Source organism: Hyalella azteca, unplaced genomic scaffold (assembly GCF_000764305.2).
Source record: "Hyalella azteca isolate HAZT.00-mixed unplaced genomic scaffold, Hazt_2.0.2 contig6871, whole genome shotgun sequence".
Taxonomy (NCBI): Eukaryota; Metazoa; Arthropoda; class Malacostraca; order Amphipoda; family Hyalellidae; genus Hyalella; species Hyalella azteca.
In genome coordinates this window covers 80,329-224,507 of record NW_025937012.1, presented here as the reverse complement: position 1 = coordinate 224,507, position 144,179 = coordinate 80,329, and the positions used below count along the sequence as shown (strand labels likewise).

The 144,179-nt window shown below is 39.7% G+C and overlaps 4 protein-coding genes and 1 long non-coding RNA gene across 6 annotated transcripts in view; 2 read left to right on the top strand and 3 right to left on the bottom strand.

The window, feature by feature from the left end:
* The window catches only part of LOC108671458 (probable 28S rRNA (cytosine-C(5))-methyltransferase), a 14,886-nt gene extending 4,686 nt beyond the window's left edge, over positions 1 to 10,200 (top strand). The window contains 10 exon segments of the mRNA XM_047881023.1: positions 2,215 to 2,596; positions 2,917 to 3,111; positions 3,554 to 3,746; positions 6,625 to 6,780; positions 7,283 to 7,382; positions 7,915 to 8,054; positions 8,369 to 8,531; positions 8,563 to 8,603; positions 9,414 to 9,529; positions 10,064 to 10,200. Coding sequence (XP_047736979.1) covers positions 2,215 to 2,596; positions 2,917 to 3,111; positions 3,554 to 3,746; positions 6,625 to 6,780; positions 7,283 to 7,382; positions 7,915 to 8,054; positions 8,369 to 8,531; positions 8,563 to 8,603; positions 9,414 to 9,529; positions 10,064 to 10,187 — 1,610 coding nt within the window. The 3' untranslated portion in view covers positions 10,188 to 10,200.
* Positions 10,201 to 14,278: 4,078 nt separating this feature from the next.
* Positions 14,279 to 33,479, top strand: LOC108671457 (serine/threonine-protein phosphatase 2A 65 kDa regulatory subunit A alpha isoform). 2 transcript variants are annotated; one of them, XR_001930811.2, is made up of 14 exons: positions 14,279 to 14,457; positions 24,001 to 24,192; positions 24,739 to 24,958; positions 25,368 to 25,528; positions 25,823 to 25,917; positions 26,130 to 26,274; positions 26,632 to 26,733; positions 26,981 to 27,184; positions 27,938 to 28,103; positions 28,253 to 28,407; positions 28,765 to 28,907; positions 29,244 to 29,335; positions 31,431 to 31,509; positions 32,328 to 33,479. XR_001930811.2 is itself a non-coding variant. In XM_018159007.2 (13 exons), exons 1-13 carry the CDS (start codon positions 14,362 to 14,364, stop codon positions 32,348 to 32,350), a joined length of 1,794 nt encoding a protein of 597 aa, XP_018014496.1. In that variant the 5' UTR covers positions 14,279 to 14,361; the 3' UTR covers positions 32,351 to 33,479. The 2 variants fall into 2 exon arrangements, 1 of the variants encoding a protein (XP_018014496.1); XM_018159007.2 differs by lacking the exon at positions 31,431 to 31,509.
* A 2,013-nt stretch (positions 33,480 to 35,492) lies between these two features.
* Positions 35,493 to 50,096, bottom strand: LOC108671455 (TBC1 domain family member 23). Its single transcript, XM_018159006.2, has 15 exons — positions 49,752 to 50,096; positions 47,475 to 47,574; positions 46,530 to 46,644; positions 45,682 to 45,886; positions 44,876 to 44,999; positions 41,680 to 41,804; positions 41,045 to 41,189; positions 40,394 to 40,564; positions 39,879 to 39,965; positions 39,210 to 39,423; positions 38,772 to 38,980; positions 38,327 to 38,489; positions 37,215 to 37,326; positions 36,575 to 36,772; positions 35,493 to 36,080 (listed from the first exon to the last, which is right to left on the bottom strand). The coding sequence occupies exons 1-15, from the start codon at positions 49,778 to 49,780 to the stop codon at positions 35,984 to 35,986; spliced, it is 2,094 nt and encodes a 697-aa protein (XP_018014495.1). The 5' UTR covers positions 49,781 to 50,096; the 3' UTR covers positions 35,493 to 35,983.
* Positions 50,097 to 50,489: 393 nt separating this feature from the next.
* LOC108671451 lies at positions 50,490 to 110,260 on the bottom strand. The gene is made up of 23 exons (XM_047881020.1): positions 109,029 to 110,260; positions 90,689 to 93,058; positions 70,944 to 71,331; positions 68,257 to 68,274; positions 65,885 to 66,031; positions 65,722 to 65,757; positions 65,199 to 65,291; positions 64,532 to 64,780; positions 63,443 to 63,529; positions 63,045 to 63,125; positions 62,265 to 62,394; positions 61,799 to 61,849; positions 60,315 to 60,407; positions 59,477 to 59,879; positions 58,935 to 59,125; positions 58,126 to 58,330; positions 57,704 to 57,783; positions 55,460 to 57,471; positions 53,833 to 54,051; positions 53,517 to 53,639; positions 53,090 to 53,314; positions 52,566 to 52,672; positions 50,490 to 52,200 (listed from the first exon to the last, which is right to left on the bottom strand). The coding sequence occupies exons 1-23, from the start codon at positions 110,258 to 110,260 to the stop codon at positions 52,083 to 52,085; spliced, it is 8,658 nt and encodes a 2,885-aa protein (XP_047736976.1). The 3' UTR covers positions 50,490 to 52,082.
* LOC108671462 lies at positions 78,803 to 80,963 on the bottom strand. The gene is made up of 3 exons (XR_001930812.2): positions 80,806 to 80,963; positions 80,167 to 80,358; positions 78,803 to 79,674 (listed from the first exon to the last, which is right to left on the bottom strand). It is a non-coding gene; the product is annotated as an uncharacterized LOC108671462 (long non-coding RNA).
* Positions 110,261 to 144,179: the final 33,919 nt, after the last annotated feature.

Here is a 144,179-nt window from a genome sequence, read left to right as displayed (position 1 = left end):
AAAAATAATTGGGGTCCATTGAGACTAGACTACTGCCTTTTTTGCATTTTTATATTTGAGATTATGCACTTTTTTTTAAATATTGGGTGTAAACTTTAATGACTGAGAGGTCCAATAAGCAAGTTCAGAAAGCAAAATGTTGTATGTTTTACCCTTGCTGGGGACCAATTACTCTCATCTGCAGTAGGCTACAGATGGTAATGGCACAGTGGACTTTCTTCAATGCTTTGCTAGGGTGTAAACATGGGTTAGCTGACATCAAGACATACAACGTTTTTGTCTGTTATTCACATCTGAGGATAGACTTCTCAAATTCAATGAAGTATGATCTTCATTGCATATGTGCTCCAGTTCAATATTGTAGAGGAAAAACAAGAAAGCAGTCAAACAGAATGGGCTAAAAGGCAACTTTTTGTTATGAAATGAGTCTTTCATAATCATTCATTAGGCCATGAACTTTGGCACTCTGGATGTCAATCAAAAGGCATACCAGGTCCTTACTTATGGTTTTAACACGTTGGCCGCGATGTGCGATGTACACGCTGTACTTCTCAGAATCGCGATGTGTACACATGTGGTACATTCATATGAAAAATACATATTTTTCTAAAATCTTATTACTCTTTCAAATTTAAAATTTCAATGATGCAATTAAATAGGCATGTTAGGGAATGCTTTGAAGTCAACTACTGCTCAGAGAAATAGTTTTATTTTCAAATGCAAGTAATACAAAAATTACGAGATTTGTGTCCATTGATGAAAGCAATATATGTATCTATCTTTGTATGAAAAATAAAATAAAATATTTTCTTAGTGATCTGAAACTACAAAATTGGGTGTTGCCAACATCATTATATTTCATACCTGATTGAAAAACAATTATCGCACATGTATGACTTTCCTTCACAGTCACCAATGTATTTTTTTATCCTTCAAGTTTCACCTTTGCTACGGCACTTGCCTCATTTGCTGAGAGTATGTTGTAGCATTCATGGCAGTGCATATTGGTTTTAGTTCTAGTTGGTTCAATGGAAGTGGGCTGTCCTCTGTCCCACTCGATAATTTGAGATATACATCCTGATTTTACTCTTTCTCTGAGATGCTGCTTGTAACAGAAGCTCAAGACAATATATACGATGAATGATCTCTATAAGGTAAATATAACTGAACTAACAATGTAAATACCCTCAATTTTATTCAAGATTATGAAAACCTGGACATCAATCTCTTTCCATAGTAATTTCCATGCGTAATATAAATCGTTCACAAAAAGCTAAGAGATACCGGTAGTCATAATGTGTGCATTTATGACTCAAAACTAATGTAGATTTCTTGCGCGCATCACTCACAGTGATAAAAGTGATAACTTTAGGCGTTTTTCCGCAATATGAGCCATAGATGCATGTCTTTGCTTGGTACACATCCTCCACAGCATTAGAAGTGATTACGATAGGCGGAGTGAGCCAATATGAGGCGTGGGCGTGTGTACCAACAGGCGTGGCTTCATTTGGTACACATCGCCAGGAATAATGACAAATTTCAACCCTGAGCGATGTGCACCAAATGCGGCCACGAATTTTACGTGACACAATGACAGAACATACCCCTGCAGAGCTGCACACAACTTTTCTCCTTGCTATCTGCCGGGTAACTGAAGATATACAAGTTTGAACCTATTGCCTGTACGGCATTCGGGCCAAATCAGCAATCGCGGCCAACGTGTTAAATGATACAAAACCACCATTGGCACTCGTGCTGTTTGTAGCTAATTCTTTAAAAAAGCATTACAAGTCCAATTTTTTGGGGGATTAAAATGTAATTTTTATTAAAAACTACAAAAATAACATCTAGGCATTGTACAGACATTTTTTTTAGTAAAAAAGCTTAGCCACATATTGTTCTATTAGATACTACTAAAAATGTAGGTGTCCCCCAAGAATTTTTTTTAATTTGGAAACCTGAGCAATCATCCTAATTCAAATAGCATCTAATCCCTTGGAATCCGCCCCCTTTCTGGGAATGGTCAAAATTAGTACATATTCAAGGCCATTTCCTCAGCCTTGACAAAAGCTCTAAGTCCCAAACTGCCCACATGTCAAGCATAACCATATGCCTTCTTTTAAACTCCTGAGGCCCAATTTCTACTGCATTATATTCATTAATGTTCTATTCCTAATTTCTACTGCACAATATCCATTAATGTTCTATTCCTAGTTCCTACTGCACAAGTAAATGGCAAGCTCAGTAAGCAGAAGGTGCCCGTCAGCTCTGAAGACGAGGAAGAGGAAGAAGATGAAGAACAATCTGACACTGGCAGCTTTGTGGACCCGGAGGCTGAAAGCGAGCAGGAGGAGGCTAGTGATGCTGCGGAAGAGGAAGAGAGCAATGAGGATAGTGATGATGATGCCGCCCAGAATGGTATGGAAAGCTATGATGAGGCAGAAGATGCTGAAGATGGCATTGAGAGTTATGATGAGGTGGAAGATGATGATGTGCCACAGAAGGAAAATGTCTTATTCGACTCAGATGATGATGACGATGATGATCAGGGCATTCCTGCAAGTGACAGTGATTCCTCTGATGGAGAAGAAGGCTGGTGAGTCAGAGTCAACTACACAAAATTTTTATGCCAGTGCTAGTAAATTTTATCCCAAATTGTATTTAAAATATTGAATCTAGTTCTGAGATATGCTCATTCATATTTTGCTATATGAGGAAAATCATTATGAAGGGACATTTTATTGAGTGCCTGTAGTTGTACTAATTTTAAAGTATAAATTTCTAAGATTGCGGCTAAAGATATGATTTATTGATTACATTCCTACAATATTGACATTACTGCTATCTAATGGGTCAGAAGAGTGATTGCTGATTATAAGAAAGTTAGTCAAAGCTGACTCGATAATTACACTTCAGGGCTGCAGCTGAAAAGGAAGCTGATGAGCTGGAGAAGCAAGTGGTGAAGATGCCTGGTGCTGCTGGAGATTCAGATGACAATGAAGACAAAATTCCTTCCTTGACAGCTGTGCAGGCTGAAATTCTCAACACTCCTAATGTTCAAAAATCCGCAGCTCGTGCTAAAGCCGTCATTGCAATACTTGAAGACTTCAGGTTTGTTATTGTTCGATGACATCATCAATAAAGAGAACTTCTGGTGGTCCTGGCCTGTAAACTAATTGTCTGTTGCTTTAATTCTGCTTACAAAATATCACTTACATTCTTCCAAATGAATTTCATTGTGAAATGTTCTGATCATTGGATCATTAGGTAGGTAGTTAATTAATCATTAATTGGTGATTTCTCATAAATTGATTGATGCTTTCTTGTCTTAACAACAATTTTTATATATTTTATGCTTGAAATTTCAAAGATTTTCAGTGGAATTTATTATATGCAGTTTTAAAAATACTTTTGATGTGTTGACTGTTCATTGCCTTTATTTTTTATTCATCCATTTCTTCAGAGTACGGTATGTATCAAATTTGAGTCACAGTGTCAGTGTCTTGAAATATGATCATCAATTACAATTTTAATAATTTATTTCTCTTGTCAGGAACCGCTGTCCAGATGATCGACCCCGCAAAGAATATGTGGAGATTCTGAAGGCTGATCTCTGTTTTTATTATGCATACAACAAATTCCTCCTTGAGAAGTTAATGGAATTATTTTCTCTGTCGGATTTAATGGATTTCTTGGAGGCCAATCAATCAGATCGTCCAGTCACCATCAGAGCAAATACCATTAAGGTAAGTTATAGTCTTCCTGTTTTTTTTCCCCCTATGCCATCTCGGCCTTGTCATTTGGGGGGGGGGTGGAGGAGGGGCTTGCGTGTCTTGATGAAACCCGAGGCTGTGCGGTCTCAGATGCAATTATGGCCGAGTGGCTCCGGTGGAGAGTCCAGACTAACAGAGATGGCAGAACGCTCTTCTAGTAACGGCCTGGCTCTCTCATGGACACACAATGACTCTTTCTGGATTAAGAAACCCTGGCGGAGCCTAGACCCAAATCATTTACGGGCCCTGTCTTGCAATGCCCGTCTATAATATAGTTCCTCTTCTATAAGATAGAGCAGGAAAGATGAACGCTGGATGTGCCTCTCGTACTCGATAACCCTGTAATCTCTAAAGTGGCAACCACTCGGATCCTCACTACAGAGCCAACCAGAAATGGATCGTTTCTGGTGGAGGTTGCAAACGCTAAACAAAGCAAAGCCATCGCAACAATAAAATCCCTGGCATCCATACCAGTGACTGTCGCCACACACGACAGGCTGTTTAGAGCCGATGCACCATTTGGTACCCCAACCGGCCAAACTAGGTACTCGGACAAAGACTTACTGGCTGAACTATCCCAATATACAGAAGTAGAGTGAAGGTCTTTTACCTGTACCGCACAAAAAGGAAGGAGCGAGGAGTGCTAGTGCCGAGCCCAGTGTGTGTCCTCCCGGCACACGTCGCAATCGGTTGGACGCATTTCCAGGTACCACACTACATTCCTAAGCCACACAGGGGCTGTGAGGGCAACCCACCAGCAGTTGCTTCCCGGCGCTGTCACGTCTCACGGGTGCTCCTCTCTGCTCAGTGGCTCATCGAATGGATCTTGAATTAACTATTCGAGTAGGTTAACTGCTTCAAGTGCCAAGATTTCGGACATGGCACTTCGTCCTGTTGCCAGTCCACCAGCACGTGCGTCAACTGTGTACAGAAGCAACATGACATCCCATGCACGCATTCTGTCAAATGCTTCTACTGCTAAATGCCACATCCAGATAGCTCCAACACATGCCACTATTACAAAATGGAAGAGCAGTTATTGGCAACACAGACAAAACAACGAATGTTAAATAGAGGTCTAGCGAAGTGTTGTGAGCTGGTAGGTCATACCCCGGATCTCATTCGCAGAAGCAACTTGATTTCCACCAAACCATAGCTCAGAACCAGGAATAACAACCCAAAGTCATACGGTACGCACCTACGATCAGCCAGTGTGACGGATCAACTCATACTGTTGCAGAAGAAGCCAGAAAACGCGCTCAGCAGTCAGCGGAAACTGCAGCAGTGAGACAAGACCCACACCCGGATCCGAACTTTGTCTTAGTCAGACGCGACACAGCGTACTTCAAACTCGCAATCACCTCCCAACTGCAAGCAATGACCGTCCAAACAAGCATAAATAATAGAACATGCACAATCTGCAAAATCTACATCCCACCAGGACACCAGCTGACTTCAGGGGATATGCAGAATTTGCATGATTAGCTGCCGCAACCACTCCTTATTCTCGGGGGACCTCAATGGCAAGCATTAGCAATTGACCAATACAATAATAATGATGATAATGAGACGCCAGATTGACGCCGGACATCAACGGGACATCCACATGGCGAATCCCCATAAAATTTTTCTGTCCTAACCAAAACTATCCACAAAAAACCACGATACATTCGACAGCTCTGAAATACCTTTTCCTAAAACGAATATCTATGAAACGTGCAAGATCGACGTGCATGCCTGGATTGTGCTGTGACCGGAAACGCAATAATTTCAAGAAAACTCAATCATAATTCGTCAATCATCACGCTGAGCTCATGAGAGTACTAGCTCCCTGACCCTCATAGACGACTGACCAGAGGATACTTCACCCTATTCACCGACTCTTAAGAGCGCAGTACAAACACTGAGAATGTACTATTGCAAGCACCCCTTTATCATGGAGATCCTGGCGAGGTTGTTGTTGTTGTGGTTCCCCGGTCTTATTTTTACAAGAGACCTGGCGAGGTTGACAGATATGGCGGCAGCGGGCATTTCGGTGCACGTCTGCTGGGTGCCAAGCCACGTGGGGGTACGCGGAAACGAGAGGACGGACGAGACGGCGGTCAGCGCTGCAACGTCCAATCTTAATGAAGACGTCTCAAGCTGCGACCACTACCCCCATAATCACAGCAGGCATTCGAAGGGTATGGCCAGATCAATGGCAAAATGTTGAAAGAAACAAGCTGAGAGCCTGTGTGTATTGTCATTGCCAACGCAAAGACGAAACACACTAACCTCAAGACGTCAAACCGAGCTGTAACCCTCGAGACAGCTTGTCCTGACCGCTGAGCGGACACCAGCACTTGGTGCAGAAAACTGCTAGCGACCGCCACCACCACCACCGTCCATGTGGACTACAATTAATTAATTCAGACCATGTGGTCTGAATTCTTAAGAACGACGGCGCTGCGTAAATAAGAATTGAAATTTCGGCGCCAGATGGATCAAGATTTTCTTCTGAATAAGTGATAGAATTTTGACTTTAATCGAAGTTGCGCTTTTTAAAAATACAAACAATTGAATCAGCCTAAACTGTACTTTGGCCACGTTTAGTAGATTTTTACAACTTTTGTTTTGATTATCTTTCACCATCATTTTTTAGTCAACAATTGGAAAGTATTCTGTTTGGCTTTCTTGAGAAGACTGATAACAGTAAAGGCTAGAGATATTTGCGCTAGATCCTCTTATAATTTCTGCTGTTTTTACTTGGTAGGAAAAGAATTTATTGTGTTGTCTGAGCCACAGAAATTCTCACTAACTCCTAATATTATCTCTATTTATTATGGGACAATAATTTAGTTGTTGTCATCAGTGCTACAGGAAAGACGTTCGTGAGGCTCTGAACAACCGAGGCGTGAACTGCGAGCCCATCCCATGGAGCAAAGTTGGGCTTGTGGTGTACGGCGTACCTTCTAATGTCCCCCTGGGAGCCACCCCTGAGTACCTCGCCGGCCATTATATCCTTCAGGTACTGAGCATTAATTCTCAATACTTCTGTAATTTTATTTCATTTCTCTGCGGTTTTATCAAATTTTATGTGTATGAATTCGTTAAATTTTTTATATAGGTTTTAAATTGTAAGTTTATAGGACTTGAAATGCACTAAAAAAATGCAAATTTTCTCTTCATTCTAAATTAAATCAATACTTCATACTTTTCAACTCATACTATTCAACTACAACATACTGCTATTCAAAAATCTTTTCTAACGTTTGCTTGCAATATTTTTATGCAGAGATTTTCTTACGGAAATGTTATAATGTTTGCAGTTTTGACAATGTTTAACACTCTTTCATATTCTACTTCAATTAGGTGTCATGACACATCAGGTGTCATGACACATCAGATGTCATGACACATCAGGTGTCATGACACATCAGGTGACATGACACATCACATATCATGACACATCACATATAATGACACATCACATGTCACGTCATCACCTCACTGTCTCCCTTGTATCACAGGGCGCCTCGAGTCTGCTGCCGGTGATGTCGCTGGCGCCCAGGGAGCACGAGCACGTCCTGGACATGTGTGCTGCGCCGGGGGGCAAGGCCACGCACATCGGTCAGTCAGGGAACATAGCGTGTCTTATATTTATTTACTGCTATTCATTTACTCGTACATTATATATGTATATATATAAAATAAATGAGGATTCTCTACTATGCATTTTATATTCATTTACTGCTATTCATTTACTCGTACAATATATTTAGTCATTTAGTTATATAGGAGAAAATCCTCATTTAAGTACCGTATATATAACTTGAATGGGGATGTTCTCCCATATTACTAAATGTCTTTATTTTTACTGATTTCAAACATAATGATCATTTTACTTCGGCAAATTTTCGCGAGTAAAAATCACACGCCAATGGTCTTCGGTACTGTAGCATGAATTTGCTTTATGCCAGCTATGCCTATAGGGCCGGGCCTCTGCTAATTTTAATTTTTTAATCAAACATAACTTTTCCCTGTGGCTGCCTTTCTGCTTGTAATCTTCCGTGTTATGGCGAGCATGTTGCTGTAAAGCTTTGCGTGTTAATGCATGAATATCTAAACTCGTAACTAATGCATTGTTTGTTTGCTTGAGCAGCCAGCATGATGAAGAACACAGGCGTTCTCTACTGCAACGACTTTAACCCCAAGCGCGTGAAGGCTCTCACTGCCAACATCCACAGGATGGGCGTCACTAACACCATAGTCACGGCGATGGACGGCCGCGCTATTGGCAAGGTAAGGACTTGGTGTTGCTTGGAAGGAATTTGCTTGGTGTTTTCTTTGCTTTTAAATTCCTTGTGAACTTGCGATATAAGCAGACTGACAATATAAATTCAAATTTTAACTGCTACTTCAAACATCGTTTTTAGAATTTTGTTTGTAAATCTGAATTACTTTGTTTACTTTATCAATGGAAAGGATTTCATTGATTAGATTAAGTTTTTGAATTGTTTGGTCATTGTGAGTTGTATTATTTTCAATGCGAGCAATAATATAATAAAAACTAAAAATTTCGTATTGTGAATAATTTTTTGGATTTGATGTGGCAGAAACTATACCAGAGCCTGGACAGAGTGCTACTGGACGCCCCCTGCACCGGCACTGGCATCATCAGCAAGGACGCGCGAGTGAAGCACACCAAAGAAGAGCTCGACGTGAAGCGCTGCTCGCACCTGCAGGCCGAACTCCTCATAGCTGCCATCGATGCTGTCTGTAAGTGTTGAGAGAACTAGTAAGTGTTGAGAGAACGGCATCTTCATCGTGTACTGCAACTGCTCTGTACTGGTGAGTGATCAGAGAACGGTGGATTAAATTGAACTCAAGATACATTATTTCAAGAAGGTGAATTCACAAACTTTATACCTGTTTGTTATTAAGCGTTGTCTGATCATCCACTTTACTCGGACGGTAATGTGAGTGTGTCACCACTTGTGTCACCAGTCGTGAGCGAGGGTCACGTGAAGTGGAGGGAAGAACCCTGGGGGGAGTCCGTTGCTGTGCGGTTGCTGGTCTATCTGTCAAAGAATTATTATTATTTGTACTCTTAATTCATTGTGAAAGGCTGTGGAAAAGTAATTTTCTAACTAGGATATTTTTGTTTAGTCATTTCGAATAGGTATTGATAGTAAGGGTCTATAAATTCTAATTAGAAGCTATCGAAAATAAACGCTTGCTTCGCTCATGAAATTAGTGAACATGTTTTTCTCTCAGTCGCTCATTCATTTCTTTAATTTCGAATAATATAGCTGCTTTTTGGTTGTTTGGTTGTTTCAGTTCGAATTGAGCATATGAATGTTTCCTTGAAGGAGTCAAGAGATGAATTCGTTTAGGCTCCGAAGTAAATATTAATTTTCGCTGTCTCCAGTGCCTGTATTGAGCTCATTAAAATTTGTGCTATTTATTTGTCCTTTAATTGTTGTGCAGTTGCTAGGATTTGGTGCTATCGCCGTGATGCCGATCTCCATAAAATATTGATCCTTCTTATTTGTTTCCCTAATCATATAAATGTTTAGTTCTGAGACGCGGTTGCCGTCTTCCTGCACCTTTATTTGATATCACACAAACATCGCCTGTGAATTTGTCGCGTTCCCGCAGGTCGAGGAGAACGAGCAGGTCATCAACAGCGTGCTGAAGAAGCGGGCTGTAAAGCTCGTGCCCACTGGGCTTCTCAACATCGGAGCTAAAGGATTCACTAAATTCAAACAACACAGGTGAAACATAAAAAATAGCAAGTCTTATTAAAATGATTTTGAAGAATGACTTTTGGTAGGATTTTCAGACTTACATTAAAAGATCGTTATGGATTAATTCAGTGCGAGGTGTAAATTGTAATTATCATGGATGTCTCGAAATCTGCTTGAGATTTTGTCGAATATAATTTGACTGAAGCGTTGTTCAATTCACAGTTATTAATAAAGAGTTGTCCTTCGTAAATATCTAGCTAAGGAAGATTTCATGACGGTCCATCAAGTTATTTTAGTGAATCTTCATAAAAGCTTTATTTATTTTTATTCACTCACTTATAGCTTTCAGCCCTAAGACGCTTACCAAATTAAACGCTAGCTTATTTCTCCATTCACTTCAAGTATTTTGAACTTTACTGTTAAGGCCCTGCATTATTGAAAATTTATTCTCCTTCAGGTACAAGAAAATGTTCTGTTATGCGATCATGATTGTGTTGTTACCAATTAATATGGCAATTTCTTTGAATTTTGCGATTCTTATGATTTATTCTTTGGTTACAGGTTCCATCCTAGCCTGGAACTGATGCAGCGCATTTATCCACACAAGAATAATATGGATGGCTTCTGTGTGGCCAAACTGAAGAAGTTATCTAATCAGCCTCCAAAGAGCAACGTCAAAACATAAAGTCTCTTGATTACCTCCGCGTTTCATTCTCTTTAGTGTTTTTCAGTCGTGCTACTACTATAGTTAGTAGCACGTTTCTCTATAGTAGCACGTTTTTAGTAGAAAGGATGATTTTTATTGTTAGTAGCACGTTTTTCTATAATTAGTAGCACGTTATAGTCAGTAGTAGTTTCTGACTGTATTTGTGTTCTAGATTTATCGAACTGACGATGGAGCTGGTCTCCAAAACGTTTTCAATAGAGAAATGCTTAATTTTTGTGGAGTTTTCTTCGCTTTTAAATTTCTATAGTTATCTTATTGAGGGTTTCAGTGAGAGGATAATATCATTCGTTTATTATGTTTTATAAAACCAGTTATAAATTACGCGTCAAATGCATTGTTTCTCAGGATCGATTCAAGTATTGACTCGTTTTTAGCAAGTGGCCTCCACTGTCTGGTAGTAAGTAGTAGTGCGACTTGCTACGGTCAAAGCGATGTGACAGAGCTGCGGAATTGCTTGATTGCTAGTCCGTGTATCCCATTTCCAGTTCTTCCGTTCTCTAAACGTTTTTGTTGCTGCTGCTGCTGGTGAATTGTATCAAGTTGAATCGCGCAATGCTAAACTATGTTGAATATTTTATGGTAAGGTTAAAGAATAGCATGGTTTGATGTTTGAAAAGTTTAACAGGTCGTAGGGGGAACTTTCCGCGTTCTGAACTCGAGATTTTTGCTTGCACAGCTCGATTTTTGAATGGCATTTAACACTTTGAAGGTGAGCACTCTTCAGTTTCTAAATAAGAAAACCTCGAAGAATTAATCATTTCAATGTCACAAGCTGATTAGTTTCTTTGACAGCAGGGGAATCGTCTTTGAAATTCGTTCCTCGAACACAGATGTGACCTAAATTTTTCATGAAGATTACCGAAAGACTGAAGAAGCTCACTTGAGTTTTACTTGATGCTGCTGACAATAACTCACTGAGACATGTTGATGCTCGAACGTCGCATGTCACATTGTCTTCATAATTTATGAGGCCTCAACGCTAATGCTTACATTACTTCATCTCTTGTGATTTTTTTGCACTGTTAAATCTTAAGAGACGTCTTCTGGACTTGGAAAACGATACTAAATATTATGACGAACCTGCTGATCACCAGCACCGATAGAAGACTTGCAACGACGCTTCCAGTCAACGATGAAAAACGTCTCCACCCAATGGTCTCCACCAGCATGCGCCTGCCCAAATACGTGTGGGCGGCAAGAGGATAAAAAGGTTTCGGTATGCTGCTGGTATTGTGATTATGAGTGAAAAATGAGAAGAATAATAGAGTATTCTAGATTGTCCCGCCGAGTATGGTAGGGATTTCTCAATGCGGTTAACTGGCGAGAAGAGCTAAGTACTTGTGAATGGATCAGCTGTGGACATTGAGTGTGGGAAAGAGAGAGAGAGATTTCGATGACAAGTAAGGGCAGGTACTCACTCAGTGAAGTGTGTTGGCAAGTAGTGTGAGAGAACAAGGGCCGTGAATTTTAGTAGGCAAATCAATGGTTGGGTGTATTTGACCCCCTGATCCATCTGCGCCCCATCCCGCAGCTCATACACTCTTCTCCATACACTTGAATAAAGTTTTTCGTGAATTTCCTTGGCCGATTTCTTCTTAGCGGCCAGGAAATTAATAACAGACCGCAACTGGCTGGAGACGCAAGAGGAAGCTCCATCGCTGACGCCTGCTGGGGCAGGACCAAACGGCGCACGGACTCTGGCTTGGTAAGGGATTGGAGTTGGGAAATCAAACAACCTGCCTGTGTTGCCGAGCCGCGCATAGAAATTACCCTAGCGCCAGCGGCAGCCCGTGGAACTTATTTTACGCACAAGCCTCATAGCATATATTATAGTGGCGAGATTGGCACTAGAAGCCACTAAGTGGACTGCTGTGAAGCCATTGTGAATGGTGATTCTGCGGTAGCGTCAGTAGCTGTTATTGTAGGTGTAAAGGGATATTGGGAGAGCATGTGGAGGCTGAGAGAGCGGAGAAGCATGCCGCGCGTGAAGCCCTGAAGAGTGAAGGGGGAAAAAATTATTACTATGCACAGTTTCTGTACTTTATTTCCTGATTTTTCAGGATATGTTTCGTTTAGGATGATATTTAAATGTATCTATTTTATTCTCTTATGATAACTTAGTGACTACGTTTTTCCCTATCAAAATTTTGCATCTCACAAAGGAGGCACACATTTTCAGGGTTTTTCAATAGATGAATATGTGCCGCGGGGCTGACGGCTTTAAAAGGTCAATTAGTACCTCAATTCTAACTATTTTAAATTTATGATATTGAACTTTGAGAGAATGGAAACCTACGTCTTCATTAACGCAGCCACCTGTATAGGTTACTCTCGTTGCTGTATGATCTTCGTAACACTTCCTCCTGAGGTTTCGAGTTTAACTCAAGGCTCCTCAAGTAATAAATGGGTAATAACAACCCCGCAAATTCCATTAGAAATATTTAAGTAAAGTCTGCAGTTGAGCGCAGGTTTTGCAAGATAAAATATCAACTTGTAACGACACGAAATGCCGTGCCGGCATGGCTGTTGATGCAGACCGTTCTAGCTCGACTTCCTATGTATGAGCCTAGCACGCTTTACCCTAGTTGCCCTCGTGCAGTGTCGCACGCACGATATTGATTATGTAGTATTTTCCATTTAATGCAATCCTCTCGCGTCTAGAGGACATTGCGTGGTTATTTAATCCTTGATGTAAATCATCTAATTCGACAATGAAGAATATACAGAGACCTCGGAAGCATACGTCGCGCACGATCAAACAGTAATTTTGTGCAAGGATCGTTTCCATATCAGGCAGCTTCTCAAGGATATTCCTACTGCATTATAAATCTGTACTATAAATGTCTCTGAATTTATAATATAACATTTACTGTTGAGAAATAATTCACTAAAGGTTAAAATCTCAGTCCTTATATAGCAATAAGCTCAGTTCTCTGAATCCGCGATTGGTTACCATTCTATTAATTTGGTTCATTGGTACATGAGAAATTTTTCAAGTGAGAATTGGAAAATCATCCTGTCAAGATAGTGTATTGAGTTCGTTCTGTCCGATGAATGGTTTTTGGAAATCTACTTAGAAACGTTCTGTAACCAAGTTGTTTGTTTTAGGGATTAAATTACGCACCATGAGAAAACCAGCCAAGATGATTGCTCTCGGTGCGACGTATCTGTGAGTGGCGCATCTGTATGATTTGCAACTGTGCTTGGGCCAAACTTTCATTAATTTTAACGAAAAATCCCAACTTTTCACCTGTCTAATGAAGGGTTGAGCTGTTTAGATAATTAGAGCCCAGAGCTGTGTATTCGAGACCCGCAGCTAGCTGTGAAAGTTCTGTGATTTCAATTATCGGTCAGGTCTGATGCCTAATCCTCAACTCTAATACCGCTTTATATTATTAATTATACTTAGGCGGTCGAGTATATCGACCGCAAGACACCTATTGGAGTTGGACCTTTTCTCGACTGGTCTTGCGGTCGGTTTCGTTTACTAAGAAAAAACAACGGAGATAATTCAAGTTATAATTCGTACATGAACAATCGTGTTCAAGAGATAAAAAATTTCCCGATGTCATCTTCACTTTAGACATGTACATTGTAGAGAAATACGGGCTACTGCGACTAACTTGAGCAGATATTGAAACAAGACCATATTAAAGGATTATTCTAAAGTTAGGAAAGGCTGGCCAAATCCATCATTACTGGTCATCGTTGACATTTCGCACTAATAGTATTCATTTTCAAAGGAAGGGGCGCTTACAATACACTTGGTTTATACTAATATAATTTAATTCAATGTCTGTGTCTCTAGTTTCTTTCTAATATAAATATTATAAAGAAAATCCCACAGCAGCATTGTTATGATGGTAAGTTTGTAAAATTGAACAGCGTAGGGACATTGGACGAATAAAATTAAATTAAATGTGATCCACAATTCCTTCCTCCAACGAGGCATATATTTTATAATCAATTATGTTGCTTCAATTTTTTGTTATATCATTTATTTTTTCATGTAGTGAAAACGCAACTGATCATTCATTTGTTCTTGCGCGCTACGTCTGCGCACCGCCTATCGTAGTGTTGTGAGAGTTGTGTCAGAAAGTGTGTCTCGTAAGTCTACCTATTTATTTACAAAATGGCCACAAGTGGTGCAACTACAGAAACTTCAAGTGATGAATCACTTTATCCTATTGCTGTTTTAATAGATGAATTAAGAAATGAGGATGTTCAGGTAAGAAAATTCTTTACTTCAAACTAGCAAGCAGATGCTTATGGCTTCTTGTTCTTGATCCCAAATCTTTCCGTTCTAGTATTACGGTAGATAGCTAGTTTAATTTAGTTATACTTTCCAGAACGAATTTCATTAATGCATAGGTTGACAGAGTGCAGTTATTTTCGTAACCCTGATAATTCAGCTATTTTATAATAATCCATTGATTAATATTTGATAAAAACCACATTATATTAGCCTATTAGTATTATAGACGAAAAGGTGAATCATCATCAACTGAAGTGAAGGTGCATCTAAAAGACTGGAAACAAAATCTACAATGTGTAAATTTATTTTAAATTTCAATGCAGAGCAATTCAGGAGCTGTTTATGTAGATTTTGATTATCTAAGCATTTTCACAATATGAGAAGGAGAGAAGCTCCCAAGTTCCAACTCTATGAAATTATGAATCACATGTTCAGACTTTCAGATTCAGTGATGGGCTGATGGCCAATGGTGAAGGCATAGTGATAGTGGCAAAGCACAGAATTTTTTAGACTCTCCCTCAAGTTCATTTTTGAGTCCTAGTAGGCTTAGCTATAAGTAGACCAGTAAACTCACCGTGAGTTTACTCAGTGAGTAAACTCAGTAAAGTATCCTGGCTACCTACCAGCATTATCATGCATAAGAAATTGGTTTAAATCTTCAGAAAATTAGGAAATTAAAAATGAACCAATTCTAAAAAAATCTGGTTTGTCACTATGAGTGAAGGGGACAGTACTAGTGGCAAACCAGTGATTTTTTAGGATCAGGTAATTTTTAATTTCCTCATTTAGGGTAAACGTGGTACCTATATTCTGACATCATGGGTAATTCTGACACTTCTTGACTTTTTTCCTTTATATATTAGGCTTTTTATTAGTTCCAGGCATTAGTTGATGGTTGAAATAGTGATGTCATACTTTGCGCGCCATACTATTGCCCAGTATCTAGTCTGGATAAGTCCTATTTTTGTCTGAAATATCGCGGCTCTAATATAATATAATTTCAGTAGGTATGAAATCTCGCGGCTTGAATGTCATAAATTTTTGTTTGATTAAAAAATCGCGGTTTGCACTTTGCAAACATGTCATTTCATAAAATTTTCAACTTCCGCAATCCGCATTGCTTTACCGTTTCTGCCAAAAATATCTTGCAGAAAAAACATAAACATCGTAATGTAAACAAATAAACAAAACGTTTGTTGAAGATCTCGCATAGTTGCGGTCATGTCAAAGCGGTCAGACTGTATATTAACACGTGCTGAACTTACAGTAGAGACAAATTTTATTGTTGCCGTTTGACTGTTTAAGGGTAAAATTAGAGATTTGGGGTAACACGTGCATAAACTTTGTAAATAAATTCGCATTTGCACCTCGTAAATGGCTTTTCATGGCCGAGATATGGAATTCACGGCTCGGTTAAATAGAATCACGGCTCGTAGAAATGGAATCACGGCTGGCAAATCCATAAAACCACGGCTCGAAAAATTCAGTCGCGGCTCGCCAAGTAGATATATTCCATACTAGCCCAGTATGGAATTCTGTATAGGTAATATATTACCATGTTAACAGAAGAAAATGTATCGAAAAATTAACCACCTTACGCCATAGTCACAAACCACTGAAACCAGAGATTTTTTAGAATCAGCTCATTTTTAATTTCCTCATTTACTCAAGATTTAAACCAATTTTTTATGTATGATAATGCTGGTACCTATCCATGATACTTTACTTGTCTACTTATAGGACTCAGAAATGAACTTGAGGGAGAGTCTAAAAAAACTCTGCTTTGCCACAATGCCTTACACCTTCCACCAAAGTGACAATTGATACTCTTACACTGAGCTTGTCAGAAACTGCGGACACCCGGACAGCTGCACTTCCTTTAACTCGCTTGCGTGTGGTTTGAAAACCGATAAAAAGTCGGCGACTTTTCCCTCCAATACATACATTAGTCGTGTATCTGTATCGACAAATTTTGTAATGAATATGTTCCAAAATAAAAATTGCATAAACTTTTGCAGAAAATTCTCACAATTTCACCAATACCAACAAAGTTCTCGAATCCACACGGAATGATGGAATAAATTGCTAATCTTTCACGGCGTATGGCAACATTGTGTTGAATTTTGACATTAGACAAGACGGTGTCAGACACCTTGTTTTGGTCTTGTAAAGTTCAATTTCATAATAAATAGATTTGATCCACATTTCACAGTGACATTTAAATGATGGAAAATTGTTTCAAAATTTAAACACCAAATTGATACGCTTCTAAGTACGAATTTATTAATGTTTTCGCCCTATAATGTCGAATTTGTCTTGATAACTTCACTTCAAATCCTGAATGATTTTGTTTCCCATAGCGAGTTTTTGAACGTCTTGTGTCTTTTAGAAAACGTTGGTTGTTTATAAGCAGTAATTATTTTATTTTAATGAACCAAAGAAAGTTTAGTCATCGAAATGACAATATCATTAAAGTCCATAAAGCCAGTTTGAAAAAATATTAGTCATTCCTAAAACCCTTCAGTCAGTGTGTGAAATGAGGGGAGCCAAGCCAAGTCCATGGCTTTTGGCTTTTTTATCCTGTAACTAATTGATATTTTAGTTCATTCAATAGACTCAAATCTTGACATACTTGACAAAAGAAGGCTGTTCATGAAGAAAGAAGGTCAAACTTTCAAGGCATAAACTATTTTGAACTACAGAATGTTATCAGAAAATTTTTTTTTATTAGTGGGGATTTTATAAGACATGGATTTTTATGCATGTGTAGGTTTTTTCATTTTTGAATAATTTAGCTTTCTAACTAAAAACTACTAGCATTACCAGCCTGGGAATTTTTGTGCATATACACTAATAGTAGCTGCCTTGGGGTTCTGTATAAACTTTACAGTGCTTAGTGCAATTTTACCCCTCAGGGGGGACTTCTGACGGGTGTCTGTGCTCGTCAGAAGTCCTATGGGATTTCGCGCTCCTAGGGGGATTGTTCCTTAGCGCCCCACCGCTGAGCTCGCGGTGTCTGACTGTAGGTCTCAGTTGTGGGGTTAAGTTATTATGTAGGCAGGATTCCTTACATTTCCCTTCTCTGTCTCTCTCGTGCGGGCGGCCGACGTCCCGTGTAAGCGACCTCTTGTTCGAGTGTCTTCGTTTCTGTTGCTTTTCACCTGTCCCTCCTTGTCACTTCGTCTCTTTTGAGATGCTAACGCTGCTTCCTTCGAGCCAGCTTCAGCGGGCTGGACATCTGAGACCTTCCGCCCCTTGTGGGTGATGAATAATTGAGACCTTCCACCTTTATGGTGATGTTCATCTTGACTTTCGGTGCGAGATAGCTTAATAGCTGAAGCGCTAGTAAACATTTGGACACTAAACTAAACTAAACTTAGTGCAATTTTTTATAAGATATGAGAAAAAAACTTGAATTTTTCTGTTTGGAGTCAAACACTAGAAATGTGAAATGAAAAGTCTTGCTACAAACACCCAAGTTAATGCATTATTCAATTTTATAATCATTGAAAAACCGTCAACCGGGGCTACTCGGGACGATTTTGAACATTTTTCATTCATAACTTCTTACCATGAAACATTTTGGAGACAAGTTTAGGCTCATTTCAAAGCTCTTTGCAAGGGCTATCACATGGCTTCTCCAAAAAATTCCATATGCTATTCGTAAGGTGCCAGAAGCAAAAAAAGTCTCGAGTAGCCCCGTTGAACGGGGCTACTAGTGACACTTGGAATAAAACTTCATTTTAAAACATTTGAAGCATGCAGAGTGTACTCATCCATTACTAACAGTACTCTGAAGTCCTCCTCTTTCATTGTAGATGATGTAGAGTGTGATTTTTACTTGTTTTTCCTTTATTGATATATTACCATATACATTAATTACTATATTATTGATGCGATATTACCATATTATTGATGCAATATTACCGTATCCATGAACATGCCATTGAGCATTTACAACAACCTTGTCCACTGCAAGCTTCATATCAGCAGCCCTATAGCATTTTTTCTGTATCTGTAAGCTTATAGGACGGCTTGTAATTTCACGCCATTTTAATTGGGTTAAGTGAATTTACTATAAAAAATAGATCATTAAAAACATACCTGAAATAGAAAGAAATGTTTTAGTGACAACCATCATATGTTTTGGAGAAATGAATTATAGTTTAGGTCAATTACTTTTCATTCTATGATGCCTGGTGCACAATTCTATAGATGACATTCTATGCACAATTTTGTGATGACCGGTGATACACTAATTTTTCGATAAGTGAAATTTTTTCACTGAGCGAGGAGGTAAATGTAATCAATATTCTTTGTTTTTAAACAATTTTTTTCTTAACTGGAGCCTTTGCAAACTGAGGTTCTACTGTAAATGCGTTTTTGGGGGGTGTCCCAAATAGCCCCGGGAAATTTTTTTCACTGAGCGAGGTAGATGTAATCAATATTCTTTGTTTGTAATCAATTTTTTTTGTAACTGGAGCCTTTGCTAACTGAGGTTCTACTGTAAATGTGTTTTTGGGGGTGTCCCTAATAGCCTCGGGGGGGGGGGGGTGTATAAAATATATCCCTTTATTACATTTTCAGGTCATCTCATGGTATGGTACGTCAAAATCCATCTACACAATTTTTCGAAGGCAAGAACTAGCTGAGTACAGGATTTTCAAAACCATACAAGTCACCTTGTTTTATTGTAGCTTGTTAAGATTTTTTAGGACGAACAATCTTTCAGCAAAATTTACTATTATTAGAACAACTAGGTTTTAGTAAGGTTAAGCCTCTTGAGAAGTTGAATTATCAGGGAATTAGAGCAAAAACATTATCATTTTTATTGCAATGTCCTTCAATATTCAAAATTTTTAAGCTGTATACAGCTGTTAATAAATCTTAAGTAATTAACTTGCATGCTTGCACTCTGCTTAGAAATTTGAATTTCTGCATATTTATATTTATTGTTTAAACAAGAGTGGTTGATGGCCAGAGAATTTATTCAATAAGACTCAAAATACAAGTGTAAGAAAGTAATTTTAATTTATCAATGATGTTTTAAATGTAACACCATCAATTTTTACTGCGTTTTTCTTAGCTTCGTTTCATGTCTGTCTGCCTGTCTGTCACCAAAAATTCAGACCTTAATTTAGAGCTCTTCTAAACATCCTAGTAAGTTGAAATTTGGCATACATGCTTATGCTGTCTAACAATTCAAGATTTGATCATCAGAAGTAATAATTTAAAAAAATTGTTAGAAAAAAAAATTAAGAACAAAATAAATAAAAAAACTAAAAATTCATGTTTGGGAATCAATTTTTTTTTGTCAAATGTACAGACTTGATTACATTGGAAAATGATTTAGGAGCGTTAAATGATTTAGAAACGCGGTAAAATACGCTCTAGAGTGGTCATTGGAACCGGGTTCTTGATACATGATTTTCCATTAGATTCGGTGGATTTACCAGACTTTTTTCGATCGATTAGCTTATGTCAAGTATCTAAGACGAAAATTTAGAACAAGTATCTAGGACGCTACAAGTATCTAGAGTTTTGAATTACAGTAAGGCTTCATTAACTAAGGGGACAAAAACTCCTTGGCATCATTTAGGGTAAAGTTTGAAAAACATCACGCAATAATATTGAGCCGGAATAATGGATGAACCACAGCATTGAACAGGTGGTAACGCTTCTCAATTTCTAAGGCGGGAGGACTATAGACTAAATAGTTCTAGGTGGGATGGATGGTGGGCTATGTCTGCAAAACTTTCTTTATATCTTCTTTTTGTTGGTGTTCATTTATATGTTTCTGTTTGTCTGTGTTGTGTCTAGTTTGCCTCACCTCCACGCATTTAGACCTAGCATCCAAAATATTTTTTGGAAACTAATAAGGGAAAATATTTATGTCTATAGCGCTTAGTCTATTTTTCAATAAAACTGAATCTATGGAGAATAACTTCAGATGAATTTGTTTCAACCCATTAATGACGAGAATTATTTACTGATTTTTTTGGGGGTTCCTTGTGAGAATATTATCATTTGTGATGGTAATAAACAAAGAATATGCTCATATATTTATTTTTCGTTGTATGTGAAAAAATATAGCTTGGTTCCATATGGAACCGCTCAGCATTATCATAACGTTTCTTCAAACAACACTTTTTCCGATAGTAAATCAAGCAAGGTTGTTCATAATGGATAATACGTAATATACGTATTCATAATGGACAATACTGATGATGAACCAATCATGGCAGAATACAATTTAATTTTTAGCATAGAATGCTTCCATTCATCAAAATGAACAGGAAGGTTGACCATTTTACGAATGTTTGTGGGTGCGTTGTCAACATTGTTTACGAAGCACTGCATTTGCAGTGCTTCTGAAGTCTCTTTGTTAGCCGATGTTGTCGATTGTTGTATTGCACTTCATCAAGGATTGAAGTAGAAGGGTGCACTATAGATACTGATTGTTTTATTTAGGGTCTCCTGCATTATTGCATTTCCTAACCAATCTTTTTGAAAATTTATTGCAATAGCCATTCTTTTTTCAAGAGTTTTTTGAGAAGCCAAATGAAACCAGAATAGATATCACATATAATATGTTGGCTTGGGACCAATAGTATCATGTTTATGGGACCAATCCATGTTCCAGCCCATGAACAAGTTTCTTTTTCTATTAGATTCGCCGATTAGCTTCAATTGCAGAAAAATATCATCTGATTTATCTGCTGCCCAAAGTTTATAACTAAATCTCACGGGCTAGCCACTTATATGTCGTAGTATAATGTGGCCATATCGACCACAGTTGACTTTCTTCTCTGTCGATAGTCATTGTTATCACATTCGGTGATTACTGTTGCTACAATGACTATTCTCGATAGGCAAGCAGAATTGCTAGTGGCTGCGTCATCTGAGTTATCTGAATCTCAGTATGTTTTGTTTGTTGCTGCTTCTGTGAAAGGTTCAGTAGCAAATATTTGATCATCGTGTTATTCTTCTCTCGAAATCTCAATTATTTCATGTTATGATCTGCCAAAAAAACAATTAGAAAAAAAGTGACTCGGGATGAACAATCGTATAGTGCTCAACGTACCTACTTCCAAATATTTCAACTTTCGGGATATATATTCCTAACAGCTCTAAAGATAATGGTTCACTAATAAATAACAGAAAAACTTAGATCTAAGATCTAAATAAATAATTTCAAGGTACAAACAAGTTTTTGAAATACAATGCGTAACTATATCACATAGTAATCTACTAGGAAAATGAGATGACCGGAATGCTTACACTACTGCCGAGCGGTTCCATTTGGAACCAGACAAAATATTTCATGATCTAAAAGACTTTAGAAACATTATATCACGTAATACCATATACAGGATTAAAAGTACTCTCTTTATCGATAAAATTCTGCATCTAACTTATAAATAATATATTCTTAGAACAAACTACTTACCTTTCTCTGCAATGATGTCAAGCCCTTCTGTCTGACACCCGGTACTTACAATCTTTTAATGTTAACTGAGCAGAGAGTAGTTGGCGCAGCAGAACCAAACGTTGCCAGAACATGGACAAGATGTGTATCAAACCTATGCATCCACTAGTATATTGATTTGACCATACAATTTTATTATGAATCCATTTTTTTCTGCTGGTTCCAAATGGAACTGCTCGGCATTAATGGGTTAATTACTAAAACTATCAAACTGAAAAGTAGAAAATAAATAAATATAAAACCATTTTTAAAAACCACATTTTTCTGGTTTTTACAAAACTAAAAATGATGAAAAAAAAACAAAAAATAAAAAAACATGTTTTTAATGGACAAAAAAGAAAAACATTAACTCTTGCATAACATTACATAACTTTAATGTTATGTAAGAGTAAATTTTTTCTTTTTTGTCCGTTGAAAAAAAACGCGGTTCTTGAAAATTTTTTTATTTGTTTTATGAAGTTATAGGAAGCATTGACTACTGAAATCTTGGTGGAAGTAAGTAGTACATGATGCACTTAAATGATTCGACAAGAAAATTTGGAACCATAAAAATAACTCAAAAACAATCTCAAAGATCATAAAATCCGATAGTTATGAGATGGATAGCTGGAGTCCAATCCATAGAGATGAAGGTTTTAGCTAATGTTGGTTAGATGATTTTAGGTCACTGCAAGATGACAATGTGGTGGGTTCCTCCAGCACAGTGCAAGGGACAGTCTTGTTAAGTTTGACATTGTCAAGAGTGTCATGGAGCCTTGAATTCGTTAAATTCATTGCTGATTTTGAGACGGAAGTTGCTCAATTTAAATGCTTTGAGACTGGGTCTGGCTGTGAGCTTGCCTCAGGTGGTAAGAGGAATGGCTGTTCAATGTTGTAGTTGTTACTGCAATTATTGGAATGTAATCAAATGCATGAAGAAGTCTACAATCTTCTTTGAAGCATAATTTACAGATCACAGTGGCCTTTTGAAGAACTCCAAATTTTTATTTGCATTGGCCATTGCTCCATATAGTCCAGGGTGTGACATTGTTGTCAAGGGGGTCATGGAGCCAGCTTACTTCATCAATGATCTTGAGATGAAGCTGCTCACTTATTATTCTTTGACTCTGTTTAAGATACCTTTCTGAGTCTCCCGATTTCATATTTTTGACTTCACTTTTGATTTTTCTCATGATTTCTTCAGTTCTGCTTTCATCATCATTTTATCTCTTGCTGCCAGGCCTTGAGTGCAGAAATCGGCATTAGATGGCTGAATTTACTTGTTTATTCACATGCAATTAATGACCAGAGAATTGGTTGATTTAAATTATCATAGAGTTGAACAATTCTTCAGATGACATTGGTAGATCAAAAGGCATGTTTCAGGAAGAAGTTTTATTCTTTTAACCTTTCAAATGCAACAAACATTCCTTTTCATGTTACAAAAAGCATTGATATATAAAGAAGCAAATTCTCTTGTATAATACTAATTTCAATGTATTATATTAACCTATAGGTTAATTGCAGGATAATGATTTGACACAATAGTCTGAAGTTTTGATTACCATTGAATTGGTAGTTCAACTAGAATTTTTACCAAATTTTTATTTTGAAAACCAAACATATTAGAAGTTTCCTGCCTTTTAGCAAATTATGTTATCAATGAATTTTTCTAAAAATAAATGTATAGGTACATATTATTGCAGTCAATATATACCTACCTTTGGGTCATGACCTTTCATTGTGAATTTTGAATTTGCTTTGGATGTAAGGCATTTAGATTTGATGTAAAAATCATTTAGATTTTTTGCACATCATCTTTAAGCAGTTTTCTGGATCAACATTAGCTTAAAGTTGCATGAGGAGTTCCTGATCTGATCTTTGAAACAGCCACTGTGCACTGTAGCCCACCTTATTTTCTTTGCAAGAGAAAGGCTCTTTGAAAACCCCACTAAACATTTTGTATGAAGGGTTAATTGAATTCCAATTTAATTGAAGTTTGTTTTAGATCAGTAATGCATTTAAACAATTGGATTTCTTTTTTACAGTTGCGGTTAAATTCTATCAAGAAATTGTCAACCATTGCCTTGGCATTGGGAGTGGAGAGGACGCGTACAGAGCTCATTCCATTCTTGACTGACACAATCTATGATGAAGATGAAGTGCTGCTTGCTCTGGCTGAACAGCTCGGCACATTCACAACTCTTGTTGGTGGACCAGAACATGTCTATGTTCTTCTGGTATGTATTATTGAACTCTGATTTTGTTTCAGTTTAAGTATCTAATCATTTCTTGTATGTTCTCAGTAGATATTTGTTACTATATTAATTTATTATCTGCAAGTCCATAGGACACAACAATGTGTATAAATCCCTCTGCTAATTAAGGTTTACTTAGTATTTTTATTATTATATGGTGTAACAAGTGGGGATTCTTCTGAAAATCATCCTGATATATTAAAATAACCTGACATGACATAGGGATCTAAAGTTTTGCATTTGGGTTTCTCACAATGCATATATAATTTTTATGTTTAATTTCTGATTTTTTGAGGTACTTAAAAATAGATTTTAAATTTATTAAACTTGGTAATGATTGACTAGAATGATATGAGATTAATTGGAATGTCATGTGAATGATGTTATCTATTGTAACTTGAAAATTGAGTTTTACAAACTTCAATTTGAATTCATACATTCTGATAGTTCATGCATGTTTTTAGTCCAGATCATGAAATACAAATTCCTCATATCATATAAGAAATGACATGCTGTGTCTCCAAACAGCGGCCCCTAGAGTCGCTGGCCACAGTTGAGGAGACCGTAGTGCGGGACAAGGCTGTGGACAGCCTGCGTCACATATGCCAGGAGCACAGCGTCGAGCACCTCGAACAGCAGTTTGTTCCTTTGGTTAAAAGGCTTGCTGTGGGTGACTGGTTCACTGCCAGGACTTCTGCATGTGGTCTTTTTGCCAATTGTTACCCAAGGCTCTCAGTTGCAACAAAATGTTAGTATCCTAGCACATCAAGCTCAAGTGTTCTTTGAGTAATTGACTTTTTTTTAAGGATTTATGCTTTTAATTCAAGCCCGGAAATTGACATTAGTGATGTTGATTACTATCAAGGTGGCACATAATGCTTGCAAAAATAATTTTGTGCAAAATAGGTGTATGAATTATATTGATAAAAAAAATTTAAAAATTTTAAAGTGCCTTATCACAAGTTCAAATCATTATAATGCATATTGATCATCTTTGATATTACACTTTGCTCCTGCGTTTGCATCTATGATTCAAAAACGTTTATTTTAAAGCTATTGATGGTTGATATTGCATTTAATGACATAGTATAGTAAAATTCAGTCATTTTCAAAGGAATTTTGCACTAATTTTCTACCAATTGGTCCTCATTTGACAGCGGAATTGCGGGCATACTTCCGCTCCCTGTGTCAGGACGACACGCCAATGGTGCGCCGTGCGGCCGCCTCGAAGCTGGGCGAGTTTGCCAAGGTGGTGGAGCCTGAGTATCTCAAGAGTGACATGATCCCTATGTTCGTGGCTCTTGCTACAGATGAGCAGGTCAGTCTCTACTTCATCAATTCTAAAGTGCAGTTTGAAATGAAAACCATACACCAAATCATTACTGTCTTTCTTCTGAAGATTGTTGAAAAATTTACATATTGTATTGTGCACTAGTTACATTTCAATGACGCTCGAAATATTTTGTATGTATATTTTTCCTGGTGAAATATCATTCATCACAAAAAACGTAATAGGTGATTAGATTTTTGGCGTTTTATCTGTTGTTAATTTGTTCATTGAATGTGAAGGATTTATTTTGTGGCAGGATATTAATGTTACGTTTCCCTACAGGATTCAGTTCGTCTGCTGGCGGTAAAGGCGTGCGTGAGCATGGCAGGACTTCTCCCTCAAGAGGACACAGAAGCTCTCGTTATGCCCACACTTAGGTGAATACAAGCTTTATTTTATTCCGGTTTCCTTTCAACATTGTGAAAATTGTTATTAACTGAATTACACTTTTGCTATATGAATAATTGAATTATTTTGACATTTTGCGACGTCAGTGAAATTTGATGCATTATTTTAGCTCTCTTGAGATTTTCTCTGAGCAAAATTGTAAGGTGTGTAGATAAATAAATGAAATATTTTATTTGAACAGAGCCTCTGCAGAGGACAAGTCGTGGCGCGTCCGCTACATGGTGGCCGACAGCTTCATTGAGCTGCAGAACGCAGTAGGGCCAGAAATAACGCGCAACGACCTCGTGCAGGCCTATCAGCTCCTTCTCAAGGATGTTGAGGCTGAGGTAATAAATTGCTTATATTGACGTGTCTGCTATGCTCATAAACCATATAAAGCGTTCTTTTTGAGTAGCCATTTCTTTCAGAAGCAGCAGTTCATGATGTCACTGATGGGTAGACACGAGCCTGTTTGTGATTTTTCAGTGGCAGCAAGAGAGGTTTTGGTGTTGTCATTTGGATGGTCAAGTATCTAAATCAAAGACTTGGTTACCAAGAGTTTTTTTTATAACATACTAATCTTAATTTTTAAGCTATACTAATATATTTGTAAGTTTTATGATCATATTTATTATTACTATCAAACATAAGTAGTAAATTTCTCAAGAACTGACTATCATACTCAAGGTTCATTATGTTTGCAGGTGCGGGCAGCTTCGGCTGGTAAACTGAAAGACTTCTGTCAGAATCTTGATCCGAGTGCCCAGGAAACGGTGATCATGAACAACATCCTTCCCTGCGTCAAGGTTAGTACGGTATTGTTTACTCCACCGTTGTTACTTTGCAGTCCGTAGATGTGGGGTGTTATAGTCAGCTTCCTTGTTAACTTTTGAACTTCACTGATTACAGAATTTTAATTTTCACTAGAGGAGTTTCATTGCTGCTAGCTTGCCATGGTTGAGTTCTCATGCTTATTCCTTCCAAAATCTTAGTCATGCTTTGTTAGCAACCATTTTAGAAATTATTGTCATCAATTCGTTTTTTTTACACCAGGAGCTTGTGTCGGACAGCAATCAACATGTGAAGTCAGCTCTGGCGGGAGTCATTATGGGCCTGTCACCTATCCTGGGTAAAGATAACACCGTCTCTCACTTGCTGCCGCTCTTCCTCAGTCAACTCAAAGACGAATGCCCAGAAGTTCGCCTCAATATTATTTCCAATCTGGATTGCGTCAATGAAGTCATTGGTATTCAACAGGTAAATTTTGTTGCTTGTCTGTACGTTGACTCTTGTTCATCATTTACTTAGTATGGTTTGGTGGCAATAAGAAGGTTCTATGGAGTTCTCAACTTGCATATTCTACCTGAGCAGTACTACCTATACAATGTTGGCGGCCGCCAAGGTCACTTACTAATCAGAAATTGACCAATTGTTAGTATCTCCAATTGCTTTTGAATTCTCAGGGGGTCTCGATACTAGCCGTGCCTCTTAAAACAAACTTGTGGTGCACATTCCTATGTGCAATCTTACTGCGTATGCCTGCTCCAAATTTAAGTTCAGAGCTTGTTTACTTCCTTATATTTCACTATTTTGTTTGAATATAAGGTAAGCAAACTCTTACGAGATTTTCTCCTCGTCAGAATTAATTTGTAGTTTATCCTTTATCCATGTAATTATTTTCTTTCAAATTTTACTTTTTTTTTGTTTACTCATGTGCTGCCGACTCAATTGATGATCTGTATTTTTTGGCTATCTAAAAGCAATTTTTCTTGATGACCTCTGACCTAAGCAAATTTAATTTGCTATATTTGTTCAAGTTTATCACAACTGCGCCCTACGGAACAAATGTTCTTCTCATTGACCATATTCTACATTTAACTTCATGAATCGACCGAATATATGATAATCTGCTCATGTGAATTCCTTTTCAGTCAGTAAGTAGCGGAACTTTTAGCTAACAGAGTTGCCTTCTTACACGACGTTTCAGTATCTTAATCTGGATTTGTGCAGTTATCGCAGTCGCTGTTGCCGGCAATTGTAGAGCTGGCAGAGGACAGCAAGTGGCGAGTAAGGCTGGCCATCATCGAGTATATGCCTCTGTTGGCTGGTCAACTTGGCGTCGAGTTCTTCAATCAAAGCTTGTCAAAACTCTGCATGACCTGGCTTGTTGATCATGGTAAAAATTATTGTTGTAGAGTGATATTTTGTTTGGATTTTTTGTTCTGGCAAATAAAATTAATTATTCTCTTTTCGACCTCAAAATCAATTTTAAATTGAAATCTTAAAGTCAAATCTTGATCGTTGTGTGTGCTGCTTTGCTTTCAGTTTTTGCCATACGAGAAGCTGCGACAAATAACCTGCGGAAACTAGTGGAGAAATTCGGACACGACTGGGCCGATACGCACGTGCTGCCCAAGATCACAGCCATGAGCAGGGACGGCAACTACTTGCATAGAATGACCTGCCTCGCCTGCATCAATGTCAGTCTATGAGGCCTCGCTTTAATTGCATATAACCATTTTTTCCTACCGTAAACTTTTGTGAAAATTTGGAATGGAACTGGAAAATCTGTTTATCGTCATTAGTTTGTCGAAGGCTTGGCGATAGTATCATCAGTATTGATCATCGTAATAGTTGAACATTAAAGTACTTAGAAGAATTGCATGCCCTGATGTCTCATTGAAACCTTACTGCCTTTGTTAAATTTGCGTTGATGATCACTTCGGAGCTTACTTCTTATTTTCATAATAATCTATGCTTGCGTCAAACAACTCATTAAGATTTCTCTTGGTGTTTCGCTGGTAATCTTGACTCTAAGATCTGCATGTCTGTGGCAGGTGGTGGGGGAAGTGTGTGGCAAGGAACTGACTACTAAGACCCTCCTGCCCACCGTGCTGGCTCTGGCTCAGGACAACGTGCCCAACGTGCGCTTCAATGTTGCCAAAACTTTGCACATCATCGGACCTCACATCGAAAAAGAGTTAGTGGATTTAGTCAACTCATTACCTTCAAAACTAAACAATAATCATTTCTTCAGCATCAGGCAAAAAATGTTTCTTCATGATGTGCTATATGCAGGCAACCTCAATGGTGGCATAGAACTAGCACATTATTACAAGTAGAACTGGGAATCATCTAGCTTTATCCCTCTTAGAAATATTAACCTTAGCAACAGATTATTATTTTTTTTATCAGTAGCAGCACTTGCGAGGAAAAGCAAGACATATAATATTATTTTTTTAATTTGTCTCTTTAATTGATCTGGGTCGAAGGATCGCGCTAGGTGCGAGTGTATTAATTAGTTTAATTTTGTTAGGAGCCTGATGTCGCAAGTGAAACCTGTCCTGGATCGACTGAACGAGGACCTTGACACCGACGTCCGCTACTTCGCGTCCGTCGCATCTTTAGGTAAGTCATTCACAAGATTCACAGGCTGCTATTTTTCCGCCTGAACTGGTGAAAGGATTACAATATCCGTTTTTTTTTTTGCTCTCATTCAGGCTTTTTTCTATACTAAGGGTTTTCTGGTATTTCTAATGTGGGTTCTTTCCTTGGTATTATTTTTATCATTATCTTAATAACGAGAGTGTGTTGCTTGTTAATGTCATACATGTTCACCGCTTCAAATAGACTTAGTAAAATTTAAATTATGGTTTGTGAAGTGTCTGTGTGGTTCCAAGTTTATATCTCGTACGCTCATTGATTTTGTTGAAGTAGATCTTCTATTTGCCATTTTGATTAAAATCACCTCCTGTTTGTTTTTAGGTGGAAAAATTATTTTTTATTTAGCATTTTTTTTTTCGCGTGAAATCTCCTCACACATTAGAGTGCAACGTTTCCGTCATTTTCTCCAGCTCAGCATTTGGAAAAAGTTTAATTATGTGTCGAGCTCTTCAATGTATTGAGCAGTAGACTTTATCTGCCTTGTAGCCTAGAAACGTGTATTTACACGCGTACGAGGTTAATATCGTCTGTCTTTTACGTCCTTATTTGGATTTAATGGCACAATTCAAACCCGGGCAATGTTGATGGCATATTCTACCTTAATTTGATAAATAGAACTGTCGAACTTTCTTGCATGTATCCTAACATTTGACAAGCTTCACCGTCTAACAGTCGATGTGATTATTGCCTCAAACAAAGTCGGAATATTCAGGAGCATTGAATGAAATTTCTGTGATTTTAAATGTCCCTTCAGATTATTTATTTTTAAAAACTTGGTTCTGGCACTGCAATTTTTTCTGCATCGAAATTAGATGTGTATAGATACTTAACTAACAATTGGTGGCCTTTTAAAGATTATGGTAACCATCTATATTAACTAACAGTGTACGAATGCTCATACGTTTTTGGTACCTTTGGCAGGCTGGTTTTGTGTTAACTCTCTTGCTGTTCCACAGTGTTGTTGTTGTGCTATTTTAAATGTCAATTATATCGTCAATGTTTAAATTATTCTAATTAATTGATACAATTTTTTATTATGCTATGGGTTCCTGCGTATTCTGTTGATTTTTCTTATGAATTGACCGGAGCAGCACATGCAGTTAGGCTCCTTATTTTGCTCCTGTACTGTTTGCCTTTGTCAGGCTTTTTCCCCGTTAAGGCCAGGTTCAAACTATTCTGCTGGATACATGTCAGGCATATGTTTGTCACGGTCCAGTTCAATATTCTTCAATGCATTTCTATAGAAGCATTCCCACCATGGACTTCAAAGGTTCCTTGCACCGGCTGGTGTGAATGCTTTCATGGAAATGCATTAAAGAATACTGGGCTGAACCGTGATTGGTATATGCCTGGCACGTGCTCGTCAGTATGGTGTGTACTCGGTCTAAATCACCATCACACGCTGTATGTTTTCGAATCATTTTCTAATGAAAAATCTCATCTCACGGTTAGTTGCCTCGACTTCCACAGTCACGTCTCGCAACTTCATTATCCTGCTTAAATTTCGAGTTGACTTTCATTCTCGCGTGTTCGAGCAATCGCTTGACTACTTTCGCGTCTGTTGCTTATGCGACATCTAACGCGCTAAACTGATTAAATTCAGTCAAGGGCTAGTTAGATACCCTTATGTCACGGTCGAAACGGTACAGTGGTACGTCGCTTGCCAAGCTTTCTCACTGGTAACCGCTAAGTACTTCTCTGAGCACCAGATTGACATTCGTCTCAATTTCCATTAAATCTTGGAGCTCATCATTAAGCTCTTCAAAGTACTCTCGGTGATAAAAAGTATTTAGTATCCAGCGATGACATTTCTCTTGTAGCCATTTGTTATCTGAGTATCAAATTTGCTTAGTTTTAATTCAAATCACACACGTTGTCTAGCATAAATTAAACTGCTGCCTCAATGTAGTTTTTTTCCACTCCCCTTGATAGGCATGTAATTATACCAAAGCTGGCATAGTATTGACGTCGTCACTGTACCATGTCCCCCAATTGGCAATTAACATATAAGTTCATTACAAAAATTTTGTGCTGAAAGCTATCCCTCTTGCTGTTTCAGAGAATGGTCTATGCTAATTGACCTTAAATATTTTAGCCCTTGGCTAAATAAAGAGCGGGAACCCTGCTATCCCTTTACGGTGAGTGCGAGATCTGACTTCCTAGTTCCCTCTACTCCCATTTCCTTCTGGCGCTTCTCGGCAGGGTTACCTTTCATCCAGTGAACGCGCTTTGAGGCTCTACACACTGCATACCAATGTACCGAATGTGTTCACAAATATTATGCCTCATGACACTTATTAAGAATAATTAATTTTATGTCGGGCATTGTAATTACCGACAATTTACTTTACAACAAAATTGTTTCTCAGGCGGATTACGTTCGTCATTATTCAATTTACCCAGTTTGCAAATTTTTTGTAATTAATTTCACTATAATCTGTGGAATCAATCATATTGTATTTGCTGCGAAGAGCTGGTAAGGTCAACACGTTTTGTCACTTATGATTTGTTTTGTGGGGGCTTTTTGGTGTGCTGTTCTAACTGGCTAGTTTGTAGCCCGTTTAGTGCTGTGCTTCACGCTAAGAAGGAACACAACAAAGTATTTAATGAGGGAATTTTTTCCTTCATGGTTCGTCGAAGGTAACGTCCGAGTGTACTCAGAAAGTGTATGAATAATTTTCGTCTTGTGGACTCAACTTTTCCTATGTGGGTTTAGATATAAACTTCGTGTGGTGTTGAGTAAATGTTACAATGAGTATAAATGCACCTTAATTAATGTTATTTATTGAATTTTTTGAACTTGTGAATGTGAACTTAGATTATTCTGGATACTGCATCTAAAGTGACTCGGCTGCTGTAACAATTCAAATTGTGTGCACTAACCTCTGTTTGAATTTTTTTTCTCATGTAAACTTTTGTTAGATTTTGTCCACTTTACCTTCTCGTCTTTTCCCAGAAATGGCTCCTCTTTTCGCATGAGTACTGAAGTGATGTACAGGCGAATGCAACTCGTCTGCTGGACTGCCTCCTTGGTAACGATCGTTGCCTCATCTTCTGGCTTAAATGTTCCATCGCCACATTATGTCAGAGACTTGTTTTTAATTTCTGTTCAGGCCTATATTGATTGATTTTTTATTACTACTGCATCAATGGGAATCCACTTTCGTGTTCTAATGAATATACTTCAGTGGAAGATCGTCGTTTGCCGTAGTATTGTAGGCATAAAATGCAATGTTTACGACAGTGCTTATTGTTGCGAGAGAAAAATTCAACTTATTTTAGCAGTGAGCTAATGGTCAAATATTATTAATCAATAATTATAATTTCTTCTGTTCACTCCTGTTTCATTAAAGGAAGAGTTTTAAGTAAGTGTATGATCCCGACAACATACCAATAAGTTTAATATTACTTACCAACTTCTTGGTCGGTGTCAACTATTCACGTCGATCAATTAATTGCATACAAGTGTAAAATAGATAGTGTCCCGCGATGTTTTCTACTACTATTCACCCAGCTCTGCTGTATTTACGCCGCAGGTCCCCTTGTAGCAATTTATGTTACTCAAACCTATAGCTATTTTTGTGCTAAATAAACGTTAGTTTGCTTGACATCTGATATCATGAGTGATCAGCTGTGCTGTTGGAGTTTTTTTTTTATTGCTGGTAGGTAATTTTGAATTTTTGTATGGTGCTTTGAGTGGCTGAAATGTCAGTTGAGTAACGAAAAGCGTTCATAAGAAGCGTCCCGTGAAATATTGCCTTTTGTGCTCAATGTCATTGAAAGTTATCCCACTCCAATATATTCGTATTGTAACATACTATTGTTTTGAATGTCGCTTATGGTTTTCATAAAGAAAGTTCTTATAATCTGCCTAACAGTGAAGCCTCACGCAGCAGGTAGGTTTCGGTAATACGATTATGAAAGTTTCTCTTCTCTCTCTTGCATTTTAGGATAAGTTACACTACTCCAACTCTACATCCTTATCTATGTCACTATTAAGGCCGATAATCTTTTTGTACATAGAAATATTACTCATTGACGTTAGGTAAGAATCAGTATTGACACACCCTCGCCGGTCACTGTGAAATGAATAAAAGAACTAATCCTGTCGGTGTACTTGATTTCAGTACGTTATTATGAACCGGAAAGATAAAATTTATCTTACGAATACTGCTTGAGCAAAAGTTTTTCATTCTAGCATTAATAATTGAGAAAATTCTGAACGAAATTAAAGACCAGGCTGATAGAGACTACGATATTATTGATAGTTTGGAAATGTAACGGTAGTACCACAGCGAATTGGATAAATGCAAAAGCCGAATTCGGACTTAACCAATTCTAATTCGATTGAAAATGTATTGGAGCTGGTGTAGGCCAAGATGGTACCACGGGCATGTACCATGCTGTTCAAATTTTTGTGCCCTTTCGTTTACCTCACGTCATGTTCTAACAACTGCCAACGCACAGTACCCCCGCTTGGTTAGGGTTATTTCTTCATGTGGACTACATAATTTTTAGAAATCTGTTCTTGTAGCATTTCCGGCTATAAAAGTAATTAATATTAGGCTGCATCTGTGCTGCCTAAGCATAGTACGCACAAGACGGAATTGGTAGCGTCATACACGTTACTTAATGCGTCATACACGTTACTTCATTAACTACAGAGAACGGAACTACGCGGAAACTTCCTGTTTTGTATTTCGCACCAAGCAGCCAGATGGACGAAAAAGGCGGAGAGCATTCCGTATGAAACACAAGGGCATGAAATTTTATGTCACGACTAGTCAGTTGCCACTATGCATTGGACAAGTGAGTAGCGTGCGTTTGCTGTTGATGCGTACTTTTCTGAAGGCCATCCATTATTGCTACTCAACGAGCATTCCGTGTTCGGTTCCGCATTCTTCCTTCAAGTTGGGTTCCTGATCGAAAGTAGATTGTTCGTGAGTGAACACATTTCGGGCAAGCGTATGTGTGAATACAAAAGGGTCTGGAGGTCAGTGGACTGCCATAACACCCGAAAACGTAGAGTTAGAGAGGCGTATCTACGTTCCACACACCTGAGACGATATTTTGCAGAGCGCCTTCTTTGGCCAGCCCGATCCCCCGACTTGGCTCTGTTCTATTGTATGGGATTATTTTAAATAAATTGATTAAATGACTGTCCGAGGCCAGGCCATCGCCAACATACCCGTGAATATGCTTCATTGAGTTGAACGGAACTTCAAAAATCGACTAACTGAATGCATTCATGGTACCTTCATTGTCCGATGCATCTTTAAGACTAAGGATACAAAATTCAGAAGTTTTCTTTTCAATGAAATTTATATTGTAATAACTTTACTAGTTCTTTTTATTGAGCTTTCAACTCAGGAAGTTTCCGTGAATCATCCTGTACACAGATGATATAAAATTTGCGTCGGTTTGGCCATTCTGCAGAGGTGGATGAGAAATTATATGCATTAAGAAGGCTGTAAACGAGGCAAAATCGTCTGGATTATTCGTATGAGCTCATCGATTATCTTGCTATTGGATTATATTCACTTTAAAAAAATGGAACCGTTTACAATAGCAAGTTGATATACTTTCACAAAATATTCAAACGTTAACCATGACGTTCGCTAGTATTTGCACGATTCTTATCTTCGAGAGAATCCTGAAATGTTATAAATGGAATGGTAGTATCTACGTTAGGAAACGTGTATAAGACACGTGCATCATTACCTTCATAAATTTGATGCTTGTTCCCTTGTTCCAGCGCAATATATTAAATTTCATTCGTGACCTTTTCGCTCGAGATTAAATTGTATTCCAAGTTGTGATTTACTTTTGGATTCGAAGAACGAATGGCATTTCCCCACAAACAATTACGACCGCCCTGGCACTGCTGTATTAGCAATAAATTAAAGAATCTTTGATGTGAATTGTTTGTGTATCAAAATATAACCAGAAACCACGAATTGACTAATGAACCTGATTGAAAGTTCGAAATTCACAACTCAGGAACGTGGTGTGAAAAAGGCGCTGATGCACATTCACTTCGGCATTATGGAAGGTGAGGAGAACATCTCATGTTATTACACAATGGAATTGACAATGGGGCTCAACCAGTTGAACACCAGACTAGAGTAATAAATCACTGTATTATTTTAGTAGTAAATTAAAACGTGTAATAAATTATAGAATCAACATTTATATGCAAGGCTATGACTGACATAGGAGCACATTCCTAAATTAGACCTGCAACAAGTATTACAACAGCCCTACCATATTTATAATCTTCAAAATTCCTAAATCTACTCTAATCATTACAGCCAGTCCTCGAATAGTTCTGTTAGTGATGTACGGTATAGTACACCGATAGATAATTTTGAGCACTTCATAATTGTAGTGCTGAAGCGAGGCTAAAACGCGCATTTCCCTCCAATTCACTTTAATCTTCCCTTATTATTACGATCATGAATGAAAATTTGCACGCTTTAGTGGCTTAGGATTCACAAGTAAATTATCTAGGTAATGCAATATTTAAATTATGCTAAAAATTAAATTGACTATAGCACAACCTGACCTCGCTTATTAACTTGGCTGTACGAGTTTGGAACGTTTAAGCCGCATTTATTTATTCGCTTCTGAAGCAGCGGCGTCGTCACTCTGCTGCAGGATGAGCTCCTTCACGGCATGTGTGGCTCGACTGGCGTTCGGAATAAGAAACCTGGTGGTAACATTTTTGGGAATAAGCCAAGGGGAAATTCCGGAGAATCTAACTAAATTAGTACAATTTAATATCCAGATATAACGAACCTCATGATATTTAGTTATTAGAAATATTTACATATTTGTAGTTATGAAAACTTCCCCAAAAAATTTGGGCTTCAACACGAGAGAAACGCAACCAAACTACGCAAATTTACAACAGGTAGAGAACATGAGATGCGCTGAGTAGATTTTCGGTTGGCATTTCAAAGTATAAAGTGAACCAAGAAGAATGATTGGCGTTCCAAGAATACGTACAAAAATGATAATTAAGAAGCGTAAGCCTTGCAAAATTGCTTCTACTTTTCGTCGCATACTTTGGGATAGCTTCCGAAAAACTGATTAAACACTACCGAATTTACTGCAGCGAGTTACCTACTATACTAGACTCTGTGACTCAGTTTAGTGATTGGTAATGAGTTTTTAAACACAAGCGCCATTGACGAAGCTTACCGGTCCATGTCTGTAATGACAGCTTCTCCATCGGCTCTGGTGGTGCCGTACTTGAAGGTGATGAGGTCGGGATGCTTCTTCTTCGATGTGATCTTCATGATCGACGAGAGACTGCGCGATGCAACGATATCACCGTACTTACTTTTGCCCTCTATGCAGCGCACCAGTAGAACTCCGTGCTGTGTCAACACCAAATGACTGCCCAAGCATCATAAAATTATGATATGCACATCGAAAGGTGAAAAGCAAGGCTTAAAAGTATTAACATCGTAACAGGTCAATGCAAATTTGGACGTACACCAAGGAATATTCGTATATTCATTCGAGTATATTCCAACCATATGGATATACAAGGAAAAATTTCTACAATTATGAAAAATCTTCTTTAGAATACATTTTTCTGCGCCCATGATAACTAATTATCGGGGATAAAATCGAGGATTTAAATAATTTATGAGGTCTCTAGGGTTTTGGCGTGCATCATCACCCTGGAATTTCTCGCTTATCGACAAATTCATAGAAGTATTTGTAAAGCTTTTATTTAAAGCTGTCTGATCATCAAGTGGCTGTACTGATCGTATGATCAAGGAACTACATCTTGAATGCAAATTAATCGGTAAATACAGGGAACATTTTTTACCTGGGAATCATGTAGCCGTTCTCGCGCACTTGGTGACAGGCAAAAGAAGTGATAGTCGAGGGCTTCTTCAACAAATCAGACAGCAAAACACGCTCCACTGTGCCCCGGGTTTCTGCACAGTTGAAATATGTCAAATTTCGATTAAAAATATATCTACAATTGATAGGTAGTAGAATGTTTTTAGCGCTTCACAAGAACGTGATATGTCTTGCGCTGAAGGCAGCGGATTACATAGGCTGTCCTCCAGCGTGCCCTAGGACTGCTATGTCGAAAAATGATACTAAGGATAATGATTGATGGTCAACCTTCAGTTACGCCAAATCAACATGAAGCTTCATCGGTGGTCTCAGGTTTTTAGCCTGGCTATTCAGGCACAGTGGTTTGGAGACAGTTCGTCCCTTTCAAAGGTAGGATACCTTCAGGTTTCCGTGCCTCAGTTATTGGCACAGCTCGTTGACATGGAAGTGACCTCTTGTTTGCGTCAAGAGTTTAGAATGTAAGTTTATATGACATCAGGTGACGGTAACGTCTAGATACTATGTTTTAGTGACGCTCGATTTGAGGTATCGATCAAAATTTTCTATTGGCTTTCAATACGTCTATGCTGGAAAGGTGGCAGCCGCAGTTAGCAGACATCGCAAAAGTTGTATTTTTTTTTTCAGAGAATTGGTCCGGTAGATTCAGGTTAATCTTTGTTTTTGTCCAAGTAGTTGGTCTTGTCGCCTGTCTCGGGTTTTGGCTGTATTTTCGACATTTTCCAGAACCAGAACAGTCAGCCTGTTCACTTCCAAGAGCGACAGGAGAGCCAAGCCGTCACCACCGGAAGAGCATTTCTGCTCTCCCGTCTAGACTCTCTACTCGGTTTAGACTCAAGAGGTCACTTCTGTGTCCTTGGGGTCTCCCGCAAAAGGTAGACCGAGGAACCCCAACAACAACTCGGTCATGACTGAATCAGAGACGGTCTCGGGTATCATTGAAAGAAACAAGTATAACGGGCACGTAGCAGCTCTTTACATTCCATCCCTCCATGACGAGGACTGATCAATACCAATAGCCTGGCCAGAAAGTAGAAGGATGTTACAGGCACTCGAGTATAGCACACTAGCACGCACTGGCAGCAGCATCGTCTTCTCCGATGGTAAAAATGTCGCCAGCCCCGCGGTAGAGATCCCCCGTGTCATCAGGTGACGCGTGGCGTGCTACCACGGGGCGGCCACTGTCGTCGCCCGCGGGATTGGTTATGTAGTCCACCAACTTGTCTTTCAGGTCTGCTGACTGGAAACCATCATACAATTTACTATCAAAATATATAGCTACACGGATTCAAACTCTAATACTAATGGGTATTCACGAGCGGAGAATTTCAATTGATATAAATTATTTTCTCGTATCATTCATCATTATAATAATCGTTACGGATAATGATAATCTAGGACAACATGAAAAGACCTATAACTATTTTCAATAGAAAAGACAATGGCGATCATTCAATGCAGCAGCAAGCAACAGTAAAGAGAAAATACAAGACGTACGGTAAGTTTCAACATTATCACTGACCTTGATTTTAAATACAGAGGAGAAGGAAGAAAACTTATTGAAGAGTGTGCTATCTGCTTGAGAAGCGTCAGGCTTGTCAGCGCAGCTGGACGATTGTGAGGGAGCTGGTGAGGGAGGTCGTTTGGCAGCGCCTACGCACACGTGGCAATTGTTTCTATTGTGTTCGGCCAACTCTGTCTCGACATCAGGCTCCAGTGCTCGGTGAATGCCTGCAGAAATAACGGAATACATTGCATTGCCACATTGCCTTCTTACGCGGGACATAAAATGAACAACATCACACAACGAGTGAACAACCATCACACCATTTCTATAGTGGAGCAGAATGGACTAAAATTTATCACGAATCAGTAAGCAACAATCGGGCAAACACAGCGAGTGCTGACGTGGGCTGCGAGTGCAGGCACAAGGCGAGTGACCAAACTTAAGCCACGTCACCTCTATAGCCGCCTTTGGCGAGGCTGACGAAGGCTGTATGCTGCTGTAACATCGCCGCAGCGACCATATGAAGCAGCGGGTCTTCCTCTTCAGTGCCGCCCCCCACCAGGCAGAGGTGAGCTCCTGTGCCAGGTGTGTCGGCTTCTACCGCTTGTCGGTGGGCAATAAATAAGCCTTGAAGAGCTGTGTTAAATGATGACACTGCCTCCAGCATCTGGAATAGATTCATTATTACATCTATGATCAAGTTTATCATATTCAAGATGGTTATAAATAAAAATCCATATGATACTGATTTATTTAGTTCACAATTTATTGAATCTCACTTGAAGTGTAGATAAATATTTTATAATCAATAGGTCTACAAGCGATAGTACCTAATTCTTCAAGCTCAAGAAGCTTATAAGAAGTATTTAGAGAGACTCGGGTCATTTCATGCGATAAAAACTTGCATCATTTATTCAAATCACCGCTATGCTAAAATCAACCAAAATACCGCCATCGCGAAATTTAATATAAAGCAACAATTCACTTCAGTGAAGACTCATAATAATTTTTTTTAATCCAGGTCAATAGTTTCTTAAAATGAAAATGTGAAATAAGAAGCAATACCTTTCGCATTATAACACGAGACTTAATTAACCACAGAAATAACATATAAATGCTCACCAAGGATGAGTCCAGGTGGAAAGCGTTGGGAAGATGGCCGTTGCTGAACTGATCAGCGGGCCTGCAGTCAATGACGAAAAATCCCACCTGTTAGAAATAAAAAACTTAAGCTAATGCCAGTAAGCGAATGGCGCACAGTTCGGAAATCCTTCAACAAGCTGATTGGATATCATCAACAGTTTCAGGTATAATTTTCATAATTTCAGAATGATAGACAAAAAATAATACTTGATAAATATTATTCGAGTTCTATTAAGCAAGCGAATTTGCTATTACAAGAATATTTCAGTCGAGTTCAAGATACAAGTCTAAAAATATGATTATACAGTCGAAAGGAAACATCTGCTGAAATTTCAATATCCCAAAAATCTCGAATTGAAATCAAACGGACTTCGTACCAATAACTTAAACTAATGGAATAGCTCGATTGAATAATATCACAAAATTCAAACTATATCACAAGAGCATTTATTGTATTTCAAAGCGATCAAAAATCAGAATTTTCTGTGACGTACCTGCGAACTTTCAGGAGGGTACATCGCAGAAGAGGTAGAGGCGAGAAGCTCCTCAGGGGCAACAGGCAGACAGAGGGCTTGTGCCAGCGGCAGGGCGCCTGTCACGTGACCTCCGTCACCACCGTCACCCCCACTGAGGTACACGCTGCCGAAGATGCTGTTCTGATACTCCTGCACAGCAAGGGCAACGAGCTGCAGTACGAGCAGACACAACGAGCTTATGACCAGCAGACACAACGAGCTCATGACCAGCAGACACAACGAGTTCATGACAAGCAGAAACAGCGAGCTCATGACAAGCAGACACAACGAGCTCATGACAAGCAGAAACAGCGAGCTCATGACAAGCAGACACAACGAGCTCATGACAAGCAGACACAACGAGCTCATGTCAAGCAGACACAACGAGCTCATGACAAGCAGACACAGCGAGCTCATGACAAGCAGACACAACATCCTCCAGCATATGCGTATAGTAAATACTCACAGCGAAGAGAGACAATACAATTTTTTTAGCTACAGGCAAGAATACAGCGAGCTCTGTGAGTTTGTGGCAAATAGAGCATATTTTTGAAAGAACTAAGTAAATTCTTATTTATTTCACGTTAAATAAGGGGTAACTTTCAATATAATGTTGGAATGTTGAAGTACTTTTCTGAATGTATTTGGGGTTCGCATAGCGTAGTATCGGGCGAGCGTGCAGAAGTCTGGCGCGTCAGCAGCGGAGAGAGGGGCTGGCAGGGCTATGATGGTCTCAATGACAGCCGCGCTGCTTCGTTCGCTTAGCACTCGGTCTCTGTGGAAGCATTTAAGAATATTTAGCAAGATCAGGGCTTCATATCTTAGCACGCTGTGATACACAGATCCATATGAACAACTCGCTAGTAAATTTTTTGCTCGAACTGAAGTTCTACTTTCACTTATAGGTACTATTGACGAACAGTACCTGAAAGAGAATGATTTAGTAAATCTTAGAATGATTTACCAACATGATCGTTATCCAGTAAAGTTATCAATTAACAGATATTTTCGTTAATTGCAGTAATGTACCTCATCATGGCCATTCGGTCAATATTATAATCTTATTTGATCATAAATTAGTTGATAGTGAAAATAAGAGTTCACCGAGATGAAAACATGTGGTTTTAGTAGAGAAAATAACATATTAGAATATAAATGTTATAAAATCAACGAGCTGACGTCTGAAAAATGGAATGATTCCATTATTGAGTGCTGTATAAACTGTCAATTTAGATACAAATATAGGTACTGATGAATTCAATAACCTGGCGTTGACGAGGATGACAAGAGAAAGGAAAGCCACAAAGAAAGGATCCCGTTCCTGGAAGTAGGCGTCCCACAGAGACATGACCGTGTCCAGGGAACACACGCTCCCAAACAGCGACCTCACCTGCATCATAGAAACCTTTATACAACTTACAGAAACGCGTTTAAAACAGGATGATTGATACCATATTCAGGTACGAATCATCTCGAAGATACACGACATCAGGACTAATTATCATCGTTGAGTTTCCTTTGTTTCGAAATTTACTCTCTGCCACACATGACTTGATCCATTGACTTCAAGTCTCAGACACACAAGCACTTATTTAGTTGCTAAAACTATGACAATGGGAAATTCAGGGGTTAGACAAAACACCGGGGAAATCCAAAAAATATATATTTTACTATGGTGTAGGTCCACCTTTTGCGGCAATTACAGCCTCAATTCTCCATGGTATTGATTCATTCAAATTGTGAATGGCTTTCATTGTAATTTTAACCCATTCTTCAGATAAAACTCTTTATAAATACGATGGCTGTGGGAATCGACTTCTGACTTGCATCTCTAAAATCGACCATTAATGCTCGATAATATTCAGGTCTGGTGATAATGGTGGCCAAATGAGATGCGAAACTTCATTAGAATGTTCCTCGTGCCATTCTTAACAATTACAGCACGATGGATCGAAGCATTATCATCTTGGATGATGGCGTTCCTCTCCAGAACTGTGCTTGATCCATTGGATGAACTTGGTCCTCCAAAATTCTTAAATAGTCACGGCTGTTTATTCTTTCATGAAGAGAAATCATTGGTCCGCACTCCGCCGCATTTCCAAGAAATATCAAATATCAACACCCCAGATCATCACAGATCCCCCGCTATGTTTTACGATTGGGAGTAGGCAGTTGGGAATAAACGACTCTTGGCTGTCTTCCAACGTAAACTCGGCCAGAGGTAGGAAATAAGGCAAACGATGATTCGTCGGAGAAAATCACATTTTTCCACTGCTCGAGGGACCAATAATGGAGGTTTTTACACCACTCTAAACCAGTGTGGAATTCTAGAGGGATAATAAATTAACTAGTACCGGTACACATAGCATATTGGAAAGCAGGACCTGAAAGCTTGGAAAGGCCAGGAACTTTACACTTTCAGTCCATTATTTACATATCCATATCCTATCCCTTTCCAGAATTCCAGCTGTGATTGGTTGATAGGATTGTGATTTTAGCCCCTTTCAGCTTTCCAGCTGTAGTTGGATAATGGAATTGTAATGTTATCTGCTTTCTAGCTGTGATTGGTTGATAGGGAGGCCTTCCAGCAGTGATTGGTTAATGGAATTGTAATGTTATCTGCTTTCTAGCTGTGATTGGTTGCTGGGGATGCTTTCAAGCTGTGATTGGTTGCTGGGGATGCTTTCAAGCTGTGATTGGTTGATTGGGATGCTTTCAAGCTGTGATTGGTTGTGCCCATAAGCCCCGCCCCCAAGTATGGTATATGTACTACACTAACTACAGTACAAGTTAACTAAATACTTGACTGAAACTTGATCATTACAAACAAAAGGCCTGGAAAATGTAAAAAATCCATCAAATATAAGACAAATAAAAAATATCTATCAAACAAGTGACATCTAAATAATTCTTTTACAAATTTAATGTACTAGTATAAAATCAAAACATTTTGTCCACAGTCCACTTTTGATTCACCTTTTCATTTATAGTCACTTTAGTCATTCACCTGGAAGAGCACTGTGGGAATGGGAAAGCTTTTCAGCTTGGGTAGAAAGCTTTTTAATAAGTGAACTTCCATTCTTAGAATTCCAGCCTCCTCTAAACGCTTAGAAGCATTGGTATTTGAAACTTGAGGTTTTCTAATTGCAGCTCTTTCATAGAATCCAGATCTGTACAGCTCTCGGCGGACAGTCTTTATGGAAACTGGGTTCTGTATGTTTCCGTTGAGATCTGCAGCAATTTTAACAGCCGTCCCTCACAATTTTCGATTGTCCCTCACAATTTCCGATTGTCCCTCACAATTTGATTTAGGTACTGATGATCTCTCTCAGGGAACTTAGAGTTTCGGCCAGGCCTGTGCTTAGCTGAGGACATTTTTCGTTCTCTTTTAGAAGCAGTCGTTACTTCTGAGACAGTACTTCTAGAAACGTCAAGAATTTGGGAAGGTTCTGTCACACTAGCATCTGCCATATGGACACCAACAATTTGGCCTCTTCGAAAGTCAGAGAGTTTTGCCATTTATAGGTTATAGGTTAGATTATGGACACAAAAATATCTGTGCGAGGATAGAATATCAATTAGCATTTAGCAGCAACAATAAACATAAAAATATGTCACGTTTTCATTGTTAATAACATGTAAAAAAAAGTATGCATCAAAATGTTTCCCTTACGTATTTTGTCCAACCCCTGCATTTTGAGTCAACATTTATTAGACTAAACTTTTAATATTTTTTACAACACTTCTCTTTAACTTCACTTCTTGTCTGTCTGTCTGCTACAAATCTTATAATCTAAATTTAACACACTTCTACTTATCACATCGATCTTGAATTTTGCACACTTGCGTAAAGTTGGAGACAAAATAAATGATTTTAAAAATTAATTTTTTGATATTAAAAAAATTAAAAAAATAATTTTGTCAGCTACGAATCTTATAACTGATATTTGACACACTTTTACCTGTCCAATTGATCTGAAATTTTGCACACTAGTTTGAAGTCAGAGGCAATGCATGAATCAATTGACAGAAAAAATAATTAACAAAAATTTATGTACTAAAAATTTTTGAAAAATTAATTTTTCCAATATTCGAAAATAAAATGAGAAATTCATTGAACATCTTTAACGTTGGAGACACTGGATTCTTTAGACGTGTTGTCTTTAAAAAGTCATTTTTAAACGTATATTATTTCTACTCAAATCTTTATAGTTTTTTCGATGTTTGTACCTTGTTTCTGTAAGTTAAGTGTAAAGTGTTCAAGTGGAACCTAAGAATTTCGAGTATCAGAGCATTCATTGCAGCAATTTAGCTTTGTCGCGTCAATGGAGAGATGCTACAAGATCTAGAAGAAACTTAGTCATGTTACCTCTTAGACTTAATATCAATAGCTTAAAAAACTGATGATTACTCGATTCTAATCAGCAAACTGAGTGTGGTTGAGACGATAGAGCTACTTACCCATGGCGCAGCATACTGGTCAGGAGTGATCTTCAAGGAGTCTAAGTGATTGGAGAGCTGCGGGTCGTGGTAAAGCAGCAGCAATCGCAGGAAGTGGTAAATGGGGGACCCAGGGCTGCTCTCTCTATAGGATACAGATTCTTAATGATATTTTCTAAGATGACAAAGCATTAAACAAAATGAAATAAATGTAAATAAATTTCACATTATTTGTGAAGAACTTAACACAAAATTACTTGATCAAAATTTAGGGAATTTTACAGAAGGGGATAAGAAGTAGTAGATTTTAATATACTTGAATAAAATCGCAAAAAGACTGACTAACTTAAGAATTGATATTACTTTTCATCATACCGGACACTATTTACTTGTACCAGCTACCACTGGCTCTCAGGATTTACAAACAATATGGATTTTTTTCAAAATACTTTAACAGCTTGACAAATAAAATGTTTCTAAAGCAATACCAAAGATTATAGACTTCAATCGTTTCTCGAGCCAAACCAAAGATTATAGACTTCAATCGTTTCTCAAGCCATACCAAAGATTATAGACTTCAATCGTTTCTTGAGCCAAACCAAAGATTATAGACTTCAATCGTTTCTCAAGCCAAACCAAAGATTATAGACTTCAATCGTTTCTCAGGCCAAACCAAAGATTATAGACTTCAATCGTTTCTCGAGCCAAACCAAAGATTACAGACTTCAATCGTTTCTCAGGCCAAACCAAAGATTATAGACTTCAATCGTTTCTCGAGCCAAACCAAAGATTATAGACTTCAATCCAACACAATAGTTTTATCTTACCTTGGAATGTATTTCTCAAGAATTTCTTCAAAACAAACATAGAGTCTGTCAGGGCTGAGCTTGGCAGCTAAGAGAGGCGTTAGAAGGTCTGCCCACTGGCGCTGGGAGGCATACTGAAGGTGACGACTCTTGCAGTAGTGGCTCACCACGCTCTCCACGTCACAAACTATGGACACTTTATCTTCTTCAGCATTGCCTAGATTAGCTGAAATTTAGAAGCAAAATTAATTTTTTTAGCTAAATCTTATTGTATGAAATTCCATGTTACAAACTTGGGTGATGATCACCTTTTGCAGGGATAGAAACAAAATATTTTAGTTTTCCAAGCAAATTCATTTTCCATATCAAAATAATTATCATTAAATATTACAACTACACTACTTCACAAATGCCAAAGAATGAAGCAAATCACAAATTTACATCCATTTCAGAAAAATAACAAACTTCTTGACAAAACTATCTATGATAGTGAAATGATTATTTGATTGTTTCTTAAATAAATATACCGGTATATGCATACATACATATTCAAATAGGCTGGCAAAATTAGTTCCTTTAAGAATTTCAGCAGGTTTCATTGAAGACCATGGGGCCATACTTTCAAAATTCGCTAAGTGAACGTAAGTACTTACGCTCTATTTTCTTCTCAATGATTGGTGGATTTTGCTTGAAAGGCTGTCAATGATTGGCTGATGAACTTACGATCTCTTAACTTTTTTTGAAAGTATGGGCCCAGAGAACTTGTTTTATTGACATTTTTCTTTTTGGATTTTTCACTACGGTATATCAAATAAGATGTTTCATACATATAATCCAGATATATCACATACATATTCCAGCAGACTCACCAACAATTGCTTGGCAGTCTGCTCTGATGACACTTTGCTCGGGCAAGTCAAACACCTCATCAAACTCGGAGAAGTTACTGATTTTGGAACCCCCGCCCAAACACTGGTACCACACCTGTACACGAACAAGAAGTTATTAGGATGAAATTATGTATGTATGCTAAGGATAGATTAACTCAGAGAGTTAATCTTTACCTCATTATCTCACTTACTACAAAAGTATGGAGCATAAATATTTATTAAACAAGGGATATCACCCTGCATTTGAAATAAGAACAATATATTCAATAAAGTTCAATTTTGATTAGAAGGAGTTCAGTTGGGAGGAATTTCTTATATGAATTTTATTTTTATTGATCAATAATCCAATTACAGAATATGAAATTTCAGATGCATTAAATGATGAATTAAACTATGGTACTTATTAAAAATGCATGGCTTCAACCAAACTAATACAAACTGAAACAAAATAATGAATGTCTATGTAAAAATATATATATATATTTGATGGGAAACTAAACTGTCAATTTTTCATTCACTTGATAGAACATAAAAAATTGATATAATTAGAAATGAAGTTTGATTTCATACGATATGATCCTATAGCTGAACTTAGTTGAAATATTCACTGCTTCAATCTAGGTGAGCAGCAGCCAAGTATTTTAAGGTTTTATTATCACATACAGTACCATATCCAACATTAGATATTCGGAAGACCTAAATAATATGTTTCTAAGTAGATATAGACTGTTACTATGAGGCTTGGGTGGTTATGTTATTGCTACAGGTAGCTGGTAGGTTCAACTAACTTGGAAACTTTCCTAAATAATGTTGGAAACAGGACAAAATTTGCCAATATTTATGCAAACTAATCAGTGTTTTTATGGTGGAAGTTTGTCATAAAAATAATAATTGTATCAGATCATGAAGTGGTAAGCACCAAACCTGCTGTCTGCATTCCTCTGGCAAGGTTCTGCCTCGTGTGATGTTCAGAAGGGAGTCCACATCACAACCATCATGAAGGGCAGCCTCCAATGCCAGCAGCCTGGTCATGTATAAGAATTACAAAATATAACTCAGTACTCCCTGCAGTAAGTGACAGAGAGCGCATTTTCTCATCAACAAAAACATGAAGTCACGGATGGACAGACAGACGGATGGACGGACGGACAGACAGACATGACAAGCACAATAGTGCATTTTTTTCATAAGTGAGAAAATGTGCTAATAATGCTTACAAATTTATTGTGTTTACAGCCAATTCATGAATTTTATCATTAGAAGTTTTATAGAAATAAAATAAAATTCTGATTGCCAATTCCAAATTTCTTGGTGTACTTGGTAGAAACTATAAAAACCAATACTCTTTACATAATAAAACTTGATAGATCCATCCTTATGATAATAAGGATGGTGATGATAAGAAGTCCTCGTACACAAATGTTGAATTTTCTAAATGGTGAACACCAATTAAAACCCAAAAATAAAATTTAGAAATCGATGATGGCTTTAAAAGAAATTTCCTCAGTTTAATGACAGTGAAGATTAGAAATTTTTGGTTCAGATACTGATTTTGTCTTCTTTGCCTTGAGCTTGAATAGGGTAAACGCGGTATATTCCGTCATCGTGGGTAATTCTGTCACCTCTCTAGTTTTTCCTTTATATTAAGCTTTGTTTCAGTTCCATGTGTTCGTTGATGGTTGAAATGGTGACGTCATACATTTGCGCTTTGAACTAATGCCAAAACACTAGGTCTTGGCCATCTAGCGGGAAAATGTTGAGATCCAAAGAGAGACAATGCACGCTACCCAGTGAGATCATCGAAAAATGTGTCAAATTTGACAGTTGACCTTGCTCTACCAAATACTAATAGTGAATAACTGTTTGTATAGGAAGAAAATTATGGTTTGAGACTTATAAATAATAAATACGTCTGTGAATATATTAGGAATCCTTTAAGTATACTTGTATTCGCTGATTTCAAGTGGTAAATAAATAAATAGATGATTAAGTTGAGAAATGGATTTAGACACATGAAAACTAATTCTGTCACAACTTGAATTGGACACACACAGATTGTTCCAAGCTATGTACAAAAATTAAAATTTGCCTAATTAAAAGCTTAATAGTTGTTAATTAAAAGCGTAATTAAGTAGTGTTCAATATTCGTTAGTGTTCTAACTTCTAATTCAAAGCCGTGTTGTCCTATTCCAATACAGCTCACACAGCAAACGGAATTCAAACACATGGATGACGGCATTGCGTATCAGTAGAATTTGAAGCGCGGACGGAATACGCCTCACCACGTGCCGAATATTGCCACACACAGTGATGGAATATAGGGATTTGGTACTTGGTAGGTTTGCATTCTAAAGGCTTTTACATAAATATGGCAACATTTTGTGACGTTTCATTGTTGCCGACGCGTACTACAGTGTTTTGAGAGTCACCTAAAGCAAACAGAACTTGAGTAACGCATACGGTTATTTTTTTATAGTTTTTCATTTCTCGATGCATCCTTAATGTGACGGAATATACCGCGTTTACCCTAACATAATATTTTATTTACTAAAATAGTCCTTCAATATTTTGCAAAAACAATTACCTTCTGAAGAGTAGCCACACTCACAGATTATTATTATTTTTTTTTGCAAAAGATAGATAAGATGCAGATCCTGAGTTATTAAAAATATCAACCAATAAATTGTTCTAGAAATGACACAAAGTCCTACTTTCTTTCTGAAATATTGTGACTCTGATATAATAAAATTTCTATAAGTATGAAATCTCATGGCTCTAATGTCATGAATTTTTGTTTGATTGAAAAAATTGCGGTTTGCACTTCAAAAACATGTTGTTTCATAGAATTTTTAACTTCTGTAATCCGCTGTACTGCCAATGCTCCCACCAAAATATCCTGCAGAATGTAATGATAACGAGTCAATCCAAAACATTTTGGTGAAGATGGCATAGGAAAATTCTGCCTGATATTCTGTCCCAGAATCAATATTGGTTCATTTGGTTCTAGAATGGCTAGTTTTCTTTATAAATGGTTGCAAAGTTGCAACAGGCCATGGGCCTTTTCCTTCAGTCGTTCAGTGCTGATACTTCTATTCTATTCTATCTCAACTTCAAGTCCAACTGTGAGTCTGTGACTGTCCAATCCAACTAATGTCCATGGCCAGGCAATTTATAGACAAAATGGAAGTAGACATTACTTACCATGTATTTTCTTCATCTTCTAATGTCATGGCCCAGCTTTTTTTAGCTTCTTTAATTCTTCATACACTGGATTAGGTAGGTACTCAAGTTGCTTTGAAAGCCTTTGATCAGTTTCAACAGTTTGATACCTGTGCGTTTCCTTTGTAGTATTAGAGGTTCATATTCTAACTAATTTCCTAGTATTTTTGTAAACCATGTTAGAAAAATTCGATTATGTGCTCATATGCTAAATTCGTATTAATTAATAGGTAGGTAGTTTCTTTACTTTCTTAGTTGCTAGTTGGCAACTTTGTCTTGACAAAGTGCCACAAAGCGACTTCCAGCGAGGCAACTGGAGAATTTTCGTCCCTTCAATCCGCACCCACGAAATGAAAATTTTTTGTTCTTGCATCACGCAACGGTTGGTCTGCAAAAAAAAAATCCTTTTCGACATAGGGTAATGACTCACAATTTACTGTTTGTATTTATCGCAACTAGCGTGTGCCATGAGGGTTTAGTGGAATAAATTAATTAAGGCTGAAATAGCTACTTCTGTCGAGTTAACTTATGAAAAGCAAAACTTGATAATATACCAGTAAGTTTCGATCTAGCTAATAAACTAAATGATACAATGGGAATCCAACTTGGCCGCCACTAAAATATTTGTTCGTTGGCTGTTCACGTGTTAGTAAGTCACGTCTAAATCACTCTTTCGGTCGGCAATTTATTTGACAAGGAACACACAAGTAAATAAACGAGTTCAAAGAGGAAAGATATATTTAGGTGGAAGCAATAGACGTTCAGATGATGCTAGGCTTTAGGCAGAATTAGGAAAAATTGTACGTGAACGGTTGATGCAGATTTTAGCGTGGTGTAATAAGTCAAGTATAAAACACGCAAGTGAGAGCAAGTCTAGCCTCACCCAAGGAAACAGTGGAATTTGGAGTTAATTAATTCAATCAAGTGGTACATTCTCTCTACTTAAGAATTCCAGATCTTCTCGGAATAATTTCACATTGGGAATTTCTGATAAAAATCACTAATCAAATAATTCAACGCTGAAAATCTGTTTCTATACGAAACTCCTTACGATTTATGAACCAAAGATTGGTAGGGGCAAAAAGTTGACATAATGACAAAGTCCAGGCTTTCTTGAGGCACACAAATAATTGAAATCAAAGAGCGCTCATGAAACAGCAGACTTCAGTCACGGCGGACGCAGTATTTCCGATAGGCAGGAACGCTTGGTGCGAAATTAGGTAAAAATTTAGTCAGACTGCACCAAAACAATCTAAATCACCATATGCAAAATATTACAGGCTTTAACATAGACTATATCTACAAAATTATTTAATCAAACTATACACGAAGACGCCAAAATACGTACAATTAGGCTTTAAGTTCACGAGTCGCTATTTCAAATAATTGTGTAACTTTTTAGGTGTGGCTTAGCGTTTCTGTAAAATGCCTCGAGTCACACCTAATGATGCGCACCTAACGCTGCAGTATATCTGAAAGCATAGCATCGAAGACTACAATCTTCTTAGATTTAACGCGCGACGAACCCGTTCTAGGTACAGTATATATATATCCTTACATTCATTTTCATATTTACGCTTCATACCTCATAGCACTGAAGAAAAATATTATACAATAGACAGCGGTGACAAGACAACACGTATACCAATACTTTCGAGATTTGCATCACAGCGTTCATAAATATTTAGGAGAATGAGGCGAAATGGAGAACCACTTGCTTTGCACGCTTCGGTACGAGAATAATTCTGTCGCAACGTTACGTTGATGACAAACTTATTCGTTTCATAAGCTACTAACTTCTTTCATTTGAACCTACTACTGAAGTCCTCGAACACAAAAAGCTGGCGTGCTTAACACGAAACGGACATACACTTGGCACTGTGGAGCACTTCATGAAGTGTGAGATCGCAGGACTTGACTGCAAGCATCGAGACCAAGAAAGTTGAGATGTACAAAATAAATGAGTAATTTTCAGGTGCTTCCATAACTCGGCACGGCGTTACATTCAGCACTGAACGTTTGGAGTTTAGCATTAAAAAATGTACAAAGACGGAATACTAAAGAATCCGTGAATCCTGTTCGATATCACAAAGAAAAGTGTGGCGATTTCTGCTGAAACTCAAGTAAACAGAGTGGCTTAGTGGTGTACGTGTTCGGATGAACGCAATAAAATGAGAGCGCATAAAATCACTAAAGTGTTTGGCTGCAAAACTATGTACATGGTAAACTACGACTGTTCTTGAACACATAATAATGTATCAAAAGGGGAAAACGATGACTGTGTTGCTAAATTATGAAAATAATTAGTTGTAACTAACTGGACGATAAGTCAAGTCTATGTAATAGGCCGTACTGAAGTCTAACTTCATCAATGACGTCCAATAGATTCTTAGAGTCCATGGCCACAACATGAGCCGCCGCTTGAAGACGCCTGGGGAAAAACAAGTTTTCTTGAAAGTGTACGACAAATAATAATATACTCATTTGTGTATCAGCACTCTATACCATTTGTCACTGATTTTCATAACGAACGACGTCAAGGAAAAGTTTGTCCGCATTAATGTTAATAGAACAGCTAATGCAAGGATAAACAGTAACGTCCTAAGTCAAAGACAATTGCGACAAGCAACATAACTTGATCAAGTGATCACAAACTAGCAGAAGCAAAAAAGATTAATGTAGCACTAAAATTGAAAATAAGAATCTTTGCATCAAATAATGTAAATGTACAAGAAATAAAATACAGCGAAGAAATACTCTCCTACGCACAATATTGAAGACGAGCAGGCAACTCACTTGTTGTACTCGCAGCTAAGAACATTGTTGGAATTCTTCTCGGCAACTCTACATGCTTCGACGGCCTCCTTCATGTCCTTGCTTAGCACCTGGTGGGCCATTGCGACCTGAAATTAAGAATGACATAGCATCAATAGTTGCTTATGGCATATCACATGTGGACGGCATACAACATGCAATGCCAGACAGGAGCAAACCAGTTTGACAATGGAAGTTCAACAACGAATCGCGTCTGCAGTAGTGTCTCGAAAATATTTATCTCTTTTTTCATATCTGTAAAAATAGCAAAATGGTGAAAAACTGAAATCTTTCTGAAACAATTTCCACCTAAATAAAGTGAGCCTGTAAATAAAGCCTCAAAACTTGTAGCTTTCGTTTTTTCCCCAAAATATTACCGCAGTATATGTACGAGAAAGAACGTGCATAATTACTCGTCTCTAAAGACTTTGGACAATGGGAGGACAAAAGCCCTCAAAACCGCTTGAATTGAACTAATTTTGCTTATTGCAGGCGCTTAATTTTACCTTATTTTTTGGTTCATCCGGCAGTTGTTGCATCAAAGGTTCAGCCGCGGCAAGCAGATTCCTCAGTACAGTGCCGATGCCCATGACGTGTTGGACGTATAAATAACTTTGGTTATTGCTGACCACCTTGTTCAGTTTGGTGACCGCGAGCACCACTTCCTTCGTGAGCTCGTAGAAATGATCGTTGGTGCGGTCTAGGTTTGCGGTTGGCGTAGGCTTTGGCGGCTGAAAGATTTTATTTAGTTTTATACACCGAAGACTTTATCTTGGACATTAATTCACGAAGAATAAATCAAACTAAATTTAACTTTTCTTCTGCTCATTACAAGATACTGGTGTCAAGCACTTATGAACACAATAACAAAACACGAGTTATAATATTGAAAAATTAGAAATTGATAGGACAGAAATAGCGGGTAATCATCACCTTGATAACAAGGTTTGGAGATTTAGGAGCAGTCTCGTCAGCAGACGCAGCGAGGTGCGACTGGCGCTCGGAGCTCGCGTCGCGAAGGTCAGCGGCGATCGCCTTGCCGTGGCCGTGTATACGCTGCAGAAACAAGCGTCCATGTACATGAACACAAATATAAGAACGGAGGTATTGAGATCAATAATAATTAGGATCATGAAGTCATTAGTTTACTAATCATTCGTCGAAAAAATGTCAAGAATGTCGTATGCTTTATTTACGGATATATACCTATTGCGTGCACAACAAAATACCGAGTTGGACATCTCTTTACCTGCGAACTCTCCGCCTGCGCAAGCCACTTATTATCTTCACGCATTTGTCGTTGCTGCTCCTTGAGGCGCGTCTCTGTGAGTCGTCGCTCCAGCTCCGCGACGTCGGTCGTGCTTGGCTCGTGCACCTCGTACCCGACACCCGACGCTGCCCAGTCGTTGTAACCGGCGTGGTGGAAGCCAGCACCAGGCGCTGGCATGGGCGGGTTACTCCCAGCACGCTGCACAAACATAACACTCATTGAGGATTCATGCCATAATAATTACGGAATAATATTGTAATATACTTCGATTTGGAAGAAGATATATTATAGTCCCTAATTATTTAATGTTGGTCTCCCAAATACACAAGTTTTCTGATACTTTAAGTTGGTGGGGAAAAAGGTAAGAAGAGATAGACTAACAAGAGACACGAAAGAAGAGATGGATAGAAGCAGAAATAAAATTCTTCCAAGCAAAAGTTGTATAGTCAAGAGGATAATCAATCAAAACCTTGGCTTACTTGCGTGTCCGGCTGCATGTAATGCAAAGCTCACAACGCATACACAACATTCTACAAGACCGACCATGAGTTGTACTCTACCACACACGAACGAAATGCATCCAGTATTTATTTTTTTCTTTCAATCTCAAATCAGCCAAGAATTTAGAAGCAAAGAAAACGCCAAGAGGTATCAGCTTGAAATGGCCAATTGACAAGTTTTTGCGTTATTCGCACGTAGATCTGCCTACTTAGATTTCTATCTCTTCCGAGTAAATATTGATCCTTTTGTTTATTACACTTGTATTCTTCAAAATTTTATACTGAGAATGGAGATGGTCACCGTAAAGTTTTCAATTGAATTAAGTTTAATTTATTAGGCATTTTCTGTAATTTGAAATTCATGGTGAATGGATTGTTGATGCCTTATCTCCGCAGCTCGTGTGAACACGAAAAGAGACGTTAAAACGCAACCAAACGTTCAGTTCAAATTTTTGTAGAAAATGCTGATCAAATTATAAAATAAGTACGACATCAATCACAATTATGAATAAACAAAAGTAAGAAAACAAATAAATCCTAATGAAATGTCATGCAAAATTAAACGTTTCGAATGTGTTCAACCCTATTTCAAGAGAAAGCGAAATATGGTATCTTTTTCGAAACTAAATTTAATTTAAAATCTTATCTAAAAAATATTACAACATCATAAAGTATAACGAAAAAATTATTCAAATAAGTCAATGCACTGCAGAAGCAATACTTACAACTAAGCTATTCTACACATTTGTAGATGCAGAAACTACAAGGAACGTGAATCTTAATGCTCATCACAGGTGAAATATGCACAAATTCTGGAAGAGCGTGCACAAGAACACCAAGCGAGCGGGTGCCTCTTTAACATGGCGATCCAATCATGCGATAATTAAAAGTATAACGATGAATTGCAGACCATCGGACTCGAAGTGCCGACTATGGCTAAGAAATGAAGAGAAATGCATTCCTGGAGCAGCGACGGTGCAGTGGACAGGCTTGAGCACGATCGGGTGGGTGGGTGGGTTGGTGCAACAAGGTAGGAGCGGTGCAGCTAATGAAGGAGTAGGAAGAGGCAATAGCGGCGGTGCTACACAAAACGAGACGAGGCACACCTTGTGGAGGGTGGAAGAGGGTGAGTAGTACGGTGAGCCACCACCAGAACGCTCTGTCGAAGCTCCGGTGCTGGAGGAGGAGCGTTCTAGCGCCGCACCCACGCGGTTCACTCCGCGTTCCAGCGTTCCACTAGCGCTGCCGCTGCGAGTGCGTTCACGTTCCAAGGTACCACCCGGACTCTTGTTGTTCATTCGTTCAAGAGCACCGCCGATGCTTCGTCCTCTCTCTAATGTGCTACCAGGACTACGGCCGCGTTCTAGAGTACCGCCAGGACTACGGCCTCGTTCTAGAGTACTACCAGGACTACGGCCTCGCTCTAGAGTACTACCAGGACTACGGCCTCGCTCTAGAGTACTACCAGGACTACGGCCTCGTTCTAGAGTACCACCAGGACTACGGCCTCGTTCTTGAGTGCCTCCAAGACTGCCCCCGCGCTCTAAAGTACCACCAGCGCTTCGTCCTCTTTCTAAAGTGCCTCCACCACCACTCCCTTTACTGTGTTCCCTATCGAGGGTTCCTCCCAAGCTACGAAGACCTCGTCTCAGGCTGCCACTCTTGGGCGACGCCGCTCCTGCTTCCATGCCTGTTTGGCCTGATGGGTAGTGGAAAATTCCAGAAGGCTGATGTGCAGAAGCTGGGAACACGTTGCACGACTGGAACATAGAGTGCGCGGGCTGTGACACTGGGTGAGCAGGGGGCAAAGATGCTGGATTCTGCATGAAAGCACGATGCTGATCCATGACGTTTGGCTGCAGTTGTCGAGATCGCGCTAGAGACATCATTTGAGATTTATTCTGTGCATAAGGAGGATTAGGACCACCCGGTAAACCAAGAACGCCATCGTAAATGGGCTGCCCAACTTCAGGATAACGGCCATCATTCTCGAACGGATCTTGAGGATATCCTGGCAACGAGTGTGGCGAATATCCAGAGGAGTTAAATGCGTGAGATATGCTTGAGTGAGGAAGCGTTGAAGGGACGAGATTAATTTGTTGTTGCTGCTTCTGGTATTGATGGTAGTGGGGCAAACTGCCGTAAGTTGTGCCACTGCTCGAGTGACTATCAGGAGCGAGAGCAGATGCAGTTAGGTCGGTGCTGTTAGTCATGGCAGTTACGTTAGTCGCACTTTGGTCCAAACAGTAGCGGTTAGTTAAGTTAGATATGGGTGCGCCAGGCGCCGGGCTATTGAGATGAAAGTTTTTGGAGGAAGCAGCAGACGCAAGAGTGGATTGAGTTAAACCTCCAACACCCACCACTCCGCCGTAGCCGACCATGCCTCGCCCACTCGACCCCAAACACCCGTAGTCCGCCCCACTGGAGGAGAGGCGTCGTTGCGCGACAGCAGCGTCAGCTCTCTCGGGCGTTTGGGTTTGGCCGTAGTCGCGACAGCCATAAGTTTCGCGATGCGATGTTTCGCATACAGCAGCAGCAGCAGGAGCGCCGTCGGAAGGAGAGGGTGAGGGCGATGACACACTCGGTGCCACAAACCCTGAGTAGCCGTAACCTGACGCGAGGCTTGCGAGTGTCATGTTGCGCACGGATCCACTGAGGCTCTTGGTGCTGCCGCTGTCACACGACGAGGCAACACTCGGCAGCGGCACAGGCTGTTCATCGCTGTTACTTTCGAACGCAACCTTCATGGTATTGATAGCTGCTGCGGGCGTGGAGTAGGATCCGGGGGCATTGACTTTCTTATTTTCTTTCATGAGTCGGCTGAGAACTTCGGGAGTTTCGGCCACAATGTAAGTAATTGGAGCTTCGTCCTGAGCATCGCCTTCATCCTCCAGGAAGTCGTCACTCCCTCCGTCCGAGTCACCTCCTCCAAGAGACCGTTTCTTGCGTAGGCCTGGCTTCAGCACCCCCGGCCTAATGACGGGCTTGGCAGCTCCTGATTGACCCACCTGACTCAGTGAGTAGACGGCGCTCAGGTTGGGGTGACCCATTATGGCGTTGCTCTCCATGTATGGCAGCGGTGTTCTTGCAGGCTTCGGAGGAGGTTCGTCTGCACCTCCTGAAGCATGGTTAAAGTCAAAGTCATGGTTGAACCAGTTGAATTGAATAATATTCATGCGGAACAAAGAGAAAAGCTACTAATTGAGTTAAGCCAGCGCAGGATATATAAAATAAATTTTAAAAAAATCAATTTATCCATCAACAAGAGTTTGGCTAGTCCAAAAATTTTAAGGAAAACCCCGAGTTTTAAAACATGATTCGCACTGAGTGCAGCTTTACAAGATACCAACCCCAGCTGCTAACGGTGAGTCTCCGGCTCTCTCTCTTGATCATTTCCTCCGCGTGGCCTTCTTCCTCGTCCAGGATTTTTCTGCCAGGCAACATATCATAAGATTGACTGAACATTCAAGCAGAAATATTTGAGGTTAAAATCCTTATACAAAAGAAATTCTTCCAAACAGCGTATCTCTCAGGCAATTCAGATAATAAGTTCAGGCGTGCCATTCGCACATATAATATACAGGTAAACAGCTGACTGAGCAAGACTGTAAAACCGCATTGCCTAATAAACGCAGACGTAATGCAGACTGTAAGTAACGCAGACTGTATGACCGCATTGCCCAATAAAAAGTGTGGTAACAAAAGCATTGATAGGGCACAGGATGCCGAGAACTTCAATTATTTATGTCAACGAGAGGCATAAAGAACGAACATGAGATCATGCTTGACTTGACGGAAGCTGGGTCGCTCGTTGGGCTCGAAGGTCCAGCACTTGCTCATGAGGGTGTAGAGCAGCGACGGGCAGTCAGGGGGCATGTGCAAACGCTCGCCGTTCTTGAGGCGCTCGCTGATCTCATTGTTGTTGATGCCTTGAAAAGGCTTCACTCCCCGCATCATGATCTCCCACATGCAAACGCCTGCGAAAATCATATAGTTACAACATGCACGATATTTTCTAGGCGGGCCGTGAATTACCATTAAATAGAATAATAAATCCTTAATCACAAATAACATCCACACACCGCTGTATGAGGCCCACCACACATCCACACACCGCTGTATGGCACTCACCAAACATCCACACACCGCTGTATGGACCCACCAAACATCCACACATCGCTCTATGGCACACACGACACACCAAACATCCAGACATCGCTGTATGGACCTACCAAACATCCACACATCGCTGTATGGACCCACCAAACATCCACACATCGCTGTAAGGCACCCACCAAACATCCACACATCGCTGTATGGCACCCACCAAACATCCACACATCGCTGTATGGCACCACCACACATCCACACATCGCTGTATGGCACCCACCAAACATCCACATACCGCTGTATGGCACCCACCAAACATCCACACATCGCTGTATTGACCCACCAAACATCCACACACCGCTGTATGGCACCACCAAACATCCACACATCGCTGTATGGTACGTAACAAAGATCCACACACGGCTGTATGGCACCACCACACATCCACACACGCGGCTGTATGGTACGTACCAAACATCCAGACATCGCTGGCATGAGAGAAGCGTCGGTACTCTAGGCTCTCAGGAGCCATCCACTTGATGGGTAGTTTGCCTTTGCCCGCCTTGTAGTAATTGCCTTCATCCACACCGCGAGACAAGCCAAAGTCTGCGAGCTTTACGGTCTCTTCGTTGTACACGAGCACGTTGCGGGCTGCGATGTCCCTGCGGTCACAGCACGTTCATTGGTTACAAGCCCTGCTAATCTCAATACATTATCAAGTTAAAAGAATAAGCCAATACTAGTCCACGAGTAATCGATAATAATATCAATCTTTATAATTAAAACCCGTCTAGAGTTTGCTGCAGATCTCAACCACTAAGAGGAAGCTAAGCAAGGATAAAAAAAAGACTAGGCTACAGAAACAAACTCATTTCAACGACATACATAACATAAGATCTTTCTAAATTCAGTACGAACTCAGCAGGAACAATAATTCATGAAAAAATTTGTAATGATTCATTCTAGAAAGAGCCATGAGGATGAACACAAGGAAATCTTAGAGTATCACGCACCTGTGGATGACGTTTTTGCTCTCTAGGTAAGAGAGCGCCGAGGACAGCTGGAAGCAATACTTGACGAGCGTGCTGGTGAGCAGTAGTTGGCTGTTGCGCTGCAAGTAGCCTCGCAACTCACCAAACTTGGCCAGCTCCATCACAATCCAGAATGGGTTAGAGGAGCAGACGCCGATGATCTTAATGATGTGAGGATGATCGATGTCCTGCATGATCTTGGCTTCAGAGAGCAACTTGACAGTGACATCGCCATCTGACGCGTCAGTCTTGCACGTCTTGACCGCGACCTCGACCACGTCTCCAGTAGGCGAGCGGTACTCTCCCTTCTGCACGTCACCGAACTGACCTTCTCCCAAAACTTCGTTGAGCGTCAGCCTGCTTCTGTCCAGCTCGTAGTCTCTGTCTGCTCGGGGTGAGAACTTGTCAGGCCAGGGGTCACAATTAAAGATAAATTTGTCAGGAAAGGAGTTACAATTAAAGATAGTTTAATTCATACTTGCAGAAACTGAGTAAGAATTCTTCCCATAGCACAGGACGTCGAGGAGAGAAGCTCAAAATAACAACAGAGAACTAAAGCGCAATTATTTACCTTATAAAACATCTTCACAAATTTAATGTAAAGATAAAAATATACGAACCACGCCCTCAGGTGATCACCAACCACATGTCATATCATTATATTCAATTAATCTCGTAGAGATAGAAGTACATGCCCATTAAAAATATGGATAACCAACGTGTTAACAATACAAGCTTAGAATTAATACCAAAACACTTAGCATTATTCATAAACCAGGACAGCTCAATGGCACTTAATATGCAGGTAAAGTTGACGTACTGGCAGGCTGGCTGTAGTCGCCCTCCTCCTCTTGTATCTCGGCGTAGTCGTCGCCACCCGTCCGACCTCCTCGACTCTGGCCGCTCGTACCGTCTGTACAACAACCCGTGCCATTAATGCCATCGACTTACACGTTACACTTCAATAAACTTGTGGCGCAGCTCGCACCACATACATATCCATGGCAAGCCATCTCAGAGATTAAGGAGATTTGAATTTAATATTTAATTAACTGTAATAAAGTGAATACCTGAGAAGAATGGGGGAAGAATGATGGAAAGGAAAAAAAGGTTAAATTGCGAAATCTAATAGAATTTTGAGACAATAAGAAAACTATCCAATAACAGCTGGAAACGCCCAATCTGAATCAAATCTTTGATTTATAGAGGTACATGCCCATCAATGAATGTTTACTGGTTTACAATGAGTGTAAAAACCAGTAGGTGAAGAGATCTGAGCGAGGCAAAAAGTAAAGGAAAAAACCAAAAGGAGCAAACCAAAGGCTGGACAAACCAATGCTCGAAAAAGCAATTGTTGAGCAAACCAGCAGCAGGAAACTAAATGAAGGAAATGTCGTGAGTTAACCAAGGGCGAGTTAACCAAGGGGGCAGGTTAACCAAAGTGGAACCATACAACGTCATTTGGTATTTCAGAGCGAATGTAGCAACAGCAGTCGCTGCCACTTGCTGCAGCTACAGGCAGGGAGTAGCTTGTTCATCTGCTGAGCACAGGCAGAAACATGATATGGTCATTGTCCAAGTAATGATGAACCATTTGGCCTTGCGTGGGTCATTGCGACTTAGTCTAGTCCGGCATACGAGAGTATCAGTGCTACGCTTGCTCTCTGCTCGTAGGAAAGTCAGTCACTATTTGGACAAGACACGTACATATTAATGAGTGTGCAAACATTGAGGAAAACGATCATACAGTAGACATTGTGAAGAATTCAAACAGTAGACATTGTAGAGACGATCATACAGTAGACATTGTAGTAGACGATCATACAGTAGACACTGTAAAGACGATCATACAGTAGACATTGTAGAGACGATCATACAGTAGACACTGTAAAGACGATCATACAGTAGACATTGTACAGACGATCATACAGTAGACATTGTAAAGACGATCATACAGTAGATATTGTAAAGACGATCATACAGTAGATATTGTAAAGACGATCATACAGTAGACATTGTAGAGACGATCATACAGTAGACATTGTACAGACGATCATACAGTAGACACTGTAAAGACGAGCATACAGTAGACACTGTAAAGACGATCATACAGTAGACATTGTAAAGACGATCATACAGTAGACATTGTAAAGACGATCATACAGTAGACATTGTAAAGACGATCATACAGTAGACATTGTACAGACAGTACAGTATACAGTAGACATTCGTGTGAATAGATGAATAAATAAGACGAAGGATACGGGTGCAGGTCAGGCTGGCAAAAATAGGAGCAACATTTACCTGTTTTAGAGCGCGGTAAATAGGCACACGGCAAGTGTTTCCATACGCCTCCTGTTCCACGGCAGCATAAGGCAAATATTGCACAACATCATTCAAGTCTTAACTACGACAAAAAAGAACATTTTACGTAGCCACATAATTACCGAGAAATAAATGTGTTATGCTATCAGCCGAGACGGGTTTAGTTTACCAGAGCTTTAAAATTTTCTTACCCGAAACATACTCTTAATTTTCAGCAAATTTCAAAGGCATAAATTCTTAGATAACAAATAAGTAGTAGGAATGTCAGTGGTAACATTCAAGATAGAGACATATATTTTAATGCATTCGCATACACGTTTATGCTCGCGAGCTCGTACCTATAAAACAAATAAGGAACATGAATGTCAGTGATAACATTGAAAATAAAGAAATATTTTAATGCGGTGAACGCATACACATATGCGCGGACGATGTGAGCTCGCACCTTTGGTGTTCCACAAGGAAGCGTCCGTTTTGTTGATCATCATGCAGTAGCAGTCGATGAGCGTAGCGATGTTCTCTGCCACGATCAGGTCACTGCATACTATTTTCAGCGGCTCATTCTTCCCGGAAACCTAAAAAAGAACCATCACAAAATTAAAAGAGTAAGCTACTCAAAAATTCACCTGCGTAAAACAACAGACAACTGATTTGTTTTGAAATTCTCTCTGTAATTGTTATTTGGCGGACGGTACCATGGAGTTTTAAAGTGGAGCGCACTCCATCCCGAACTACGAATGTCGACATGACTTGCAAATCAAAGAACGAAAAAAAAAACAGTTTACTCGTTGTCAAAAGGTCGAATGAAATTACCGCTTAATCAACACACAAGTGAACACTTTGAATGAAGAACAGCAACTTGATAGAACTTATTTCAAGGCTGGTCACCTACTAGGTATACAAATATTTAACTCAATTATATTTTTAACAGAGTTTATATCCAGAATTATTGATAGTTAGTATAATATGGCAGAATTTTCTTCTGTATATGCCAACAAATAATGACTAGATAATTCATTATAATTTTCAAGGAGTCGAACAATTCTTTAGATGACGTTGTTAGATCAAAATAAATATATTATTGATAGATAAACTACTCAGACTTTGGGGTAATATTAATGACAGATAAACTATTCACGAGTTGTGGGGGAGTACCTATATTAGAGATAAGCACATATGTGTTGATAATAGAGTATAATAAACTTCGTATGTACACTTGCTTTACCTTAACTTGTACTTCAACGCGGCCGTGGTCAGGGCGTGTCTCGATATGCTGCACGTGTTCGAACACGCCTACCAGGGTTTTCTGGGAACAAAATCATCTTGCTATGAATAGTCTGTCGCCGGCAGCTAACTGCGATATATCAAAATCATCTTGCTATGAATAGTCTGTTGCCGTCAGGTGACTGCGACATATCAAAAATTAAAAGTTCCTTCGGAACTTTTTGCAGAGCTGCTATACTAGGCATGCTACAGCATCAGTATTCCACACAATCTAGTCAACAAAATCGTGACCGCTCAAGAACAACAAAAAATATATATAATCAGTATATAGAGGCATGAAAGAGTTATTATTATATATCATAAAATTGAATTAAAAATCATAATAGAGAGAGAGCTCACTCTGGGATCAGCGCTTGTTGATACGCAGATGCCTTGAGCCGGAGAGGCAGGACCGATGATCACGTCAACTTCAACAGAAATGATCGTCTGATGAAGTAGAACAGGCGCTCAGAATAGAGGAAAAGTGTGGTGTAGGCGTCCAATTGTTGAACAAAAATAAGATTGCGCTAGATCATTCGTAACGCTACGACGAAGCATCCAATCAAACGGACAAGATATGACACTCAGTCACATCCACCCATTGATCCCATGCTCAAAATAAGAACTATATTCAAACGAGGACATATTCACTGACTAATGGTGCCGGTTTTAGAATATTCGTTAAACAATTCTAGGGACAATGAACAACATATATATAATGTAAGCCTCTAAAAACAAATCGTGCCAAAAAACACCAATTAAAATGTTCATAGATATTACTAGGCCCTCTAACTTGCTCTAAAGACATTCAGGACCTATCACAACGACAAGGAATAAAAAAAGTGAACATCAAATATCTCCTTCATGTCAAAATACATTTATCACCTTATGCAATTTCGTCGTAATTCTCGGGCGCTCTTTTAGCAATTTTTTGTAATCATAGTCAGAGGAATAGACTTTACCCAGGTTTTTTGTAACTATTTATTGTTAGCCTTAGTTAAACTTTATGTTTAACATTAATTTCAACTTTGGTGTTAATTTAACATGTTAATTCAACATTTTTTTTAATTTTGCATAATTTAGCTTCCCAGTTAAAAACAACTAGCAATACAAGACTGGCAATTTTTGAGCATTGACAATATTAGAAGCAGCAAAGTTTGATATAAATTTCAAAGTGTAAAGTAATTTTTTTTAAATGTTAATGTAGGAGGAAGAAACTGAAAACTGTTTTTTAGAGGCCGGCACTATGCATTCAGGGATGGTGATTTTCAAAGTTGCCAAAGACTTATAGGCCTATGAACAAATCTTTCTTAAAAAATCTCGTTTGTCCTTATAATAGACTTAAATTATTAAATGGATTAGCCGAATACTCGGTATGTATTCGGATAATATACAAGAGCATAGAAGTGGACCGAGAGTTGCCATAGACTAGCGACTAGTCACACGCACCGCGAGCTCGCACTTGTAGGTCTCCTGGTTGAAGGTACGCCACTTCTTCAGCAGCACCTCCAGAAACTCGATGCAACACTCAGACTCGCTGAGCGTCTCCACCTTCTTGAAGTGAGCCAGCAGCCCTTTGCGTATTGCTTTGACTTTAGTCACCTTCAGGAAGTGTGCAGGAAAATATTTCTCCAAGGCGTGGCTCTTCTCCAGCTGCTCCAGGTAGCTTTTCTTCTCGAAATAACACGCCTGAATTGACTGCTCAAAACAACGCATGGTAAAATAGACATCAACATAAAATAATGTGCACTGACTGAATTTGCATCTATTTCAGTATATCAGCAAGTTCATAACAGAGCCTTTGGACACCGTAGTTCAAATTTCCTAGTGAATTTTTTGGAGAAATTAACAAGCATCAGTAAATTTTTAAGCTGAAATTTCGCGGGAGATAGAATTCTCCCTCAACATCCCGAAAATATAACTGAAATTTGAAATATGAATTTATAACCTTGCACAACGTGGTGAGAAACAACCTCATTATATTAACTTTTATAGAAATATTTTGCTAAGAAACTACACTAAAAATAATAGTCTTAGTGACATGAAGTGGTACAATACAAGGACACATGTTGGAGGCCTGGGCTCAACCTCCACACATTAGCCCGAGCAATCTTACTCTGTCGTTGCGCTTGATCAGGAGAGAGCCGAGGTAGATGACTGTGTCAGCGTCCAGGCTTGATTCTTCCTCCCCGAGATACTCGTTTAGGATCTGCAACAACAAAGTACAATGAGAACCAAGCGACTTGAGCTCTGCATAGATACTGTGTAGCCTTAATTTATCAATTAGTAATTAAAGTAGGTACTAATTGCAGGGCTGGATTTGAAATGACGACGATTTGAAATGAGTTTTCGACTACAATTGATGATCATGAGAACCAATTTCTCATCAATTTAATCTGACAAAATTGGTGTCGGTAAGAAAGCACAGCAGTTATTTTTATCAGCATTATTACCACTGTTACTGTTTTCTCGACTGCTATCGTCCTATTATCTAAAAAATTCCATTTGAAGTAATCGAATTTTTTCGATAACAAGGTTTCCCATTGGGCTCACAAAGATTCGTACGTGATGAGACAGAAGGCACAAACCTGCTGATAGAGATAACCGAACGTGAAGTCAAGGGAAGCTAAGGGACTAACCTGCTCATAGAGATAACCGAACGTGAAGTCAAGGGACTAACTCAGTTAGCTGGTTAACGGTACCTTACTAGACTCATGGTGAGGAAACAGACCAGTTAGCTGGTTAACGGTACCATACTAGACTCATGGCGAGGAAACAGACCAGTTAGCTGGTTGACGGTACCTGGCTCATGGTGAGGTGGGGATGAAGCCACTGCGACTGCTTCGTCTCGTGGTTGTAGAGGCGCATGGCAAACATCTTTTCGCATGGCCTAGGGTCTGACATCGGCGCCATGCCGCTCTCGCGCTCCACGATTTTGCGAATAAGTTTCTGTCGAGGCACATAGGGACCATAAGAAAGCCTAATTTGATTATTTTGTAAAGCGATTGCCAGAACAGGCCAGCGATTGCCAGATTGCTAAGCGATTGCCAATACAGCTTCAAAGCTACACACTTCCACAAATACTCAGACTTATAAATGATCATGAAGTGTGTAACCCGATTACTACACTTTATGGTGATACTGTCAGTTATTGTGAATTAATACCTTTAAAATATTTATTCTATCGAGTCAATACTGGAGAATACTGAACAAAAAATATCACAACAACTTTATCAACCGTGCACAAATTTTATAATCATAATTCATACCAATTTCCGGTCAATAGTTACACGGCGCTGTATAAAGCCTCACAAACACAACATGTGTAAATTTAGCTGACATCAAGATTACAGAGTTTTACTGCTCTACTACTATGAAACCTGACCGTAAGTAAGTACACGTCTATTAGAGTCTAAAATACCAGAGTTATCCATCATGCGTACAACTAATAACAAGATCAAAAAAGGATCACTTTCTCCTGTATTAGCGTTAGGCCTTGTTTTGGTAGCTCAATTGAGCCATTTGCCCAAAATATACAAAAATTTATTTTAGGGTAGACTAGATTAATACGTAAAAGCATGCGGAATGACGATTCAATTTATTAAGAAATCAGCTAATATAATTGGCGAATGGTCTGCGACAATGAAAATGGAAATAATTAACAACATCCAATCAAAACCCACAAAAGCACAACAAATCTTATCAGAGGAAAAAAAATAAATCAACTGAGGTGAATGAAGAATTTTTTTAAAATATGTATATTTTGAGATGAATAGCACAAGTAAAAATACTTCAACAATGAGATGGCTGAGGCCTTACGTCCGAGATAGTCTATTTGGCCTTGAAGGTATACAAAATCGTTGATTTCTAAACGACCGGAAAATTACCTTGCCCGATAATTAAGAAAAATTTTAGTCAAATTCGAATATTGTTGCAGGTTTAGGGTGGTAGCGCTGCCTTTAGTTCAATTTCTCACAGTTATTCGGCTTTATACTTGACTTTTTTGTATCAATGATAATGAGATGTGTGACGTAAACTTGATCACTGACAATCTGCATAGCAGCATTGAAAATTTGAAAGTATTTGGCGCAGATAATTGATTCATGGATAGAGGCTCTTTGTTGCCAAAAAGGAATTACGGTGATACATTGCATGATCTTGAGTAGCATGCAAAGCGAAAACTAATTCAGGCGAGGACAGTAAAATCTGTGTAAGCAGGGAAATATTAGAGATAATCAACAGAGCGGAGACCATCACTTGGAGAGCTACAAGCTAAATGTTAACATCGGGGTAGCGCACTAACGGTGTCTAGTACAAGAGTGACAGGGGGAATGTTGTCATCAGGTTGTACGGGGGAGAGCACAAACAGTGATGAGTACAGGAGTGACAGAGGGAATGTTATCATCAGGTTGTACGGGGGAGAGCACAGTGATGAGTACAGGAGTGACAGGGGGAATGTTATCATCGGGTTGTACGGGGGAGAGCACAAACAATGACGAGTACAGGAGTGACAGGGGGAATGTTATCATCAGGAGGGACAAAACTTGAATGTAATAGTCAAATGATAGATACTTCCTGGGGATTATTGCCCGTTTTGAGCTGGTTTAAAACATTGAGTTCGGCTCCTTTGCTGTTATCGTACAAATTATGCTTAAAGGTTGCCAAAACATTCATGAAGCAGTCCATCAATAATGATAATTGTCTGATTCATGTCTGTAAGAGCTAAAGTGGAGGCAGGTTAAGGACATTAATCAGAAATAAACTTATTTCTTGTCTGTAAGAGGGGAAGGCGAGGCAGGGTTGGGGACATTAATCAGAAAAAAACTTATTTCATCTCTATAAGAGGTAGAGGTGAGGCAGGATTGGGGACATTAATCAGAAATAAACTTATTTCATCTCTATAAGAGGTAGAGGTGAGGCAAGATTGGGGACATTAATCAGAAATAAACTTATTTCATCTCTATAAGAGGTAGAGGTGAGGCAAGATTGGGGACATTAATCAGAGATAAACTTATTTCATCTCTATAAGAGGTAGAGGCGAGGCAGGATTGGGGACATTAATCAGAGATAAACTTATTTCATCTCTATAAGAGGTAGAGGTGAGGCAGGATTGGGGACATTAATCAGAAGTTAATACTACTGGGTTGGCCACACAACACGGACATGTAGGTTACCTGCACGCTATCTTGCTCCTGCACCAGGCCACCACCGCGTTCAAGGGGAGGGACAGACAACCATGTACAACTTAGCATTTCGTTTTCAATAAAAAATTATTAACACTCCATTACAATAAACTCGTAATAAAATAAACATGCAGGCTCTTATTTTCAGTTTATTCGAAGTCAAATGTTTGAGTTACAGCAGTGGAAAAATTTTACTTGCGGCTCAAATCACACCAACCGGCAGTCAACGTAGTTGTAAGTAATTCACTCATGGCATTTCAATAACTCCAGACAATCTTATCGCTCTGTACAATTAGATTTTTATATGAAAATCTCGCAGTGATTTTCGCACACGACGTTGCGGTAACAAGTATCCATGTATTTGAAGAGAACGCGAAGCAGTGCAGGCAATGTAGCTAGCTACTCCTCGACGAGGCATGACATCAGCCCTCTATACTACTCGACATAATCGAGTAACAGAAGCAATATTGTCACACAAGCCAACCCAAAAAGGATACGTGGCTAGTGAGCCCAAAATGACTTGTACTGATGGTTGCCGCCACGTACGACAACTTGAAAATGTTCTCTGTTGCGTACAAACGTCCTCAGGTAGCTACACTCAATGGTTTACGTATAAAGTAGTTTACGTATAAGTTGAGTTGAAAGTTATGTTCCCGGAGAGTGACATACGGTGGTATAGGATTAATTTCGTGCCGTGAAAAGAAATGTCCGCCCGAACAATGTCATGGAAGTGTTCACACTGGATTGAAGTACGACTGACCACGCCATTTTAACTGTTTCATTTGTCACTTAGTAGTTTAGTAGACGTAAAACTTGAAGCAGAATGACGCTTTAACAATAATTAAATTGCATATGCATGCAAATTTCAGCAAACGCCGGGCAATGCGAGATCAATAATAAGGATAGAAAGTGTAGTATCTCCTGTCATCGAACTCTGCAGTATAGCGTATATATAAAAAAGTCTCTCGACATGAAATGCCTTCAGCGTTCGTTTTTATGCCTCTGTTGTAACAACATTGGTCCTAAATATCAAAATGAAACACTACAGAGACAACATCGCAGTAATGAATGTAGTTAGTGCAGGTCATACAGTCCAAAATGACTTTCAAAATGAATGCACACTTCCTTATTTTCCGAGATAGAGAAACCACTCGAGGTTTGCTTTGTGGGTCAAGAAATAAAGAATATTCAAAAAATGAACATGAAAGGAACTATGAGCATTAGAGTCTGAAGGCTAGGCTAATACCCCACAAAGCCTTGGCAGTTGGAGCACACGCATCGCTGAGCAAGATGCAGCTCAGTTTGGGCCTATACTTTAAAAAAAAGTTAAGAGATCGTACGTTCATCAGCCAATCATTGACGGACTTTCAAGCAAAATCCACCAATCATAGACAAGAAAATAGAGCGTAAGTACTTACGTTCACTTAGCCAGTTTTGAAAGTATAGCCCCAGAACTGGACTATTATAGTTGTGAGCCGTCGTAGTGGTCATGGCAAAGCTCATATAGCCGAGTGCCAGCGCAGGCTCAGCTTTGTTCCGGTACAATAATTCAGAGGTGTATTTTATGACCAACAGCTATTGCAATAATTAAATTCTGGCTGTCCTTACGATGGCACTGGCAAGGTGACTATTATCATAGTGTTATAACGTTACCGAGCAATGCCCAACCTATAATGGCGAGAATTATATATAAGTGAATGGAAATCTCAACTCGGGTGTTGAACATAAGAGAAATGCTCCGAAACAGGCTATCAGCTACTGATAATTACGGTGCTTAGTCATGCTATATGCACGCCAGTCAAGCTGTCCTTCGTTATTGAGCGATAAAGGGACAAGTAATGTTCACAAATCTGCTGAACAGATAGACTTGTTGTTACGAGCAAAGCTATCAGTACGAAATGGAAATGATTCCTCATATTTTCGACACCGAAAATTGTACTTATTGTATGATACTATAAACCCTTCAAGATTACCGAGCCAAAAAGGAGAGAGCAAAAATATTATATTGAAAAAATGGTACGCTTATGGTATTTTCGTATGCCGTCACAGAACTGAGTGAGAAATGAGCTAGCAAATGATATCGAATAAGATTTATTTACAATGAAGCTGTAATTGCTCCATCTTAAGAATCGTCTCATAATTCCAGTTGATAACAGGAAGATAGGAGGATAAGCGGAGGCGTCTGAGTATATTGATGTCCATTAGAAAATCAATTCAAGTACGTCGGAAAAAATTATATAATTTTGAAATAGAGAATAACTTTAAATGAGTAACTTAGTAAGACTCGAAAACTGTTACCGTACATGGAGAAGAGCAAAAGTGTCCGAATGAAAATTTAAATAGATCACAAAGCATTTCAGTGACTGGAAATAAAGATTAATTTCGAATGTCACCGTTGATTTTTCATTAAAACTTGATTAATAAGATGAACGTAATAATTTTGAATTAGGCTTTAGACATTTTTCGCATGCAAAATTCCCTCTGAAATTTCGGGTAAAGAAGAGATATATTGCGTCGTGAAAAAGGGAGAATAGAACATGATAGAATTCCACGAAATCGCCCATTATCCATAAAAATATTTGACAATACTTGACCCAGTAGTCGTTTTGACTGCATTTTTTAGTTTTGTGTTTACATTGACTTCAATAAAGCCAATGTAAAAAACGTATATGTCTGACCTTAACATCAGTGCCGTCGGCATATTTCATGTGCCTGAAGGAGTGGAGGTTGAGATGTATCTTGAAGGCGTTGCTGGGGTCGTGATGAGCGTCAACATCTCTGTTTTCTACGCCCCCGCCAGGATCAGACGCGAGGTGGTGCGTGGTGGCACCGTTGCTGGAGACCGGGGGACCCATCGAGGCGGACGATGTGGATGAAGAACAGGTAGAGGTGGCCGTGGAAAAGCCTTTGTGGTGATGAGAAGAATGTGAGGAGGAGGTTGTGGAACGAGGGGAGGGAGATAGAGAAGTCTTTGGAAGACAGGAATTTGTTGAAGGAAGCTGATGGCTTACAGAAGAGGGGAGCAGACTCAGCCCACAGCCCAAATTGTCGCCATTACCGCCGTTCCTGCAAGAAATATAGAAAATTCTTGAATAGATAATTCAATTTCTTCATCAAGTTTTTAGAAATGATCCGTTTGAACATAAATGTTAAAAATAGGCTATCTGACTTGCTCATTGAACAGAGTAAAAATTCAAGTACCGACTCGCAACGCGGCGACACGATTGAAGTACAAAGTGGAGCCCACATGAGAAGTGTTAAAAAATAAACGCCAAAATAATTGTTATAAATTCCGAAAGTAAAACATTTGAATAAAAAAAAAACAGGTTATCCGTTTGTCAGAATCAAGGGGAACTCTGATCTTAAAAGCCCAACGATTTAGTAGGTTGACTGATCACAAACCCAAAAAATCGAAGTTTTGCGGAGACATATAATTTACACACAGACCTTCGCCCAAGACAGCTGCGGCCTGTCACACAGATTAGGCATTTGTAATATTGATACCAGGAATATTAAGGTTTAAAAATGATTAGCAAGCCTTTCGAATGAAAAAAAATATTTTATAAGATGGGCAGTATTGAAATTGCTCTAAATTGCAGGCAAAACGAGTTTTTGTGATAGCCCAGCACAATCTTAACCTAAAATAGGAGGGAGCTAGAACGCCGACAAAGAACGAAACGCAACCTTCCGGTCAGGAGCTGAATGAGAGTTTTTACCTTGGCTCGTCGAGCGACACTCGTCTAGCCTTGAGAGGTTTTGGAGAGTCGTAGTCGAGCAGAAGCTTCTCTATTTCAGCACTGCGGTCACAAGACGCAACATTATCAGACTCAAATAATCGCTGCTCGGACGTTCCTCTGGACAAAAGTTCGTCACCACCATTTGCGCTCATATCGCTTAAATAATTCATGTCTTCGGAATAGAAATCTCGATGGCCAGATTCTACAAGTGACTCGTCCGGTTCGACAGAAAAACGACCACGCGTTCTTGAGGCACTTGACATACCGATTCGTTCGGCGAGAATCATTTTCTGCCAACGCCCTGCAGATGAAGCATCCTTTTCACCTTCGGTATCAGAATTGCTGAAGATGCAGGAGCTTGAATAATCAGAGAAATTCTGATCGCAGTCACGGCTAATGGCATCAGAATCATGGTGCGCAGCATAAGATAAATAACTTAAACGATTTCGAAAATTAATGAACTCTGTGCTGAGATCGTGCATCTCTTTTCCTATATCGCCGCAATATTCTTCGACTAAATTATTCAAGCTTGTCCTCAACCCGCTCTGGACCGACGGAAGCGTCGACAACATCTCACTTGTTACTCCGTCACTGTCAAGCTTGAACTCTTCAAAAGGAAGAGAAATGCAATCCTCCAATCTTGAATAACTTCCCCTGTTCTTACCAGTTTCGAAATCGCTGTTTTGCCTCTCACTCATTACTCGTTCTACGGCTGTGTACTGATGAGAGCCAGTTCGTTGAGATTCTCTTTTGCTACCAGAAGGAGAGTCCAAGTCCTGTTTCTTAGATCCAGAAAAATCATCGTAGAAAGAGTCTTGCGATTCCTTACCACTCGGGCAAGCAATGCAAATCTCCTCTTTGAATGAAGGTGCTGACTGTACACGAGATGTTCCTTTGCTGTCGGAGTCCAAGAAAAGTTCACTCAGCCGATGTGGTACATTTTTTCCATGGTGTTCCACAGATGATCTACTGCGTCGCGTGACTTCTGATGTGTCCAATTTTTCCCGTGTGTTCAATTGCACAATACCAGGAATGTTGTAGTCCAGCAAATCGCTTTCATGTATACTGCTACGCTTTTTGCGCGAAAAATCCAAATGCTTTCGTTCGTTCTTTTCTGATTGCAATGATTTTCTTTTCTTGATGGGTTTAGAATACAAAACGGACGTATCGTTGGTTTCACGAACCGTATCCTCGCGTGCATAAGCTGCTTTTGACATCGAGTCATTTGGGGAATTATATTCCTCTACCGAACCTCCAAAATGAGCCGTGTAAACGGGAGAACCAAAAGCCATTTGTGGTGTTACTTCAGTTGAATTCTGGCTTTGTTGAGATCTTGCAATATCGGTTAATTGGTCGTTACGAGCACATTGGTCGTTATAATTGCCGTCATTGTGCAGTGATGCGGGAACGGAAGCGTGATTTGCTTTGCAGTCGATAAATTCATCCAATATAGCCACGTTCGGAACTCTGTCGACGGCTACATGGCTTCCATCAACATCACAATTGGCGAACGATAACAAATCCAAACAACTCGCCTGATTGTCAAAGGATTGTGCCCCAGGATTGCTCGGTAAGTCGCTGAAATCCCATTCCACGAGAGGAGTTTGATGTCGAGGTAAAAGAGGCGACCGGGACTTCTCGTAAGAAGGAAACACTGTGACATCTACTGAAGGGAGACGACCGTTATTGTTGCTTCTAACACGCTTTTCGGAATGATGTAACGTATTATTATTCCTGTCATTGCTAGCTGAGAGCTTTTTGTTGTAATCCGCATCAGACAAATTTTTCTTATAATTTTCATAGAAGAGTTTATAATTTTGGGCGCTTGGGTCTCTAATGATGTTGCCTGATACTGAGATCACTTTGATATCGTTAGTGTCTTGCTCCTGAGGCAGCTTCTGGGGTGTTTGGCTCGAGACACTATCATCAGAAGGAGCATCCAGGAATCGTACAGAAACTTTATTGACTTTGGCTCTTCCAGATTTTCGAAGATTGGACTTTCGAACACCCTTAGAGTCAGCATTCGAGTTACGATGCATCCGTGAACATGTCTCGTCAGTAGAAAAATTTGATGGAATGAATTCAGCGGCAGTTTTAGTTTCAAATTTTTTGCAGTTAATCTCTTCAGTAACTAAATCTTCTAAAATAAATTCTTTGGATTCAGTAGGCCTAATACTGGAATAAGAATTTATGGTGGCACGGATCGATTTTGATGGATTATTGCCGATGCTTCTTCCTTCAGTCTCGACTTTTCGGTTTTCATGGCCATGTGACAGGGTTCTCGCTTCAGTCATACCTCTATTCACAGGACTTGGAATTCTAGTGCGTTTCTGAACCGATCTCGCAGTGCGCACAAAATTCGAATCTAAGACATTCACATCATCGTGAATGGACCGTCGCTCTCTTGATCTACGGAAACTCGAACGGAATGTCACTGGGTCTGATTCAAAACTCAGCTCTGCAACACTTACGGTTGGGCAGCGACTTGGTATTGGAATTCCCGATTTCACTGGCATCGATGTACTCACATTCGGGATGTCCGAAGCAGCTTTTTGACACTGCGGTTTACTTTCATAATCGTTAGCTTTGAACTTAGGACTAACAACAGTGTTACGTGGCAACTTAACATATGGTTTGTCAGTCATATAGTTCGTCTTATAAGCACTATTCTGCCAATCAGAAAATTTCTTCGAAGCTTTCTCAAAAACATTTTCCTTCGATGCCTGCCACGCATTTCTTCCTCTCGCAGCGGTCGTAAGGGAAGGGTTTTTATTTCTTTTACTGTTTATAGCATGTTCACGTCCGCCCACTGTCCCTCGGGAGGAATCATTTATACTCGAGACGCTGTCTCCGTCCATACTGTCGCCGCTGTCAGCAAAACTTTTATAAGAGTTGAGAGGCTCCCGTAAGTAGCGCCCTGAGTTGAAACTGAACAAACTGCCAACGCCGAGCTTGGATCTGAATTTGCCGCTTTGCAGAGTAGCTGTCATCAATGGTGAAGAGGGCACGGATTCAGTCTTAATCTTTGGAGTTCTCCATACACTGAAGTTGGCAGTTCGTTTGCTGTGCCTGGCGTTTTCGCTTGGGTGAGGAGGTTTCCTACAACTTGAATGTTCGACTTCAACGTCTTTGCGCAGGTCGTCCTTGAAGGGAGATAGAAGAGTCTTCAAGCTTGGTCGTCGGGAGGCGCGACTGAAGCTCGATCCATTCCATGGTCGCAACGGAGACACGTGTGGTGAATTGGAGTATTCTCCTTCCCTCCCAACAGGATCTGTACATACATTCTCTTCATCTTTAGAGCCACTACTTTTCAAGGCAATAGTTGAATCAGCATTGGATACTTTCATCGGGCTTCGAGATAAGTAACCGAATTTCGGAGAAGACAGACTGCGTTTTACTTCACGTCGATGATGTTCGTTGGGGAATTGACTCTGACCATCTGAGATCCGCGGCACAGATTTATCGCAGCCACTTGATTTCAAGTTATAAAATTTGTCGAATCGATGTCGGCCCCACTTCCCCGAAGTGCTATTAGGGTAGCGTTGGTTGACGATGACAGGTTGATTTTTAGTGCAAGCTGATTCTAAACTTTCGCCAAATGGTCCGGGTCCGTTAACATCAGATGAAGTGCCATCAAATTTGCTACGTTTCCTTTCAAATGAAAGCCTGCGCAACAGGAAATTTCGCTTTTTATGGGGATGCGACTGGCCATTGCTATCCATGATCCCGCTGAATGGATTGCACACTATGAAAGATCATCGTAATTACAGGCAACTCAGCAATACTTAAATGAAACTAGAAAAATAGAACATAGATGATTTATGTCTGTAATAAAAAAATATGCAAAAACAGGCTAATTATTTAAGCAAAAAATAGCTTGTTAAAGATATTATAATTGTTGATTATATGTAGTGCCTATTAGTTATACTTATACCATAAATAGTCGAAAAAAAATAAACATGAAAGAATGTCCAAGAATGAAAATTAACAAGGGCAAATAGCTTTAGCCGTAAATGGAATGAAGGCGAGATAGTCAACTAGATGACAATTTACTTGCGTACGAACAAGCGAGAGCGTCAGGCAAAACATGCGCAGCAGTAGATTGCCACAGCCGCTATACAAGCTCGTGCAAACACCAACACAGCAAAGAATAGACGTACGATTAAGCTCAAGCAGCAGCATCATCAGAAGTGCGTTGCAGAAGACGCAGCAAGAATGCACAATGGACTTGACTCGAGGTCACAACTCGCACCTTCTAAGGCAGGCGCGCTTTTTAGACGCATTGCTGGACGTTTGTGCGCAGGGTTTCATTGAGCCAAACTTTTACGCGAGATTTCATTCAGGCACAAAAGGAAGCGAGACGCGCGCAGAATGAACATGACGCTAGCGTGTAAGGAGTGGATCGCGACTCTCATTGGAATATTTCGGGTCACAGTAATTAAAAATGAGTCAAGCGCAAGCCAGACAAATCTAGGGCAAAGAACTAACCGTGCAGCCATAAAAGCTGATCAAGGCTGTAGAAAGGATCATCGAATGAGACTTCACTATGTTATTGTGCTAGTAGCAGCTAAATATGGTGAACAAGATACTAACAAATAAAATAAATAAAAATATCTGCAAATGGTCCTGAAACTAAATTACTGCCTTATGATTGAACACGCTTACTTGCGAGCATTTCCAGTAAATTGATTGATTGAAACGAATAACAATTTGATATCTCTAAATTTATGTGTAAATATAATAAGGCTAGGGCTCTAGGTAGAAATTATCACTTTCTACAAACCTTTTGTGAATCTGTATGTAAACTTGTGTGAGGAGTGGAAATTATTGGTGCTAGAGAACATCGGTCAATACTAAGCTTGACACAAAGGCTGTAGACCGAGTGCAGAGTAGCATAACGTGTACCCGAGTCAAGGAACAAGCCGAGGGAGTGATTGATGTTCTATGAGATGGAGGAGCGCGCGCCACGTCCGGAACTGACCAGGGCCCTTACTTTAAAAAAAAAGTTAAGAGATCGTAAGTTCATCAGCCAATCATTGACGGCCTTTCAAGCAAAATCCACCAATCATAGACCAGAAAATAGTGCGTAAGTACTCACGTTCACTTAGCGAATTTTGAAAGTATGGCCCCTGAGATGATCAAGGAACATCGCAAGTACAACTGCAGATGCCAATTAGGGAACGGATCTTCATCGACTGGCGAGAAGAAAAAGTATATAAGATTGAGCTTAAAGCGACATAGCTATCGAATTCTTCGTAATTTAGTTGCAGATTATAAAGCAGAGCGGGGCAGAAAAAACTTGCATGGATGTTCATCAGGAGCCAGCCAAGTAAGAATGTTGGGTCAGGGTGACATGAGTAGCATCGAACAATGCTCGATTTCTAAAGACACATCGAACTTATCGTTGGTCGTAGTGTACAAAGTGATGTTAGGAAGATTCAATGACTAATATTACGATCATAAGGTGAACGAATCTCAGCTTAGATGGTGAGAAGAACTCAAACTACTATCATGAATAATCTATTTGATTTATGGGGAAAAAGATTGAAGTAGACAAATAATTAGAGGCACAAATAATATATTTTAATAATGTAAAAAACGCAAAAAGAATATTTCCATAAATACCTCGAAAGACGGTAAATACGTACGACTATTAAAGTGTTTTTGGCATGAATACCGTCAAAGTAAGCACATTACTGACAAGCAAGGACATCGATGTTCAAGTAATACATGACCACAACTGCAGGTCTCATTGCACAAAGAAGCCAGTCGGTATATATATATTAAGCAGCTTAAGTCTGAATTATTATGGCGACACGAGTGCATGAGTCACAGAACAACTGTCCCGTGCTCCGTGGCACCTGCCCAGTATAAAGAATAGATTCTGCTGCAGCGTCAGCAGCAAAAAGATGCTTAGGCACACGTGTCGCTTACAAGGAGTACCAATTATAAACTCTCAGTCCTCTAATCTAGCAGCTAATTTAAAATACTTCCACTTGAAATTGCGAAATACTTGCATACTCGTCATTGTCAAGGCTGAAATGAAGTTGTCTCTGTGCGCGAGTACAATTATTGGGGTTAGCGATGATTATATACAAGATAGATGGAAGGTCGAATATGACGGGCATAATACATTTGTGCGATCCAAATTGATGCACACCAATAGTGAAGGTGCATGCGACAATAGACAGTCTTGATAGAAATATAAGAATAACCAAAACAATGTATTGGAGTTTAATCATAGTCAGGTGAGGGCCAGAAGGTTGCAGGAGGACCAACACGCCCGTGAGAACTGCTTGTGACCTGCACGTACTCTTCTACCTGACAGGGGAATCGTGGCAGCAACACAAGGAAGCGAGCAACTACTACGAGTCAGCCAACTTATTAGTCCAGCATTTGCATATAATCAACGCGTGTATATTTGCGGGTCAAAAAATGTACTTGCATACGACAGAGAAACCTAAGCCATGTGAAGCATACCCAGTCAGAAATCGCCGCAGTCTGGAAGCCAGCCGCGGGTGAACTTGCCTGCGCCAACGCTCGCCCCAGCGCAACGCCAGGGTGTTCAACAGCGCAGGAATGTCCACAGCAGCGCAATATTGTGGCAGCGCTTCTCGGCCTGAAAAGGGCCTGCAGCCGCAGTCAGTCTGTCCTACCGCGAGCGACCAGGCCGGCAGGCACTGCCAGCTTCCGCGCTATCGCGAAGGTGGTTGCCGCGATTGGCGGGACCGTTGCGCAAAATTCCCGCGGCCAGAGGTGGCCGAACGTGAATTTCGAGCAAAAAAAAAATCCCTACGCCCTCCACTATATATATAGCTCCTCTACTTTGTGGAGCTATATATAATTGTGGAGGGCATGGGGAATTATGTAACAACGAACACATACAAAATTATAAAGCGAATTTTAATGCAGTCATTCTGAGATATGAAGTAGGAACAAGTATAACAAATTATGACAGAAATAAAAAGATTTACATGTTCGGGCCGTTTATTAGAAGTTTAGAACCTCAAGTGCATATAAACATTCAAATTACAAAACATTTTTGGAGTAAAACGTAAAGCCTTACACATGGAGTTTAAGCAGTCGACAAACATAAATTAAGAAATCTATTCCAAAACTGTTATAACTATATTTTAGAACAATACACGATTACGTACGATAATGTAGCCCCTTCATTATTTTCAAAATATACATACAAGCTTATTCCTGGTTTTTACAAGGCGTCAGCTAGAGGATAACATCATCTCGTATAAATTGTAAATGATACGCACCACCATACTTGAGAATCTAACTTAGTAATCAGTAGTCAAATACGTGAAGTGGAACTCTAAACTAGTTTGAAATTTCTAAAATAAGTACTTCAGTACTCAATGCATGAAACTCGTCATCTCAGAACGGAAATTGATAATAGTTGAAAAGTTAATTTCAAGGGGAAATAGTATACAAAAGCACCATACTAAATGCAACTGCACGCATGACACACCATGATAACTTGAATGTTTTCTGAGTGGGTCGGTGATGCGTTGTGGCTGTTTCCGTTAATCCAGCAAGTTTCATCGAACAAGCTCTGGTTTTAAGCGCGAAGTTTTCGCGGCGGCTTTCCACTGCATGCTGAGGTAAACGTCGACACAGCTGGACACGTAGACTAGGCACAGCAGTTGGCTAGACTCCCCTGAAGAATAAAAGTGTATCAGCTTGTTTCCTGGATAGAAGTTAAGTAAGAAAACACTTCTATGCAAATAGATGACATGAAGATATTTTCTATGAATGCATTTGGTACATGAAGGAAACTCATACTTCAAATTTATGTAAGAACTTCGATCAAAAAGTTCAAATAATACTAATAGAAAATAACTCCAGTAATGCCGGTTATAAATTGACAGAAATATCTCGGCATTTGCCCTAAAAAATATTCCTTTTGTATCTTTTGTACAACTTGCGCCTGGCAAAATGCTACCTGCGATGCATCGTTTTCTGACATCTGTATAATTAGTGCCTTGAAGATAGCGTCGTCTTTGAACATGTACGAGCAAGCACCTTAGTTAGGTCGTGTGACAATGGGAGTATGGTACAGCATCCGCCATGCTGCACGCAGCGCAACTAGGAAAAAGTCCCTTCATCATGAAGTAGAGATGCAAACTTAGGCGTCCATTTGATTTCTCACCTCTATTAACAATCATCATGTGGTGCAAAAAGCAGAAATTTGACAGCATATCAGCCATCATGTCCCTCCTGCACCCGATATCGATGCAGTCAATGCCGTGAAACTTGAGAGACTGTTCACCCGATTCCTCTCGGACCTCGACTGCTTCGCGGGCTAAGTTATAGTCGGGTTTAGGCTGCATTCAACATTTGCCTGCAACAAAATGGATTCCATCAGTTTTGATCAGTGAACCTGTAACCAGTAATACGAGCTTACAGACGTGCTAAGTTTAACTGACTGTCATCTCGAAATTCTCGATTAGTTTAAAAATATCAGCTAATTTAATACAGAAAAATGTAGGCTTCTCGAATTTTTTACGGTGGCACATTTATACATAACTCCGAGACAAAAAGTTCATTTCAGATCATAATCATAACGTTTAACTAGAATTGAGTGGATTGACAACGGATTCAATAGGCAAGCGTGCCTTTCGATAGCAATACAATAAGTTAGGCTGGAGATGATTCCTTGAACGAGAAGCAATGTTTCACGACTTGCAGACTGCAGTAACCAAAATTTCCACTTGATAGTTGCACATGAGATCTTAAACCGGATGAAAATGTAAATACATTAAATTTTGACGTTTTATCTGTTCCTTACCTCCAATATTTATCCAAAATTAACCGAATTCGGGTCGTGTGCACTGCACCACACGTACATTCTAGGTACTTCCCGGCCACACCACTGTATAGAGCGGAGACTAGTTAGACTACTGCGCATGCGTTGCAGTGTTCGCTGTCGCGCATGCGCAGTAGCCTGGCATTTACCGTTTGCGTTCATTTAGTATTTCTATTATTTCGTATTATATTTACTAATATAATACGAATATATTAATATTTATATTATATTTACTTTCAGAGTATATACCGATTTCGCGTTTTTCATCGAATTTATGTCAATAAACTGAATACACACAATACTGGATGGAACTAGTTCCACAAATACTGGCGACATGGATTCGCTGTAGTATAGAATAGAATAGAATAGAACTGTCGAAAAAAATGTAGAAATAAAAAATCATGTAAACCTCATAATTTATAATTTTAGAGAAATTAAATAAGTGAATAATTCAATCAGTTTCTTCCGGTACAAGCTCCATATTGAGGTTCATGCCTAGAAGGTTCTTTCAATATTCCTCCGCCTTCCTCACCCTTCACCCCCTTCCTCTCCCTGCCTCCTCAAAGCTTGAACCGTTACCGCCGGCATATTCGACGTAGGCCGCGGCAGAGGTACGGCCAGTTGCCTGCCGCAGCTTTTGCCGACCGAGGCCTCGCGCTGTTCGTGGCAGATGAGGCCATATCATCGCTAGCCTGCTTGGGCGCGAGGTGAAGTCGGCAACAACGGCCTAGATTTGCGCGTTTGCGAACGTCCCTGCGGCGAACGGCCGCAATGACTGCGAGAATTTCGAACTGGGTAACATGGCACAAAAATCGTATCATTCAATGATATGAGTTTTATGTGGTATGATAAAGTTGATGAGACCTGCAATAATGCAAGGTATCTCCTTTCATTCAATTACAAGAGTTTTATGTGGTTTAATAACGATGAAGAGACATGTAATAATGCATGTCTCTTCAAATGTCACAGGTAAAAAAATTTCCAATTCTGATAGAATTGCAGCTCAGGTTATGGCTCAATCGTGGCTAGGAAAGGTTGAGGCGTTTGTTCAATCATGATGAAAATTATTCCGTAAAAAATATGACGTGTTCCATTAGAGCGCGCACGAGGTTCTCAACACTACAACGAAACTGGGTTCAAAACAAATCACGCGAATTGCATCTAATTTCGCGAAAAGTGAAACGTCTGGAAAAAATTTTCTCGAGATTGGGACAGAAATATGACTATGTTCATGTTGAAACAAATAGCCCAAATCACGATATAAACGTGATTCCATCGCAAGACCTAACTTAAACACATTTTTTATTTGTCATATGATATACACTTCTACTGCATAACTGAGTTGACGGTGTAATTCGTGCTACGAGAGGAGCTGTAGACTAGAATGCAGCCTTGCTAGCAACTACAGTCTTGATTGACAGCAAACTCGAATGTATTCAACCAGAAATGTGAACTTGAGCATCCAAGATTTCGCAAGTGCCCCAGACACTACAACTGGCACATTCGGCTTGTACACATCCGGTGTACACGATTACAGAAGATGTACCAACTCAGCCCAGCTAACAGAACTTAGTATCCTGGACAAGCAGGGACTGGCCGAAGTCAAGTCTGGTAATCGGGATTCTTGTGCAATATATGGCGATGAAACATTAAAAAAAACTAAAAACGGCCTCCAAGTCTAATGTGTGGCCGCGAACGGAACGAATATGGTCGCGAGCAAGAAAAAAAGGCGCAACAGAGTGAATTATGACAATAAATTAAATTGCTGATGATCTCATTCTGATACTGATGAACTGATAAAAGATAAATCTGATAAATTATTGATGAACTCAATCTGATCCTGATGAACTGATAAAAGATAAATCTGATAAATTACTGATGAAGTCAATCAATTAATGATGAAATCATTTTCGCGGCCCACAAAAACTTTTTTTAATGAGATGGAGAATTGTGCAATGCATTTCGATTACTATAACCAAAAAAATCCGATTACATTTACAGGTCATCGTCAGAGCAACAATTGTAATACTAAGTTGGTTCGAATTTTGCTTACGCCTTGAGGCGTAATTACCGATAAAGAATTTTACCGCGAAGCATGGTCTTAAGTCTGGAATCTTGTAATGGCTGTCCAGACAATGCATAACAGTAGCCTTGGTGAGGTGAACCCAATGCGGGACACCTTTCACCGGACCATGGCTACCCACAAGCATTTGTTCCGTGACCGTCCATAAGCTGCCCCAGACATTGATAAGATATACACAATTAAACATACCCTTAGATAACGTGGCTGTGAAAAACTCAAATTCAGACCCAGAAGATTGGCACCAATAGAAGCGAGTGCCATTTCAATTTCAAAATTTAGTTATTTCGTAGAGAATAATTGCCTTAATTGGTCATTGATTTGGATTGACAGTCACAACTTATTTGTGACTTGAATGTTATACAGAACTAACAGGTAAGCCCGGCATTGTCGATAAATTTTCCTTGCAAGTTGAGATTCCGTTTATTAATAACCCCGCCGTATCGAAGCTACGGTAATTAAAGTATGAAGCGTTCAAATCTGAATTCGGTATGGGACTGCCTTTATAGTCATGTTTTGGAAATTTAGAAGAAACTCCAACCCTTTTCTTTTTGAGTAAATTTGGCATTTTCCAAATTGAGATACAACTCATTAATTATCAAATCTAGCTTCCTCTCCATTATTCACTATCCCATGATCTCACAAATAGAAATAAATTTTTTAACCAGGTAATATCCTAGCAATATTTGTATCGTAGATACGTAGATAAATGTATATCAGCCGTTATACATTTCCGACGTCATGCTTCAAACAAAAACTCTTCCACAAACATACCATATATGCATCATTATATATAATTAATAGACTTTAAGAGGCGCAGAATCGCTCATGAATAAGCCGAATATATTTATTACTCTTCTTGACACTGCGAACCACACAACAAAACTAATCACAACGAAATGATTCAGTAAGAAATTGTACAAATAAAAATATGTAGGAATAATGCTCGTAGTACCAGGTTTGAGTTCATAGTTTATGATTATGATCTTTACGACAGTCATCAAGGGAAATGTTAACCACCATCAATTGCTTTAATGAATTTCATTAGAGAAAAATAACTGGTCGACGCATTAGCATCAGCGGGTCGTTAGCAATGACCTAAATTGAATCCACATCAACACAAAAATATGTACAACAGCCCATACAAAGTAATCATATTTGCATAATTGATAACGTTAACTTGAAAGACGAAAGGTTCTCTCGATCTAATCGACCTCTTAACGCGGAAAAGTCAATAACATGTAAAATTCAGCGAAGACAAGTAATTTAACTGTAATTTGTTGTCCACATAATAACATCCATGATGCAACAATGATAGCCATATATAGGAAACATCGCGCGGACTCAAAATCAATTAAAAACACGTTCCGATAGTCTATGATCTGCGAATAAAAATACAAATCAAAATGAACGTTTTTGAAAACGCTTGATTTTTTCAGAATAAATCATGTCACATAAACTTCTGAATCAAGTTAACAATGCATTCACTTGACATTTCTTTCTCGTGAATTTTCCCGATAATTTCTTTCTCGTGAATTTCATTCAATTTTCTCGTGAATTTTCCCAGTATTTATAGTAATATTGTTAATTCACTGGCAGGACCACTGCGGAAACTCGACCAGAGGCACACCAAACGCGCACCCTCCACGACGGCTAGACCAGCACTGAAGTGTTCGTACTTCGTCAGGGGCAGATTTTGGTTCAGCTCGCATTGGCACAACAGCCAGCATTCCAGCAGCATTTCGAGGGCACGTTAGCGGCAGCGGCGATGGTCAGCGCAGGAAAGACGTGGAGGAAGTTCAGCGAGGCGTGACGCACTCACTCAATTTTGTACTCAGGGTCAAACCATTTTCTTCCAGGCAGACTTTAAAAAGAATGAGAGGCTTTCATATTCTCAAGGAGGGAGAAACCAGCGATCAGTGGCAGAGTAAACTATTATGAAATGCTTAGGAAACACCATGAAAATATTTAAAATTAGTCTTACGTACTAAAATCATTTTCAGGCACCTATTGCTTTTTAGTGAAATAACCTCAGAATATTTTGTTCCGATTATAGGTGAGCTGCAGAAATTTAGAAGGAAACAATGCGAACAAGCAAATACGGACATTTATTCGCACTTAGCCAGCCATTCGATGAAACAAGAAGAGATGTAAGAAATAACCCTGTACTTGCTTGCTATATCTCCAGCAAGCATTAAACAACACACCGCCACTAGCGGGCGGAGTGAACACGAGTCAAGAACTTGGGTCGCGCGTCAGCGTAGCGGCTACAGCAGCGAAGTCGTGTATACGACGTACGACTCGCGATGCAAGCTTCTCATGACACTCATAAATGACCAAGCACGCAGCATATAAAAGGACAAAGGTAGCATGAGCGAGAGATGAATCTAGAGTCATTTCATACACTCGACAAGAAAACTTGCACATGCAAAATTTATTTACAATCCAACACGACCCGAGATCAGCCACACAGAGTTTACTAAAGCCTAGATTATTGGTGTAATTCGGCAGAAGCTTGTCTTTTATGCAAGTTTGATTAAAGACCGGAGCATGCTTTCTATTAATTAATATCTTCTTATTCGTTTTTTCAACGAGTCGAACAATTTTTTTTACGTAAAAAGCATGCTCTGGTCTTTAATCAAACTTGTATAAAACAAAACCTAGGTCCTAGATTGATGAACAAAACTGAGACTTACGGCGATTGAGGTACAAAAAATCCCACAAATCGAATTAAGCGCAATACGATGAACTTGTGCCGTCCGCCTGCGCATCGCAGAAAAAATCAAGGTGACGCAGGAGAGAGCAGGAGTATCGAGACAATTCATATATAACGCTGCCGTCCAATTAGCGACCAACGCACCGGAACGCGATCCGCGATATATATTTGATGGTATAGCCATGAGAGCTCGTACATACGCCCCTTCAGGTCTCGGACACATCGCGGGGCGGGGATAATTAGAGAGTTCAGCGTATATTAGGACGGCGATGACTACTGTCAATAGTAGGTACTTTGCTGGGATGGTAAATGCAATACGTAATGCCGCCTATAATACTGCTAGTGGGTAGCACTTCAATGGAGATTCAAGTGAAATTACCAGTGGCCGCTGATTGGCCACTGGCAGAGCATTAAATAATAAGGACGGTCAGTTCGTCCAGTGGAATATCACAGCGCCTGCGTGTCATTAGCATACCTTTTAGTTTTACTAAGAGAAGCTCAACGCAATTCACAAAATTGCTCTATATTTGTAGCTAACTAAATTTCAGGGGCAAGGTTAACACAATATTCGGAATGGAAACTCGCTTATGAACGAATCATTTTTAATTTGATAAACAAGTGTAGAAATAAAATTACTACATAAATATCTTGATTGGTAAATCGTTTCTCATGGGAAATATTCTACACAAAGCACTTGCTGAAACGTTCACAGAAAATACGTGTGCGTATGAAGCGTGGCAAATATTTTATCCAAATAGTTTAGGCCAAAAATAGGTAAATAGTATAACCCAATTGATTTCAGCATAGATTTGAGGAATGGAAGCTCATGGGACGCCGGGTAATATAGTGATGGCGCTAAAGGTTACGACAGAGCGCGAGTGGAGCGGGTGCCGAGGTGGTGGCGTTGGCTACATTTTATTTTATGCTCGACCGACTCACAAAAGAGAAAAGACCTTCACCTCCGCACTTCGGGATAACGACGCACCGAAGCAAACGAGCGCCCATCCTTTACTAATAGCAATCTCAACTAATTGTTCATGTGCATCAACATTATTCGTTTTCTCCGCGGTCTTGAACTAGAAAACGAAAAATGTCAAGTCACCTAATGAAATAAAATGAAAATCGTTCTACAAAATGAATACGTTCTACAAATGAACAGCATAACCCCAAAAATAAAAATTCATCTCGCGTGTAATATCATAATCACGAAGTATTCTTTGTTCACTCCTCACACCAACAACACAGCAGGTCACCCACGATGAAGAACACTAGATGCCCAACTCAAGGTTTGGCACCAGCACATAAAAATACTTCGTGCAAGTTATATTCTAGGCGAGAATGCGATGATCACAATTTTTGAATAACCTTGTGCTGTAATCGATTATTAGCGCATTTTCTCATTTATGGAAAAAAGGCGCTATTGTGCTCGTCATGTCCGTCAGTCCGTCCGTCCGTGACGGATGGACGGATGTGAGAAAATGCGCTATCTGTCAGTCACTTCAGAGAGTGCTGATCTAATTTTTATTACATACATTTTTTCGTGAGTCTGATGTGAACGTGGCACACTTGTCAAGGAAGAAACACAACAAATGAAATGAAAGCGACGCTGAACTGCGGCGCGAGCTAGGCAGGGCAGGCCGGGTGACAGCTAGGGGACAGCGACGTCAGGAGACGTCTCGGACAAATTTACGGCCGGACCCGCGGCCGGTCTCGCGGCCGCCGGACTCCAAACATAGAAAAAACCTAGCCAATCAACGAAAACCTGGCAGGTTAGGTCCAGTTAGGAACAGGTTCCATTAAAAACTCAAAAAACCAAGAAAACCCCATAAAAACACAAAGAAAACCTTCCGGCCGCGGTTCCGGCCGTAAATTTGTCCGAGACCTCGTCAGGAGCCGATCACTGGCACCGATATGGCAGTCCTTAATTGCTCGCCTCTTGTGGGCGCCAACAGGGCACGGCAAGGAGAGAGATGGAACACTCACATCACATTCAAGTTTGTGAGTGTTAAATGTTTGTGGTCCATTACGACGTAACTATCATCAAGTATCACACTATAGTCGCTTTAGAGCAGAAATTTCAAATATTTAGAAGCCATGTCAAGATAAGAATGCTTCTTTTCGGTAATAAATACATTACCAATCAGTTTCTTTAACTAAAAATAAAGTGAATGTGATGGAAATACACTTCCAACGACGACCTTGGTGACCACGTGCGTACGGCATGACCTGACAGCCCCAACTTGCGAAAAAATTCAATTTAGAATTAGGAATTAAAGTTTCAGTCACTTCACTCAGTGAACTCTGGCCGATAGCTAAACAAAGAAACCGCACTGACGGCTTTGAAAGAAAACTCGGGAATGTTTTCCTCGTTGCACAGCTGTAAAGCAAGGGGTCATCAGCCAACAATAGAATTAAAGGAGTAACTTGAGCAGGAAGTTCTGTGGCACCCCGCAAGCTTCATCTGCCAGGTATACGGCCATCACAAGCGGTCTCCTAGCTTGCAGTTCACACTAACTTTAATGCACGACAGTTAAACGCCACTGCTGGTGATAAATGCAATTATGTGATAAATGCAGCTAATTATTCAAGATATCCCAGATTTATTAAAACTGTGAGTTAAATTGTTAACTTGATGAAGTAATAGACTCAGAGAACATAAACACGAACTTTTATATCTGACCATAACTAAAAGTTTCAGGTAATTTTCAATAGCACACTTTGGCAAGATTGACCAACCAAACGCATCTTCGAATAAAGCGATCAATTGAGTCGGTGCAATGTAGAAGTGATAATAAAGGCCAAGGAGGACGGATTGCGTAGTAAAACCTGCCGCAAGAGGGCATGTTCTGAACGCAAGGCAGCTCCAGAGTGTGGCGTGACACTCTAGGTCGAGCACAAGTGAACACTAGTATGTCTGGCCTTGGGCCACATTCTCAACAATATTTACTCCGATCTCGAGCTCAACGAGTACCGTGAATATATAGTACTTAAGTTCAGTGATTGACAGAAACATGCGTAAAATCACCAGAAATTAGCCATTTGGTTTGCATGGCCAAAATGGCAGTCAACTCTTCTGACCCTCGTGGCAACTACCTGCAAGGTCGTGTCGTGATCCTCAGCTGAAATTCATCAGAAACCATTATTGATTACTGGCGTTGGTAATGGTCATTTGTCGACCTAATGACTACAAAAAGGGAAGAAAGACATTACCACTGTTGAGGAATTGGTCTTTTGACCAAAAAAATAGCGGATATCCCAACAACATAGGGAATTGAAAGATCGAGGCGTGGATCGAAGGTTAATTACTACGAAGTGGAGTTTTACGCCTGAGGCTAGTGGATAAGCTCCCGTTACCTCCAAAGACAGCCATCCCTGAACTAGATTGCGGTGTGAATTTTATGAATAATATTGCCGTCAATAAAATTTGGATATACGGGCGGGTTTGATAATCCTATAGGACTAATGTGGAGAAGAACCTGATTAGATATGTTACACCCTTCGCCTTCATAAAGCTATTAACATAGATACCGATCATACAGCGTTAGTGCTCAACATCTTAAGACTTAAGCTATCGAGCACCCCTTGGAGGTTCTCGGTTGTTATCGCGTCTCTCAATAGTCAACAAGCGTACCACTATTATATCATATTGCCCGCAATACGTTATCCTAGTAGCAGCTTATCTTATTTAATGCGTTAATAATCAAGAACGCATGGCTTAAGTACCTATTGTATTTGAATCTAGCGGTGGGCCGCTGGGACCTGATGAGAGGCAGGTTGCAAAATTTTTTTCGTCGTTGCCATAGTATTTGAGTGATGCAATGAAAATTGTTTAGTATTTAAAAATAACTAAAAATCGCTCATGACCTCGACTATGTTTGAGTAAAACCTGGAAGAACGTGTCGTACCACAAGAGCCACCCGAGGTAGGATTTACCAATGGAGGAATAAAAAAGTACCGCGTCGCATTGGCGATGAAGCAAAAGGAAGGATCGAAGAATACTGCTTACTGGACAGCGTATAGTACACCAATCAAGGTGTTATTTTAGGTATGAAGTGGAAATGTGATTTTAAGTATGAAGTTTAATAAGAAAATAAATTAATTTTACATTGGTTTTCAAAACAGGAGCCAAATGGAAGTTCAATGCTAAATGTGCGTTAAAGCGAGCCTCTCTTCAAAAAGCAAACTAAAGTTTCAAAATTATCAACTGAATTTAGAAAAGCGGAATCGGGATGACTCAACACGGGAATCGACATGGCGCAATTCTCGAATAGCAAGGATTAATTATTAATCCCAGGCAACCACTGGCTAACATGCTAGTATATAATGATACCATTTTAAATAATAGTTGTGACTCATGATGATCTCTACTATGGCTAAGGCATCTGATATGATGATACGCAAGACAAATGCAATTATTATCACTTGTTTTCTTCAACGCTTTACCAAAAAACAGAATAATCTGTCTAGAAAATGAACGATATCGAGTTATATGCGCGCACAATCCGTGCTCGCATAATGAGCACAAACATCAGCTGAGGGGCAGGTGGTTTAGCGCCCTAGCAATAGACTGCAGTCCTGCCAGAAAACTTACAATTGCCTGTACGTAGAAAACGGTCATTAGAGAATATTTTTGCGGACCACTGCTTTAAGATTAACGTTTGGCCAAAGCTATTCATTCTGCGGCATTTCTTACGACGCCCGACCATACTTTCAAAACTCGCTAAGTGAACGTAAGTACTTACGCTCTATTTTCTTGTCTAGATTGGTGGATTTTGCTTGAAAAGCCATAAATGATTGGCCGATGAACTTACGATCTCTTTTACTACTTTTTTTGAAAGTATAGGCCACCGGGCCTATACTTTCAAAAAAGTTAAGAGATCGTAAGTTCATCAGACAATCATTGACGGCCTTTCAAGCAAAATCCACCAATCATAGACAAGAAAATAGAGCGTAAGTACTTACGTTCACTTAGCAAGTTTTGAACGTGTGTGATTTCATTAGAAGATATTCTCCGATGGGAATTGCATCAGCCGATAAGCGCAACCTAACTTTTGGAGGCAAGAGCTCACCTGTGCGACGAGGGAAGAGCTTCCACGCTGGGGGCCATGTCACAGAACTGCCTGCTGTGGTTATGTTCAGGCGATGCTGTGCTCGGCAGGGATACACATTCTCCTTTTTTGTCAAAAGCGATAGTTGTATTTTCGGCGTGTATTTTTGACGTGTCATTCTTTTCATTGTGTGACAAAGTTTTGGGAATATTTTCAGTTTTCTTCACACCAAGACCGTCATTCAATATTTTCTCATTGCCACTATAGAGAAGAGGTTTCATTTCAGTATTACTTTTTCGAACTTCATTGGTTGAGATCGAAAATCCTGCCTTGTTGCTTTCAGAAGAGATAGGCCACAGCGTATCATAATTACTAGCTATAAGAGGCTTGCGACCGTTACTGCTGGTCATGTCGGAGCCACGCGTCTCGTATGCAGTGTCAGTCGAATTACTGCCGACAGAAGGAACCACGGCAGTGGGCCCAGTTGACGACAATGGGATTTTCTTAATTGGTTCACGTGCTCTGACGTTCCTAATTGGAGTTGCCATCAATGAAGCAGCCGTTTTTACTAATTGACTGGATAATGGGCTCACATCTTTGCAGGTTTGAACATCAGGAACATCAGGAGCAGAATTTAAACCGACAGAGTGTGAAAATTTATGTGCAAAACTTTCCCCTGCAGGGATATTCTTTGAACGAGGAGGTCTAAGCATTAGAAAATTGCAGTGTAGTCTTTCGTCTCCCTCAACAGGAACAGCAGTTCCTCTCAATCCTAGGTTAACTTTTGTGCTACTTTCTACGGAAAATTTCATTTCGTCCATGCATGTCCTGACCAGTTTCGGTCTTATTTCAATGTGGGTTTCTTCGGACAACAATTTTCTAAAACTTGCCTTGGACCGACGTCTCAGGGTCTTTACTCTCTTCTGGCTCACCGGAACGTTAGCCGCATCTTCACCGAGGAAAGGGCCGTGGGCGCTATTTCCTTTCACTTTGCATTCTACGTCATTTTTTGTATTAGTAGCCGATTCATGATTGCTATCGTCTGCCAGGGTAATAAACTCATCAGAACGACTGAATTCATCATCAGCAACATTTTCGAATGCTACTTTTTTCGCTGTCCACTCAGTGGTGATGAGCGTACGTTCGTCAGTTGATGTTCGTTCGTCACTTGATGTAGTCTCGTCACTTGATGAATTTTCTGCTTGCAAAGGAAGAGAAGGAGGTCTAGCATGCACAGGACGTGACAGATTACGTCGATGAGACGATAGTAAGGCGGCGTTTACGTTTCTCGCTTTCTGTACAGATGGGCGTCTCTTGAGCTTGCAGGCAGACTTTCTATTTTTTGATTTGCCAGAATCAGCCCCGTTAGAGCAGGAAACCGAGAATACCATGGCGTGGTCACGTGATGCTATCGTTATATGTTCATTAGATGGACCGAGACGCGTTAGTTCTTGATCAGCCTGTGACGGCTGACACTGAAGCGGCAACTTTTGATCTGTACAGCAAGGCAAGCTGGATGGTCCAATTGGAGCGACATCACCCGCAGGACGACGTGACGTATTTACATCTTCTTGTGAATGACAGATAGGACGCTCACTGAACGTAGAGAAAACCGAAGAACAAATATCGGACTTTGACACTTGGCCATTGTTAACTTTAAAAAAAGCACTAGCACTACTTGTAGGTTGGACTTTCCCCAACAACGGTCGAGATCCTATGCGACACTCTACATTACAATTACCAGAGCAAGAGGAAACTTCACTTGAAGGTAAGGTGCTAACCCTGTTCCTCACGTGAGTGTCGGAGACGTGAACAGGATACGGGAGCTGGAACAATGGCAGAAAGAGTCTGGGCGGTTTCTCGGGAGCAAGTCTCTTGGCGACATTATCCCGCGTATCCTGATGTACGAAAGGAATGACAATTGCCTCGCTTTTAGGCACCATATCGATTGTTACAAAGGGAGACCCGCAGCTCGGCATTACTTTGGTGGCTGCATACAAACTAACGACCGCGTTGCATTCATCGCGAGAAGAGTTCATCTTTAAAATCTTCGGGGTGAAGTAAAGCTGCTTCCTTGGATCAACATGTGAAGTAACTCCTTCAAATACTTCTTTTTCTAAGCGATTGCTATTGATTACTACTGAAGGACCTATGTTGTCAGCTAATGAAGTGTTATTCAAAGACTGTCCTTGGGATATTTTTCTCTTCTTGGAATCAAAAATTGGTGTGGAAGTATGCACCGGAGGAGAAGCAGAACTAAACGAAGCAAGCCCCTGTCGAGGGTGCGGTGAATCTAAGCAAGTATCGGAGTAGGAGGGCCGTAGCTGAGAGAGTCGACCGTAGAATAGAGGATCTTGGTCGGCTGAAGCGACTTCCTCATCTACGAATTGACTGTTTAACGATACACTGTCAAAATTACAAGCAAAAATCTGAGCTAGAGTGCGACGAGGTCGAGGTTTCCGCTTGCACTGCGAAGACATTTTCTCACTGCCGGAATACTTGTCGCTATTCCTGCCTATTGAAAGTACGCAGCGAGGATTTCGATCGGAGTTTTGCGAAGACTCTGGTTTGAGGACCCAGTTTGAAACATCGTATGACTTGGGTCGATGTCGACCGACGACGACTTTCTGTGATCTCCGAAAGCCATAATCCTCGCTGTCCGAAAAATTAGCATCACCTTTAAAATTGAAATAATTATTTTCATTGCGAACATAGCCACTTGTTGAAAAAGGTTCGAAGCACAAGCTTTCAGCAGATGAATAGCAATTAAATGATTTTGTTTTCCTGAAGCCAAACTCAGAATCATTCGAATTTTTCACTTCGCGGTCATCGTGCAATTTTACTGTTTTGTTCCTGGCAAACACATGGTCTACGGAACTAAAATAGTCACTGTCGTGTTTTGACGGTTCATCAACCGCGTTACGAGTAACTGGTAAACTGTTACAAGTAACTGGTAGACTGTTAAGATTCGTCTTGGTAACCTTAGTAAGTGTTTTGGACGCAGCAGTCCCAGGCCACGATGGAGTGACACTTTCAGCCGCTCTGAGGTCTTCAGTGCTGCTCCACGGATGCTTCATCCGTAATCCACACCCTCCACATCCACCCAGCCGGGAGAGCCAGCCTTTCCTGACTGCACGCAGGCTAGACATCGAAATATTTTGTTCTGAACTGATGCCGGCAAATCCGCCACATTTGTAATAAGAATGAGATATTGCCCATAAGCTCGAGGTGTCCACAGTATTCGCATGTTTCAAGTTGTATTTTGATTTATTCCCTGTTGAGTGCACTGCTACTGGAGGCTTAGACGCCGTCATCATGAAACAAGCTAATTGAACTTCGAAGATATATAACTCTGTAATATTTACTTTGATTTAATAATTTCTTACATTTCTTACAAAGAATTTGTAATTTTTCATTAAAATAAAACACATCAATGCAATTTTTATAACTAGTGTCATTTTTTGTGTCTTGCATAAAAACTCAATAATCACCACTGGCACACATTTAGAAGGTTTAGTTGAAAAAAAAAAACACAATAACATTCGGCTTTTCAAGGAAGATAGGAATTTAAACTGAAACATTAATAAAATAAAGAAAAAATACATAACACAATTGAAATTAATAAATAAAAAGCTAGCAAAGCAAGAAAATACAATTTGAATTAATTCAAAAAATGCAAACGAAGCATCGTCAAGAAGTCGCAGCACGTTGACTGGACAATCACATTAAAATATTTGCACAAGTTGATAAATTGGACAATTGCAAAAAAAATATTTGCGCAGCTCGTTGATTGGACAATTGCATTAAAATATTTGCACAACACAAGATAAACTGACAAACTCTGCGAGAGCTGCACGGCCTCAAGAGTACGCGAAAGTTGAGGACCTTGCATCACACAATCAAACAAACAAACTTCACGGCGTCGCACGAGAGTTTCAAGACAGCGTCGGCGTCGATGTATGCAGTAGCGCACCGCGGGACTAAATGACTTAGCCAGACAAGAGCGGTATTAATAAGGAGTCTGACTTCCTCTCCTCTACAGGCTGCAATGGCGGAGTAGCGCGAAACACTGTAGCGTCCTCAGGGTTGCATACGTCCTGCCTTGCTATGGCACAACGCTCGTGGAAACTATAGTAGTTACAACATTCTGACTTGGCTCAAGTAGAAGTATTTAATTGTATACAGCTTAAAAAGTTTTTCCGCGGTATCGCTCATGCAATTATCATGTTTTCACATTGGAAGAGAGAGTTTATATTTCGAATTGCAGTTAGCTGGAGGCTGAAGGCCGTTTGCAATTACTGTCAAGCGGGGGTTATCGTGCGACATCCATGCAATGGGCATTAATATCTCACGGAGCAATGCAGCAAATCATTAAATGTTGAAGCGAAACAATACCTACACTCATTACGAGCAGCCACGGTATGCAAAAATATTGCCACACAGCTAACGATTCGATGGCCCTACTATCAAAACTCGCTTATGTTCACATAGCGGCCTAACTACACATAGCGCCGTAACGGCCGATTGCTCACCAGTGATTGATGGGTTTAGCTTGAATAGTCATCAGTGATTGTCTGACGGACTTGCAACTCGTAATTATTTTGATGGTACGGCTCTGAATGTGCTAACGAAAAGAGCCTCTAGGGCGGCGGCAGTAGCCACGACAGAAGCAGCAACCAGTAAAGAAGTGGTAACTAATGAAGCAACTGAGACAACAAGAGCAGCAGCAACAACAATAGGCACATCGAGGTATATAGCAGCAGATAAACAAGAGTAGCACTTCCTGCGTGCCAGGTGTGGTTGCTCCCTGCACGAGAGCAGCAATAACAGCTGCTTGCCGGCACACGTGCGTCGCCCGGCCCGGCCAACGCTACCTACAGCACACCTGCCATCAGCGCTCTCACACACGTTCAGCTACTGTCTACATCTACCCTCCCCGTCTGCATCTATCCTCCCCGTCTACATCTACCCTCCCCGTCTACATCTACCCTCCCCGTCTACATCTACCCTCCCCGTCTACATCTACCCTCCCCGTCTACATCTACCCTCCCCTTCTACATCTACCCTCCCCGTCTACATCAACCCTCCACTCAGCCATCTTGCAACAAATGTTTCCGTGATCATACCTATTAGAGCTTTTCGATTCACGAGCAATAATCATAGGCTATTCTGTGAGTTTGCTGACGACGTGAATCGATACGTCGACGTGTTGCCTGGCTCCCAGCACACAGGTATGTGGGTGCTGGGAAGAACTGAACGTCCGCGCAGGTGTACGAACTCTTGCATGCAGAGAAGGATCACAGTACTAAGCTGCATCTGGAACGCACTGCATAAACATGTTTCCGCACCAACGGGTTTTGCAAGCTGTGCGCCATCAAAGGGGTTACAAAGGAGACGTTCGTTAGAATACGCTCGCCGCGGCCAATGAAAATTAATATATTATATATATACTCCGTTTATATTCATTGATCAGAATAATTTATTTATAGTTCAAAGAAATTCTCGCAAGAAGAGTGATCATGCCACGAGATGCAGTAGGAATCAAGGCAGCATGTAATCTATAATCTCAGCATATATCATAATCTATTCTCTACCACAAACAAAGTAGCAAGCGTCAAACCACATTATTTTTCTAATTTAAAAGTTCGAGTGTCTCGCTTTTCGTAAGCCCTTTACCATTTGTTGAATTGGTACATATTCATTCATTGATTTCCCTAGCGAAAGAATCATGTATAGAAGATGGTAACTCAGTAATTGAATGATTAAAAGCATACAAAGGAAGAAAGAAAGTTTTATTTAACAGTTGCAGCGAAATTGCATTAAATTTATTAATACTGTATGTTCAATAAGCGTCACAACCGCGAGTTATAAAATCGTTTACGAGTTCACAAGGAGACTAGAGCAAGTGTCTCTCTGAAGAAAGTGTCACAGAACAAGTGTCTCTCTGAAGCAAGTGTCTCAGAGCTAGTGTCTCTCTGAAGCAAGTGTCTCAGAGCTAGTGTCTCTCTGAAGCAAGTGTCTCAGAGCAAGTGTCTCAGAGCAAGTGTCTCAGAGCAAGTGTCTCTCGGAAGCGATCAGCAAATAAGACCATTTCGGCGTCCTCAGGTTATTTTTAAGCATATGACCGTAAGCTGAGGTTACTTGAGAGAGCGCTAATGTATCCACACTAGCATCAGAGGTCTTTGTAAGCAAGCGCAAGTTATCTTAAAACTCGTGTGTGCTTTTTATACGACTGCGAATGGTTGGTTCTCAATCCTTTGAGAAACAATTTTGCATTTCAAGATAAGTTATGCAAGACTGATGCCAGATAAAATTTTCGACTGTCCAGCAAACTTTAACAGAAGTATTTGCACGCAGAAGACAATGTACAGCGAAAAAATTTGTTCACTTTAATGATGCATTCACTCCATTATCAAAGGCTTATTATCAAATGCTCACAAAGGCGGAAACATTCAGCGCGCAACATTCATTACCGGTCTTCCCAAGGTTGGGGGCATTTTTCAGTTTTCTTACATCAGCCGGATGCACGTTTCCGAAGAGGAGCTGTCGAGCAGAGCTTCAGTTATTGACAAACAAGCGGCTCTCTGAGCTTAGTGTTGTAAGTAAAGCTAAGGTACAAGCATAACAGAGATAAAGCGGCTATTGTAAGTAAAGCAAAGGTACAAGCATAAAAGAGATGAAGCGGCTTTTAAAACCCCTAGAACAAAGCATTAGAACTTATGAAATGAAACGAAAATAGTCTAGAACTTTTATCAAAGCATGACTTTGAAAAAATTGCAAACGTAATTTCCCATAGTCCAGGAGAAAAAATTAAATCGTACAGATATACTCTACATATATACTTAAAATATTCGTGGCTTTTAGGATTACAACTTGCTTCTCTCGACATGACTGGCGTTCAAAAGAAGGTATATACAAAAGCAGACAAAAAGACGAGCACATGCAAGCAAAAAGGAGCTTCGACGACTCCCGTTGAATAAAGCAAAGCGAGTGAAGTTAACCGTTAAGCTAGAAGGCCGTCGCTCAGCCGCCAGGGTTTGTTCAGAGCATCAAGAGTAGCTAAGCGCGGCGCTATACAAACGAGACAAAGTTGCAAGCTAGCGTTTTTGTGGCGCACGCTATGCCAGCAACACTACACATAGACTGGTGAGCTGCTTCCACTGCTCACATCAAAGGGTATAACAAAATCATCAACAGAATTCATCAGCGCCAGGCTATGCTGATGAAAAAACTGTGCAAACACCATAGGTTTGACCACCAAGTACCAAAACTGTAATAGCCGTTGTAGAAGAGACCAAATGCCATGTGGTATATAACAATCAAAGTCGGCAAAGTCGAATAATCTTGATTGAGCTCTTAAAAATAATCGCAGAAGTTAAGTTAGGTAATCGCATTAAGTTGTCAATAGAAGGAAGTTTTCAGTGTGCTTCCTACAAAACGAATTACTTTATTAAAGCACTTGCGGATGTGAAGGAACTGTTGCGCGTGTGGGCTCACTGCCACGAGATCATGAGTCGTGCCAACAGCGCTTGTATATCTACCATCTACCGCGGGGTCGTAGGGTTAAAACTTCAGGCCAAACTATGTTTTGGCACTTGAAATCATAACAAGAATAGTCACAGGTAATGGAGTGTCATCTATGAGAGACGATCTTTATTGATAGTGCTAAAAATAACTTATTTCTACAAATGAGCTAGCTACTTTCAGATGGGAAACTCCGGGGTACATCATGTAACATGTTATTACTGTTATAGAGTAAACATGCTGATTTGAAGCGCACAAGTCAATTAAGTTAAGGTGCACCGTTACATATGGGGAGTCTGCCTGTATCACACTTGAGCTCGATAGTTTGGGAACGTGTTTACAATATGTTTTATCTAACACTAGCAGGTTAGCCTGACGTTGTTCGGGCTCGATAATCCCTGTAATATTAGAATCCAGTAATCCCGAATCCAGGATTTAATAACAAAACAAATGAGTGTTAAAGAAAAGGCAGTTCAAAACTACAATATACATAAAAGATAGAACTCTCATTCGACTCTCGTTTCAAAAAATGAACAAATTTTTGTTCTATATATAAAATTAGATACACTAATTTAAAAATCAAATTTTTTTTATATAATTTTTCCCTCCTAATTTTTAAATCCTCTCCCACTAAGAATATAATGTCAGGCCGAGGTTTAATCCTGTCACGCAAATAATTCTCCTGGATACGCACCCGAACAGTCCATACATATTTACGGCGCCAGACTTCAAACACACGAGCGCGATTTGACAAATATATACATAAAATGGCTCTCGTAACCAAGTTAACAAAGATGAGTGATGATCTTCGTTTACGATTGTTAGTCGAAAAATGCAGTGAAGGAGACGTGCTAAACTGGAAGGTGTGTCGTATTCTGAACTTAGCGATGCAAGCTACGAATAATTCCTTCAGAAAGCTTTGATTCATATTAACAATGAAGTGGCAGCACCTTCTGCCTTCCAGTGTAGTCTGACAGTTAGCGAAGAAATTATTTGTACACCACTTTTTTTCAATGTTTTCTCGAATAACTTGAAAATTAATGAATGCATGAACCTAAGATTTAATTGAAGTAAGCAATATGTAATAGAGAAAATAGCAATACATTAAAAAAGAGTAAGTTCAAAACGTTTTAGAATGCAAAAATTCCCCCAACACCTTCACACACACAATTATTCGTACATTTGAAAAATACTAACGTAGTTGCAATATTAATAATCAATTAATAATCAATTGCAATATTAATAAAATCCTTTTATCTTGATAATCTCCAGCAGTTTCTTCCTATAGTTCTTGATGAGATCTGCAGCGGTATTCGGTTTGATATTATTTCATTCTTCAATTGTAATTTGTTTCAATGCCGATGCGATTCTTGGGAGGCCGATTATTTGTTCTAACTTTCAAGTCCTATCATAAATTCTCAATCGGGTTCAAGTCGCGGCTATTTTCTGGTCATGGAAGAATAATCACCTAGCTTCGTTTTATTAAGCCAAGTGGTTGAAACTTTCGCAGCATTATCTGGCTGACAGATCCATCGTCGTTCAAGACCCAAATTCAGAGCGGATGTTTGCAAGTTTTTCTTCAAAATCGACAAATAAACATCTGAGTTCATTATTTTATCAATGGGAACTAACTTCCCGGTGCCACTTGAGAAACAACCCTAATACATTATTAACCCATCTTTGACTGTTGGGATATAATTTTTCGGAAAAAAGTCTCCCTTTCTTTGCGCCAAATTTTCGTAAATAAAGCTCAATTTTTGTTTCGATACTCCATTTTATTTGATTTTAAATGACTCCCCCTTGTCCACGTAAGATCTTGCGAATGTCAAACGAGCAGAAACATGACGTCGTGTGCCAAGTGGGACTCGTCTAAGTCTGCGTCCGTGGGGACAATTCTTTCATTGACATTGACAATTCTCTATTTTCAATGTCTTTCAACACACTCTTGGATTCATGTTTACCCCACAACACAATTTTCGAACTGATCGTTCCTATAGTATGGGCTTCCGTCCTCGCCCAGGCAGCGTGTGTGCAGTACTAAACTCTACAAACTTTTAAGCACCAACTGTACTGTGGATCTTGGAATATTCAGGCGTTTCGAGATGCACGCATAACCATTGCTAGATTTTTGTAGGTCATTAATTTTGCTTCTCAAATCCACACCAAGCTTTTTCGTCTTGCCCATATTTAAGTTTGCAGTCAAATGGCAGGAACCGACACCTCTAGAGTGATGTCACCGATAATTATGTCCACTGGGATAATATCTAACCAGATACCAATTGAATCTCATCAAAAACTATAGAAAGGGACTGCTGTAGGTTATGAAGATGAATGACATGCCATTGATTATTAATATTGCAACTATGTTAATATTTTCCTACTGTACGAGTAGTTTTGTCTGAAGGTGTTGGGGAATTTTCGCATGTTAAAACGTTTTGAAATTACATTTTGTTCTGAACACGTAGCGTTATTTTCTCTATTACACACTATACTTATTTCAATCAAATCTTAAGCTCTTACATTCATTAATTTTCGAGTTATTCAATAAAACGTTGAAAAGGGCGTACGAATAATTTCGTCGCTAACTGTATCGCACAACAAATCTTACTTACGCGAGAACATCAGTCGGCAATCGTTTGTCAGGTTAACGAGTCGAAATTTAATGAATTTGATTAGATCTTCTTCGAAGTTTTGAATTTTTTGTTCGAGAACAGAATTTGTTTAGCGATTCACCCTCTGGAGCTAAGAGCTCACGAGCTCCATGAGCAGACAAGTACTAAGTAGACTGACCTGTTCTGCTACCAAAGCAATTATTGGCCAACATTAAATGCAATATTATTAACCAATCCACCCCGATAACGCGAGGCCGATAACGCTATCTAATCTGTTACGCTCATAGTTTAGTTCAAGGCAACATTGAAAAAATGTATCAATCAAAGTAAAAGTGGAGTGCTTAATAAGACAAAATTTTAATGAACTCAAAGCTTTAAATTATTGAAACATCAACATTATTAACATTAAATAATACTAGGAACTTTGTTGGCTGCCAAGTAACAGTTAATGGGCTTTGTATAACCACGGTGGTTATCATTTTTTGTGATAAGTAATCAACAAAATAAAAGCGTGCCATCGGTACTTAACCTTTTAGCGGGCAAGTTACCGAATATGGTCACTTAAAATCTCCTTCCAAGAAAGTCCAGCTTGTCCCCTGGTTTGTGTTGGAGGCTACGTTATCATGCCTCTGCTGATCTAAAATCATCCGCCTAGCCTTACCATGGCTTCACCTCTTAATTACCATGCCACGAAGCAAAAAAAAAAAAAAATAGCAAATATATGAAATTTTTGACTCAGACAATAAAAAAGACGCTTTTTCTGCATATTTCTTTCAAAATTTGAATAAGCATTATAAATTTAGTTGCTTGACAAACAGCTTGAAAAAAACAACAGCTTGGCAAACAGCTTGAAAAAAAAAATTAAATCAAATCGCAGCTTGACGATTTCTCTTTGCAGTTTGCATTTGAATTAATAAATGAAAATAAAATTATATCTTTTAGCGTAGTTACCGCTTTCTACAAAATTTTCTTCCGCTTTCGCAAAATTTTTAAAAATCCATGAGTATATTTATATTGTCATTGTCCATACTTTCATGTAGGTGCTTCAGAAATTCAAATTTCTTCATATTTCTATGCTTGCCCACGAAAGGGTTAAAGCTATGGACACCTTGACAGAAAATGGAGAAAACTGCTGAAATAACTGCACGATTGAGACCAATTACCCGGGCAACTACAGTACAAATAAGAATCAAGCAATAAACGCAATGAGTGTCTTAATCGCAAATTCGGTAAGAATTTAAAAGCAAAGAATAGGCCAAGCGATTACATCATAATTCCATGGAGAACGTTCCGGATGTCAGCTTCATTATCAGTTCAAAACGCAATAATGCAAGCATAATCTATTGCTATTACATGAATTACGAGATCAACACCTGAACTATGTTAGGTGAACAATACCTCTTTTAACAGTTTCCCTTTCGCTACAGTTTCCCTTTCCCTTTTTTACTTATTTTACTAAGCTTACAAAACTCTCTACATTTAAATTTAGCCTTATCGACTGATTATACTAATATTATTCAAATCTTGAACTGATGCAGCTCCCCTTTGAAAATAACATGAATTTTGTTGTTATTTCCTTTGCTATTACTTCGTAGTTGATTTAAAGTCCGATTAAAAATATCCACTTGCCACATGACGATTTATGCACAAAACACCACTCACACCAGCAGCTGTCCTGCACTCACACCAGCAGCTGTCCTGCACTCACACCAGCGGCTTTTAAGTAATACCAGTAGCGAATAAAGCTAAACAGTTCATGGAGCATGAACGTTTCTGTCACGTATATACAACGCGGAAACAGAAGCGTAGAATGTTTATAGTTAACTGTACAGTTCCGCCTACACTTGACCTTCTAAGTATAACCGCCCTCAGCAAGTTTAGCGTCAGGTAAAAATTTGGTCTTCCAAATAAATACAAACATTTCAGCATGGGAGATTAATCCTGCAATAACAAAATTCGGCAATCACCAGACTGGGTGATTGCCCCGCTCCAATACCCGCTCCAATACTTTAAAAAATGATTGAAAACGGAACACCCCTAAAAATATAGTCATGAACAAAAATATTCTTAGCCGCAATTATTGAATAAAAGGAACAGTAAAATAGTACAGCCATGCATTCATTCATTCAATACAAATTATGTCTGCTAACATCTTACATGTCTTCAATTATAATTTCGTTAAATATTGAAAACTATTCTGAACGAAAAAATCTTCTTAATTTCTACTCTCGCAAGTAAGTTTGCCAAGCACATAAGCGTAAATTACAGCAATGCTTGGAAGCTCTTAGTCAGCATTGCCAGAGCTCGTTGATCATTAAAATTGATCACCAGAGCTCGTGGCTTCATTAAAATTGTATAACTAACTTTTCGGTCTGGCATAAATTATGACGATTACGTATTCCAACATCAAATGCTCTTCAAAATACAGTAAATGTAAATTTAATACTTGTAGAGTATCGATAAAAAACTTGTTACACATATAAACTTGATGCACATGCAATAGAAACAATAAGTAGTGCCTAGAAGTCATGTCAAATCATTATTTCAAACTACTATATATAATATATTCTACAATGTACTATTTCAGGCAGATAAAAACTTGATGCACATGCAATAGAAACAACAAGCAGTTCCTCGAAGTCATGTCAAACTATTATTTCAAACTATTATATATTCTACATTGCAGTATTTCAAGCAGAGCGCATTTCAGGAAGAGACGCGACCCGGCCACAGGACAAAGCTTGGCTCTCGCCGGGTAGGCGGAAGTGGCGCCGGAACAGCGAGGCGACAAAGCGGTGCCGGAAAACCTGCGGACAACATCGCTGCATGCCGACAACCCATGTTCACGCACTTGTGTTGCAGAGAGATAACATTCTAAAACATCGGTATCATTTATAAACATCAAATACGTCACTGGAATGCCACTCAACTCGGATAATCCGCTTGATCTAAGTAATTACGATTTCAACAGAATACGCTCTACTTATTTTCATTCATCTACTATTTCTCTTACTTTTTTCTATTTTCCTCTCATTTCTCATATTTATATGCATTTACATTTACCCGGCAGTTATATAGCATAACAAGCGCGCAATGACATTGACTGCACCGGATATGCAAAACCAACACTAAGCATGTGAGCGATACGACAATGAACTTTTTCTCCACGTCTGACGATGACCATGACCATTCAACACATCATAAGTAGGCCGGATGTTGTTGTTTGCAGGACACACACCATCACAACCAGAAATTAGGTCGACAAATTTAAGAAAATTGTTTAATATTCCCTAAGAGAATAAAACGATTGAGTTTCACAATTCTCACGTTTTTCACGATAGATATTTAGCTATGGATGAATTATTTTAGTACAGAAAATACGGAAGGCATTCCTAAGTCATTTGCATCAATTTGAAGTCAGGCAGGTCGAGAATTATGATCATCAGTACTGCATCTCAAACAAATACACGGAATTATTTAGGCAACTCCGAGTGTAAATATATCGAGGCTAAAGACGGTAATTTTCTGATATCCGCAAAAAAATCGCAGGTTATTTCAACAGCACAGCGAGCACAACACAATGTCGTTACTCCACGCAACGATTCCAGGGAACTATGGGTTCGAAACTGAAGATAATCGAACAAGTCATATTGTAAGTATTTAACACCAGACACTTTATATAATATCCAGGGCCTATACTTTCAAAAAAAGTTAAGAGATCGTATGTTCCTGAACCAATCGTTGACGGCCTTTTAAGCAAATTCCACCAATCATGGACAAGAAAATAGAGCGTAAATACTTGCGTTCACTTAGCGATTTTTGAAAGTATGGCCCCTGGACAACAAACAGCTGCTTACGCATGCTCCAATTCACATATCACTTGGGCTGGAAAGACCTGGAAGCAGGCATTGCAATTGACGCACTCACAAGTTCTCGCGCATAACTAGAAGCGCTACCAAACACTCAGTTCCTTATATGAAACATGCACGGGGATCAAAACAGAAGCTAGGGACCTTGCAGTGCATATTTCTTGTCGTGTTACATCGTAAAAATGATGAGTGAGAGACCGTGAATGTCATAGAGAAGGAAGGGGGAGCTGCGTTATTATAGCATATGTAATGTCACGGAATTGTTGTGGCTGGCAAATGCTTGAAGGATCCAACGTCACAGCGTTACGGAAGTGAGCAATATATGCGTCGCTGAGGTAACAATGAACTCTGAGTCATGAAGCTAGTTATAATAATAAATTAACTACCAAAATGTTACTTAATACTAAATATAGTAACGTCAACACGCACCAAACATTAACCGTACACTTATATCAACTACAAGAAAATCACATCCGGCTTATCACGGACACGTTAAAATACAGACGAGATACACAAGTATAAAAGAGTGAAGAAGTGTAACGAATCGAAAACCGAAGGCGCACAATTTTTACGAGCACGGAAACTCTCCCAGTTCGAGTCAGTTCTAGTCACAAGTTAAGTTAAATATACAAGAATAAGCTAGAATAATAAGGCTACAGTTAGGACGACCTTGTCAGTGAGATGGTAATGTAATTAAATCACATGATTTTTTTATAAAAAATCATGATTTTTTCTATTTTTTTAGCGACCGCAGCGACGCATGAGTGATGGTGAGTAAACGCGCTCATCACAACCACGGCCTACACGTCTCACCGACGTAAAGCTTATACACACCTCGAGCATAATCACGGTTAATTAATCAAAGACGGTTAATGAAAGATTCATAAGAGTCAAATTAGAAGACATGATTTCAATCAACGAGGAATAATTGAGATGTGCTTTTGAATATCACTTCACTTATTCTAATATTCATGATCACATCATGAATATCACTATTGTTGTGACTGTATGAGGATTACTGTACACAATGTAACGTCGAAGATTTTTTTCAATGAACTGCGCACAATGAAAGGGTCTCACGAAGTTTATCCCATTTTAATCTTTTCGCTGAACACTGATTGATGGAGCTCTTGTGTTTTGAGATATTCAAGATATAAAAGACCGACAATAGTGCAAGAATATCGATGAGATAAAATCCAGAACAGATAATTAGTTTAGACAATTTTGGAGGGCCGTAACGTGGTAAAATCTGAAATTTCATGTGAATATAAGAGCACAGATAATTAATTTACAAATTTGGAGGGCCGTAACGTGGTAAAATCTGAAATTGTATGTGAATGTAAGAGCACAGATAATTAATTTACAAATTTGGAGGGCCGTAACGTGGTAAAATCTGAAATTGTACGGGAATGTAAGAGCCGGAGACCGCGGTGATTGACCGGGCAGCAGGCAGTCGCACTGAGCACATATTGGCTGAGGTGCGCAACATGCGAGGCGACAACACCAGCGCGGCGCACGGTAATTACGGCCGAGCTCAGTGAACCTCGACGACGTCTGAGACCTCTGAGCTGCTGCTGCTGCTGGTGCTGCTGCTGCTGCTGTTGCTGCTGCTGCTGCTGCTGCTGCTGCTGCTGCTGCTCCTCGACCCTGGGGCCGGATTATCAAAACTTCGTAACTTTTTGTACTTACGACAAAAAAGTTCTGTGGCACGTAAATACACCCTAATTTTGGCATTATCAAAACTTTCGTACGCAAGTCTTTGCTAAAAGCCTAATTTTTTTTTTCGCGCAAATTTTTCCCGCGCAAATGTTTTTATAATACCACCGTTAGTATTACGTTGTCATAGCAACGCCACTCGTAAGTCGATTTTGCGTACTTACGAAGTTTTGATAATACGGCCCCTGCACTGCTTCATAGTGATGGAAGACGAGCCCAAGATTGTTGTGCATTTTGCGTATAAATCTAAACTAATTATTTGGTACGCATAATACGAAGAGCCTGTATATAGATTACAATTTGAGATAATAATAATCGCATAATACGAAGAGCCTGTAAGATGGAGACAAATTACGATCCCATTTTCGTCAAATTAATTAACAGTCAGAAATTAGTTAAAATGTAAATGTAAATAACTAAAAAATGCTAAGAATTTCTCACTGGCAATATAAAGGTGCTATTTCTCACTGTTAATATAAATGTGCTAATATAAAGGTTTACTATACTTACTGCTAATACTGAAAATTTAACAAAAAAAAAACAGATGAAGACCAGGAGGCATGAAATAGTATATCAAGATAAACATATCACTAATGCTTCTCTTGTTGCGTTGCTGGTTTCATAAAAAAATCTCTAGAATACAATCAAACGCGAACAACTTTATTTCTGCACAATCAAAATGAAATACAACCGTTGGCTTCCGGCCGTAAACGCATCGAAATAGACGCGGTACATCGCTTCACGATCCAGCCGCACACCAGACGTGACAACAGCGAACAACACACCAGACGTGACAACAGCGAACAACACACCAGACGTGACAACAACGAACAACACACCAGACGTGACAACAACGAACAACACACTAGACGTGACAACAACGAACAACACACCAGACGTGACAACAACGAACACCTAAGACAATATTAAACACACACCTGTGATGACAAGCAGAAGTCACTCACCTGCGAGGTGATGGCCACGTAAGAGCTTCACGTACGTTAGTTGTTGCATAATATCATATTCCATGACATGAAGCAAGAATAATGAGCCGCCTTGCTCGCTTCAGCTTTGTTCAGGCATGAATATCGAGACTCGAATTATGAACCAAACGTCGATAAATACAAATAATAGAAAAATAATAATAATTAATACAAAATTAATAATAACTATAGTTATAAACGAGTGAATTTCCCTACCTTTATCATGAGAAAGCAGCGATGCGACAAACAAGTATCATACCTGCACAGGGAAGAAAATAAAACTTTAAAATATAATCCTAAGTTGGCTCATACACGGCAAGAAAACTTGCACTGCAACCTGCTAGCAGAATAAACATTCATACAACGCAATTCTCATTAGAAATAAAATTAAATCAAACGTATTATTACACGAGTGGCACACTTTTTTCCTTTGATGCATACATAAAAATAATAAATTTATTAGATATACTAAGATTCGCAAGGTGAGAGATATGTTCGCGGAAGTTCCGAATGACATGCTCATGATTTAAATAAGTATCATACTTTTCGGTTGTAAATTGTAAGTACAAATAGCAGCATTCACTTACAAATTTTGCACTTGACAAGACATTGCACAGCCCACGTAATTAGTAGCATACAAATAGCAAATGCGAAAGGTCGCTGTATATAGACAGGCTTATATAGGCTTCTTTCATATTAAGGCTTATAGACTGTCGAGCCTGGATGTGGTACAAGCCTAAATTATTTCTAAGCCTGAACAGTGCAAGCATAAATTGTGGAAGCAAGACCTTGAATAAGGGAAATGTACGGATAGTGGCGACCACAGCACAGCCATTAGACGGCGAAACAAAAGAAAATTTGAAACTGAAAACATGGCGGAGCGGAAAGTACAGAATGAAAGCGAAAAAAAAACTACGTCACAGACGCAGGAAAACAAAGCTATTCGGGCGTCACACGTCCAGTGACCCCGAAAAAACAGCACAACGTATTTAAAAAGCAGAGAATAAATAAAGAAATACTGTTTTATGCAAAAATACAGGCAAATAAGGCTATTTGTTTTGTAACGCTTATTTCCTGAAATGGTTGTTAAGATACAATAGCTGTTTAACATACATGTTTAATTCGACATACGAATTCATTGGGTTCGGTCACTATGATGAAAATATTCGATATCAAGCAAAATTTAACGCGTAAATATAACTGAAAATCATTGAACTAAACTATCATGGGATAATATCAAGATATTAAATACAGTTAGAGCCTGAATTTGAAAACAAGGCGGAAAAAGAAGGAAATTTGGTGCGATGGCTACTTCTTGTATTGAATGATTTTATCGAAATTGTCAAGTAAAGTAAGTTATGAAGTTATGCAAGATGATAGTGGCAGATGATTGGTGATAGACGCACGACACTGTATAGCCATAACCACAAATAGCGCGACGTGGTGGCTATACTACATGCATAGGTTTCAAGTTCCAATTTACGATCACCTGGTCATGAAAAGTTTAAAACGCACCGGAACGAACGTCGTGGCGGAAGAGCGTCATTTCCCTCTATATTCAGCGACAGTTATAAAGGTCCTCCTCAACACAAATTCCTAAATGAAAATAGTGAATATACGATTAAAATCTAAACATAATATGCGATGAAACAAATACCTTTTAACTTTGGCGGATTTGGGTGCAAACTCCGGGGAGTAGAGGACGAGGAGCCATGAAGTTGAAGCGCCCTCTTCTGTCAGCGAGGATCTATCAGCGACACAACTGTTCCGGTAGCTGTTGTTGACGCAACGCTTCTCTTCACTCGACAAGAGTTTACTGCACCGCAGCTTCTTGCTGTTTTTAACTTCGATGTAAGACCATCCGCTCTCCCGAGCCGAACTTCTCTTCTCCTTAACGCTTTCCAATGTCTTTTTCTCCCTCAATACAACGCTGCCGTTCGTGGCCCTACTTTGTCGCCTTTGCTCGAAATCGCCGTTGCCGAGATCCAAAGCGATCTCCTCGCAGGTCTTGCCTCCATCTCCGGCGCTGAGGAGCCGCTCCTGGAGAGCCTCCCCAACCGTTGAGCTTTCACTAGCCTCAGGAATGACCGTCAGCAAAGGTTTTATGACGGTCTCCACTCCCATGGACGGCACTCGAATTTTGGAAGCTTTCAGAGCTCCGTTGCGCCTACTCAAGCTTGGTTTCCTGGCCTTGGAGACGACCCTGCGCACCAATGCGGTAGCATGGATGAGATCTGAGTAACGCCGTACGATGCCACGTAATTTCTGGCGCATGAGAGCACCTCCTCCGCATGACATGTTCGAGCCGTACATCGAGGTGTCGTTCATGTAACTCATAGATACGTCCGCGGGAGAGACATTGGCAGGCAGAGAACAGCTCTTCGCACGCTTGTCAATGTTCACAAAAGAATGCTCGAAGTGAAGGCCGTACTTCTCGCGTAAGTTCCGCTCACACTCGGACGTGATATAGCCGTCGCAACTGCTGTCATTTAGAATACGTTCAATTTCGCCCATATCTTGCAAATTATTGACGATGACAGTACGTACGGACTCTTTCCTGCCAACAGTTGGCCGTGACCTATGATCACTGACGTCACCACGGGAGTAAATTTTAGCGTAGGTATTTTCATGTGACGAACCGCTGACGTCTTCCAAAAGGAACTCACCGCTGCTGTTGCGCCACGCCTTCGGTGCTCTCTTTTTAAGGCTGTCGGGGACGGCATATGTTTCTCGAAACCCTGCCTTGGGTAGGGACCCAGCTCGGTCGGCACTGTCCCCCACTCGGGAACCGGTCACGCTCGAAAATCGGACTGACTTGTGGGAAGGAGACCGGACAGGCACTAAAATACTACTCGTTTTAGGCCGGTCCATGTCGATGTGAGGAGTCATGATGTGCTGTCGGATGTACACGCCTAAACTTCAGTAACTTCATTCACAAAATTTGTTGATGAATACTATGAGATTCCATATTAAACAAGCACAGAATATCTAGTGAACCGAATAAACACATCAAATGCATACAATCAGTGCCGGATGAAGTGCTGTGATGAAAGATTTAATATGAATTTTTAAACACATTATTGAATATTGATGTGGATATTTTTAACCTGGGGTGCACATAAAAATATGTTTCACGGAATTAGAAGTATTTCACCAATAATTTTAAATAAAATATAACGTGTGGCCAGTAAATCCATAAAAGACTCAAGAAGATAAAAAATATAACTTAATCAGAGATGATAACACTAATCGTGAATGCCATGTCGACAGCAGGGCTAACAAACAGACGCTTAGAATATTATGGCCGAATATTATGAGCTAAAAAGGCCAAGTCTATACGAGAACCCTGTTCCTTAACCAGTAGATGGTTAAACGAAAGCACGCAAATCATTGCGCTACATTTAAAATAGGAAATATTTAATTAACAGCCAAATATCATGCCCTCGGGTTAATTGACTTCCAAGTCCCGAAAGCGGAAACAAGAATCCTAGAATTAAATAAACGGTGAGCATATTGGTGCAATCTATACCCCCGGGAAGTTCACATGGCACCTCAAGCTTGATGCAAGAAGCCTGCAGACAACGGTCGTCTCCATCACTGCGACGGCTTCAGCGCTCAACTCCTAACATCGGAAATCCATAACGAGTCTGCTTCGACCATCAGAGCCCAGGCAGGCAGGGTGGAATTCAGGAGGGGTGGTAATATATTGAACAAGTTTCTAAATAATATTGGATCGAAAAATATACAACTACATTTTCCTTCGATATTTAACTGGTATTTTGGTAATGATCAAGTTACCTGGTTGGATCAATCTAGAACCATTTCTAAACTTCCACCCTGCCTCAGACTATGCCATGAAAAAAGCCTGGCAACGCTTCAACGAATCAAATAAAAGCTAAATTTACTTAGTTCATTCCGCTAGTCTATATAAAACTACCTCAATAATGCAGTGGAAATACAGGTGATTGCAAACATCAAGTGCTTTTTTAATTTTTGTTGTTCCTGTCACCATTGCAACATTTGTCCAACGCAAGAACTCGCATGTAGGTTCCCTAGATGCCAATGTTCATTCTAAAACGTTCAAGTAACGATCCCCTCGAGAACTCTTAACAAAAACAGCTTTCAAAGAGCATCCGATGGAAATGAACATTTGAGACCCTTAAAATAATTGGACTGCAACAAATGTCTCCCAACTGGGCCGCATTAAAGGAAGGAACATCAACTGAGCGAGGAAAGTAAAAGGGGGAAGGCAACTTAAATTGAGACCCATGACCTGGGGTTTGGTCGCAGGTAGCAGAATTTAGAGGTGGTGCAGACCGTCCCTGCGGGCCTAATGTGCTCAGCGCGCGGCCCGAATAGAGGAGCCTGATTCAGCAGAGAATGTGCTGCGAGTCGCCACTATAGGGTGAATGCTTCGTATCCAGTAATGCCTAACTTAACTGCACTCGTACATATCAGCTGTTTAGAGCAGATATGCCGCACTATTCCTTGTGCATGGTTCTAAACGATAATCGGTCAAGCAATTCATCGTCAGATTAAGTAATTTTGTTCCTCATTGCAGCCACACAATGATTCATTCGGTGGTCATGCCATTTAGGCAATAGCCATTAGCAATATTTCCATTAACGCTGCATTCGATTAGTAACCACAGCTCGTTCCTGACGTTGACTGCTAAAAAAATATAACTCAGTACTCACTGCAGTGAGTGACAGTGACCGCACTTTCTTGTCGACGAAAACGTGAAGTCACGGACAGACGGACGGACAGACAGACGGACATGACGAGCACAGGAGCGCCTTTTTTCTATAACTGAGAAAATGCACTAAAAAGTCATAGGCCAAAAACGTGCACAAACCCTAAACAAAGTTAAGAAAAATTATCTATTCTCAGGTTTTTAAAAGTAATGAATACATGCAAAACACAGGTACACAATTCTCAACGTAGAGTAACATTGCCAACACACCTGAAGAAAATATTATGCATCTTCAATGTAGCCAGCTAATACTTCAGCATCGTGAACTAAAGTAAGTTCAACAACAAAAAAAAAGTGTTCAGTCGACATATTTTTCCCTCGGTTTCTTATCAGGCCCAGCAATGTGATTTCACCGCTCGGAATTGAATAAATTAGGCAATAAGATAGATAGCCAGCCACGTTCTAACCTCTTGCTTGAACCTCGCTCAGTACATTCACACAAGGCGGCATATCGATACAAGAGCAATATCGCCTTCCAAATGACTTCTTCAGCATGATCAGCAACTGCTCAGAGGCCATACTTTCAAAAATCGCTAAAGAACGTAAGTAATTACGCTCTATTTTCTTGTCCATGATTGGCGGATTTTGCTTAAAAGGCCGTCAATGATTGGTTGAACGTACGATCTCTTAACTTTTTTTGAAAATATAGGCCCTGAGCTCACACAAGATTTTAGATTCTCAAGGTGCCGAACATTGTCTCAACTCATCGATTGATTCGCTACGCCGAGAATGAAATCGATTGCATGCGATGATCGTCTCATCAGGGACCTTCCGCCACTTATTGATGAATTGCACATTAATGTCTGCCGTTTTCAAAAGAATTTCACAGCATAAGAATCGAACCAGTTTCATTAAGATAACTAGCTCAAAATAGAGAGAACTAGTTGGGGAAAAGCATGCTTTTAAAAAATCAGCTCAAAGAGATCCATCTTTTAAATGAGCTTTTAGCGTAAGGATAGCTTCAGTGATGCCGCAACAGGCGTCGAGCTATACTCAAAACATCGGATCTCAATTCATTTCAACAAGAGACAGCAATAACATTAACAATGCTGACTAAAAGCAAGTATGAGCACAAGCAGCAGAATCCAGTAACCATAGCTGCATTTTGGCTCATGCATCATTGGAGAGGTGCAAGCCTTGTATAGTAGAGAAACGCGGCCACTCAAATTCTCCGACCGCGATCAACTTCATACGAGTATGAAGTGACACGAAGCTACGCTAAAACGATATGATAACGATGACGGGAAGGCCTTCAAATCTTATGTTGATTCAAAAATGTTCTCGCCGAAATCGACCAAAAAGTTCGTTTTGAAGGCGATGCACCAACGCCGAATTGGAGCCATTAGTTGAAACTATCTCTCACACCGAACAACACTCCTTGTCGGAGACCTAAACATTATATTTTTCAACACTTAACGCTAGAAAGTAATAATTATATAAAATAAACGATAGATTTGATGAAAAAACTCAAATTATGTGCGCTGGCTGACAACAATATCGGCAGATATTTGGGAACGTGTCCAAGGTCAAAAATGAAAACGATGTACGAAAATGAACTCATCGATCAGGCTGGACTGGTGTTTCAAAATATCCAAGTCTAAATTGATGCAAAAGCTGGGGAAAAAAGCGAGCCAACCACTTATTGAAACTAGTCAATTGTGCATAAAAAAGTTTGTCTTCAAGCTGGTCTGCTTTCTTAAGTTATAAAGTAAAACCTTGGTGCTGCTCCAGTCGAATATTTTGGCCTAATGGATCTTATAGTTCGAAGAAATAATCACTTAGAGGCCCAATTTGCACCGTCGTATAGATTTCGGTGTTGGGCCCAGCCGGACAAAGGGCAAAGTTGTGTATACACAAAAACTAACAAAGACTCGATGAGTTGCAGGGAGTGGCAGCAGCAGGTGATACGCAAGGCAGAGGCTATTTTAAATGCACTAATTAAATTGCATTGTCGGCTCACCGCTGCACCTTGCATGCCGCGCGCGCCGCTCTGCATTCCGTCACTCCGGTAGCCTTTGAGCTCCTGCTTCCATGCGGTCGTCAGATCAAACAAGAAATTTGCAACTCAAATACCTGTGGGATTTAAGAATAGCCTTTGATAAGAATCCACGTCATCTAGAAACAATGAATGCAATCCTCATGCAAATAATTTTCGTCGATGTGAGTTGAGCTTCTTTTTACTTAAGATTACGATGTTTTACTCTTTCACTGAAAAACTCAGAAATCCAACGTATTCGTAAGCAATACACGTGACATTTTGAATAACATGTAATTTAAAACAATAACTTAATAATATTTGTTAAATAGTGCATTTTTGCTACCTAGCTCAGCAAATATAAGATGAGGGCGTTTGTTTGAAACTTGTCGCGTCGGGATATTATACATGGACCTGAAATTTTATCTCCAGTAGGAGAATAGTAAGGCATTGCAGAACTACGAAGAGAGGGTTTGACCAAAAATTGAAATGAAATGTTCAAATTGGTATGAATGCAGCTAATTTAAAAGGTGAAATATAGTTTTTTTTCATATTTTCAAATAATAGTCAATTGGGAGTTCCATCTTTCATGAGAAATGCGTACTTGAACAGGTCTCTTTAGCGCATTTTCTCATTTATGGAAAAAAAGGCGCCATTGTGTTCGTCATGTCCGTCTGTCCGTCAGTGACTTTCACGTTTTCGTCGACGAGGAAATGCGCTCTTTGTCACTCACTACAGTGAGTACATGAGTTATATTTTCTTAATTTGTTTACATAAGCTTCAATATTATTAACGTGATCAGGAATGACGGGATTATAAACTTTCATAGATTTTCGAGTTTGTCGACGCCGAACTAACCTGCTAGTAACATATTTGAACGTAATACAGGCAATTTTTCCTTAGGTTGTAGCCTTTTAGGTTTGCGGTTAATTAATAAGCCGGGCAAGCTATAGGGGGCAAATTCGAGCTGGAAATGAGGATTGAAAAGTCTAGCTCATTCTCGACTGTTTTAGACAGTAAGGAAGGGTTCTCACCAGGCTCCCAGGCAGGTGCTATGCTTATGTCAGTCACGGTCCAGTCAAGTATTCTTCAATACATTTCTATAGCATTTACACCAACCGTGCAAGGCACCTGCCACGCCCTTGGTGTGAATGCTTCTATGAAAATGCATTAAAGAATATTGGACAAGACCGTGACTCGCCTAGGCCAGGCAGTATTGTGTTAACTGAGACTAATCCACTGATCTCCTCCGAGCCGGAACACGGCCGCACTAGAGGCATGAGATGAAGCACAGAGACTCCCTCTAAAAACCATCGAGTGCGCCAGGCAACAAGAAGACACGGCAGCCGTAGGCATTCCACGCTGCCCACGCACCTGCCGCAGCACTGCTATGAGCAAGTGCAGGGCCTCCTGATGCTCTTGACTTTTTTGCTTAAGCCTATATATACCATGCACACACACATTTATGAACACAATACTCGTTATTTTCAACTAATACAATTATAATGCAGGCCAGATACCTATTGTCAATCAGGTAGATGTGTAAGCCGATCGCTAGATCGGCTTACACATCAGAGGCGGTGATCCATCGTAGCCTGGGACTGCTACGTCCAAAACAAATAAGGAAACTATGGAAAGGAAACTTTGGGTGAAATTTCAACTATAATCTCAGTAATCGCAAACGCGGAAGTAATTTTTTAGGCTTGAAATGATCCTGATAATATAAGTGCATACAGCCGCGCGTAGGACGAAGCAGCTGTCGGAGCGGACAGGTTCCTCCACGCTGCTGCGCCTCACAAACAATGTGCTCTAAAAACAATCAAAATACTCGTAAAAACTTCTCCTGCACCAGAACTCTCGCGTGATGGAGGGCTCAACTTGCCTGCTCAAAACTCTGGCTGCCGCGCACAAAAATTCTGCAGAAAGGCTCTTGATTGCTTTTAATTATATAGAATAAGTAGAAGGATAGTGACTACTGCAATTGAGATCCGGGGTAATTTTTTTAATGGAGGGATGGACGAAAAATGAATATAATATTGGTAAAGAAGCACGTGTACTATTCTTGATAATGCTAGAGAGGTAACTAATAGATGGAAATGAGGTAATATTTTAATAATAAACGTAAATAATTAGGCTTCCGGATTTTCGCAACAGAAGACGCATAACAACGAGTTCACTAAAGCAACAACCTCCAAGTCCAGCATTGCCTCCTAGAATTGTCGTCAGCAATAAAGACAAATTAAGAGGCCTAACGTAAGGAAAAAAAAGAGACAATATGAAGCTATAAATAGTTAACAGCCCCTCTACAACCACCGCTCAAATATCTACCGTCTTGATAACTTCATCTGAAGCTGTCATTATCATCACCAGATGCAGTATCTTCAGGCAACAGTACATCGTTGTTTGGCTAGGCATGAAGAAAGCACTTACAATTTCGTTTCACGGCTGTTCTTTTCTACAGACGCGTAGTCAATCGACGGTCGATTCATCACTGTTATATCAGACATGTATTAGATGAAAAAAACACAGCGAGTATGCTACTTAGAAGTTGCTTATACTAGCTTAGAAGTTAGCATATACTAGCTTAGAAGTTAGCATATACTAGCTTAGAAGTTAGCTCATACGAAATTATCCGTTAACATTACAAGAGAAGTCCGCCCCCGGACACTGATGAACAGCGACTCAACGAGACATTCTTAATCTTAGATAAATCAATGCAACAACAAAATAACGAAGTTGCTCTCATTGACAGGATACGCAAGTAATAGCCTTAATGATGATAATTATGTTTCGAAGCCAAGCTACAGTGATGCGCACGACAGAATAAAGTTTCGGAACCGGAATAACGAAAATGCCGTGAGAAAACCAAGTTTCAAAGCCAGGCTCCAAAAGTATCTTGGGATAAAATCAAGTTTCGGAGCCAGGATACTGAAAATTCCGTGAGAAAATCCAGTTTTAAAGCCAGGCTACAAAAGTATCTTGGGATAAAATCAAGTTTCGGAGCCAGGATACTGAAAACGCCGTGAGAAAATCCAGTTTCAAAGCCAGGCTACAAAAGTATCTTGGGATAAATCAAGTTTCGGAGCCAGGATACTAAAAATGCCGTGAGAAAATCCAGTTTCAAAGCCAGACGACAAAAGTATATTGGGATAAAATATAGTTTCGGAGCCAGGATACTGAAAAATCCCAGGAGAAGAGCGAGTCTCGTAGCCGAGGGACAGTGCATGATTGAAGCGGCTCACAAAAAGCAAGAAGGGGAAGGCACTCACAAAGCGGGCCTGTCTCTACGGCGGGACCGTGTCTCATAAAACGGTAAGGTCGTGCGCAGGGCGGGCGAGACCCGGCAAAGCTTCCTTCATTGATGTGCCACAAACACGCAGTCACAGCTCATACATACAAACCATGAAAAGTCATAGATTTTTCTTAAAATTATTGCAACAGTAATACACTCGAACCAAAATATTATTTCTGCTTATACTCACAAGTGAAACGAAACAGTAATATGCCAAGAGAAATATGCTGCGCCGAGTGCCTCACTTTATTAAATTAATCTGGAAGTTTTCAAAATGGCGAAATAAATGCATATTGAATGATCTGTGAAGATTTGGGATAGATTCGCGGTGAGAGCTAACAGGCGTACGTACCTGTAATACGTGTATTACCACTTAAAAAACGTCACTTATTCACTTATGACAATAGTGTTACACTATTATTAATTGAATTACCAATTTTTCAGTCGGTAAAAAGCAACAACCGGAAAATTATGGAACGATGATGAACAACACGAATATCACACATTAATGTGCACAGAGGAGAAGCGATAGCATGACATCGTAGCGCTCGCTGCTTTGGCGTCATCATCAAGAACTCTTAACTATAGGAGTACTTCTCGGCATCAACTCCACTAAACATCCATGACTTCATAACTAAATACTAAATAACAGTTAATCAAAATATAAATTTCATTTTTGGTTTCTCATGAATGAAATAAAGTATAGTAAAGTAACCAAGTGAAGTCATTATTCAGGTAAAATTGCAGACTCCACAGCAGAGACCATCTCTGACGTGGTCAACATTGGACTGCACTGAGTGCATTCGCATATGCAAAGCAATCTCTGCAGCGCACAACAATATGTATTACGACCTTATTGTCGTAGAAGAAAAAAGTCCATGTCTGACGCGCAAAATACTTCTCAAGCTCGCATCCACATGGCACAGAGAATCTCAGACACGCTTCACAGTACTTACATTGACCGAGAACAAACAACAATGAATATTTTAACCGAATTACGTTAGTATATTAGAATTTAGATGATGCCTGGCACCAGATGGTAGGGGCACCAGGAAGAGAAACACAGTAACGGCATCGCACACAACTTACGCTCGTCTCGGCAACGATCCTACCTCGCGCGTATACTCATTGCCAACCGTATAACGGGTACGCACCTGCGCATTGAGCGTCCATGGTCGCAAGAAGTCGCACAATCAATAAGTGTATTCGTTGATCAAGAGGATTAAGAGGCGTACGTACCTGTAATAATACCACTTTTTAAAACAAAAAGCTTCACTTAGGGCAATAGTGTTACAACGTTATTGATTGAATTACCGGTTTTTCAGGCGGTAAAATGCAACAACCGGTAAAAGTTGCATTTAAGTGATATATAAGCAAGTGTTCATATAGTATTGCTAGGAGTTGAAAAAACGCCGAACTGGACATAGGAACGAAAGTGAAAGGTAAACAAAAATAAGTATTTTCCTGACAAGGGATATTGGTTATTCACTTGAAATACCTCCCCCCCCCCCCCCTTTGATCATCAAGAAAATAACGTTTGCAGACTAGCAAATTGTAATTGGAATTGAAACATTATTATCTGGAATTAATCCTACGCAGTAAATTGGTTGTGTGAGTGATGTAAAAATTTCTCAGAATTACTAATGGAATTATCACAAGAGCGAATCACCACTGAGAGGGGTAAAGCTACCGTAGTCGTGAGAGCAATTAACGAGCCTGAAAATCCTAACAGGCACATAAATTGAGAAGTAAAGGACGAGCTCTGAAGAACGAGCCCACAAGCTTCGATGACCATGCAGCCCATCAATAAATGCAGTCCTGTTCGCCTCTACAAGGCCAAACAATACGTAAGATGTGCGCCAAATATCATAAAGAACAGGTAACGTGGATGGCATTAGAGGAGCGGATAACGGTGTTGCTGCACAGCGAAGTGTCACAACTGTCACAAGAACATAGGTCAATATTTTTAGTGAAAGCTGGGACGAGAATATCTTTGAAGCTTCTTCAAGTAATTTAATAGTAATGCGCTGGGAAACAATATTTTGTGATTTTATTTCCGTTATAATCTTGACTAAACCATACCAATTCCGTGACCTGAAGCATAAAAAAAATACATTTTGCAAGTGCTAATTTAACAATTTTAAAATAATGCAGGGAATTCAAGCCGTTGCATTGGAAAAAACTGCGCATTCAAAGACAGATAAAAAAAACTTTGCTAGTCTGGTGCAATTTTTGGATATTCTGAGAGTAATTGCCTGCTTCGGGCAACTCGGTGCTTTCAAACATTCAAAGGTCTGAACAAGTCACTATATATAACCACTCAGTGAATAAACCAGTGAATTAGAAGGAGGTATAGGATAGAACAGACAAAGCGTGATGACTCAGCAAGGTCATGACTCAAGAATGTTAAGGTTCACGCTGGTTGAAACTCGTAACAAGTTTTATGTTTTTTCATGAAATATTCTACATTGAAAATCTGAGGGGTGAAGATGAATTTGAATGCAAAAAGGTGGGCAGATAAATTTAGATCCAATATAAAAGAGAGTTTGAAAAAATTGAAGAAATTTGAATGAAAAATGGGAAAAAGTTCGAAAATCTAGTTCTCTGGACGATTTGTTGAGAAATAGAGCTGTAGGGAAGGTAGTAAGGCAAAATGAAATGAAGATGAGCGAATGGAGGCAAAGAATACATGAAACGCGGAAAGAGAGTGCAACCAACGAAGAAGAATGAAAGAAAATGAATTAAAACGTTCATGAAAATGAAGAAGTAAACGAAACTAATGGAAATTTTGAGCTAAGAAACACATGATAGAAAATAAAAATTATTCACTTTTACTTAAAAAAATAGAAAAAAGAAAAGAGATAGAAGGATATGTATATATAAAAAAAACTTCGTTTGCAAGGAAATGCGAGTTTCGTCGTATGGAGAGAATCGCCGGAATGGCAGCGCCAGGCGATCCATTATCGACCAGAAACAGGGGGTTAGCTGGGAGGTTTGGACGCTCCAACCGTCGCTGCAACGACCAGGATGAGTCATCGGCCGTCGCTTGGGCCGCGTGACGAGACAAACGCTTGACCAGCGGCTGTTGTGAGCCGCGACAAGCGCTGGACCAGCGGCTGTTGTGAGCCGCGACAAGCGCTGGACCAGCGGCTGTTGTGAGCCGCGACAAGCGCTGGACCAGCGGCTGTTGTGAGCCGCGACAAGCGCTGGACCGGCGGCTGTTGTGAGCCGCGACAAGCGCTGGACCGGCGGCTGTTGTGAGCCGCGACAAAAACCTCCGCAATCTACGATCGTGGGATTGATGTTTGACGTTATTACTAATTTCCCGTTAGTGATTGTCGGGATTATGTGAGACACTAAAATGACCTTAGTTCTTAGTATAAATAAAATCATATCCAGTAGCCAAATGATGCTACTAAAAGGCCAATAATTTTAATAAATCGACAGAGCATATAGAGCGCACACTCTTGATCATTAAGCGTGGAGTGTTTGTCATGGGTCTTATCTTTACTGAAGTCGCAATATCGTCGTTGTTTGAGTGCTTCAAACGTTTGACTTCGATTAATAAAGATAAAAAAATACCATAAAAATAAAACCTAAGATAAAAATAAAGCCTAAAATTTTACCAAACCAAAAAAGTAGCACATAAGCACCAAATAAGATGTACAACATTGCCAGACTGCTTCCTGAGGAGTATTTCTATCAATATTTTCAAGTGCCATGTACGAAGCAAAATAGATCAAATGAAGGATACTTGAGTACCTGAATAAATATATTAGTTATTGTGGATAAAACAGATTACCTCAGTCCAAATCATGCAAAATTTGGCTGGTACAAGATCTCGTTAAACGTAATATATAAGGTACCTATAAGCGATATTATACGAAATGTTAGACATTATCGTAGGTATTTCTATTTATCGTAGGTATTTCTATTGTAAATCGCTATGACTGTATTTAAAAAAAGAAAGAAGCATACTAATTTCAAAATTTTTACACCTACCATGAAATTTTCAACAGCAAGTGCATTAGGAAAGAAAACACAAGCAGCAATATGATTCAAACACTTCAATGAGAAAACTGCAAGAAATACAGAGATCTAGATAATCACAAACAAGGCGTATGTGCTAGTGTTACCTTGTCTTCGAACTATTTTCTTGTATAGAAACCTACATTCATCCTAAGAGACGTTACAGATTTCAATTACAACACATACCTACATGAGCACAACAAAGAGACTTCAAAGAAACGTCCTCTACATACAGCGTGAGAGAGAAAAACAGCAATAAAACGGGCATTTAACTGTGTTCTATAAACGATTAATCTAAATCTTATCACGGAAAGACCTGGACCAGATTCTATTCGATGAGAGCGAACGCATTCGTAATTCACACGCTCAGCAACACTTCGAATCAAAAGTCAAACAAGAAACTTAATAATTTTGCGCAAGCCTTGCCAAAGTAAAGTCATCTTGTGAGCTAGAATCTATTTTATGAATAACTCAAATTGGAAGACTTTTCACTAAAGAACCAAGTTCGCATGAAGACCCAATAATAATATAGGAATTATAGGGTGATCGAAGCCGAGTGTTCGCACCGGTCGAGTCAAGGAGGCAGCTCAGCCGTAACCGGGACACAATGCATACACTCTTTGTCAAGGTCGATGCTCACCATTCAAGTACCAATGGACCTAATCTTCAATTATTACTCACATTTTTTACAGTTTACTCGTATTTTGGAGCGCTTGGGAAGATTTCCTGAAGCGTATTACAATCGGGGATAAACCAACTACGAAATATAATAGTCAGTTGAGCTACAAGTATTTTAAGCAATGCTACCTCATCACCGTATTGCAAGTTATTCATATCTGAGAAGCATAAGGAAAAATTTCCCCATTCATTATTATTCATTCCATGAATAAATGTCTCATCCTTTGATTCTCAGTGATGCATTCCAGCCAAAGGTGTCGTGCGGGGCACGACGGCAACGAGAGATATGCACACGTAGCGCTTGATGTTTTAGTGTCAATATGCACCGAACAAATTTCTGATAAAAGCCTTCACCACTAACAACAACAAGAAAAACAGAAAACAATAGAAGTGGATGATTATTTTTGAAGAAATTTTTCTCACGATATTTTTAGCTAAGTCAGATATGTTTGGTAGAGAGGAAATATTTGCTTAAGTACCTCTTGATAGTAAAGAATGTCGATTTATGCGGTAGTATAATCAATGAAATATTAAACTACTTAAAAATAAGTAAGTAGTAAGTAAAGGAAAGATTTATTTACGCGAAAGGCACAAACCGTATGAGTTGAAGGTGAGCTCTATAGTTAAAGCACAGGCAGGCCGTAATGGCGTTGATGCGCGTTGAGTTCGGCATGAGGTATCATCAGAAATTGCCTGTGACGGCCATTCATGTGAGCCAACAACTTGCTTCAAATAGCATACATACTCGATGCAGTTGCGCAGTGGAGCCGCAACCTAGAGCAGACTACGGGTATGAACTGAAGTAAAGCCAGCAGTGAGCTGAAGGCCACGCAAAAAAGATACACCCTTTGTTACATCATCTTTCTGGAGTACAGCTACTAACTGGTAACGCAATATTTGCAACTTACTCGTGCTGCTGCAGCTATCCCAAATAACGCGAATTGCATTCAATAATGCAAGCAGTAGAGACTCAAGCAGGAAGACTAAGCTTGCTGCACACTACTGAGAGTTCAATTACCAGCCTGCAAAATATCTCATGACAAATTAGTATTTCAAGGCAACAAAGCCAAGCCGACAGAAAATTCGGCGGTATTAACGAGAAATTATGGATTCTCTTGCATACACAAAGATAGATAGATCCAACGCGGAATTCTTGTCTCAGATGCAGAAGGATATATTCGAACAACTGAATACTGCATGATGTGTGTTGATTCGAACTAGTGGATACTGCATTATATATAGGTATTGAAAATCAAATGAGACACGGAGTAAGAAGCAGCTGTGGCTCTTGAGCGACTCATGGCGGGAATAACATTTTCCGTGGCCAACCTTATTGGGTTACGGAGGGATGAACCCTAAGCTGTGGCCCAACGCCAGGGGGGAGAAAAACTGCATGGAGAGCACACAATTTCTGAGACGTAATATATAAATATTTCGCTGCTACCAAAACATTTACGGTAGCTGTAGATGACCCGGCAGTCTGCAACATCTAATAAATTTGTTACAAGGATCCAAGAGCTTAGGTAAATCTGTAACATCACAGGGTTCACAGCAGTAACTTAGATAAAAGTATTTATAATGATATATAGATATTTTTATGTAATGGCGGAAACATGAGCAATATTAGGCGTTAATAAGTTACACAGAGCACGGCTTGACGAACTGTCGACTACTCGCTTTTAAGCAGACGACAATTAATAAAATATAAACAATATTCCAGGAATATTATACATCAGAACTTGAGTCACGCAGCTTAGACTCATCGAAAAAATAAAATAAAAACAAATAAAAAGAACAGGAGAGCAATGAAAGTTCCCGGAAATACCTGTGACATGCTTGGGCGAAGCAAGCCTCTTACCGGTGCAGCGCGCCAGCATCCTGAGCGCGCCGGCATGCTAATGTCGCAAGCAACTGGCAGAGAGCAGCCACCCTCAGTGGGCGCTATACAGCAAGCATCGCATTAACCCGGCACTCAATATTTGCGCAGACAAAACGGTTCCGTAACTGCCCATGAGTTATGTTCATGTTGATATTACTATGTGTACTCATAAGTTTTGCTTTCATATACAGTTGGAATTGATGCGAGTTTGAATCTTCGAATATTAAATGGCGCCTGGTTCGCTTTGAGGAGGAAGATGGGCTCGTCATGAATCATCAGACACACGGCATTAGCAGGTCATGGCGTTAATGGTGAAAACAAACTATGAAACTAAATTGACGTTTCTCACGCAGCCTTAAAGTGCACTGACATGATTTGCACAAAATTGAATCTTAAAAGTAAATCAATACGTAATTCAATAATTTCATACTGTGAGAATATATTGAACACTATGATTGCATAACGATCGACGGTAGGCATATAAGTGTAGCAGTACGAAATACCTAAACCAGAAAATTTCCTAAGAGTAAAAGAACACAAAATAATGATATTAAGGAAATTTTAGGAGCTTATCACAAAAGGAAGCAGCGAAGCATGGCGTAGAGAAAGCGTGAGTAACGTGAAAGGAGGCCAGGGCCGGTGCCTGCTTAGCGGTGAGGGCAAAGTTGCGGTTCATGCCTCACCCTCGTGAGGAGAATGCGTCGGGATGAATATGGGTCTCGTCTCAGACGACTATCAAACAAAGGTACGTTGATTGATTGATATTTCCAACGAGCAAGGATAAGTTTTCATATCGAGAGTACGTATGGATTTGTAACCGGAGTGCTCGCAACATTTCAGGAACTAACTCTTGTTCTTGATGAGGCTACAGTCGCAGCTTGTCTGCCCACGCAAAACACAACGGGTTAGGTAGACCTCTACTGAGATCCTGGTAATCGAGGTCCAGGGAATAAAGAAACCGGATTCGAGATGCAGGTTGGCAGAGCGACTGAAGATTGATCAACAACACGGCACGAGCGATCATTTTGTGGCCCCAGCTCTGCATTACTATGTCACATGAAATTAGGCAGCATTGTGCAATGTGGCCATCAAGAATGATTTGCCCAGGGCTATACAAGAGATGCGGCTAGACACTAATAGCAAGGCTTCGCGCAAAAACCTAACCAAAAACGCATTGCCGCGGCAGAAGTGGGACTGAGACGAGAAATAAGGGAGACAGTAAGGAAGCTCTGAAATGTTCAGGAAAGGCGTGTACTTTAGAACACCGTAAAAGTATTTGTGGTTACATCCAATTTTCAAAATATAAATAAGTAAATAACCTCGAAATAACAAAGCATTTTCCACAACTATGAGGTATACGTAATACTTGGTTGCATACAAGGCAATGCCAAAAAAAGCTATCTGTGCAAGGAGTCGGCGTAGGAGTCACGCTTCGACAGCGATTATTTAGGAACGTATCCACGAAGAGGCGCACAACTGCAACTGACCTCTTACAACAGCAACTATAAGTCTAACAAACAATGGCAAACGCGCGCGCACAAAGCTTTGCGACTTATACATAATACGAAGGAAAGACCTTGATGTTGCAAAGCGGCACGCGGCTCATTCCATAGAGCTTATTCTTTGCACCACCTCTAGTAATAATACGAAGTTAATGTTCACAAAGAGTGGTTCAAATCGGTTACTTTCATTCGTCGTCGAACAAAATATACGATTTAAATCAATACTTAAACTTGAAAGTGAAAAAAATGACTCACGCACTCAAAAATAGTATCTTAAAACCTCACCTCAGCATGACTTTATTACATAGAAAAAAAACAAGGATAATTGTCAGAGGTGACCGTCACGAAACTCGACCAAATAATCATAAAAGGATACATTAAATTCATCAGAAATACTAAGCCTTATTCGAGGCATGCCACCGCAGTGACCTGCAACCACAAATGTCACGCTCGTAAATGGGGCTGAAAATCTAACGCAATTATTCGAAAAAATGACAAAGTTTGATAGGAAAAATCACGCTTCTTTTATGATGCTAACAAATGCGCCTGCTAATCACAAAAGTTACTTAAAAACTAATCGATCGCAAGCGAGAAATCGAATTCATAAAATGTTCCGTTAACCAAAACAGTCGAACTGCACTCCGAACGGGATAACACATGATGGCTTTCTCAGTTATATCATAACTTTCGGTTTTTCTCTGTTTTAAGTAGAAATACTTATAGACTAGCATCTGACTTCTAACGTACGAACTACGGGAAATATCAAGATATAGTAACTTAGTAAGCTCGCCCAGAGCAGACGTAGACAATAAACGTTAATTAAGAGAACATTATGACAATACAACTCGGGTCATATGAAGACAACTCGTGTTATTACGATGTTAGAATATGAATATTTATTATTTCATTTCTACACATTATGGATAAGTACTTTGAAGCAAAATCCTTTTTTCCAAGTGTGACGATATCGTGCCTGAACGCACCGAGGCCATAATGACTATCACTTGAGTTATATTTATCCTCCTATTTCACAAGACTTGGTCTGCTCCTAAAGCAGCTCAGATTTCCTTGTAAGCGCCCATCACGAGACACACAACCGCACCTGGCCGGTCACCAGCTGACCAGGCGCAGGAGGCACAGTGGCAGCACACAACCTACCACTGCGACGTTCAGTGTAACACTGACTAAGTCAGACTAACGTCGAGCCGCTGTCGCATCATTAGGCCAGCCAACGCTCATTCAAAACATCCCCTGAATTCAAACACAACACAAATAGGGTTGGAGCGTCGGTTGCTCTATAAACGATCACAGCAGAAAGAGGGAGCTTTATGCAGATCTTTTAAGGGGGACAAAGTAATATTATGTGCATCGACAAATATAAGAATGCCGAACATATATACGGAAAGTGTATCAATAGCGCAGTTAAATCAGCAATAATCAGCTGCATATAGAAAACGGATTACTATTCAGTAGGTGAACTAGTTAGCTTTTGTAGCAACGCTCGAGAGAGCTGCTAGTGCGTACTCAGCAGCACAATACTGTGCAAGGCACAAGTCGCTAAGTGGAGATCCTACACCACGGTGGGCAATCACTCATCTTTCTTGAGCGAAGAGAGCAGCGCAACAATTGGGAGGTGAGAAGGGGGGGGGAGGAGTGTTGCTGGGCACTGCACGCCAGTCACACTCGCATGCAACACGCCGGCCAGTACTACCCAGCTGGTTCAATATAAATTCAGAGATAAATTTGCTAATTAAAAAATGGCGATGGTATTTTGCATCCAGCAAGAGATGTTGATACTTAAAATCTAGCAATAACGATAATATAAAGTATTTCAAACTAGACTTGACAGCAAGGAAGTTCTCGTGGCCAAGGTAGTGTTTGACAGTGATGCGCTAGAAGCGGCGTTCGCTGTAGCAGCGTTCATTGCAGTAATGGCGTCCACTGGCCGCAGCGCGACACAACTGCACCCGCGTTTAACGTGGGGGCGAAAATAAGCTACGCGTGAACGAAATCTTGCAAAGCGTTAGTTATTTCTTGTTTTCACATAAACTAATATTCCCAGAACAGGTGTACTAACAAACCATATATAAACGACGTACGGCTCTACGATGATAAGACACAGAGATAACTGTAGTTTTTAGAACTCATCCTATTAAACTTTGCATCAACTTACGCAGGTAAGATACTAAAAAACAGCTCTGCTGCAGTTTTGACAATATCTAACGTACAATAAAGGATTGCCGTTATGTCATTGTTATGAACCATCCGAACTCTGAGAGTTTCTCACCCTCAGCTCATTCATGAACTGAATGGTCTCCGAAACATTTTCAATTAAATCATGGCGAGTTTACTCGGCTTTTGTTTGCTTTTAAATCCTTGATACATGAGCTGTAGCTAGCATAGAGGTTTCTAATGAAGAGATAAGCGCTAATAAGAGCTACAAAAGCACGACAAATTCTTTTAACTTTAGTCGTTATTATCTTTGAGCAGTGCGTCACTGGTCTAGATTACGATTTTTTTTCGTAGTCTGCGGCTTCTAGCTCCGAGACTGAGTGCAGTTATTGCATGCTGAGGCTGGGCGTTGGCTCCACGGCCCACGGCTGCACTTCCATTTTTTAAGAACTTTGAGTTTGAGTTTCTCGTTTCACAATCATAGTAATAGACCAAGTCCCAATGGGATAATAAGAGAACAAATAAACAATAATCAAGCTTCTGGCTCGTTATAAACTGAAGAGAAGTATATAAATCAAATTATCCATCCAATTATTCACCCAAATTCAGATTTCCATGGCTCAACGCCTGACATACTTCTGCTTAAACTTCACACCGTACACAATCTATTCAAAAATCCTTTCCGCACACATCATCAGGAAATTATGAAAGTGCTCTTGAAACACAAGTATTTGCACAGCCACCACCCCGAAGTTTCAAGCAATACCAGCTTCCAATTGCCCACTCGACTTTGAAGAGAGAGTCAGCATGAGACGGTTAATGTGGACAGGCCATAGGATACATGTAGCAGCTGTGCACGAGTGAGAAAAAAAATTGCGAGAAAGTTCAAGCGGGAATGAGTAGTTAGGAAAGAAAGAATAGAATAAAAATACAAAATAACAAAAACATGAGAACAGCAGAAGACCGGATAAAGGAGATAGCGACGAAGATAAAATGAGAGAGGAAGCTCCACGCCAGCTAGCGGCTGATCAGCGACCGGTGATCAGTTGTTATAGGGACGCGCGGCAGCGGCAGGAAGCAAGTGCGTTTGGAACACGTGTCTTACCGACACCACAATAACATGGCTGCCGCACCTAACTATCACTACGCGTCTCATCATATTAAGTAGACGAAGAAGGATCAAGTGGTAAATCACTGATAAATTTAGGCATACGTAAGCAAACTAAACTTAAAACGAGGCTAATACATATTCAAAAATTTACAAAATTAACCATGAACAGCATAACACATAAATGAATAATTCTTTAAACAATGTGAACTGAATGAAAGTATCGGTACACAATGACACGGAATTTAATTTATTAACACTAGATACTTGCATGCAAGCCTCATTTACGTAAGTTACTGAGGACCACAATCAGAATGACATACTCACAACACTGGAAGTTTGTCTCTCTGTTAATCCGTCTCACCTGAAACAAAAAAAAATTATTAAAACACCAGGTACATAAATTGAAATGAAATCCGAATGAATCATTCTATCGCTTCGTGGAAGTATCGTCAGAAATTGTATAGTCTATTTAGTTTTTGTTAGAAACGAATTTTTTTGAGTGATTAACTTAGTCATGGTTAGGTAAAGTAGTTTTAGGTTAAGTTAGTTGGGACGAGGCCATTATTATAACGTAGTAAAATATAGCCTAATGGTCTACAAATTTCGTTCAAATGAAAAACGAAGCGGAAAATTTTTTTAATGTGATTGCTGCGGCGCACCTCTACAAATGAGCTCATACGTTGGCTCCAGGGCAAGTAAGGAGTTAATATTTTGACCAGCAGCTGCGCACTCGGCGCCGGCACCGAAACTCGCAGGCCAAGACATCTGAGGCTAGAAAACGCAGCAGCGCAAAATTTTAATGAAAGACTTGCATAAACGGCAAATCTTGTGTCGTCAACCATTCATGTCCACGCTCAAAATTCAAGCAGAGGCAATCGCAGGCGCCAACTAGAAATGACTTATCATGAGTCGTATGATCACAGCAATAACGTTGCATGAACCATGACAAGACACGACATCCATACGTAAAGCAAGCAAGGTCGACATATATAGCTGACGTTAGAACAGGCTCCGCCAGCTCATCCCAGATACATCATAGAAAACGAACCCAGTCACTTGTTTCCAGCAGTAACTCTACCATAAAGAGGCCCGACAGAATGCACAAGTGGACAGACAATTCCAGTAAAAAATGGCGCAGGTTCAGGCTAAATTTTTAAGCAAAGCAGCTCTGTATTATTCAGTAGTGATCTGATTCCTGAAATTATATAATTAAAAAGTTGAATTAAATGTAACTGTTACATGTAAATCACACATTAGTACTCAATCGTACATACATACAATCGATACAGTTATATACAGCCTGACCAGAGATATTTGTAGCATTGAATTCGTAGAAATTCGCTTTCGGCGATCAATCTCATTCTGTGAAAAGGTAGGCTGAGTAAAATAGTTCGAAAATCTTTGCGCAGAAAAATAAAAGCAAAATTCATTTTATAAATGTTATATAATAAAAATGCTACAGGTTCTATGAGGTGGTCTGTGCAATGCAGTCTTGTCAAAAAATATTACGGGCAGCGGACCGGTGGAGGGTCGCACCTTTCATCCTGGTTAGGTGTCGTGGTCTGGTTACTTGGGATCGCACCATACGGTGTGGCATATTCGTTTGAGCCGTAGTCGTCGTCTACATACCCCCCGTTTGTGATTGACGTGGGGATGTGCACGGCAGCACTGATTACTGAGACACCGTTTTCGTTAGTAGACGCATCCTGATCGTTAAAGTTGGGAAGTGCTTGATAGTTATATTGTACATAGGAGCGAGGGGCAGGACGGTCGCGACTCTGAGCTTTGACCTTCCTTACTCCAAAGCACTCAAAGCATTTCATGACGGCGGCAATAACTCGAGTTGTTACTGCATAACATTGTTTCAATGATACAAGTCAATTGGTCCAGTTGGTCTGAACATTCAATTTTACCTCTCATTTCATCGCTTATTCGAATTTGTCTGCTAAAATTACACAGTGTGATAAAATACCATGAACTTAAAACTTCATATTTGAATTTAAATTCCTGAAACCGCAAACTAATCAGAGATAATTTAACATATTTAAGAATATGGTTGAGATACTTGAAGTTCACTCCGCTTGTTGAGAGCATGTGTGGTAGCTGAGTTTTGTACAGTGCTGAGAAGTGTTCATTGCTTCACCTTAATGAGAATGCCGAAGCATATGAAAACGTGAGTTAATGAAGCAACAGAACTGCAAGGACTAATTTGACACTTCTAAAAATTCAGTGGAGCATTGGATGTCGATGGTATCGAAAATCGACATAATTGGAATCGACGCACAGTTTGGCAGAATCGTGACACAACAGTTGACGAAAATTCGGAAGTCAACACGACACGCGTCCTTTGTAACGTAACTGAGCTGCCCTGTTCGCCATCTGTTGCTAGTAATTTAAGCTTTTCAGTTAATATGCGTGTTAGCCCATCATTCGATTTATGAATTGTAATTGTGTAAACCACAGCCTTGCAAGAATACAGCTAATTTGCTCTACCTAGAACGGCATTAGTTTTTACCGAAACCTGCATGACATACCACCAAAACTTCAACTGGACGTGCCTAGCTCTGTTCTTTCCCACTTCCCGCACTAAGCGAGCTAAGTCTCAGGAGTCTCATTTGCACTATAGCAAGGCCGACACAGAAAGCATCAGGGCAAGACAACTCGCAGCTTTTAGAATCTCCATCAAGAATGAAAGATGAGTCGGTCTCACAGCACAAGTCGGTCTTGAGGCTTCACACAAGTGCTAATAGTCGGTGAGCAATGATAGATTTCGAAAACCTCACAGACAGCAGATGAATTATTCAAATGGCGTCAATGACATGATTAGTGAAGTTAGAAGAGAAATATGCTTTCAATGTTTAAGAAAGTTCTCGAATTTTATGATGCAGCAAATAATGACTGAGCACAAACAAGTCAGTGCTGATGGAAAGAGAAACTGATAAGGAAATGGCAGAATATCACTAGCAATCGTCAATGTACGAAATCTGATTATTTTCCCCATATTCACTGAACATGGTCGGTGAGAAGCTAGAGTTTTCTTTAGGACACCATAGCATTCCATTACAATTATTCAAACAGTGATATATTACTTTAGAAATATAAATTATACGAATATAAAGATGACAAATATTACCTAAGATTTTCCTACACATTCAAACATGGTCCAAAGTTAAAAAAAAACGCAGATTATTCTTGTATTTTTATGAGTTATACGGGATTTTAAAACCATAATTAGCATGATAATCGTTCAGTAAGAATAGGTTACGATACGCAAACAAGTTCCGTAAAGTGCGACGAAATGATTTTGTGGATTTTGGGTATATTTGTTCATCTATATTATATTATTCATCGAGAACTGCAACACCACAAGATCCCTCAGCACAAAGAAGCTGAAACAATGGAAGGCGCGGGGCGACAGACACGTCCTCACAACACATAACCGTGAACTGAAGTACAGTGAGCTTCTACTGCCGTTTACTGCTTTTAGATTCGTTCACATGATAAGCCCGTCGCAGTATCTCCTTATCTGAGGCTTGAGGGAAGTGGCTACGTTACGAGACAGATACACAGATTATTACATGTTCATGGCGGCTTGATTGTAAAAACTAAAACTTTGCTTCATTGGCACGCTTAGCAAATCAAACATGCGTACAGTGAGTGATCAAACCATAATGGTTTGTAGGTGCTCAAAAGATCAGGGGGCTTTCGGTAGGTCCTTTGGCATTTTCTTATAGGCTCGACCAAATCTCAGGTAAATTAAAGGTTGTGATGTCTAGGCTTTTTACTGGACAAAGACGGAGACAAGTTGGCAACAGATGAATTCTGATACAGAATTGAACTTGGGTCCAAATTCTAGTCTTGCTGCCAATTTCATAAAGTAGAAATTACGTTTTGAAAAATTAACTTAAAAAAAATCATGGGTCTAAAGAGGAAATACGGTCTGACAGGGCCTTGTCCGCTCTTGTCCAAAGCGGATAAGGCCATAAAGACTACATTGGCTATGCTTACAATTAAAAGAAAAGGGGCCTGAGAATCAGCGAGGGGTCTGAGAAGTTTTTGCAAGTTTTCCCTTATGTTCTGGTACTGTATGTAATAATCGAAGCAAAAACTTGTTTGAAGCTACCTCAGCTGAATCACAGGCATTGCGACTGCTGATTAGATAGCGTATCTGTGGCTTAGTGCAATGCTTGCCACTTGTAATGCTTGCCACTGATCAGTTCTAAAAGAGTTTAATCTTGCATTCTAACTTGTTATAATAATACGTTTTTCATGCACAAGTTTTATGTAATCCACGTATCAGACGCTATCGCACGCCACGCTTGCAGTCAGGTGCATTTTCTTTTATTACAAGATTTAATTGCAATGTCCGGGCTGAATCAGGATCAGATCTGATACACTTGTGCAGCAACGAAAATGATGTGATAAAGTTAATAATATCCACTACGTTTTGCACACTCATAATATGCTGAGCTCGAGGCTTGCATCGATGCTAATCTAATCGGCTGAATCGACACTTCTTAATTCACATAAAATGTATTTATGAAAAGGAATTTGATCCCCATTCCAACGAAGGAAGAAGTGACCGTATTCATTCGCTAAGAACAAGCGAAGCGCTCTGACACAATCCAATGCAAGTCCGCGATTGACACGAGTAAAACTAACACGAGTTAAAAAAATACATTTGTGCGAAGCAAATAACATCAATAAACTGCATAATTAATGAGCCCGGAGCTTCGTAATACATGCGGTACAGCAACGCGGCAAACAGCACAAGCAGTTAGGTTACTCAACATACAGCGGTTAGACAAAAAAAAAGGTAAACAGCTGAGGAATCCGCAAAATATATTTTAGTATGGTGTAGGTCTACCTTTTGCGGCAATTACAGCCTCAATTCTCAGAGGTATTGATTCATAGAAATTGTGAATTGTTTCTAATGGAATTTAAACCCATTCTTCAGTTAAAACTCCCTCCAGCTCATTTTAAAGACGATAGCTGCGGGAATTGAATTTTGACTTGCATCTTTGAAATCGACCATAAATGCTCGATAATATTCAGGTCTGGTGACTGTTGTGGCCAAATTAGATGCTCAACTTTATTATAATGTTCCTCGTGCCATTTTTCAACAGTTTCAGCTGGATGGATCGGGGCATTATTATCTTGAAAGATGACGTTCCACTCCGGAAACAGTGCGTTAACCATTGGATGAACGTGGCACTCCAAAATTCCTAAATAGTCATGGCTGTTGATTTTTCCATGAATAAAAATCTTTGGCCCACTGGATTCTCAAGTAAAACATGTTCCTGTCATGCCATAAGAAATAGCACCCCAGATCATCGCAGATCACCCGCTATGTTTTACGTTTGAGAGGAATTAAGCAGTCGGGATTAAATGACACTTTAGGCTGCATGTTCCTCCAACTTCCCTAGAAGTTGGAAATAAGACAAACGATGATTCGTCAGAGAAAATCAAATTTTTACTCTGCTCGAGAGACCAATCCTGGCGGTTTTACACCACTCTAAACGTTTCAAATCATTTGTATCTGAACTAGGAGGTTTCCAATTGCAGCTCTTCCATAGGATCCAGATCTGTGCAGCTCTCGGCGGACAGTCTTTATGGAAACTGGGTTCTGCAGATGTACATCGAGGTCTGCAGTAATTTTAACAGCCGCGTGGTCTTCCGATTCTCCCTCACAATTCGATTTAGGTACAGACGGTCTCTCTCAGACAACCACGACTTTCGGCCAGACCTGTGCTTAGCTGAGGACGTTTTTCATTCTCTTTCAAAAGCAGTCATTACTTTCGAGACAGTACCTCTAGAAACGTCAAGCATTCAGAAATTTTATGTCACACTGGCACCTGCCCGGCAAAAACAACTTGGCCTCTTTGAAAGTCAGAGAGGTGGGTTATATAGGTTATTTATGGGGGTAACCTATAACCCCATTTATGGGTTAAAGGTTAGGTTATAGACACAAAAATTTACTAAAAATATCTGTGCAATGATAAAATATCGATTAGCATCAACAATAAACAATAAGACCTAAAAAATGTCACGTTTTAATTGTTAATAAAAATTTAAAAAATTACGATCTCAAAATGTCAGGAGTTTCCCTTATTTTGTCCAACCCCTGAAAGTTGCAATATCATCGATGAACGCGTCCACTGCCATTCGATACTTACAGGTATTTCGCGTTTCTTAAAAATTGAATATTAATGCGGATTGGTGAACCAGCAAGTATAATAATTTCGTGAACTCATGACTTGATCCATCACTCACCTGTAGTAAGAAGAGTCAGGCAGGTAGTCGTAGTACTCGGAAGAATAAGAGAACGGTACGCAGCTGCATGCTCGCCGCATGCGGAACCCTGCCATTGCTATTGAAGTCACATGTATTACCTTAAGGCTGACATCACGGCCACAGGCACACGCTAGCCGCTCTACGCGTGTCACTTGCCCTCACCTTAACACCACACATCACATGACACAAGGCAAAACACATCACTGGGTCCGTGAGGCCCAGATATTGTATTTCTTGTATTGGCAGTGAGTAAATCACTTCTAACTTGATGTCACAACTACTCAGAACTGTGTGAGCATCCACAATTATTACTATGCTTTAAAAAGGCAGCAAATTTATGTAAAAAGCATTACAATGGATGGAATGGATTCTAATAGTGTTGAACGCATTGATACGAAGTACATTGTTATCGAATCTCAGTAAAAAAAGATCTATCACCACGCTACGTCGCCCAATTTGAGTTACCAGAATCAATTATATTTGAAGACAGCTATTTACCACTAAATGGACCACTAAATGGACCAAAACACTGAACAAACACTTTTTCCTGAACAAATTAATGAATGAATGTGAAATTATACACTGGTTTAAAACCTACATTGCATGAGACGCTTGAAGAGCAGCCTCAGGAACAGTAAGATGCAGACAGTCAACGTCGAGGTTTTCACAAAAAATGTAACTCATCTCGCAATTAAATTAATAAATAGAGAGACACAAGGCTCCTTGCCGGCTGTCTTAAGCGTTAATTTAAAGTGTACAGAATGAGTACCTTAGACGAAAATTAAGAGTGAATTGTGAATGGTCACTAGAGCAGTTTAGTCAAAAATACCAAGGTCTTCCATTGATAGAAATATGTAATATAAACAGGAACGCCTTTGCCAAATAAGATGAATCAGGGACAAAGCTTTTAAATATTACAGGAAATAGTTGGAATATATATTAATATTATAGGAATATAGTTGAATGAGGATGGTTTCAAGTAAAATTAAGCAACAGTAGCACAATTTTACATTGCGGCAGTGAGATTTCGGGTGCTTCATGGTTAAATTCAATCTAAATTATCTTGTAGAGGCAAAAAATGTACGACCTTCTAACACGGCACAACAAACTCATTATTTGCAAATGCTGTGAATCTATGAGATAATGAGATCAAGGTGTGCCCTCGGACATTAAAACGCAAGCCGACAAATAAATGAAAAAAAAATAGAAAAAAATCGTGAATCAGCTGAAGCAAGTGCAGAATATGCAGAGAACAAACGTTGATTTCACAGGGTATAAAAAGTTACTCGATGCACCTGGCAATGAAACTGAGCGAGCGTAAGGAAGGTATAACATGTTTATCCCAGAAGCGAACAGTCGTAAAAGGAGAAAAATATAACTCAGTATTCACTGCAGTGAGTTACAGAGAGCGCATTTTCTCGCAGACGAAAACGTGAAGTCACGGACAGGCGGACGAACAGACAGACGGACATGACAAGCACAATAGCGCATTTTTTTCTATAAATGAGAAAATGCGCTAACGTCAGCAATAAAAAACAGCGTGTACGCAAAATCTACAAAAAGCGTGTCGTCCGTTAATAAAGTCTTACGCGCTCAGCACACAACTCAAATCTGAGCCAATATTGTACATTAAGAACTTTCATAGGCCAATTACAGAAATTTGCTGATCGAAGATAACTCTCCCGATTTGATTAGACGCAAGTAATTTTTGTCTTACTAGATTGGACGGCCTGCCAAAAAAGTTGCTGCAGCGGTCTGTATCGCTAAACATGCGAATTCGTTCATCCGACGTCGATAAAATTTTGAACCCAGAAGAAGAATAAAACGTTGAAGGCATTATTCACGTGGCCCTAATCCACATGCTAAATTATGTCTCATAACTATGTAAGACTTGGCCCAAATGAGACGCGTTCGAACGTTGCGCGCTTGTATAAATCCTCAGGTTGAAGTACGTGAAGGCAAGTTTGCACGGTTGTTGGGGACTAATAAAAAATAAGCATTCTCTAACCCCAAACACTTGACCAATGATCGTAAATAAAAAAGGATGAAATAAAAACTGATAAGTTAAGAACTATAATAACAAAGAAGAATAAATACAAGAAAACAAAACTATAAACCGTGTATCTTTCTAGCTCTTGACTATTAATTCCTCATCATGTTCTGGGTTCGGAGCCCCGCTCTGTGGTGGATCACACAGCAATGACAAATAAGTAAACATTCATTTGCGAAGTCATCTGTGGTGAATCAAAACGTAAATGACAAATTTAACGAACCCTACTGTAATCCCTAACACGGTAGTTCCTATATTGATGGCGATAAGAAGACAGCAGCAGCATGTCGCGCACAGGCTGCATGATGAAGCGTTGTGCGAGATGCTCACTCTTGGCACTTATTTTTCTAGGTCTTCGCGGTATATATAGACTCGTGGCGGTCAAACAATCAAATTATGTCACGTCTTACGAGTATCAGTGCTGGGAATACGGATCAAAAATTGGATAGAATTGAAATTATTTAGATTTCTTGGATTAGAATTGAAATTATTGCTTATTTTTCTAGGTCTTCGCGGTATATATAGACTCGTGGCGGTCAAACAATCAAATTATGTCACGTCTCACGAGTATCAGTGCTGGGAAGACGGATCAAAAATCTAAGTCTGCAACCATTATATCACTACACAGAAGGGATATAGAAGTTTTATGGAGCGCGACATAACAGTCGAGCGAAAAACTTAAAATGTTTTTAATTACCTCCTAATTTAATCACAAGCAAGTATGTTGTGAGTTTTTAGAGATATAGTAATTTTTATCCTGTGATAATACCTAAGGCAGAAACACAAATAGCTCAGGCAAGGTAATATTAAAATAAAACTGATATAGATGCCTCGGCCGCCAAATTCGAGCAACAAATAAAAGAGTATATATCTTTAGGGATTTTAATGCAAAGCGACAATACGATTAGTGTAGATAAAGCAAGAACTGTTGTCAGGAATTACGCTCAGTGTCCAAGAATTTAGGACGTAAGAATTTTTTCCATCGATGTATAGATTTAGAATGCTTGAGGCAATTTGTGATTTTAAAGTATAAAATGAATTACACTATTTAACAGGACTGATCTAACTTCTAGGGTAGAATGACAAGATTGTAATCTGGGACAGAAGACTTTGTGCGGCCGTCCACGGCTCTGTCAAAAGATGCGGGTGTAAGTAGAGCATTACGAGCGCATTACAAGTTTACTGCTGAGAAACACTTGCATGACAACATAAAAATGCCCTAGAGAAAACAACACGACTTTCGTCCTCCAAACAACGAAACAAATCTTCAGTCACTGTGGGAAATGTCCGTCTGGGTATGCTCGAGAGCAACGGGTGATGTTTAAATTGAAGTAAACGCAATACTTTTGCTAATAGTATAATTAGAAAATTTATTCATTATCATTCATGTGAAACTTTAAACGTTTAAAAAGTAGAATCCAACAGAAATCCTATAATATCTAATACCTACTGCGAAATCGCTTGAAAGGCACTTGACAAAATAAAAACGAACAAGAAACGAAACCTGCTCTTTAACTCTCCGTGTACGGTTTTATAGTTTCCAAAAAATAAAAATACAAATATAAGCTAATAATTCTTTAGTGAAGAAATTAGTTTGCATGAAAATAACGGAGAAGGAGAGTATTGGTATTTAATATTTACTTGTATACGATAGGTTTCATTGAGAATTACGTCAACAGACTGAAAAAAGATATTTGGTTAATAGGAAATAAGAGATAACATCATATTAATAATTGTGCATTCAGATGCTTTTTTTCGAAGACTTATTTAAACTTCCTCACATTTCTTCAAGTATTCAACTTTTTTTTAAGACGTAAACCAAATTTTTGTTCACTGCTGAATAAATGCGTTAAAACATAGCTCGAGAGCACGACAGCCAGAACGTGTGTCGGGGCGCGACGCTATCGCACGGCGCCGACAAGGGGCAAGCCAACGCGACATTATAGTTCATGCCGTACCCTACACTGTACGCTCGGCCTTTGTGGCCCTGGGCCTATACTTTCAAAAAAGTTTAGAGATCGTAAATTCATCAGCCAATCATTGCCGGCCTTTCAAGCAAAATCCACCAATCATAGACAAGAAAATAAAGCGTAAGTACTTAGGTTCACTTAGCGAATTTTGAAAGTATGGCCCCTGCTCATCAAATTGTATCCCTGCTCATCATGATATGAGCGGCATTATACAAGGAGATTCACCTACTGCACACTTAAATCGGAACGGCAAACTATAGTAAAGCACAGTATTTAATGTCGGTTTAGTGAAACCAGGCCTAGGACGTCTTAATTGAAACGGACATCGGTACTCGAGAGCAAAGAACCTGCACCTGCACTATAGGGTTGACTTTATAAAAAAGTAAAAGGCGCATAACTATGCAACACAATTGGATCAATAATGAGGCGAAATTAAACTGTGCCGGCAATGAAACTCGTCGTGAGGGATGCAAGCAACCCGCGCTGAGGTCAGGTAGAAGCACTGCCTCAATTGGCAGTAAAAATATCTGAGCAACTGACAGCATTGCTACTTAGTATGCCATGTCAGACAAAATTCGCAACGCAGTTTTTCTTGCACGTGAACACGACGGCCAAGAGTTCACAATGCTTAAATCACAGCATCAAATTAAAAGAAATTCAGTTTAATTTCCGATCGATTTGGCTAGTGTATTTATTCATTCTTGTTCGATCCAGAATATCTGCAGATGCACAAAGCTTGGCGCACAATCAGATTAAGTCATATGATGCTCACTATGAACACACTTAACCCTCAACACAACGAATTGTTTCCGTCTCTAACGCTGCTCTAAACTTCTCTTTAATGCATGGGAGGAGATCCAGCAACACACACTCCCTGTGAAAAAGTTCTTCGAGGGACTGACTGCATTCGAGTCTTAAAAGTTAAGCAATGAAGGCTTATCACAAAACCATCCCGAGTCTATCTCGGCTGATAAAAGTCAACACCAGATTACAGATCATAATAAATAACCGTCAGGTATGAGCAACAAACGCCCAAATGTGTGCGGCAGTATCGTCACGTAAGTACCCTGATTCCTCGGGTCAGAGCTCAACCATTATCATAGAAAAGTTTATATTTTGAAACTAATAATTCGCTTCTATCGTAGGCGGAACGATTCAAATAAATTTGCGTTTCAGTGTTAGGGAAAAGATTACACTCGATCTAATTCGACTAGCCTTAGAATGTGTCGAATTTCTTTCACCCTTCCATATCGTTTAAGTAAAACGTGCAACATTCGTTGACACGAAATTGAATAAATTCCATAATAAAGACACTAAGTTCTGCTCTAAGAGGAAATAAAAACTTATCCACTATTCATTCATGGTTGGAGACAGAGGAGTCGTGAATTTTATACATAAACTACATGGGAAGAAGAAGCTGACTGTGCGAACGAGTCGAAGAGTGCAAGATTAATGAAAGTATCACAAGTGAATAAGGCACGGAACTTCATGGAAGAGTTTTGCCCTGTATAGCGGCGACACACATGGCAGCTTGGCAAGCAGCTTCACTACACGGCGCTACCCGCACGAGCTCTCGTGTGGCACTGTCAGCCTGTCTGGCATGCCACACAAAAGACTCACCATCACCACTTTAGATCTTCTGCACTACATAAAAAAATACTTTTTTAATTATTTCTGAACATTCCTATGAGGAGTCTGCTGATGTTCTGAGATATGAGCAATAAGGATCTATTCTATGGCATGGAAGAGACCAAATTTTGATTTGGACTTCCTTGAGGCATTGCAATAGTTTGTTAGAAGTACAGCGAGTTACTATATTTTCCATTACTGTCATTCGTTATTGAAAACCGTCGTTATTTCTTCATATAATCTAACATTCAAACAAAAATTGAAAAATACCCTTTACTAGCGTTCGTTTTCTTACCACATAACAGATTCTATTTCAATTGAATAATCTTTAGAAATGAGAACAAAAATGAAGGGAAAAACGTTTGAGCGAGCCAATTAGCCGACAACTACAGGTGCAGTGTGAAGGTATGCGGCTGTGAATTTCAGGACCATCGGCATCACAATAGCGCCTCATGAGAGCAGCTAATAATTAACGTCCGTAACATAATTAACGTACGTAACATAATTAACGTACGTAACATAATTAACGTACGTAATAATTAACGTACGTAATAATTAACGTACGAGACGCGCCGGGGCAGGTAGCTGCCTATGCCTCTCGCTTTATTGATGTTTTATTGTCGATTTTTGGCAAATCTGGCCACCCACCGTAACGCCACCTATAAACTACTCTCGCCACCTATAATCATCGGTGCGCCACCCTTAATTTTTATTTGGGTAGAATGCCATTAGCTGAGGGCAGCATGGCAAGCGCGCCACGCAGACTCGCACCACACACATCTTCATGACACCTATAAACAAGAGGACTCTTTGTCGCCACTGAAATGCAATCATGAGATCAGAAATGAGAACATAGGCATAATAGTTTGAAATGAAGTACATATTAGTCTGATATATGACTTACAATAAGATCGATTCACGCCTGATGAAATATGCAGTGCATGATAATCTTAAGGAAGTGGAATTATTGAGTCGGCAAATGCATAAATTAATAATTCAAGGAAACAATTTTAAAGACAACTTTTTCGTGACCGTAGCGAAAATTCTTGCCTTTTAAATTTCGCTCAAGGAATCCTTATAAACATTTCATTTCTTAATAACTAATTCTTACTAACTAATCACAAACTAGATCTAATGCCTATTGTATATGATTGAACGATTCAACCTTTGCAGTAATCAGCAAACACCGCTATGCATCTGCACTGTTTTGCGAATAAGCCTATCGAAATACCAGCCATACAAAGATATTTGGCTCTTTTGGATTGCTTTAAACGTGTCAAAATTACATAGCAAATACACGTACCTCAGGCATGCATAGTGACGGCCTCATAAAATAATTCAGTTTTTTCCCCATAACATTTATAATGGGTTTAATTAGCACTCTGAAATTTGTATCGAACTTTGAGGTTTCTACTATTGTCAAGGGCTCAAGGCTCAAAAATTGTCAAGCTTGTTTTGCCAGTTGTTTTTAACTAGGAAGCTTAATTATGCAAAATTGAAAATAAAACATGTTGAAAAATAACAGACTAGACGAAGCTGTGCAGGAGCATATGTTCAGTCTTAAATGCCGATCACCTTACGGACCAGGCAATAAGTCCAGCAGCTATCGCAATCAATCTTCAGTTATGGAAAGATCGGGTTCCGAAGGCCGGATCCCTTGTGAATCAAGTCGCAAAAAGTACAAGAATCGGCAACAGGCCATGGGCATTTCTTCAGTGCCGATACTTCTATTCTATATGTAAAGTTTATTCTTCAGGATAGGAAAACAAATAATTGCTAAAACAGCGCACGAAAATTAAAACGAAAGTGCAAAACTCTCTACATGGATTTTGACATGAAGGAGATACCTGGTGGTCACTTTTATGATTTCATGTCATTGTGATGGGTCTTGAATGACTGTAGAGCGAGTTAGAGGACCTGGTAACGTCTATGAAAATTATATTTTTTGCAACTCAAATTAGCAAGGGTTGTTTTTAGAGGCTCGGTATTTATAAAATAAAGGTTAGCCTCAATTACAATGAATTTTTCACGATCCTGGTCGACGCAAGTTCTTACATCAAGTCAAGCGAGCTCAGCCATCACCGACATCAGAGACATTGACTCTCTACAAGCTAATGAAAATAATCTAACAACAACGGCAGCAGATGAGCAGCGCTAGAGTCGCCACGTATCGAGCCATGCACACCGTATACACTGTGACCGTCACACCTCCACATGCGCGTGCACGAGCATTGGGTCTACGTTTTGCATGATCTATAGAAAAAAGAGCAAAAGAGGTCTCAACAGCCACATTCAGAGCTCACTCAAAACAGGGCTCAACAGCCACATTTGAGAGTGATCTGTCAAGACTACCAATCCCATACTTGATAGGGTTAGCACGTTACCGATTTCACGTGAATATAGAAAATTGCAGCAATAAATGGGAAATTTTTCATCATAAGTGAACCTATCATCACATGATGATGATTTAATCTTATGTGTGACGTGCCCACGAAGTCCGTTTGATCCAGACGCCACGATAACTGCTCCGCAGAATAATAATAATGATCATGCCAATGAATGTAACAGCAGTTTTTAGAAGGGATGTGCACTGAAAGGAACTCAGAAGTAAAACTTAACAATTTTGCAAAGATTCGACTGAAGAGGAACATTTCAGGCATAAAAATGGCAAGATTGAAAAGGCACGCTGTCTCACATCACAACACTATTCGCATTGGCATTTGCAATGAATTGAAGAAAACGAGCAAGCTGCTGCGCGGAGGCCGACATTCCGGTAAGACAAAATTTCCGGCTGAGACAGTCAGATCCGGGGTAACTTGGAAAAATCGATTTAAATTTAAAATCGAAAGTCTGCTACACGTTCAGAAGTCTGCTACAAGAAAGTTCAGAGCATGAAAATAAGGAAGTATGGAATGTAAAAAAAAAGGTATGGAGGGCGCAGCGTGTACCAGAGGTCGGGATCTGGGAACCCTGGGTGGGACAGGCGAGCCACGCCCTCACACGCACAGCTTATAGCGCTGAGAGGGCGCTCGGCCTACATTACACTAGTATATTCTACATTAAATATCTTACAATTTGACCTCAGACTAGCATTCTTCCAATATCTATCTATTTCAATATTCTATATTCTATCCTTGCTCCATTTCAAGTAGTAACTGCTTTACTCCGGTTTTAGCCTAAAAATTTCTTCTTATCATCTCGTTGCCGTGGTCGACACTTCGAACTCATTCATTCTGAAAACAGTTAAATCGTACGTGAACCGCAGCCTTGTGAACCTTAAAACCCAAGTATTCTTCATACTTTCAAACTCACGTCTGTTGTTTCAACGTCGATAAAAATTATCAGAATAAATTTACAGGTTTCTCTGAAAAACACAGAATTTACATGTAACCATTTGATTCATTTTTATCTGGCATCGTACACAGTGGCAGACGCTGAACGCCGCCGGATGAGGTTATCAGCGGACGTCTGCAA

Bases quoted from the DNA above. Each gene is read 5' to 3' on its own strand.
- LOC108671457 (XM_018159007.2), top strand. From the start codon at position 14,362: ATGGCCACAAGTGGTGCAACTACAGAAACTTCAAGTGATGAATCACTT. The intron at 24,959-25,367 runs GTTAGTATCCTA...CTCATTTGACAG, and splicing joins GCTCTCAGTTGCAACAAAAT to CGGAATTGCGGGCATACTTC. The intron at 25,918-26,129 runs GTGAATACAAGC...TTATTTGAACAG, and splicing joins CTCGTTATGCCCACACTTAG to AGCCTCTGCAGAGGACAAGT.
- LOC108671455 (XM_018159006.2), bottom strand. From the start codon at position 49,780: ATGACATTAGAAGATGAAGAAAATACATG. The intron at 41,805-44,875 runs GTAAGTAGCTCT...TCTATGATGCAG, and splicing joins ACCAGTATGCTGCGCCATGG to GTGAGGTCGCTGTTTGGGAG. The intron at 39,424-39,878 runs GTGAGCATTTAT...AATCTATTCCAG, and splicing joins TCCACCTGGACTCATCCTTG to ATGCTGGAGGCAGTGTCATC.
- LOC108671451 (XM_047881020.1), bottom strand. From the start codon at position 110,260: ATGACTCCTCACATCGACATGGACCGGCCTAAAACGAGTAGTATTTTA. The intron at 63,126-63,442 runs GTGAGCTCTCTC...TTTTGTTCCCAG, and splicing joins CAACAAGCGCTGATCCCAGA to AAAACCCTGGTAGGCGTGTT. The intron at 60,408-61,798 runs GTAAATGTTGCT...GTTGTTGTACAG, and splicing joins TTTACCGCGCTCTAAAACAG to ACGGTACGAGCGGCCAGAGT.